The sequence below is a fragment of the Erythrolamprus reginae genome, chromosome 6 (assembly GCF_031021105.1).
Source record: "Erythrolamprus reginae isolate rEryReg1 chromosome 6, rEryReg1.hap1, whole genome shotgun sequence".
In the NCBI taxonomy this organism is placed as follows: Eukaryota; Metazoa; Chordata; class Lepidosauria; order Squamata; family Dipsadidae; genus Erythrolamprus; species Erythrolamprus reginae.
In genome coordinates, this window is record NC_091955.1 from 82,209,486 (window position 1) to 82,353,664 (window position 144,179).

Below are 144,179 nucleotides of genomic sequence, written 5' to 3' on the forward strand. Positions count from 1 at the left end.
CCCGTTTTGCAAGGCTGGGCTTCTGGGATAGAAACTAGGAATTTTCAGGGGTTCCTTTGGTACCCACCACGCTTTCCCTACCTCACCTTTCTGAATGTTTTTATAAAGACGATGCTAACATTTTAAAAAATATAAACGGGAAGCTGGAACATGACAAAACAGTTTTCTGTGAAATTATCTTTATTTTCAAAATTGCTTCTGGTCTCCACATCGGCATTCCTTGAAAACATGATTGAGAGATACAGCCTAGTTTTCTGTTTGGAACAAAGCCAGACTGTGAAAAGCATTTTTTAAATTTAATTTCATTGTCTTTTATCTGTGTCCCCCCCCCCCCCCCCCGCATCCCATCTCTTCCACAAAAATACATGTTGTGTGAATTTTCATGCATACAGATTTTGGCCTTATATGAAGTTTCAGATTTTTATAATTAGCATGACTTTCATAGTTTTTAACAGATCGTCGGCACTAAAATATTTCTTATAACTTTCATTTATGTCTTTAGTATCAGTGTGGTTATCTTTTTGGCAAAGTGTTATTTATCTAAGCTGTAGCACATAGTAATGGCCAAGGAGCATGTACCTCTAGTTTATTTCTAGTGAAAGCAGAATGCCCTCACTTTAAAATTTATTAGCCCATTTCCGGCTCTACCAGCATCTTTGCAGAGGTTGAAGGCCAATTATAGATCTACTCCATCAATAATTTTAGCTGCCCCCAACAAATCATAGCAAAGTGACCAATTTTGATGAGGCAACAAATCAGCTACGGGTTTCACCTAACTTTCTTAATCGATGTATGAGCCAAAGGGTCTCAAGTTGTAAAAATGAGGCACATTTAATATCCAGGTTTATGGCTCAAAAGCTAAAGTGCCATCAGCTACTAATTAATTACTACATTTATTGCCTTTCTCTCTTAGCCACAGATCACTACAGTTTCTGACTTCCAGGAGAACCCAAACTAAAAGAAATTTCAACCATTACCTTCATAAATTAAGGAAATGGGACTGTATCTTATGTACAAAGAATTATCACATATACAGATGTGCACTCATAAAATATAGCATAAGGTACAGTGATACCTTGTCTTACAAACTTAATTGGTTCTGGGACGAGGTTCTTAAGGTGAAAAGTTTGTAAGACGAAACAATGTTTCCCATAGGAATCAATGAAAAAGCGATTAATGCGTGCAAGCCCAAAATTCACCCCTTTTGCCAGCCAAAGCGCCCATTTTTGCGCTGCTGGGATTCCCCTGAGGTTCCCCTCCATAGGAAACCCCACCTCCAGACTTCTGTGTTTTTGCGATGCTGCAGGGGAATCCCAGCAGGGGAATCCCAGCATCGCAAAAACAAGCACTTCACTGGCAACGGAAGTCCAGAGGTGGGGTTTCCCATGGAGGGGAGTCTCAGGGGAATCCCAGCAGCGCAAAAATGGGTGCTTCACTGGCAACGGGAGTCTGGAGGTGGGGCATCCCAGCGACGGCGGTGGGTTTGTAAGGTGAAAATAGTTTGTAAGAAGAGGCAAAAAAATCTTAAACCCTGGGTTTGTATCTCGAAAAGTTTGTATGATGAGGCGTTTGTAAGATGAGGTATCACTGTACTTAGAAGGGAGTAAGCTAACATTGTTTTCATTTAGGGTACCTTGGATAAATTTCTCAATCCTCCTCATCTCCCATTTAAATACAGAGGCAATGTTAATAGATGAGAGGCGGTCACATTGAAGTGAGTATTATAAATTATACAGAGGTTCTCTTTGAATGCAGTGAACTGACCAATTGGAATGGATTGGAAAATAATTACAGAGGGAAGCTAGGTTGATTTCCAGACCTGGCCCAAACTGGAGTAGAAGCCATTCACATACTAAATATCTGCATAATTTAAAAACAACCACCACAAATTAGTAGATTGACAACTTTACATGGACCATTTTGCATGACGTTCACTTCATAGTGAACAATCAGGAATGTATACGTTAGAGATATAGTACATAGGTGATATGTCCTTAATTCATATTTTCATATAGACAAATCTGTTTTTTCTTTCCAATATGCCGAATGAAACTGCTACCCAATTACAGCTTTCCATATTCTACAATGCAGTTCTGGTTTTTTTTAAAAAAAAAGGCAGAGAAAAATTCTATGTATCATGTAAATAGCATGATACGGTGCATACTGTATTCATCCATTGCATACATGTAATCCAAAATGAACATGATACAGTGCATTAAAAAATGCATATCTTGGTTAAAGTGCATGGCACAAACATTTTTTTAATAAAATGTGCACTTAATAGACAAAGTTTGTAAAATGCATTACATTAGAATACAAAGATGTATCATTTTCATGGATTTTTTTTTAAATCAAAGGATCAGAAACACAATATAGCATTACATCGGAAAAATTAAAAATTGGAAGAAACCAAAGTGTACTAATTTGGTCTGATAGGGGGAGCTCTCTACATGAAAAATGTCTGTGAAGGGAATGTTGATGGGAAAGAGTTCCCATCTCAATCATACAATTTCTATCGAATGGATGGATGGATGGATGGATGGATAGATGATGAATGGATGATGAATGAATGAATGAAGAGTGAATAAATGACAATCATAAAGTCACCACACACCTATACTCATTAAAATCCCTTTCTTCCTTCCAACTAAACCAAGGGCATAGTTTACAAAGCACATTGATCAAGGATTATAAATAATGGAGATTAATGCAGACTTTGGAAATCTTCTAGTACAATCACCTGCTCAAATAGGAGACTTAAAACCATTCTGGACAAACGGCCGTCCAATCTCTTCTTAAAAACCTCCAGGAATGGAGCACCCACAACTTCTGAAGACAAGCCATTCCATCGATTGACTGCTTTCCATCAATCGATGCACCAAAGACAAATTCTTTGTGTGTCCAATCACACTTGGCCAATAAACAATTCTATTCTATTTCAGTGAGAGGAAATTTCTCCTTAATTCTAGGTTGGATCTCTCTCTCTCTCTCTGACAAGCTTCCATCCAAAGCTTCTTGTCCTCTTCTCAGGAGCTTTGGAGAATAGGTCAACCCTTTCTTCTCTGTGACAGCCCTGAAATATTGGAAGATAGCTAGGATTCAGCCTTACATAGCTTTGCTTCTCCATCCATCTAATTCTCAGAGACCCAAATTCCCTGACTAGATCTCAGTGAAATTTTCTTTCTTTTCTCCCCCTTTTGGTTGATGAGGTGAATAGCTCAAATGTACAAACATAGCTGTGCTACATCAATGAATGAATCTTAATATGTTAAATTAGACTTACGGCAAGTCACTAAAAAATAGTGACTTACGACCGTTTTTCTGTTCATCAACCGTTGAAGCATTCCCATGGTCATGTGATCAAACTTCAGTCACTTGACAACTGACTCACAGTTATGATGGCCTTGCGGTCCAGGAATCACATGATCCCTTTTGGTAATCCTTTGACAAACAAAGACAAAAGGGAATCCAGATTCCCTTAACAATTGTGCTACCAACTTGACAATTTGCTTATCAACTGTGGCAAGAAAAGATGCAAAATGGGGCAAACTCACTTAACAAATGTTTCACTTAGTTTGGGATGAATTACAGTTATAGGTCAAGGACTACCTAAACCACAGATGTCAAACTCACTGTGTCACATTGCCATCATGTGACATTTCATGATGTTTTTTCCCCATTCACGGAATTGGGATGGGTGGGGCCTGTGCGAGACTCGTCTGGCCCAGTTTGACACCCCTGACCTCAGATAAACTAATATAACATTTGCATCCTGGACATAAATGGTTTCAACACCTACCCTCAAAACGATGCTATAGAGCAGTGATTTTCAACCTTTTTTGAGCCGCGGCACATTTTTTACATTTACAAAATCCTGGGGCACACCACCAACCAAAATGACACAAAATGATACTCTAACACAGTACATATTATACATATAGTTAATAATATAATTTCTGAATGTATTTATACTCAATTAGTGAGAAACATGGGCCTGTTTCGATGAACACAAAAGGGATACCCTGGCAGGAATGGTAGTTTGGGACCCATGTTTAATTTCCCCACGGTACACCTGACCATGTCTCACGGCACATGAGTGTGCCACGGCACACTGGTTGAAAAACACTGCTATAGAGCACTGCACACTAGACACAAGAACAATTTTTACCTGAATGCCATCACTTGGCTAAACAACAATTCCCTCACCACTGTCAAACTATTCACTAAGGCTGCATTACTATTACTAGTAGTTTTTCACATCATTCCTATCACCCATTTTCTCCCATTTATGACTGTATTCTTACGATTTATATTAATATTGTTTCCTGATTGCTTATTTGTACCCTCTGGCAATCATTAAGTGCTGTACCTCATGATTCTTCACAAATGTATCTTTTTCTTTTATGTACACTGAGAGCATATGCACCAAGACAAATTCCTTGTGTGTCCAATCACACTTGGCCAATAAAATTCTATTCTATTCTATTTTCTTTTACATACACTGAGAGCATATGTACCAAAGACAAATTCCTGCAATCTGAAATAGCATCATGCAACCTGGTAACAATAGAAAATCCCCTGCTTTGAGCTATATTATTTAAAGGGAGGATGGAAGCAGGGCTGTCAGTGCAATCCAAAAGAGACTACAAGCACACTAGTGAAGCCCTATTCATTGCATGTGCAGCACATGCAAAAAGTGGGGCAAGGCTTTAATTATAAAATTATAGTCATCGTTTTGACTTTTTAAAAATTCCTTCCAGAAACACCTCTGCTGAAAAGTCGAATTCACAAGCACTATTACAGCAAGGGACAATGGCTTCAATTGTATATACTGTTTCTTGGAAACTGTGCATTGTTTGAGACACGGGGCATTTCTGAAAACAGATGCAAAGAAACAAAGAATTATGTCAATTTTTAGCAGTACTAAATGCCATGGGAGAAATTCTGAGGATGTTCATGCTGCATAAGAATATATTAAATTGTGTTGTTGGGTTTTTTTTAAAAAAATATATAGAGCAGTTACATAAGAAATAAAGGCAGGCAAACCAGCTCGCTCTGCACAACTCTCGTTCTTACGGCTGATGGTAAGTTGCATTTCTTATTTTTAAAAAGTTTGCGTTATAAATCATATACAAGTTTTTGCATCGCTGTGCCAAGATTCATGTCCAGGAGTGGGTCATTCTCAAGTTGGTTATTTCTTCTGTGTTTCACACCCACTCTCTCTCACACACACACACACTAAGGCAATTTTGGCATTTCCTTTTTACAGCAGTTCCAACTCCAGGCATATATTTTTCCCCTAGTTTTCCAACAACTCAAGGATGTCGCAGGGGGCAGTGTCAGATGAGGTATATTCAAACCAAAAGCCGGTCAGCCTTTCAGTGCCAATCTCTTCTCCAAAAGTTGAAGGAGAAAATGTGAAGGAAATATCTCACAAAATTATTTTGCTTCCAATTTGCCACTTTCCCCCTCCTTTGGGCTGTCACCAGTGGGAGAGACTGTTCAATCAACTTTAATTTAAAAAGTCCAAATAGACTGGTACGATGTTTGTTGAGAAAGCCCTCACCTGTAGCAGATTTATGTAAACCATTGAGAACAATAGAAAAATAAGTAATCCCTCAAACTTGTCCAAGACGCATTCATCCTGCTGTCCCAGAGTAATCTCAGAGGTTCCTGGATTAGGATTTTTTTCCACAAAATTGTTAAACTTGTATCAAAGAGTGGAGGTAGCAGCAGAAGAATGATTAAAGAAAAAATGGGCAAGGTTGACCAGCTTCAACAGATGATTTTCAGGTGATCATGCTTGCTTACTTAATTCTTGCAAACAGAACACAACGCAGTTCAAGAATAGAGTGTACCGTAGTACCTCTATTTACGAACTTAATTTGTTCCGTGATCAGGTTCTTAAGTAGAAAAGTTTGTAAGAAGAAGCCATTTTCCCATAGGAATTAATGTAAAAGCAAATAATGTGTGCAACTGGGGAAACCACAGGGAAGGTGGAGGGTCTGTTTCCTCCCAGGAGATTCCTAGAGAGGCCCCACGGAGGCTTCTCCCTGCCTTTTCCGGCCATCTTTCCTCACAGGAGATTCCTACAGAGGCCCCACAGAGGCTTCTCCCTGCCTTTTCAGGTTACATTTTCGGAGGCTCGGGTTTGTAAATGGAAAATGGTTCTTGAAAAGAGACAAAAAAACCCGGCTCTTATCTAGAAAAGTTCGTAAATAGAAGTGTTCTTAGGTAGAGGTACCGCTGTATATGCAGCATTCACAAAGTGATAGCGCCGTTCTCCAACAATGTCAGTGAGAAGGATTTCATGGAGATCTTGAGCCATGTATCTTCACGGTGATGATTTTACAGCTCCTCTTGTGCCGATGGAAAAACAAAGGTTGGTTCTTTTCCATCCAGTGGTCAGAAATTGCTGATATCTTAAGAGAATAAGGAAGACTTTGGAAGAAACTCAGCCTAACTAAGCAGAAGTCTTCAGAAATATGAAGAGACTCTTCCCAAATATCAGAAATCTCTAGAAGTTGGTTTGCTTCCCTGTCTTGCTAAGTACTTCTTGGACTGGATGCTGGGATCCCACTTCAGAACTATCGCTTCCAGAAGTGACCACGCGATGCTTCTTTGGCTGGGGCAAATCTTCCGATGGAGCAGTGAGCTGGCATAAGCGCTGCGGAAAGACAAGGAGAACAGCAGACAGTGTCTCTATTAATTAAACAATCAGGCAAATTGACACCCAAATTAATCTGCCACAGTTGGGGGGTGGACAAAGGCAGTCCAAAAGCCCACCCATGAAATTTTCATAAGGCAAGGTTTAGTGGAATATGCATTTAAAAGAGCAGATGGGAAATGGCTTAATGCTTTGTGCTATTTTGCTTTTAGGTTTACTGCTTGTTGACACATGATAGCACACAATAAAATTCCCAGCAATGCTTACAGTAGGGGTGTTTTTAACAGATTGCATACTTACAAAAGCATGGGATTAAGAAGAAAAACACACTCATTTATTGTGGCAATTAGAGATGAGGATTTTGCTTCCATTAAGGCGTTCGGGTTTTTATTTTCCAATCTTAAATTTGTTTTGTCCCATTCCTGTAAGAATTTGCTTCTTTGTTTTTACTTCTCATGAGAATATGCACATTGTCACTGTCATTTCTCCAGCATGTGCACTTTCAAGCCATTATGAATATTTTTACATTCAATTTTTAATCAGAAAAATACATTATAAAACTTGCAATATTGTTGTTTTTGCTTCGCATATTGGTTTGAGAAGTGTAAATTAGACAAATGTGCACTTAAATGCACAACAAACTAGCTATTCTCCTACACCCACGGGGGGAAAGGTTTCATAAGTCAGATTCCTATGTGAATAGTTCTGTCGCTAATAGCTTTGTAATAATCAACAACTTCATCTTTTCTCTCCATAATGGACTCATGAATAAACTAAGCACAGTTTCACAAATTTGAAGGCCATAGGGCAACGATGGCGAACCTATGGCATGGGTGCCAGAGGTGGCACACGGAGCCATATCTGCTGGCACATAAGCCATTGCCCTAGCTCAGCTCCAATATGCACGTGTGTGCCAGCCAATGGTTTGGCTTCCAGAGAGCCTCCAGGGGGTTGGGCAGATGTTTTTACCCTCTCCTGGCCCCAAGGAAGCCTTTTGGAGGCTGGGGAGGGCAAAACATGAGCCTACTGGGCCCACCAGAAGTTGGGAAACAGGCCGTTTCCGGCCTCCAGAGGGATTCTGAGGGATGGGGGAAGCTCTTTTTGCCCTCCCTGTTGTACATACTCCTGGTCAGTTGGAGGATGATGAAGATATTGAGGACTCAGATTCAGATAGTGTTTATGAATTAGTGGGGGGGCTGTAGTTACAGGTAGTAGAACAGGTGGGAGGCCAGCCACCAGATGGGGCTATGAGTTCAGGATCTAGCGAAGGAGAATCAGACGCTTGCTGGGTTAACCCTAAATTCAGAAGGGCCCAAAAACGTAGAGAACGGGTGTTTGGAAGAAGATGTTAAGGAGAGGAATGGGTTAAATATTGTAGTGATGTATTTGGCATATCAGGGGAACAGTGGGGAAGAAGGGTGGAGTTTCAACGTTGCCGAAGAGAAAAATGGAGGTTTTTCTTGCCGCTCCCAAGTAAGCAAAAGTATTCTGTGTTGATTAAGAGTCAGGGCTGCTGTTTTAGAAATCATGCTGTTAGGAAAATAAATCTTGTTAAGTGGAGAAGGAGAAGGAATGTGAGAAATGCAGTTAAGGGAGATAATGGACCAACAGATAAGTGCCTGTATGGAATGTGTTTGAATTCCAGAGGAGCAGAGAAATAAATGGAGTTTCTTTATTCATGAAATAATGCATTTAATAAGAGTTATTTGTAATTGCTAAATTTCTACCAGAAACCAGAACACTCCCCAGGTATTGAATTATGGTTGTGGGCACTCACATATGTGTGATAGTGCGCACGCATGCTCTTTCGGCACCCAAGGCAAAAAAGGTTCACCATCACTTCCATAGGACTTCATTTGGCCTTTGACTTCACTTCAAAAGCTCTTTGAAAAATATGAACTAAGACTCCTGAAAAATCCAATAGATTTATTCCCTGCTAGCCTCACTTTTCCAGAACTTCCATATTCTGCTTCTCTAGTTCACCCAACACTAGTCATTTGAGAAAGGAGTGTATGAAGATTCTCATAAAGTGGCTTTTTCTGAGAACCATCTATTCTTATTTCATTTATTTCATTTATTTATTTACTTATTGGATTTGTATGCTGCCCCTCTCCGTGGACTCGGGGCGGCTAACAACAGTGATAAAAACAGCATATAACAATCCAGTACTAAAACAACTAAAAAACCCTTATTTATAAAACCAAACATACATACAAACATACCATGCATAAATTGTAGAGGCCTAGGGGGAAAGAATATCTCAGTTCCCCCATGCCTGATGGCACAGGTGGGTTTTAAGGAGCTTATGAAAGGCAAGGAGGGTGGGGGCAATTATAATCTCTGGGGGGGAGTTGGTTCCACAGGGCCGGGGCCACCACAGAGAAGGCTCTTCCCCTGGGTCCCACCCAATGACATTGTTTAGTCCAGGGGTCTCCAACCGCCGGTCCGCGGACCGGCACCGGGCCGCTGGGGGTTTTCAGCCGGTCCGCGGCGCCAGGGCCCCCTCGGCCTTTCCGCGCTGCCCACCGCCCGCCCGATTTGCCCCCTCTGCTCCTCTGCCACCTCCTGCCTTTCACCGCAGCTCCTCCCGCACCCGGAACGCACGCCCTGCCCGCCTCACATTTGCCGAGAGGACTTTCGCCCCGGGCTCTCAGCAAGGGGGCTGCATGAGAGGCGGGGCCGGCGGAAGGTGATATTCAATGTCGGGGGCGCACGGGCGGTTTTGCACGCGCTCCCTATCTCCCTGCTAGCCCACTCGGAATACTGTATTCAAAATAAGAAAAGCCTTCGCCGGCAAAGGCTTTTCTTATTTTGAATACGTATTCCGAGTGGGCTAGCAGGGAGATAGGGAGCGCACGCAAGACCGCCCGTGCGCCCCCGACATTGAATATCACCTTCCGACGGCCCCGCCTCTCATGCAAACCCCCTTGCTGAGAGCCCGGGGCGAAAGTCCTCTCGGCAAATGTGAGGCGGGCAGGGCGTGCGCGCGTCACCGCTGAGAAGAACGGAGAGAGAACGAGAGTGAGTGAAAGCAACAGACAGCAAGATAGAGAGAAAGTGAGAAAGAGAGAGTGAGAGAAAGGGGGGGAGAGAAAGAGATAGCAAGAGAGAGAGAACAAGAGAGAGAAAGAGCGTGAGAAACAAAACAAGAGAGAAAGAGAGAGAGAGAGAAAGCAAAAGAGACAGAAAGAAAACAAGAGAGAGAAAGTGAGAAGAAGAGAGAGAAAGAGGGGGAGAGAGAGAGAAAGAGAGAGGGGGGAGAGAGAGAAAGAGAGGGAGAAAGAGAGGGAAAGGGGGGAGAGATAGCAAGAGAGGGAGAGAGAAAGAGAGAGGGAAAGGGGGAGAGAGGGGGGAGAGAAAGAGGAGATAAAGGAAGAGGAGAGAGAGAAAGGAAGAGAAAGAAAGAAAGAGGGATAGAAAGAGAGAGAGAGTGAGAGATGCTCAGTGAGCCTTTCTTTGAAGTTGCCTTTCTTTCTTTCTTTCTTTCTTTCTTTCTTTCTTTCTTTCTTTCTTTCTTTCTTGCTCTTTTTCTTTCTCTCTTTTACCTTTCCTTCCTCTATTTCTTTTCTTTCTCCTTCCTACCTTCTTCCCTCCCTCCCTCCAGTCCTTCCTCTCTTACTCTCCCCTTTCATAAGTTTCCTTGCTTCCTTCCTCTGTTCCTGTCCCTTCCCTCTTTCCTTCTTTCTTCCTTCCTTCCTTCCTTTCCTCCCTTCCTTTCCTCCCTCCATTTCTTGCTTTCCTTTTCCTTCCTCCCTTCTTTCCTCCCTCATTCCCTTCTTTCACTCCTTCCTCTCTTACTCTCCCCTTTCACACCTTTCTTTGCTTCTTTGCACCCTTCTTCTGTTCCTGTACCTTCCCTCTTTCCTTCCTTCCTTCCCACCCTCCGTCCATTCATTCACCCATTCCTCTCTTGATCGCCCCTTTTACGGCGCCGCTGACAGCTAGCTCCCCCCCCCCCACCGGGCCATGGAAAACTGGTCTAGTTGAAAGCCGGTCCCTGGTGTAAAAAAGGTTGGGGACCTCTGGTTTAGTCGACGGGACCCGGAGAAGGCCAACTCTGTGGGACCTAACTGGTCGCTGGGATTTGTGCGGCAGAAGGCGGTCCCAGAGATAATTCTTAAGGCTCTAATATAACTGTGGTAGTACAAGAACAGAATCTTCTCAGAAGATGCATAGTGAAGATGGAAGGGGAGACCCTGTTTCTATCATGGAAACTGGTGTAAATAGCAAATAAAATCAATGAAAACATTTTTTTTCAGTGAGTTGCTCAACCATTAAGAAGCCTCCACTCCTCTTAATTCAGAGGTCCTTGTGGAAATCTGGCTTGCTCATTTAGATTGTTACCTGTTTGAGATCAAGTTTTCTCTACGCAGAAGAACAAAATGGCATCCTCTCCTTACTATGGTTAATATAAGAGCTCTTAGTTTGCACAACTCCTGGTGTTTTCTAAGAGATTCTCTTTACATTCAGAAGGAGGCTTTATCATATGAGAAGTTACCAAATGGAGGTGATTAGGCCATCTCTGAGGCAAATTGCTGTACTCCAGGAGTTCTATGTACTGAACAGTATGCCTGCTCTCTAGAGTGTTTCAATATCATTTTTGCAAAATGATTATGTTCTCCAGAATGGTTGCGCAAATGGAAATATTAGTAGTTATAGTGCTTATATTATTTGTTTATAGCACCCAACAGAAGCCCTATAATCAAATTCACTGGCGGGTGTGACTAATATGTTTTTTAGATAGTAGAATGCTCACAAACCAAATGTTGGTTTGAAGAATAAAACTAGGATTGACTGTGCGTTTCTCTGTGGAAGTAATTCTAAAAGTTTCTATTTCTGGTACTATTAATTAACAGATTTTTCTCACTATGCTGTTCCGTGTCTCTACTTTTCTATTAAACGATGTGCAAAATTTACTGTAGGTCAAATAGATTTTTTTTAATTTTAATTATTATGTAATAACTCATGTTTTTAACATTTGCTCCAGCTGTTTGTGTTAATTATATTCTGTGTTGTTTGTTTTGGCCTTTGGCAATAACAATAAACTGAATTGCAAAAAGCAGCCCCAATGTAAATTATGTTCTGCCCTCACCTTCTTCATTTAGTCTTGTTACAGTCTATTACATCAAGCTCAATTCAGACTCAAGCCATGGTGTTCCACGTGCAGATTGAAGGGATTCTACCCTAGATTTAATGCAATGTGGTTTTCCCCATTCCAATTTATAATATACAGTTGGAGAGCAAAGTGGGGTGGATAATGCCTTTCCCTGATAGGCAACCTAAGGTAAACTCCACATGCTGCCCGGCCGGTGACTTACTCCCCAGCCCGGATTTGCTGCAGGGCCAGGGAGACACAGCCCTCGGCGCAGCCGCCGTCTTGGGAGGCCAGGATCTCGCGAGATTTCACGAGATCCCGGCCATTTTGGGCTCCATCGGCCATGGCCGATGACGTTGTCGGGTGCGGAGCCTGCCAGCCCTATAAAAGGGGATGCGCAGGCTGTGGGCCTCCTTTTCGCCCCGACGACGATGAGCAGCGAACAACACCCACCCGCCCTCCCTATCTTCCAGTGTGCCACTGTGGGTCACACTTAGGGGGGCCGAATAGGAATTTTTGGCGGTCCGATATTTTCTGCGACCGTTTTTTCGCCTATTCCACACTGTGGTGACGGATAGGCGGTTAGGGGGTGCTTCACCCCCTGTTTAGACTAATTGGCTTACCTTTGGTCATTTGGGTAGGCAGGTTAGGGGCGGAAAACTGGGTGGTGTTTAGCAACTGCGTGTTCTCCATTGGGCATCTTTGGGGATGACTGACAGGTTCTCTCCAAAGGTCATGGTGCCTTTAGCTCGATCTGACCATTTGGGGGGGAACCCGTCTTTGGGTCCCAACCATTTCTATCTCCTTGTAGGGGTTTAGACGGCGAGACCTCCCACGTGCAGGTGCATGGCAGAGATCCAGGTGAGGGCGGGGCCCTTCACCTGGATCAGCATGGAGTTACGCCCATAAGTTGCCCCAGAAGTTTTTCTGATGTCATTTTCCGCCCCGGAAGCAATTGTTTGACCCTGCAGATCCTTGTTAGGGTTTAGTTAAATTTATGCTAATTTAATGAATAAATTATGCAAATTTAATTAATAAAATGACCCATTTTAAATCCATCTCTTTGTGTCCGTGTCGTTACTCCACCTCTGCTTCAATGGGTTGATCATATTTTTTTTTTTTAAATGTGATCTAAGAGCACAAGTTTTTTCTAGATTAGACTTCCTCAATTGGAATATTCTCTAGAGGAAGAATTTGAAACACCCAGAATTCATGACCTGATGTAAATGTTGCTGAGATTTTGAGAGATAAAATCCACATGGCTGATTGCCCAGGTTGACTGATAAAAAGTACAAACTCATCAATAATTACAAAAATACTAGAATGCGCAGAAATGAATAAATTTTCTGTTGAATTAGAAGATAAAGTGGAAACAGAATTCTATAAAATTTGGGGAAAATCGTACAATTGGTTAGAATCCAAAAATCAAACAAAACAATCAGTGAGATACATAAAAACCAAAATACAAGAAGAAAGGTAGATAGATTCAAACAGATAACTAAAGATGATGAAATTAGTAGCAGAACAAAACTAAATAAATATTTTGTGATAGATAAGTTAAGGAATCAATGGTATAGTAATATAGAAGATATAACGGTACACAATGCTACAAAAATATCAATATTGTTTATGTTTTTTTGTCAGGTTTTGTTTTATATGTTGATGTTATGTACGTTTGGTGTATGTACATTTATACACTTATATATATATTTGTTTTTAAAATCATTCAATAAAAATAATTTTTAAAAAGTAACTTACAAAATGACTCCCAATACTAAAATGCTCCTCGGAGGAATACCTGCAATCTATCACGACCTTTTAATGACTCCATAATCCTTTGCAGAGTGGAGTCTGTGCTACTGAATGGACCTAGTGGAGTATTTAATGGCCAGATGTCAAGTTTCTGCCCAGCAGATATATTTTCGTGCCCAGAGAGAGAAATATCTGTCTCTACCTAGGATTGAACTCACAGCCTCCTGATTGTGAAGCAAGAAGCTCCACCTCAAGGCCACCGCACCACTCCTAAGAATATCTGCAATCTATGTCACATATAAACAAACAAATGAAGGTGATTTTCAGAGGAAATGACTGGTAATTACATTACAGAATGCAGCTGCGAGAGCAGTCATGGGCTTACCCAGGTATGCCCATGTTTCACCATCACTCCGCAGTCTGCATTGGCTGCCGATCAATTTCCGGTCACAATTCAAAGTGTTGGTTATGACCTTTAAAGCCCTTCATGGCACTGGACCAGAATATCTCCGAGACCGCCTACTGCCGCACGAATCCCAGCGACCAATTAGGTCCCACAGAGTGGGCCTTCTCCGGGTCCCGTCAACTAAACAATGTCGGTTGGCGGGCCCCAGGGGAAGAGCCTTCTCTGTGGCGGCACTGACTCTCTGGAACCAACTCCCCCCAGAGATTAGAACTGCCCCTACTCTCCCTGCCTTCCGTAAACTCCTTAAAACCCACCTCTGCCGTCAGGCATGGGGGAACTGAAACACCTCCCCCGGGCATGTTTAATTTATGCATGGTATGTTTGTGTGTGCGTCTGTTAGTTTATGGGGTTCTTTTAAATCTTGTATAAATTTTAAAGTTTTCTGATTATTTATGATTTGTTCTATTCTGTTGTGAGCCGCCCCGAGTCTTCGGAGAGGGGCGGCATACAAATCTAAATAATAAATAAATAAATAAAATAAATCTCTACTATTTCTTTCAAACTTACGCTTCAAATGATAGAAATGTACAAACTAAGGTTCATACTATGGGAACTACAACAGGAATAACTCTGGCACATACACACATGCACACAAATTATGTGTGTATGCGAGAGTGAGAAGTAATGGACCTTAGAGCAGGGTGTCCAGTTCAATACTTGTAGACTTTAAGTACCAGAATTCCCCAGCCAGAAAGACTGGCTGCAGAATTCTGGGAGCTGAAGTCCACATATCTTAAAGCTGTCAAGGTTGGAGCTCTTGGAGGGAAAGATTTGAGTTAAATTGGCAGGAACGGGTTTTCCAATTATTTAACAATAAAAGCAACAACCCAAATAGCCTTATATAAATCAAAACTGCTGAAAAGAAGATTATTTTAAATATGGCAATAGCAATAGCACTTAGACTTATTTAAATATCCATAAAGTGATATGTGAGTTGTCACTTCAGAACAGATTTCTAATCTACAAACACATGAATTATATCTGCAGATATTCTGGTTGACCTTCAGTTTTTGACAAAATGTCAGGTATAACTTAAACTCAAAGAAACTAATTCTTGGTTTAAGGTGGGCTCATACACATACTCAGCATAAACCCCACTGGATTTCATGGGATTTCAGATTGTGCAATCTTCTTGCATAAGCTAACTAGGTGTTCCACTATTTCTTCAGCTTTATAAAAATATAAAAAGATTAGAAACTAGCGAGAACGAATACAAAGTAAGAAAAAAAGGGGGGAAATTGGAAAGAAGCCACAAGTATAAAAAGAAAAAATGAAAAGAAAAATAGAAAAAGATCATAGAAACATAGAAGCATAGAAGACTGACAGCAGAAAAAGACCTCATGATCCATCTAGTCTGCCCTTATACTATTTTCTGTATTTTATCTTAGGATGGATATATGTTTATCCCAGGCATGTTTAAATTCAGTTACTACCACATCTGCTGGAAGTTTGTTCCAAGGATCTACTACTCTTTCAGTAAAATAATATTTTCTCACGTTGCTTTTGATCTTTCCCCCAACTAACTTCAGATTGTGTCCCCTTGTTCTTGTGTTCACTTTCCTATTAAAAACACTTCCCTCCTGGACCTTATTTAACCCTTTAACATATTTAAATGTTTCGATCATGTCCCCCCTTTTTCTTCTGTCCTCCAGACTATACAGATTGAGTTCATTAAGTCTTTCCTGATACGTTTTATGCTTAAGACCTTCCACCATTCTTGTAGCCCGCCTTTGGACCCGTTCAATTTTGTCAGTATCTTTTTGTAGGTGAGGTCTCAAGAACTGAACACAATATTCCAAATGTGGTCTCACCAGCACTCTATATAACGGGATCATAATCTCCCTCTTCCTGCTTGTTATACCTCTAGCTATGCAGCCAAGCATCCTACTTGCTTTCCCTACCGCCTGACTGCACTGTTCACCCATTTTGAAACTGTCAGAAATCACTACCCCTAAATCCTTCTCTTCTGAAGTTTTTGCTAGCACAGAACTGCCAATACAATACTCAGATTGAGGATTCCTTTTCAGATCCTCAGATTGAGGATCATTTCTGATTTCCTTTGCAGTGGTTATAACTACAAATGCAAAATACACAGGTGGCATTCAGTCAGTTTGGACCAGTTTGGCTGAACCGGTAGTAGCATCCTGCCCATCCGCCCTGGTGCTATGCTGTCTTATTTAGCCACCTTTTCAAGCTGTGTGCATGCGTGCAAGCTGTGCATGTGAGCAAAGCACATGCACGGGAGGCTGTATGCATGCACCCATTGAATTACGGGTGTGGGCACTCACGAATGCACAATAGCGTGTGCCCACGCTCTTTTGGCACCCGAGGAAAAAAAAGGTTCGCCATCACTGCACTAAGGCAAGAGTGTCAAACTTGCATCATCACGCCGGTGTCACATGGCGTATCGCAAACTCCCCCCCTTTGCTAAAATGGGAGTGGCCATGGCCAGCGCATGACATATTCAGGCCACAGGCCGTGAGTTTGACACCCTTACACTAACAGTTTAGTCTTCTACAATTACCAATAACCAAATTTTCTTTTGTTAGTTAGTTCTTTCATGTATCAGAAGGCATCTGACTTTCTTCCATTATAAAGAGGCGCCAATCCAGCTTTCATGCTGTGGCTCTTATTTTATCACAGAAAAACAATACTCCTAGGATACAGAATACATCTTTTTCACTAATGCACACTGCCCGAAAGAAGCCGTCAGTTCTATCTCTTATGAACGATCATGTAAAATAACAAAACAAAGGTTTTGTGACCACAGAGAAGGTCTGTTCTTATTTACCTCTTTGAAAGATCCTTTGGTTTTCAGGAAGCTGAATACAACGTAGGACGGTATGCAGATCATAGAGGACAGTGCCAGCACCCAGCCCACTGCAATCCCCCATGGAGGATATTCATAAACATTGTTGTATTTGAGGGGTTGGTATCTAATGAGGGAAAACAGGAAGGTAGCCTGAGGATGACAAGAAAAGACAGCATGACAGCTATGCAGCAGTACATTAGAAACATCTGTAAGAGATAATTAAGGGGAAGAAAAAAGTACATTTAATCAAGGTCTTTCAACATGGCACTGTTAACATATTAACAATTTATTTGTTTATTTATTCATTTGTCCAATACGCAATACATATGGAAGAGAATAGACATGAAATAATATATATATAAAGATAATACATAAAAATAGAGGAGAAGATATATGAAAGGAAGAAAATATATATGATATATGAGATAAAGGAAAGACAATTGGACAGGGGACGAAAGGCACACTAGTGCACTTATGCACGCCCCTTACTGACCTCTTAGGAACCTGGAGAGGTCAATCGTGGAGAGTCTAAGGGAGAAATGTTGGGGGTTAGGGGTTGACACCACTGAGTCCGGTAATGAGTTCCACGCTTCGACAACTCGATTGTTAAAGTCATATTTTTTACAGTCAAGTTTGGAGCGGTTAATATTAAGTTTGAATCTGTTGCGTGCTCTTGTGTTGTTGCGGTTGAAGCTGACCTTAAAGGTTGAAGTTCACCTTAAAGAGTCAAGGACTCTTCCATGGTACAGCCGGAAGCCATAATGGTTATATTAATCCAGATGTCATGTATGATTATTTGGGCAACTCAGCAAATATTTTTATTTTGACTCCGCAAGGAAGGATTTGATTGAGAAAAGGAAGATTGTTATATTTTCTCTTCAAAAGTCCCAATAGCCTGTCATTAAGCCTTACTAGAATTAAAGCTGTATTGTGAAAGAGAGGGGGATTCTTATATAAATACTTGAGAACAGAGACAGGTTATAAAGGTCAGTGTTGGAGTGATCAAAAAATTCTGCTTCTGCGTTTCTTCTGTAAATCTAGGTCACTTGTAAGGCTCTCTCAGACTGACCTGAGAATCCACAAGAGGTCAAGTCTAAAGCTATGGTATATGTCTATGAGGAATCATACTTGTTGACAAGGATTTACTCAATGCAATAGGCAGCTTTCCCCCCAAATTAATTTTAGAAAATATATCAACTGGAAAATCCTGGTGCGGCTTACCCTGCCATCAGCCGAGCTATCAACCAAGGCTTGGAGCCATCTGATACTTGTAAACCAAGTGAATAACCAAGAGAGAAACCCTTAGTTTGAACAAGCGCTAGGAGTCCTTTTAACAACAAAAGGATCTGTAAACGCTCCATTCAAAGGGAGACTGAAACATTTTCTCATCATTTGGGCTAATAAGGCAAGCTTAAACTACTAGGTGCTGGCTGCAAAGGAAGAGGGGGGCTTACTGGGCATTTGAAAGCCATTGTTCTTGCCTGTTTCAACCATTTGCCTCTCTCTTAAAGTTACAAACTCCTAATTGCCGCTATAAAGTCATAAAGAGGCCCACTGAGCAGGAAGCCAGAAACTCAAGCAGGGCAACCAAAAGACTTTCCTGAAGCACTATCACCCCCCCACACACACACCCTGGTAAACAGACGCTGGCACAGAACTGCTCAAATCAAAGCAGAAATGCCAATCAAAAAGAATGTACAACAACAAGACCAAAAAGAACAACATGCAACAATTGATAATCACAGCCATCAATGCTTTAAATGCAAAGACATTATCAATGATCATGATGGTTTCATAAAATGTGAGACTTGCAATCAGTCTGCTCACAAAAGCTGCTTCAATATTTCTAAACATATTGACACCTTCCTAAAAACAAACTCTTCATTTTTTTATATGTGCACATCCTGCGCCCCCAAGCTAAATACACTTAGCAACCTGTCTGATGAGATTAATACCTTAAAAGAAGCCATCAAAACCCAAAAAACTTTAATAGAAAGTATTGAACCAAGACTTCTTAAAACACAACAAGAATTGAAAGAAAGTATTGATTTAAGACTCTCATCCATGGAGAAAAATATCCAAACACTGACTCCACCCGACAAAATACCACTCACCACTCCACCACCCCAACCTCAACCTCAACCACTTCCAATACTCCCAAAACCCACTAATTCTACCACTGATATCTCTACCCTAGTCAAGGATGCCATGGAACGTGAACAAAAACGCCAGAATGCTATCCTCTTTGGTCTTGATGAAAGTCATGAATCAGATATAACAAGAATAAGAAATATCATCCACCAACATCACTCACATGCACAAACATTTGCCCAAGAAGACATTTTGGAAGTTACCAGAATTGGACCCGAGCACAAGTATAACGATGGCTCAATAGCTCCCCGCTTCTGCAAAGTAGTATGCAAAACTGAACAAATAAAACAGCAATTCATCAAGACCATTAACCACATTGCCAGAAATAACAAGTCCTTCAACAAACTCAGATCCAGACCAGATCTTTCTCTCCTCCAACGTATTCGCTCTCGCGAACTACGGGCAGAACTCAGGAGACGCTATGAACTTGGTGAAACAAACCTTTACGTAGATTACCGCACAGAAAGCATCAAACCCAAAACCCATAATTCTCCCCACATCTTCCGGTCTAACTTTCAACCTACCATCTCACAACATCAAACTGACACCTGCCAGACCACCATCCCACAACAACAAATGGACAACCCTACCACCTCAAACCAAGAATAGGAAAGCGTGCCCCTTACTTCCTCTGACCACCCCAAAACCAATCCCCAACATAAGACCAATCTCAAATGTAAACTATTAAATGCTAGAAGTTTAGTCAACAAGATATCAGAATTCCTCCTTCTACTTGATACCTCCAATTTTGATATAGTTTTTATATGTGAAACATGGCTAAATGCTTCCTACCCAGACTCCATTATCACATCAAAAAACTACCATGTTTTCCGCTCAGACCGCGAATCCCGCAGAGGAGGCGGAGTAGCTATATTTTACAAAAAATCGCTGAACCTAAAAATCCTCAAAGTTGCACAGGATTTACTGGTACCTGAAACTATTGTCTGTGATTTATCCCTAAATACCACAATTCGCTTCTTACTCTGCTACAGAGCCCCGGACTACGACATCGAACATGCTAACAAATTATCCACATTACTAACGTGGGCAACCAACTGCCCATACCCCATTATCTTCCTTGGAGACCTCAACCTACCACACATCAACTGGTCCTTAAATGAATGCAGCACGGAAACCATCCATTCTACTATATATAATACCGTCACCCATCTGGGACTCGACCAACTAGTAACTAACAATACCAGACTTGATAACTGTCTGGATCTCATTTTCTGCAACAGCAAAAGTGCAATATATGGCTTACAAATAACAGAACCATTTTCCAACAGCGACCACAGCATGATAAACTTCAGTCTCAACTTAAGCCACACTATGAACCACCAAAATAATACAACACCGAAATTCAATTTCAAAAAAGCGAACTACGAACTCATTGAAGCCCACCTCTCAACATTAAACTGGAAAACTCTATTCTCTGAATGCTACACTACTGATGACCTCTACAACACATTCCTACTCGAAATGAAAATTATTATCAGACTTCATGTACCTCTAACATGTACCATAAACAAAAAAAATAACCTCCCCATCTCAATAAGAAAATTACAAACAAGAAAAAAATCTCTCTGGAGGAAAAACAAAAAAGGACAAGTTTCCAACTTCAAAAGCCGATATAAAAGCATTTGCAATCAAATAAAAGCAGAATGCCTTAACTACTACAGCAAACAAGAGGAAAACCTCCTACGCACCAAATCTAATAGAGCTTTCTACAACTTTGTCAACAATAAACTCAAAGACTCTAGACCAATTCCACCTCTCAAAGGACCCAACAACAAAGAATACCATGATGATTCATCCAAAGCCAACCTCTTCAACTCTTTCTTTGGCTCTGTCTTTGTTAACAGCAATGGCTCATCCCCCAATTTTATCAATCGCATCTCAAACTCCCTCAACGACTTAACCCAAGTAGACTTCACTGAAGACCAAGTTGAAAAAGCATTACGTGACCTTAAACCTTCTCTGTCAGTCGGACCAGATGGTCTATGTGCATACTTCCTAAAAAAGCTCTCTTCTGCCATAGCTGAACCACTAAGCATAATTTTTGAAAAATCCTTCAGAACCAGCACACTTCCTAAGCTATGGTCGAAAGCAATGGTCATCCCCATCTTCAAAAAAGGAGACCCCTCTCTTGTAGATAACTACAGACCAATTTCACTATGCTGTGTCCCATGCAAAGTTATGGAATCAATTATAAACAAATCAATTACTCTCCATTTAGAAACTAATAATTTGCTCTCTAACAAACAATTTGGTTTCAGAAAAAAGCTATCCTGCAACCTGCAGCTCCTCCACTGCAAAAATATATGGACAACTCATCTAGATCAAGGGAAATCTACAGATGCAATTTATATTGACTTCTGCAAAGCCTTTGATTCAGTGGTCCACGACAAACTACTCCTAAAACTCAAATCCTATGGCATCTCAGGATCCCTCCACAGATGGATTACAGCATTCCTGTCAAACAGACAACAAGTGGTCAAAATAGGAAGCACCATATCCACCCCTGTCCCAGTTAAAAGCGGTGTTCCCCAAGGTAGTGTACTGGGACCAACGCTCTTCATTCTCTACATCAATGACCTTTGCGATTACATCACAAGCAACTGTGTCCTCTTTGCCGATGATGTAAAACTCTTCAACACCACCGATAACACTACTACTCTCCAAAAAGACCTTGACGTTGTTTCTGAGTGGTCTAACACATGGCAACTCCAAATCTCAACTAGCAAATGCTCTGTCCTACACATTGGGAAGAAGAATCTAAACTTCAAATACGAACTTAATAATCAAACTATCACAGATAATCCCCACTCGGTTAAAGACCTTGGTATACTAATAACAAAAGATTTAAGTGCCAAAGCCCACTGCAACAATATAACCAAGAAGGCTTCAAGAGTTGTAAACCTAATCCTACGTAGCTTCTGCTCTGGCAATCTCACACTACTTACTAGAGCTTACAAAACTTTCGCCAGACCCATCCTCGAATACAGCTCATCTGTTTGGAACCCATATCGCATCTCAGACATTAACACCCTTGAAAATGTTCAAAGATACTTCACCAGAAGAGCCCTTCACTCCTCCACTCGAAATAGAATACCCTATGAGACTAGACTTTCAATCCTGGGCCTAGAAAGTTTAGAACTAAGACGCCTTAAACAAGATCTAAGTATTGCCCACAAGATCATATGCTGCAACGTCCTGCCTGTCGGCGACTACTTCAGCTTCAACCACAACAACACAAGAGCACACAACAGATTTAAGCTTAATATTAACCGCTCCAAACTTGACTGTAAAAAATATGACTTCAGTAACCGAGTTGTCGAAGCGTGGAACTCATTACCGGACTCCATAGTGTCATCCCCAAACCCCCAACACTTTACCCTTAGATTATCTACGGTTGACCTATCCAGATTCCTAAGAGGTCAGTAAGGGGCGAGTACAAGTGCACTAGAGTGCCTTCCGTCCCCTGTCCTATTACTCTCCTATATCTCCTATATCTCTTCTTCTATTCTTTCATTGATATATTCTATTCCTATATATATATGTATGTGTATGTATGTATATATATGTATATATGTGTGTGTATATGTATGTATATATATATGTATGTGTATGTATATGTATATGGCTAGCTGATGAGGCCAAAATAAGGCCGAAATAGATCTATCCTAGTCTTCCTTAATTTTCAAATTCAGCTTAAACATGTGACATATATGTATATGTGTGTGTGTGTGTGTGTGTGTGTGTGTGTGTGTGTGTGTATATATATATATATATATATATATATATATATATATATATATATATATATTCTATTCCTATATTCTATATATTCTATATATTCTATTCCTATATCTTCTTTGCTATTATTTCTTAGATATATTTTACTATGAGTATCTCCTCTATAACCTTCATCATGTATTTTACTATGTGTATATTGATATATACTCACTAAAACCCTCATTGTGCATTGGACAAAATAAATAAATAAATAAAAAAATAAATAAATATCCAACCTAGGTCCAGCTTCAGTGAGGGACACGGTGCATTGCTCTTAAGGACCTGGATTGAATTACCTCCAATTTTTTGATATCTTTATAGGCACAATTTCCATGCCATCGAGTATTAGCTCAGCATTTTTCCTCTACATTATAAAGTGAGATTGCAGTGGAAACATAATTATTTCCCTACTGGCTGGCAAATCTAATTATTACATCAGGTTTTTTTTTCTGCATGAGATGAAATATATTTTTTTCTTACTCTTCTCAGGTATTAGAAGTTTGAAACACAATTCCTAAGGCATTGCATTTTATGATGTTTAAAGATCTTAATTTTCTCAATCAAATTGCCAGTAGTTTTCCATTCATGGATGACTTTAATTCATTGCTTTGTGGATGCAATCCCTTTTAATTTACTACAATTCATTCCTAATTTTTGTCTCCCAAAATAAGCATTGGAAACTGATGAATATCAACTTCAATTTCTTCAAAAGTTGATTACATCATCCACATAAACAAAAACACTTTTGCTAGCAGTGTCACATGATGCATTTATTTATTTATTTATTTTATTTATTTATTGAATTTGTATGCCGCCCCTCTCCGGAGACTCGGGGCTGCTAACAGCAATAATAAAACAGCATATATAATCCAATACTAAAAACAGTTAAAAACCCATTATTATAAAAAACCAAGCATACATACAGACATACCATGCATAAAATTGTAAAGGCCTAGGGGGAAAGAGTATCTCAATTCCCCCATGCCTGATGGCAGAGGTAGGTTTTAAGCAGCTTACGAAAGGCAAGGAGGGTGGGGGTAATTCTAATCTCTGGGGGGAGTTGGTTCCAGAGGGCTGGGGCCGCCACAGAGAAGGCTCTTCCCCTGGGTCCCGCCAAGCAACATTGTTTAGTTGATGGGACCCGGAGAAGACCCACTCTGTGGGACCTAACTGGTCGCTGGGACCTCCTCACCCTTCATTAAACTGGGTCTGGCTATGGCCAGCACGTGACACATCCAGCCCGCAAGCTGCGCTAGGGGATGAAAGGAATGGATTAAATAAAGACTTAACTATAAAGAGGGCCAGAAGACAACCTTGTTTAATTAACAATAGCACTTAGACTTATATACTCCACTTCACAAATCTTTCCAGCCCTCTCTAAGCATTTTAAACACTCAGCATATTGCCCCCAACAATCTTGGTCCTCATTTCACTGATCTCAGAAAGACAAATGGCTGAGCCTGATGAGATTCAAACTGGCAAATTGCAGTCAGCTGGCAGTCAGCAGAATAGCTTGCAGCAGTGCCACAGGAGCGCAGTGGTTAGAGTGGAGTACTGCAGGTTACATCTGCCGACTGCCAGCTGCCTGCTATTTGGCAGTTCAAATCTCACCAGGCTCAAGCTTGACTCAGCCTTGCAGCCTTCCAACATGAGGACCCAGATTGTTGGGGGCAATATGCTGACTCCGTAAACCACTTAGGGAGGGCTGTTAAGCACTGTGAAGCAGTACACAATTTTAGTGTTATTGCTATTGCCATTGTATTTTAATCACTGCACCGTCACAGCTCTTCCTCTTATGGTGAGAATTGGGACTGAAACAACTCTGTTTACTGTACAATTGACATATAAATATCTTGTAGAGCATCATAATTAATCTAGTAAGACAGAAATCCATAGATGTCTTTAATAATTTCCACCACAATCCTCCCCTAGGGATCAAACTTTCAAATCTACAAAGGCAGCAACAAGGAAGCCTCAAGATGAAGAGTAATATTTTTCTGTTGGATAGTTTACAGAAATAAGTATTCAATAGTTGCTTGTTCTCTCTTGAAACATATTTCTTAGTCGGTCGAAACTTGCTCTTTTTTAAAATGAGTTTCTCACATGGACATTTGGCATTGGGTTTATTAAAATGTTTCAGAGATTGATCAGATGGGATTTAGCAGGATTAGACTTATTGCCTTTCTTAATGATTGGGACTGCAATAATACCAATGTTAAGGCATCTGAAAGCAGCATTCAATACGTGTGAACGTAGAGAACTGTCATTCTGCATTAGCTTTCCTAAGTTTTGCAAAAACCAGATCTCCTCCATTGTTTAGATCAGAGGTCTTCAAACTTGGCAACTTTAAGACTTGTTGTCTTCAAGTCCCAGAATTCTCCAGTCAGCTATTCTGAGAGTTGAAGTCCACAAGTCTTAAACTTGCCAATTTTGCAGACTCCTGGTTTAGATTTAGAAGTTTGTAAGTTTCCAATGTTGAAACTGGAGGCCTGCAAGAAGGGACTTTATATGCTAAAAAGGCTGCTAAATTATTCAACCTATTACATAGACAAAGATGTTAGGCTTCAAGCCTGGGCAATGATTTGGGATGTTGAGCCAGCAAGCAATTGTCAGAAGGCAGTTTTTAATTGCTTATAGGATTTTTCTCCACTTTTCTGTTCGTATCCTCCTTATCTTCTCTTTGGAAACAGAGTCCTGCTCTATGTGTCCCCCTGCTTCTCCTATGTGACTTACTTCCTGAAAGTTTGAAAGGTCATTTCCTCAAAGATGAACTTGTAATTTATTCAGACAGTTGATACACACACACACACACATACAGAGAGAGGGGAGAGGGAGGGAGGGAGAGAGAGAGAGAAAGAGAGAGAGAATTGCATTGCATTGCACTTCCTTTATTTTGGAACTCCCCTAACTACAGCTTCTTATTCAGTAATGGGCAGCCAAAATTTTTACTGCCACACTGTGGGTTTTGGAATACTGTGTTCAGTTCTGGAGACCTCACCTACAAAAAGATATTGACAAAATTGAACGGGTCCAAAGACGGGCTACAAGAATGGTGGAAGGTCTTAAGCATAAAACGTATCAGGAAAGACTTAATGAACTCAATCTGTATAGTCTGGAGGACAGAAGGAAAAGGGGGGACATGATCGAAACATTTAAATATGTTAAAGGGTTAAATAAGGTCCAGGAGGGAAGTGTTTTTAATAGGAAAGTGAACACAAGAACAAGGGGACACAATCTGAAGTTAGTTGGGGGAAAGATCAAAAGCAACATGAGAAAATATTGTTTTACTGAAAGAGTAGTAGATCCTTGGAACAAACTTCCAGCAGACGTGGTAGATAAATCCACAGTAACTGAATTTAAACATGCCTGGGATAAACATATATCCATTCTAAGATAAAATACAGAAAATAGTATAAGGGCAGACTAGATGGACCATGAGGTCTTTTTCTGCCGTCAGACTTCTATGTTTCTATGTTTCTATGTGGGTCTGGCTTATTTTGTGGGTGTGGCTTGAAGGTCATGTGACCAGGTGGGAGTGGCTTGGACAATCATCATCATTCAAGTGAACTGTTAAGTCCTTGAGTTACAACTTCACCAGTGTCGCTCTCTCTGGTGACAATTTGCTTCGTGTTTCCCATGCTGCTCTCCTTCCTGGGTCGCCCCCTGCCTCAGGTTGGGTAGCTAGGCAAATGGGTGCCAATCAGCTGTTGAGAAAAGAGGGGGGAGGAAATGGCCCCCCTGAAACACCTGCAGGTGCTGGTCTCCCTGACACTTTCCGAGGAGGAGGAGGAGGATGGGAGGGTGAGATGGTCAGCTGGAGCTGGGCACACAGCTTCATTTATGCTGTGAGTCGCCCTGAGTCCTAGGAGGAGGGCAGCATACAAATCCGATAAATAAATAAATAAATTTCCACTGGTGGAACTGTGTTCCACCCCGTCCTGCCTGCTGCTCACCCCTGTTCTTATTTAAATAAGGACCATGTCTTGATTACATTTTATCTACCTGTAAACCTCCTTCATTTTGTGCTATGCCATCTATTGAGGTGAGTACCAATAGAAGAGCATAATTGTAGCTCAGGTTTAATTGTGGGCTCCTTGGTGCTCTCTGAACTTGGTGATTTTCTTGCAGATACTTCATTACCAAACTGATGATGTTACTTAGTTTGGTAACGAAATGTCTGCAAGAAACCCACCAAGTTTAGAGAGCACCAAAGACCCCTTCGATGTACAGTGATACCTCGTCTTACAAACGCCTCATCATACAAACTTTTTGAGATACAAACCCAGGGTTTAAGATTTTTGTGCCTGTTCTTACAAACTATTTTCACCTTACAAATCCACCGCCACCACTGGAATGCCCCGCTTCCAGAATTCCGTTGGCAGCGAAGCACCAGTTTTTGCGCTGCTGGGTTTCTCCTGATGCTCCCTTCGCTGGGAAACCCCACCTTTGGATTTCTGTTGCCAGCGAAGCACTCATTTTTGCGATGCTGGGATTCCCATGCAGCATCGCAAAAATACAGAAGTCCGGAGGTGGGTTTCCTTTGGAGGGGAACCTCAGGGGAATCCTAGCAGTGCAAAAACGGGCGCTTCGGCTGGCAAAAGGGGTGAATTTTGGGCTTGCACGCATTAATCGCTTTTCCATTGATTCCTATGGGAAACATTGTTTCGTCTTACAAACTTTTCACCTTAAGAACCTCATTCCGGAACCAATTAAGTTTGTAAGACAAGGTATCACTGTATTTGCAAGGTCTCTCTCTCTCTCTCTCTCTCTCTCCACTGGAATAGTTCACGACATGTAAAAATATTTAAACTAAATTAAAGATAGCTAGCAAATATTACTACAGCGAACAATGATAATAGAAAGAATTATTCAACAATTGATAGTAATATTTCTGTAATGTCAGGCAATGAAAATTAAAGAACAATTTATTTTCTACATCGTTACCACTCTTGCCCTATATGTGTAAAAAACATAGTCAGTGTACTTACCAGACAAAGACCAGGTGTAAGGAAGAGCCAGCAGTATTTAATCAAGGGCCAGGGTCTGTAGCCAATCATATCTTCAATATTGTCATAAAAGCGATCAGCTCCTAGACCATTACAAAAGAGAACTTTACGTAAACCTCATGCTGTCAGAAACCAGATAAAGAAAAAAGCCACCCCTCTCAATTGTATGTCTTCCCTAGGAGATCAAAGCAATCTAAAACTCTCCGTAGGAATCTGATAGCTTAAACCGATTCTCTTTAACCTTCCAATAGTTCAATATTTCTCACAATTCTGGATTAGAATTCCTACCTTTTTTTTTTTTAAGAACGTGTTAACCTTCAATTAAACTGGATTATGGCTGCTCTAATCTCAGCCATCATGGGCAATAGAAAAGACTTTTGTATAGACATTAGGCAAATGTGAGATGGTCTGAATGATGGGAACTTTAGTCTAACATATCATCAGGCTGAGAAAGGATAAAGAGGCAATTTTTGTGTGATTAGAGTTTTAAACCAGGCCTCTTAGCCCTCTGTACAATATGCTATCATTATTTATATTGATCATGTATGAAGGAGCAATAAAAGGGATTTTATCTAAATTGTTAGATATAGTCAAATGATAACAGAAAAAAGTGATAACAGAAAAAAGTAAGTACTGACGAATTTGTAGAAAATTTGTGGAAGACTTTCATATTTCTTTATCTCAACATCTGTATGAAGACTTTTAGAACTAATCCTTTCAAAATGACCAACATACTAAAATGCATATTTATAAAATGGAAATGAATGATAAACATTGCAGTTTTTATTGAAACATTAGACTAATATGGAATCAACTCGGTAGTAAATGTCTACTAAATTCAAGAAGACTTATGGCCATAAAAGGCTTTTATTACTGAGTCCCAGATAAATTGTTAACTCTTATAATCGTTTAGCATAAAGACAGGCAATCCCATTGTATCAATGGACATTTCTAATTTGAATTTGTCAAGAGGCAGATATGGAAGAGCCTGATTTAGCCATTGCATCACCTGACAAATGGTGCCAACAGAGGAAATTGGATAATTCAAGGAAGAAAAGAATTTAAGAGGCCTTCTGAGCCTTTCTAATCATCATCATCATCATCATCATTAATTAGATTTGTATGCTGCCCCTCTCTGGAGACTTGGAGCGGCTCACAACAACAAAACAGTACAAATCCAATGGTTAAAACAATTTAAAACCCTTAATATAAAAAGCAATCATACATCTCATACAAACCATACGTAAAGTGGAAACGGCCCAGGGGAATCAATTTCCCCATGCCTGATGGCAGAGATGGGTTTTAAGGAGTTTGTGAAAGGCAAGGAGGGTGGGGGCAATAGTAATCTCCGGGGGGAGTTGATTCCAGAGGGCCGGGGCTGCCACAGAGAAGGCTCTTCCCCTGGGTCCCGCCAGACGACATTGTTTTGTTGATGGGACCCGGAGAAGGCCAACTCTGCGGGACCTAATCAGGAAAAATGTAGCTGGGATTCGTGCGGCAAAAGGAGGTCTCAGAGGAGAGCCATGTTAGTTTGCGATAAAAAATCTCCAAGAATCTGGCAGGATCTTCTCTGCATTTGTATTAAAAGGCAATAAACTATCATAAGTTGTAGCTTACGAGATGCCTACAGTAACTAAACATGATTATATGACTGAAATTGGGGTTGGAGGAGAGATTGGAAAGATAGGTCAATTATGCAGACCCAGATCTCATGTGAGGTAGATTCCAAGCACCTCATCAGTTAACAATGGTGATGTAGGAGATGAGGCTGAGCCCAAGGGAGGGGTCAAACACGTCATCAGTCATGAGTTCCTTTGTGCCAGAGATGGATTTCTGTCAGTTTGGACCAGTTTGCCTGAACTGGTAGCGACCTGCTTGTGATGTCACAACACCACAGAACTGGTTAAGTCAGCACTGGTTCGTGGGTGCTGCCATCTTTTTTTCAGAAGTTTCTGCCCCTGTGCATGCGGTCGCCATCTTGTTTTCTGTTTTTTTGGGGGGGAGCTGGATTTTTTGCCACTGCGCATGCATGGATGTATGAAGCACGCCTGCCTATGAGGCATGCCCACATGCCACAGAAGGAAGCAAACCAGCAGTGAGGTAAGTTAGAACCCACCCCTGCTTTGTGCCCACAAGAGATCTTAGTCCAGCCCACCATGAATTCTTTATTTACTTCTAAATTGCTTTGATCATTGGTCGTTCAGATTCAGATAGAGAGCTTAAGTTTACAATATTTATTTATTTATTTATTTTATTTATTTTTATTTATTTATTCATTTGTCCAATACACAATACATATGGAAGAGAATAGACATGAAGTAATATATATAAAGATAATATGTAAAAATAGAGAAGATATATGAAAGGAAGAAAATATATATGATATATGAGATAAAGGAGAGACAATTGGACAGGGGATGAAAGGCACACTAGTGCACTTATGTGCGCCCCTTAGTGACCTCTTAGGAACCTGGAGAGGACAATCGTGGATAGTCTAAGGGAGAAATGTTGGGGGTTGGGAGTTGACACTATTGAGTCCGGTAATGAGTTCCACGCTTTGACAACTTGATTGTTAAAGTCATATTTTTTACAGTCAAGTTTGGAGCGGTTAATATTAAGTTTGAATGTGTTGCGTGCTCTTGTGTTGTTGCGGTTGAAGCTGAAGTAGTCATTGACTGGTAGGACATTGCAGCATATGATCTTGTGGGAAATACTTAAATCGTGTTTTAGGCGCCATAGTTCTAAGCTTTCTAGACCCAGGATTGTTAGTCTATTTTCGTAGGGTATTCTGTTTCGAGTGGAGGAGTAAAGGGCTCTTCTGGTGAAATATCTTTGGATGTTTTCAAGGGTGTTGATATCCGAGATGTGGTATGGGTTCCATCCAGTATTCTAGGATGGGTCTGGCAAAAGTTTTGTAGGCTCTTGTGAGTAGTGTGAGATTGCCGGAGCAGAAGCTGCGTAGGATCAGGTTAACAACTCTAGAAGCCTTTTTGGTGATATTGTTGCAGTAGGCTTTAGCACTTAGGTCATTTGATATTAGTATTCCAAGGTCTTATACCCATTTGTACTTCCTGGATCTCCTAATTTCCCTGGCATTTGACCGACGATGTATTAAAATCCTCTGACATATTCCTATAATCTTAATTGTTTTGGGGATCAATTCCTCTCTTACTTATTCATCATGCGAGCACACTTGCCTTTCGGTTCTGAATTATTTCTGGCCATGTCAAAACAGCCCTTGACATTTCCGCCCCGAGTCTTCGGAGAGGGGTGGCATACAAATCTAATAAATTATTATTATTATTATTATTATTATTATTATTATTATTATTATTTCTTTAGATAACTCAAAGGCAACAATCTCTCCCCGCCATTCTGCAAAGAAGTTCACCTCATCGAGATTTGATACTTCTGGCCCTCCACAATGGTTTTTCTCAATTTCAGTAACTTTAATATACATGGACTTCAACTCCCAGAATTCCCCAGCCAGCATTGCTGGAAATTGAAGTCTAGGCATCGTGAAGTTGGTTGAGCTAAGGTTGATAAACACAGCTCCAAAGGTTCCTGCACTGTAGCTTTCCACATCCATCACTATCGCCTGTGCTTAGTTTTCTACAATAATCTCAACGGATCTGATCCAACCCCTGATTTTGACAGCATAAAGAGAGAGAGATCTCTGTCCTTTTGCTCTTCTGTAACCTAATCAGCAAAAGAATATACCACGAGCCTTCGGATCTGTTGTGTCCAGGGGACAGTTAGGCCTTGTACCCGCCCCACATTCCTTGGGCGGGAAAATACTGCAAGGTGATTGGTTGGCTCAGCCTGGCAGCCCGGCATATATATAGCTGCCAGGCACGGCCATGTTTTGTCTTGTTCTGTTCTGTAAACCGTTATCTCCTGTTCAATAAAGAATCGTTCTTACTTCAAGACTGCAGTCCTTCATTCCGCTAAGGATTTAGCAGGATCACTGATAAGTGCCAGAACGGAATGGGTTGTGCCCAGTTGTTAAGGCAACATGAGAACGCTTGCTTAGCTCCCAAAGCAATTCTACTGTTGAGAGTGAATATTCCCTGGTTGCTAAGCAACTGAATTCCAAGGCCGTAGGACCATCCTGGAAGTTATACAATCGTCTCTGCACTAAAAAGTAAAATAAATCTGCAAAGCTGGATGTAGCCAGAGCAAACAATACCGACATTCCTACTACTGGTTTCCTTCCTTAATTTCCATTCGCAATAATAAGCTCTAGCGAAGTGATGAGGTTTCAGATCCTGGCTTCCAATTTACAACAACTCCCAAAGTGTGTTAGATTTTGCAAAAAAAAGCAACATTCCACCCCATTTCCATCCTCGTGGGCTGTCCCCTTTGGCAGTTGCAACAGCAGCAGCAACAACAAGCTGGCTGGAAACTAGGAGTTCTTTCAAAGGAATAAATCAGAATGCAGTAAATCCTCAGCTTTTAGCAACAACCATCTGCTTGACAGGCAGGGGGAAATCCGGCCAAGCTGTGGGCGGTATTTTCGAGGCTGGCAAAAGACAAGCCTAGAAACATTTGTCTTTATTCGCAACATTTGCTATTACACTTTGTGATATAAACAAAGAGCATCCGGCCTGCCAAATCAGATACCCTGGGCATGAGTTTTCATACCAAAACTGGGTAAAGGTTTTTGCTTTGTATTCAATATACTGTATATAGTTGACCAGCTAAAGTGAAACTAACCTTTAGATCAGAGGTCCCCAACCGCCGGTCCGTGGACCCGGACCGGGCCGTTGGGGTTTTCCAGCCGGTCCGCGGCGGCGCTGCCCTCCCGGCAGAGGACATTATGCAGGACAGGTTGGGGCGTCAGGCAGGGCGGGGAGAATCAGGAGGCTCCTTTGGCGGCTGGGGGCTGCCTGGCTTTGTGATTTTGGCTGGGGGGGAGTTAGGAAGGTCCTACTTCTTCCCCCCCAGCCAAAAACTCAAAGCCTATCTGCTGGATACGGGCGATGAGCGGGACGAGCGGTGCCGAAGCCGGTGGCTGTGGCAACTGCTGAAAGAGGCTTCCGCGCCGCTCTGTCCCACTCATCGCCCGTATCCAGCAGATAGGCTTTGAGTTTTTGGCTGGGGGGGGGGACTTAGGAAGGTCCTACTTCTCCCCCCCCAGCCAAAAACTCAAAGCCTATCTGCTGGATACGGGCGATGAGCGGGACGAGCGGCGCCGAAGCCGGTGGCTGTGGCAGCTGCTGCAAGAGGCTTCCGCGCCGCTCTGTCCCACTCATCGCCCGTATCCAGCAGATAGGCTTTGAATTTTTGGCTGGGGGGGGAGAAGTAGGACCTTCCTAACTCCCCCCCCCCAGCCAAAATCACAAAGCCAGGCAGCCCCCAGCTGCCAAAGGAGCCTCCTGATTCTCCCCGCCCTGTGGAGAAGTGTGGAGGGCTGTGTCACTAAGCTCCACCCCTCCATAACCCCACCCCCATTTGACCAAAGCCCCCCCCCCACCGGCCCGTGGAAAACTGGTCTAGCTTAAAGCCGGTCCCTGGTGCAAAAAAGGTTGGGGACCTCTGCTTTAGATGACCCTAACAGTTAAATTCAACTGTTTTCGAAGGAAACTTAGAACATTCATATTTTGGTGGGCTCTTTCTAATATTATGATTGGTTAAGGTTTTTTAGAGTGAGTAACTGATTTTAAATATTTTATTATATTGTCAAATTAGATATAAAGAAGTAGATTTCAAAGTGTATAATTATATAGTATTGCAGTATTTTAAGAAATTTTAAGTACAAGTTTTCTGTGTTTAATCAATTGGCTTTAATTAGTTTAATTATATTATTAAAATGAAAATATAAAATTGAATGTTACATTTTAGTATTATATTGATATTGGAACTGATTTTAACGAAATGAATCATAATATCAAAATGGAAACATAGATGTAGAATATTACTAATTGTTTTTCTGTATGGATCTGATTATAGTTAGATTTTTTTTTCTGTATTAGTTAGATTTCTATAACTAGCGGAGCAACTGTAGCTCCTTTAAATGTTAAATGTTGTTTCTGTTGTTTGTCTAAAGAAAAATCAATTAAAAAATTTACAAAAAAAAAAGGACTTGAATTCTTGATCATTTCCAGATGCACGTCTTTGATACGAAAATAGCTATGAGTGTTTTGCCTTGCAATAATCCAAAACAGCAATTGTCATTTTGGGTAAATGAGGAGAACATTATTTTACCCAATTGTGCATAGGGTTTACCTAGTTCTTCCCCTTTGCTTATGTTGTAGGAAAATCAAAACTCAATCAATCGACCCAAGTATCTGGCTTTTTCCTCTTCCTTTAAATACAAGAATGGGTGAGAAACGCTGAAAAAATTTCCTCAGTTACAAAACTAATTTAACAACCCAGAAAACATCTTAACATCTTTCAAACATGATTGATAGTGATGGACGAACCCAACGGTGTTCGGGTTCGGCACATTCGGATGAAATTTACGCAAAATTCGGCCGAACCCGAACGGGGAATCCCACCAAGAGATTCCAGGGGTGGAGCTTTGACATCACGTATACCGGCAGGTTGCTAAGAATGCCAAGGTGATCACTTCCTGGATTCCATGGAATCCAGGAATTGATCATCTTGGTGTCCTTAGCAACCTGCCGGTGACATCAAGACTCCGCCCCCGGAATCTCTTCGTGGGAGGGATTCCCCAGCTACTTCAAAGGGAGGTCTTTACGTAAAAATAAACATTATTATTTTTACGAAAAAGGACGCCACAGCGGCGCTGCAAGCAAAGGGTGGTCCTTTCACATAAAAATAAACATGTTTATTTTTACGTGAAAGCACCGCCCTTTGCTTGCAGTGCCGCTGCGGTGTCCTTTCACGTAAAAATAATAATGTTTATTTTTACGTGAAGACCTCCTTTGAAGGAGCTGATTGAAGTGATTCCGGGGGCGGAGTCTTGACGTCACCGGCAGGTTGCTAAGGACGCCAAGGTGATCACTTCCTGGATTCCATGGAATCCAAGAAGTTATCACCTTGGCGTCCTTAGCAACCTGCTGGTGACATCAAAGCTCCAAATGCCGAACGTGACCCCGAAGTTTGCCCGAAATTTCAAAAAAATTCGTGTTCGTGTTCGGCATACCGAACACTGCAAAATTAGGTATGGACCCGAATTGTGCGTTCGCCCATCACTAATGATTGACTAAGACAGTCCAGTCACTCTGCTAATAGGAAATATTTTTTTTCATTTGATTATTAGTATCCCACCTTTATTGCTTTTACAATTTTTTACAATAACTTTACAAATAGTGGGGGAACATATCCAACATCCTTCCTTCTTTTTTATTTTCCCCCAAACAACAACCCTGTGACATAGTTTGGGCTGAAAGAAAGTAACTGGGCCATGGTCATCCAAGGCAGGATTTGAACTTCCAATTTCTTGCTTGCTTGCCTGGTGCTTTAACCACTAGACCAAAGAGTCTAGTGATACAATGAGAAATAGTCTCCTGAGGTGGGTAGCATGATTTTACGTTAATGGAGACACAGATAAAACTGTATTGTATTATGAGCCAGCAGTATGCAGCAGCTGCCAAAAAAGCCAACACAGTTCTAAACTGCATTATAAGAAGGATAGAATCAAGATCACGTGAAGTGTTAATACTACTTAATAAATGCCTTGGTAAGGCCACACTTGAAATACTGCATTCAGTTTTGGTCACCACAATGTAAAAAGGATGTGGAGACTCTAGAAAGACTGCAGAGAAGAGCGACAAAGATGGTTAGGGGGCTGGAGGCTAAAATATATGAAGAACGGTTGCAGGAACTGAGTATGTCTAGTTTAATGAAAAAAAGGATGAGGGGAGACATGATAGCAGTACTCCAATATCTCAGGGGTTGCCACAAAGAAGAGGGAGTCAAGCTATTCTCCAAAGCACCTGAGGATAGAACAAGAAGCAATGGGTGGAAACTAAACAAGGAGAGAAGCAACTTAGAACTAAGGAGAAATTTCCTGACAATTAGAACAATTAATCAGTGGAACAGCTTGTCTCCAGAAATTATGAATGCTCCAACACAGGAAGTTTTTAAACAGATGTTAGATAACAATTTATCTGAAGTAATATAGGGTTTCCTACCTAAGCAGGGGGTTGCACTAGAAGACCTCCAAGGTTCCTTATAACTACTATTATTCTATTCTAGTGGCTAACTGGACTGAACATACTATAAAAAAGTAGATTATTCGGATCCTTTACAATTAGGTTATAGTGGGGAGAGTCATTTTAGCCCAACTGTAAAAACTGCAGAAAGTAACTTAAAAAATGAGTCTGTTCTACTGTCATCATCTCACTAGTGGAAAAAGAAACCCTTCAAATTCAAATCTAGTATCACAACTGTTGTGGTTAGCTCTGGCCCAGCTCCTGCCCCAAGGACTGTGGATGTCGGGGAGACATCCACATGCTGCAGGCCTGTTTTGCCCCCGGTGGAATCTGATGATGAAGGCTCCTCTGACCAAGAAGACATGAGTGACAGGGAGGAGGAGAGTGTGGCAGACAGCTCAGAAGGAGATCAATTATCTAGCTCCTCCTTGGATTCAGAACAAGAGTTAATGATACAGCCACGCGGAGAGCGATGCATAGGCAACAACAACTGAGAGATTATTATCAAAGAAAATGAGGCCACCTGTGGTTGGGTGGGGCTGTGGTAATTAGTGAGGCTGCTATAAATAGCAGCCTGTGGGTTTGGCCATTGTGGAGGATTATCTGATCGTTGTGTTTCGTGACTACTTTACTGACTGACTTTTTGTGTGCTGATTTTTCCCTGCTTTGAAACTAAACCAGAGCAAAGTGTGTTTCACTTTGTGAAAGAAGGACTGTGAATTGCCTCACAGCTGCAAGCTAAGTATCACAGGACTGCTAAGGGACTTGTATAAATTACCAGTTTGTTTGGAGACGAGTGCTCTTTGCTATACCAAAAGAGGGCTTAGTTTAAGTGAATTTTCATTATAAAGAACATTGTTTTGAATTTTCAAACGTGCTTGTGTCTGAAATTTGTACCTGTGAATTTTTGGGAGGATTCTACCAGAGAGCCCGAGAGAACAATAACCAAATAAGTGAAGCCCATTCAGTTAGAAAAAAAATGTAAAGATTTTATCCTCGTTCTAAGTATTAAGAAGCATTTAAGAGCCTGCAGATAGCATCTATGGTAATTAAGATGCTTAAGAACGTTATATAAGAAGTGCGCTGGATCAAATCAAAGCCTGTCAGATCCAGCAATTGATTCCCACAATAGCTACCAGATGCTAAAGGGAAATCCTCAGCTGGATTCAGTAATTTCTCTTGCTTTCTTCCTTAGCCACTGAGATTCAACATAAGTTCCCTCTAATGCTTTAGAAATGCAGAATCATCAGGACTAGAAATCTTGGCAGCTTGAGCCAGCAATAAGTGGGGGAAATGTGTGTGCTACTTTTCTTTTGCTTTTGCTGCTGTAAAAGGAGATATTTATAAGGCTCAATACTCTTTTGATTTGCATTGATTTCCTTGATATTAGGTAATTATATGATAAGTCATATTGTGGTGGCTGTATTTAAAAGGGGAGAAATTGCAGTACTTAATTCAGATCAAAATATGCATCCTTGAACCCACTTTAATCTAGTGGTTAAGACATCAGGTTAGAAACCGGGAGACTGTGAATTCTAGTAGCAGCTTAAGCGTGAAAGCCAGCTGGGTAATTTTTACGCCGGTCACACTCGCTCAGCCCAATCCAACTCATAAGTTGTAGTATGTAGGTTCACCTTGAGCTATTTGTAAAAATAATAAAGGTGGGATATAAATAGGAAAATGAAATAATAACAATAGTAACAATAATGATGATGATAATAATAATAATAATAATAATAATAATAATAATAATAATATGTAGCCTATCAGACTCCATATTGGGACTCTTAAGCAGATGAGGGCAAAAATCAAATTCCTCCGTTTTTTTTATTTTTTATTTTCTTTTTGGGGGAAGGGAGAGTGAGTAGTTTAGGGTTTGGAACAGTTTTGTCCAAATGTCTGTCTTAATGAAGGGTGAGTTATTCCTGGTTTGGACTGGATTGATTGAACTGGCAGCAACCTGCTGGTGACATCACAATGGCGTCACATATCTGGTTTGGTTGGTGCTGGTTTGTGGGTGCCGCCATTTTTTCTTTTGACATTTTTTCTGAATTTTTTTACTATTTGGAAGTTTTGTCCTCTGCTGCTGCTTGAAAAATGGCCCTCCTGCCTGCCCCCCTGCCTGCCCCCCGGGTTTATACTTACCTTTATTCAGGGGTGGGGCTTTGGAGCCTATTTTCACAGGCAGAACACTCGGGCCACCACAGCTGCCCCTGACACGAGTGATGTCGATTTGGCCACACCTACCCTGGCCTTAACCCTTGTTTAAAGTGTGATGAAAAATTAGGCCACAGAAGCACACAGGAGTTGTGTTTGTCTAATGCAGGGGTGTCAAACTCGATTTTGTTTCCTGGTTACAATAAGTCATGCCCACAGTGTGGTAGTAAAACAAAATTGCAGTCCTTCACTGGGCCTTACATACCGTAAACCCATGCAATGCAGATGACTTCAAAGATGGCGAGAAAGAGAAGGCACGTGCCACTGGCAGCATAATAATCAAACAGCTGGAAGATATACATTCCACCCTGCAAGAACCACAAAGCAAAAGGGTCAGAACTCAAAGCAACAAAGCAACATTTTTCACACTTAGAACCATTGCAGTATCCCCAAGGTCACATGATCAAAATTTGGCCACTTGGCAATGAGGTCATATTTAGAATAGAATAGAATAGAACAGAACAGAACAGAAAGGTAGGTAGGTAGGTAGGTAGGTAGGTAGATAGATAGATAGATAGATAGATAGATAGATAGATAGATAGATAGATAGATAGATAGATAGATAGATAGATGATAGAATTCTTTATTAGCCAAGTGTGATTGGCCCCACAAGGAATTTGTCTTTGGGGCATATGCTCTCAGTGTACATAAAAGAATATATATATTTGTCAAGAGTCATTAGGTACAGCACTTAATGATTATCACAGGGGTCAAATAAGCAATCAGGAAACAATCAATATTAATAAAAAATCTTAAGGATACAAGCAACAAGTTACAGTCATACCATCATAAGTGGGAGGAAATGGGTGAAAGGAATGATGAGAAAAACTGTAGTAATAATAGTGAAGACTTAGTAAATAGTTTGATAGTGTTGAGGGAATTATTTGTGATAATTTGTGAGGGCATTTGGGGGGGGAAACTGTTTTTGTGTCTAGTTGTCTTGGTGTGCAGTGCTCTATAACAATGGTTTGAGGGTAGGAGTTGAAACAGTTTCTGTCCAGGATGCGAGAGGTCAGTAAATATTTTCACAGCCCTCTTTTTGACTCATGCAGTATACAGGTCCTCAATGGAAGGCAGTGCCCTGGGATGATACTGTGTCACCTCTGACCAATATATTAATGTTGTGCATGTGCAAGATTCAAATTCCTGTCTTCTCCAGCCCAAATTAACATTTAGGAAACACTAGTCAGATTTGGAGGACACAAATGGCAAAGCGTTGTGGTAACCATTCTGATTGTCTCTATTTCTAGTCCTGAGATGGAATTTGAGCAGAGACACCAAGCTACAAGAAAACAAAGCATTCTGGGTAGAAGTGCAATTGGCTTGGAGCACACTGAAGTAAACCAGCTGCCAAAACCCATCCAGACCTCAGAAACACTGATGACTGAGTATCTCTGAGGAAAAATAGGGATTAGCTGTCTGGGGGTGGGTGGGGGGAGTGGATGTCATAACTTTTGATTTAAAGTGACAAATTTTCAGTAGAAAGCTGTACTGGTTCAAGATTAGTTTTTGAAGGCAGTCTTTGAAAACCTGTCAAACCCACCCCTTTCAAAATTCTGAGGGATTTCAGGTCTTACACTCAAGTCAGAGGGTTGAATTGTAACCAGGGAGAAACAGCAAGCAGTCAAAGGCCATTTTGGAGCTGTCCAAGGCTCAAAAACTATCGCAATCTTCTTGCTTTCTTCTCCATGCAACTTTATTTATTTTTTAGTTATTTATTTTGTCCAATACACAATGAAGGTTTTAGTGGGTATATATCTATATACACATAGTAAAATACATGATGAGGGTTATAGAGGAGATACTCATAGTAAAATATATCTAAGAAATAATAGAAAAGAAGGTATAGTAATAGAACATATCAATGAAAGAATAGAAGAAGAGATATAGGAATAGAAGAAAGGTATAGGAGATATAGGAGAACAATAGGACAGGGGACGGAAGGCACTCTAGTGCACTTGTACTCGCCCCTTACTGACCTCTTAGGAATCTGGATAGGTCAACCGTAGATAATCTAAGGGTAAAGTGTTGGGGGTTTGGGGATGACACTATGGAATCCAGTAATAAGTTCCACGCTTCGACAACTCGGTTACTGAAGTCATATTTTTTACAGTCAAGTTTGGAGCAGTTAATATTAAGTTTAAATCTGTTGTGTGCTCTTGTGTTGTTGTGGTTGAAGCTGAAGTAGTCGCCGACAGGCAGGACGTTGCAGCATATGATCTTGTGGGCAATACTTAGATCTTATTTAAGGCGTCTTAGTTCTAAACTTTCTAGGCCCAGTCTAGTCTCGTAGTGTATTCTGTTTCGAGTGGAGGAGTGAAGGGCTCTTCTGGTGAAGTATCTTAGGACATTTTCAAGGGTTTTAATGTCTGAGATGTGGTATGGGTTCCAAATGGATGAGCTGTATTTGAGGATGGGTCTGGCAAAAGTTTCGTAAGCTCTGGTAAGTAGTGTGAGATTGCCAGAGCAGAAGCTACGTAGGATTAGGTTTACAACTCTTGAAGCCTTCTTGGCTATATTGTTGCAGTGGGCTTTGGCACTTAAATCTTTTGTTATTAGTATACCAAGGTCTTTAACCGAGTGGGGATTATCTGTGATAATTTGATTATTCAGTTTATATTTGGAGTTCAGATTCTTCTTTCCAATGTGTAGGACAGAGCATTTGCTAGTTGAGATTTGGAGTTGCCATGTGTTAGACCACTCAGAAACAGCATCAAGGTCTTTTTGGAGAGTAGTTGTGATATCGGTGGTGTTGAAGAGTTTTACATCGTCGGTGAAGAGGAGACAGTTGCTTGTGATGTAATTGCAAAGGCCATTGATGTAGAGAATGAAGAGCGGTGGTCCCAGTATACTACCTTGGGGAACACCTCTTTTAACTGGGACAGGGGTGGATATGGTGCTTCCTATTTTGACCACTTGTTGTCTGTTTGACAGGAATGCTGTAATCCAGCTATGGAGGGATCCTGAGATGCCATACTTTCTCCTGTGGATAAATTTTGCCTGTCCTTGGCCTCACCCAAATTCAGTAAGCATTTTTGGCCCTTTTGAAGCTTAATTGGTTGGTGCGGTTGTGTGATAGAAAGCTGAGGGTAATTGTTTAGTTTATTGAATTATTACTTATTGCTTCCTTAGGACAGATTTTACATTTCTGTTGATTCTTTAACATATTCTGTTTCTATCCATTTGCACACTTAAACTTATGTAGTAGCTCTCCTCTCCTCTCCCTTGTCATCTTCTCCTATTATCATAGCATCGTGTCATCCCTTTTATTGCTTTCTCCTATATATAGCCCAGAATAAGAGTAAGAAACAAGGATAACAGATTTCATATCTTTGTAGCCGTCCCCATACCCACTATTACTCTTTTGTTAAAACATTTCTTCATGTCCAGGATAATGAATCTCATTACCTGCACTAGGCTCTTCTCTATTTGGTTATGATCAATTGATCATTAAAGTTCCATTTTCAAGTTTCAATTAAAAAATAATATCACAATGGTTATACTGATTATAGACTTTCTGCAAGATATGCTATCTTCAGTAAGTAGCTTTGAAGGAAGCAAAGTAGCACACTTGTTACTTGAGTAGCAATCAGAAAGGAATTAACCATTCAGTCTAGTTAATTGGGAGGATTAACTGGGGAAACAAGAATGCCATATTTTTTTTAAAACAATCCTGCATATGTGTTGAATAAGTTGAAATTATAACTGTGCACATTCCTTCCTTCCTTCCTTCCTTCCTTCCATTATTTTCCTTCCTTCCTTCCATCCTTCCTTCCTTCCTTCCATCCTTCCTTCCTTCCTTCCTTCCATCCTTCCTTCCTCCCTTTATTTTCCTTCCTTCCTTCCTTTATTTTTCTTCCTTCCTTCCTTCCTTCTTTTCAGTCAAATTTTGAAACAGTTCATTATTATTGTTGTTGTTGTTGTTGTTATTATTATTATTATTATTATTATTATTATTATTATGTCAATACAACACAGCAAACGAGGTCACTATGCTGGATTTTGTATTTCATCACCAGTCGGGCGCTTCCCAAGCACCTAAGACTGCGTGATGTAGCGGCGAATTATATTTGCCAATCCCAGAAAAGCGGCCTTTTGCAATTGACAGATGGAGATTTTGTCAATTCCGATGGTTTTCAAATGTCCGCTGAGATCCTTTGGCACTGCGCCCAGCATGCCAAGTACCACTGGGACCACTTTCACTGGCTTATGCCAGAGTCGTTGCAGCTCGATTTTTAGATCTTCGTATTTCACTAATTTCTCTAGCTGCTTCTCCTCAATTCTGCTGTCCCCTGGGGTTGCGATGTCGATGATCCATACTTTCTTTTTCTTCACAATCAGGATGTCTGGTGTGTTATGCTTCAGAATTCGGTCAGTCTGAAGTCGGAGGTCCCACAGTAGTTTTGATTATTATTATTATTATTATTATTATTATTATTATTATTATTATTAAATTAGATTTATATGCCACTGCTTTCTGCAAACTCATTTCCTTCATAGAGGGACTTCATCTATTTCCAGGAATTTCATTGTTAGAACTTGGAGAAAATGTGATAAAAGAAAGATGATATATTATGTGTGACCTTGTAGACATTGGACAACAAGAGTCAATGTTTCTAAATACAGTACTGACTATGTTGCCTTGGTCTGATGGCAATTACAACCCAAGAACATCTGAAGCAGCACCACTTGTAAAAGAAAGCTCAACACGGGATAGTGATTTCTTGGAACAGCTGCCTGAACATAGGGAAGAATGCTGGGGAAAAGGAAGAGGGGAGAATGTATATGTAAATACAATGCATTTTGTGGCCTCATCATGATTTGGGTAACTTATGGGCTGAAGTGTTGGAGAATAGTCGCTAATATCCCAGTAGTAGCATGTCATTTACAGTGTCCTTTTACCTCCCCACTGACCTCCACTTCTCACCTCCGTGACCAGCACCAAGCCAATGAGATAGCAGATCACAGCAATGGCCAGGATCAGCAGCTCCCTACGTCCTTTCTTACGGAAGACTTCCGGGAACAAGTCAACGATGGCGGTCACTAAGCTCTCGACACAGACAAACTAGGGAAGAAAGTATGTCAGAAGATAAATTCCAAAGTTGCTAGATCTCAATCTGTTTAACTTTCTCCCCCCCTTTCTCTTTCCTTTTTATTTCTTTGCTACCTATCAGCTTCCTGTAGCAATTTTAGCACATGTGCATTTCTTAACACATCCCGCATTAGGCTTGTGATATATTTCCCCATCATTCACAACACACACATACACACACCAGATGAGGTTTAAGAATTCTTCCTACATGCACGTGAATACTGAACACGAGTTGAGTTTTATGGCAGAAGGAGCCATAAGTTTTGCTTATGGAGACTTTCTAATTCTTAGGACTTTTCTGTAAAAATCTGTTCAAATCCCGAATCTGGATAAAGAACTCTGCTGGACAATCCAACAGCCTCAAGAACAACATGGCACTGGACCAGAATATCTCCGAGACCGCCTTCTGTCGCACGAATCCCAGCGACCGATTAGGTCCCACAGAGTGGGCCTCCTCCGGGTCCCGTCAACTAAACAATGTCGGTTGGCGGGCCCCAGGGGGAGAGCCTTCTCTGTGGCGGCACCGACTCTCTGGAACCAACTCCCCCCGGAGATCAGAACTGCCCCTACTCTTCCTGCCTTCCGTAAACTCCTCAAAACCCACCTTTGCCGTCAGGCATGGGGAAACTAAACATCTTCCCCTGGGCACGTTGAATTTATATATGGTATGCTTGTGTGTGTGTATGTTAGTATAGGGGTTTTTCTTAAATTTATAATATTTTAATTAATTGGATTATGTATTGGATTGTCTTTTCACTTGTTGTGAGCCGCCCCGAGTTTTCGGAGAGGGGCGGCATACAAATCCAAATAATAAATAAATAAATAAATAAATAATAAATAAATAAATATTTAGCTAAAAGGATCAATGCTCAGCAGAAGAAACCATCCACTGGCATTATGCGTCTGGTGGCCTTGTGCATCATACATGAATATATGAGTAAATACTTTGCAAAGTTCTTACTTCTTACTTAAGAGCTACATAAGGGAAACTCCCCCCCCCCAATTCATTTCGAAGAAGAAAAGCCAAAAGAATCCATCACAAGAGAGCTTACATCTGCATTTGTACCATAAAAAAATCTGTGCATCTTAGTTGCATGAGATCAACATTCTGCTTTCCCAATTTATATAAGCCACTAATGCTGAGCATCACTTATTATTGGGCTCTTTCCTTTCCACCACAACCCAAACAAAATTGTATTCTGCAAGATGTATTACATACAAAAATATTAAAATATTCTACATTCTTCAAATTAGATGGAGTTAGGAATACTGTACATTAAAACAGGGGTGTCAATTTCAATTTCATTGAGGACTGCATCAGGGTTGTGTTTGACCTTGTGGGGCTGGAGTGGGCATGGCCAGCTCAACACCACTTGTATTAGGCCACCTGTGGTGGCTTGAGCATTCTGCCAGCAAAAACGGGCTCCCAAGCTCCATTTTCAGCCCCCATGGCCTCCTGCAACCCTCTCAAGCTCCATTTTTGCTGGCAGAAGTAATGTGGACCAGTCCTTTAGTATTTCCAGAGCAGCCCCGTTGCCCAGATCTAAGAACCCCATGGTATTCCCAGGTTCTGGGCCTTGAGTTTGACACCTCGGCATTAGAAGGTCTAATCATTTTTTTAAAAAAAATTATCATACTTGACTGTCCAGCCCCAAGAAGATCAGCATAAGGAAGAACAAAGAGGCCCACAGCTGGGATACAGGCATCATGGTTACTGCTTTGGGATAAGCAATAAATGCTAGGCCGGGACCTATCAATCAAACAAAAAGAAGCAAAGCAATGTTTTATTAGCTTAAGGTGAGGCACTAGTATCCCTTCAACAGTTATCAGATCACAGTTCCTGTTGAAACTTTATCCCACTGGATACGATGATTGGAGTTGAATGGGAATTCATGCAAAGAATACGGGTTTTCAGCTTCTGCCTTATCAAACATGCTTACTGGATTAAGACAGACAAATACACAGATATCAGAGGCTACCTGTGTATTACAATCTAGTTCCTTCTGGGTATGGGAGACAAAAGCAGATAGGCATGGAGAACATCAACAAAATCTGACATATGTGAGTTTCTCTACCCATCTTGTAGAGCAGGGATCACCAACTTTGGCAACTTTTTAGCTTGGTGGACTTTAACTCCCAGAATTCCCTAGCCAGCTGGCTGGGGAATTCTGGGAGTTGAGGTCCTCCAATCTTAAAGTTGCCAAGCTTGGACATCCATGTTGTAGACAACTTGTATGGACATTGTTTAAGGAAGGCCTCCCCCAATTTTAGCACAGTGACAACTCACATAATTCAAGCCAGCATGAATTGGGTTGAAATCAAATTGGGAAAGAGAGTCTTAAGTTTAGGTTATGGGTCCTATTCCTAAAATATAGTCCATAATTTATACTTCTTCTGCAGCCCTCAGATCCTTACCTGATTCAGCTACTTTTGAAATGGGGACTCCTTGTTCCTGAGCCATGAAGCCCAAGACAGAGAAGATGGCAAAGCCTGCCACAAAGCTTGTGGCACTGTTCAGGAAACAGAGCATGAAGGAATCTCTGTGGAAAATTCAAGAAAGAGAGAGAGAGAGAGAGAGAGAAATTGTTGTCATCAGATGGTGTTAAAGATATTGTCAGAGTATGCACGCTGTTCCATGAAAAGCTGCCTTACACAATTGATTGTTGGTGAATCTGTCTGTGCTGATGATTGGTTTGTCAAACACATCCAAGATAGCATAAATACAAACATGGATATGAATGAAAGAAACGAATACAAATAAATGGGGGCAGTAGGACAGGGATGGTAGGCACACTGGTGTGCTTATGCACATTCCGTTTATGGACCGCTTAGGAACAGGGCGAGGTCCACAGTAGACAGTTTAAGGTTGAAGCTGTGAGGGTTAGAGGATGTAACAATGGAGTCAGTTAGGTAGAGCAGTGTTTCCCAACCTTGGCAACTTGAAGATACCTGGACTTCAATTCCCAGAATTCCCCAGCCAGCATTTGCTGGCTGGGGAATTCTGGGAGTTGAAGTCCAAATATCTTCAAGTTGCCAAGGTTGGGAAACACTGAGGTAGAGCATTCCAGGTGTTGACCACTCTGTTATTGAAGTCGTATTTTCTGCAATTGAGTTTGGAGCAGTTAATCTTGAGTTTGTATCGATTGTGTATTATTGAGTTTGAAGCTGAAGAAGTCATTGACAGGTAAGACATTGTAACAGACAATTTTGTGTACTGTGCTTAGATCATACAGCTGTGCATTCATGATATTCCAGAGTTATATTAATAATAATAATAATAATAATAATAATAATAATAATAATAATAATAACAACAACAACAACAGGAACAGGAACAGGAACAGGAACAACAACAGGAACAGCAATAACAGAGTTGGAAGGGACTTCTAGTCCAGCCCCCTGCTTAGGCAGGAAACCCTACACTACTTCAGACAGATGGTTATCCAACATCTTCTTAAAAACTTCCAGTGTTGGAGGATTGTTGGACTTGTTTTGGGATTACTCCCAAGGTATCTATAACTATTGGTAATACATAGAAACATAGAAACATAGAAGTCTGAGGGCAGAAAAAGACCTCATGGTCCATCTAGTCTGCCCTTATACTATTTTCTGTATTCTATTTTAGGATGGATATATGTTTATCCCAGGCATGTTTAAATTCAGTTACTGTGGATTTATCTACCACGTCTGCTGGAAGTTTGTTCCAAGGATCCACTACTCTTTCAGTAAAATAATATTTGCTCATGTTGCTTTTGATCTTTCCCCCAACTAACTTCAGATTGTGTCCCCTTGTTCTTGTGTTCACTTTCCTATTAAAAACACTTCCCTCCTGGACCTTATTTAACCCTTTAACATATTTAAATGTTTCGATCATGTCTCCCTTTTCCTTCTGTCCTCCAGATTATACAGATTGAGTTCATTAAGTCTTTCCTGATACATTTTATGCTTAAGACTTCCACCATTCTTGTAGCCCATCTTTGGATACCCTTGATTGTTTTTTTTTTGTCATGGTTGTTTTACTTCTACCAACATGCTTATTTGATCACTCTTAATTATTGTTAAATTTTTGCTTTATTCACCTTTAATTTAACTATTATTTTTGGAAAGTATTATTTGGGTAAGTTGTTATACCATTATTTAAACAAAAACTCTGCATGTCAAATAGTTTGACTCCCTCTCCTTTGTGGCAACCCCTGAAATATTGGAACACTCTATCATGTCTCCCGTCTCCCCAACTCTCTCTGTGTCTACATCCATATTTGCAGAAATGAGTCATTATATGAAGCAAGAAACGGAATAGAAGATGAACGGCAACAATTTGAACCATTGTGGAAGATCCTGCATTCCAGAAGAATTGTCAGACTACAAGGAAATATATTGTATATTAAAGAATCCAGTGGATTGTAAACACACAGTGACTGATACTACAAAACTTTAAAAATCTGCAGAAATTAAAAGTGGCATTTTACTTCTACCTGTAACAGTTGTTGCTATATTTGTTGTAGCTGCCAAGAGCTGTCAGGCATCCTTGGCAAATGGCATATGAAAAGAAGATCTGAGTGCCTGCATCCATCCATACCTGAAACAAGAAAAGGATAATAATTCTACAGTCAGGAGGTGAATCATCAAGAAGAACATGTTAGCTGCCAATGCCACCCCAAGAAAATAGTTGGAGAAGAGGTTGACGGGGTAATAAATGTCCTTGGTTGAAAGATTCACCAGATATATATAAACTGAATAAACAAATTCTCACAGCCAACCCACACTCAGTAAAAGACCTTGGAATACTAATATCAAATGACCCAAGTGCTAAAGCCCACTGCAACAATATCGCCAAAAAGGCTTATAGAGTTGTTAACCTGATCCTACATAGCTTCTGTTCCAGGAATCTCACACTACTCACAAGAGCCTACAAAACTTTTGCCAGACCCATCCTTGAATACAGCTCATCTGTCTGGAACCCATACCACATCTCGGAGATCAACACCCTTGAAAACGTCCAAAGATATTTCACCAGAAGAGCCCTTCACTCCTCCACTCGAAACAGAATACCCTACGAAAATAGACTAACAATCCTGAGTCTAGAAAGCTTAGAACTACGGCACCTAAAACACGATTTAAGTATTGCCCACAAGATCATATCCTGCAACGTCCTACCAGTCAATGACTACTTCAGCTTCAACCGCAACAACAAACTTAATATTAAACACTCCAAACTTGACTGTAAAAAATATGACTTTAACAATCGAATTGTCGAAGCGTGGAACTCATTACCAGACTCAGTAGTGTCAACCCCTAACCCCCCAACATTTCTCCCTTAGACTATCCACGATTGACCTCTCCAGGTTCCTAAGAGGTCAGTAAGGGGCGTACGTAAATCCACTAGTGTGCCTTTCGTCCCCTGTCCAATTGTCTTTCCTTTATCTCATATATCATATATATTTTCTTCCTTTCATATATCTTCTCTATTTTTACATATTATCTTGATATATATTACTTCATGTCTATTCTCTTCCATATGTATTGTGTATTGGACAAACAAACAAGCAAGCAAGCAAGCAAGCAAGCAAGCAAGCAAACAAACAAACAAACAAACAAACAAACAAACAAATAAATAAATAAATAAATATGCTAGCTGTATCCACAAAATAGAGAGGAATTTCCTACACAGGAGAAAGATTATGGTAGATCTGTTTAGATATTACAGTATAGATGCATCACACTTGAAAAAAACACATATTGCTGAATTCATGTGCTTTTCTAGTAGTACCATACAGCTGTGAAAGTGGAACCATAAGAAAGACTTAATGAAGGAAAATGGATGCCTTTGAATCCTGGTGCTGGAAAATCTGTTGAGAATACTTTGGACTCTCTTTGAAGAGGAAGAAATAATTCAATATTAGATGAAATAAAACCATACTGCTCATTAGAAGCATCAATAATGAAGCTAAAGCTTTAAAATTGTGCATAATTTAATGCAAAGGCAACAGTAACTACCGTAGTGATGATCCCAAGGCTTAGAAAAATTAAAGTCAATGGAAAAAGAAGTCGACAGAAATAAGGGGGCTGCTACTATCACCAATGACACAAGCAGGAACTTATAAGAACTCAAAGAAGCAGTTACATTGGAGCACGAAGAGTCGGAAGTGATGAAATAAGTGATCAAATCAAAGGGTGCATCACTGAAAAATTCACAAATGAGACATGTGTAAATCAAAATCTAAAATCTTTTCCATCAATGTGAAAATAACTTTGGAAGTCTTCACAAAAGATTCTGAATATACTGTATTTCTCTCACTCAGATCCTTTTCTACTAGTTTTTTCTCATCATTCCTATCATCCTTTTCCTCCCACTTAGGGCTGTATGACTGTAACTTGTTGCTTGTATCCTAAGATTTTTATTAATATTGATTGTTTCTTCATTGCTTATTTGACCCCTATGACAATTGTTAAGTGTTGTACCACATGATTCTTGACAAATGTATCTTTTTCTTTTATGTACGCTGAGAGCATATGCACCAAGACAAATTCATTGTGTGTCCATTCACACTTGACCAATTAATTTTTTTTCTGTTCTGTTCTGTTCTGTTCTATTCTATTCTATTCTATACCATTCCATTCCATTCTATTCTATTCCCTTTTATATGGCCTGTTAGGTTGGGCAAATATGGTTGTGGCTTTGAAATAACTTTTCTGTGATGATGTGCCTAGTAGCCTCATTTATTTATTTGGATTTTTTCATTAGACTTCCATGGTACACTGCGACTGTAGGATGGTTCCGAAGATTACAAAACATATCGAAGAATTGCTAGCGCCCAGGTTTAACGTTTCCAAGTCCACAGTGCTACCATGGAGAGTTCTTAATGTACGTGTTGCAATTTTCCCCAATGTAGCAATTTCCAGATGCATCAGACCATAACACTCATCATCCCCAGCTACCAGCACAACAGTGGCTAGGGACAACAGGTGTTTAAGCCAATGCACCTGGAGAGGACCCAAAAGGAAAAGTGATAGATGGTATTTTATGCTTTCATGTGCATTTTGTTTGACTGGATTTATTAGGTCATGCTTAAGATGTTATATTACTGACAATCCCTCAGGTAAGCAGTTAAGAGCAAGCATGTCAAATAAATCTTTTGAAGACTTCTTTTCAAGGAAACAGTGCAATCATCCAGGAAGGAATTTGTTGCAAACAGAAATGAGCATGCAATCATCCACAGGGACTACTCTCTTGAAAGATTCTTCTGCTTAAACATCGACTTTTAAAAATGAGTGTTTGGAAAAATTGTATGCAAAATCTAAATATCTTAGGAAAAGATGTATATAGGATCAGGGGTGAAATCCAGCAGGTTCTGAAAGCCCACTGCAACAATATTGCCAAAAAGGCTTCTAGAGTTGTTAACCTGATCCTACGCAGCTTCTGCTCCGGCAATCTCACACTACTCACCTGAGCCTACAAAACTTTTGCCAGACCCATCCTTGAATACAGTTCATCTGTCTGGAATCCATACCACATCTCGGACATCAACACCTTTGAAAATGTCCAAAGATACTTCACCAGAAGAGCCCTTCACTCCTCCACTCGAAACAGAATACCCTACGAAAGCAGACTATCAATCCTAGGTCTAGAAAGCTTAGAACTACGTTGGCTAAAACACGATCTAAGTATTGCCCACAAGATAATATGCTGCAATGTTCTACCTGTCAATGACTACTTCAGCTTCAACCGCAACAACACAAGAGCACGCAACAGATTCAAACTTAATATTAACCGCTCCAAACTTGACTGTAAAAAATATGACTCCAGCAACCGAGTTGTCAAAGCGTGGAACTCATTACTGGACTCAGTAGTGTCAACCCCAAATCCCCAACATTTTTCCCTTAGACTATCCACGATTGACCTCTCCAGGTTCCTTAGAGGTCAGTAAGGAGCTTGCATAAGTGCACCATAAAATTCTATTCTATTCTATTCTATTCTATAGGATAGGCACAAAATACATGTATGGCAGGTGTTCTGCCGGGCTCTCTGATAGGAGCCTCCCGAAAATTCAAGGGTACAAATTTCAGACACACACACGTTTGAAAATTCAAAACAATGTTCTTTATCACAAAATTCAAAATAAACAAAGCACTCTTTTTGTATTTCAAACAGCACTCTTCCCAAAACAACTGGGTATTCTGTACGATTTCCCTTAAGCAGTCATTAAGTACTTAGCTAGCACCTGTGAAGAAACTTCACATCCCTTCTTCTTCCAACGAAGTGGCACACACACACACATACACGTTGCTCTGCTTTGGTTTCAAAGGTGTGAAAAAGTAACAAAGTCCAGCAACACAAGATTCCTGACGAACTCCAATCAGATATTCTTCCACAACGGCCAAACCCACCTGCTGCTATTTATAGCAGCAGCCCTAATTACTGGAGCCCCACCCAAACACAAGTGGCCTTCCTTATTTGCAGTAATATGTTCTTATTTGGTCTCTTCTACGCATAATTCTGCGCTTGCGTGGGTCCAAAACATCATCATCTGAATCAATGGAAGATAAGGGAGATTGACTGCCTGGGTTGTTTGCCAAGCCCTCCTCTGCCGAGTCACTCCCACCTTCTTCTTCATCCGAGGAAACTAAACTCTGAACTGATTCTGTCGGCAATAACACAGGCCTGTGACATGTTGAATTTTCCCCTGCATCCACCTCCCCATTCCCTGGGGCAGGAGCTGGGCCAGAGCCAACCAAAACAGCAGGCAAAAACCAATACAAATTATCTTGTGTGAATGTTTGCATAGACTTGTAGATGATGCAAAACTTTGAGAGAAAAGAGTAACACTGAATAAAAGACAATAACTAAATGTAGACCAGTCCATGCTCCTTATATTAACTAGGAGGGAGCTCTGATCCTACGAAATTCAGCTGCCCTTATTTCATATTTTCAGGACATCCAAAATCAATTTGACATTGTTCTGTCTGGGTCCCTCCAGCAAACACCAACCCAAAAAGAGAATCCAGACACACTGGTAAAAATCAAAGGCAGTTTATAGAATTCAAAGCAAACACGGGTAACAGAAAATGTCCTTACACACAGGAACACGCTGAAACTTCAAAGATGTTTCACGAAGGCCATGAAGTAAAACAGGATTCTTGCTGTCAAAAACAACACTGGAGATAACAAACATACGCCTCCCCCAAGTCTTCCAGTCTTCTAGGCCACAAGCCAAGATCAGAGACGCCGAGAAGCAAAGCAGGGTCACAGAACTTTCAAGTTGATAACGCTCCACATGGCTAAAAGGGCTTGCCTGCCTTTTAAACCCTGCTGAGGAGAACCACACCCAAACCCAGCTGTTGCCAATTCAGTGATGTCAATACCTTTCTAATTGGTCCCGTCTCTGAGCTGCACGTCTCTGTCTCATGTCAATTATAGCCTGTGCTTCCTCTTCCAATGAAGCCAGGCTACTGGCTGGGGAGAGCCCTCCCCCCCGGGGCTCTCAGGCTGCTCCCCCTCATCCTCTTCCTGACGTTCCTCTCCCCCGTCTGCCTGGTCCTCCCCCTCCTGTTCACTGTCCTCCTCCTCCGGGCCTGGATCCAGCAGAGATGCAGCCGGTCCCTGAGGAGCCTCAGGCTGAATCACAACAGACATGGCCAATAAAAGGTCATCATTTCTTTAAAGCAGCCACATCTTTTTCCAGAAAAATGCCTCTAATTTAAAAGTCACTTGGCTTTAATGACATGATTTTGTAAAGCTGCAATAACGCTTTCAGGAGCATTGTGTCCATGAAAAGTTGAAATCATACCTGTCCATTTGAAGCGTGCATGATTTGCCTACTGAAACATGAAAGGAGTTACAACTCACCTGAGGATCAGCCAGTCTGGCAATGTCTGGGTTTAAGTAGAATATAATTCCATCTAAAGCCCCCGGGAGAGTGACTCCTCGAATTAGCAGCACAATCAACATTAGGTAAGGGAAAGTGGCAGTGAAGTAGACTACCTGGGAATAAAACAAAAATTCATTAAAACTAGTGAATAGCCAAGACCCCTGTCCTTCAAAGTTATTAACAATTAATCAACACCAGAAGAGGAACAGGGCAGACAACCCCTGGCCCCAAATCTACGAGGGTCACCCAGGAAGTAATGCACCACATTTTTTTTCTTGGCCTAGAGCAGTGTTTCCCAACCTTGGCAACTCGAAGATATTTGGACTTCAACTCCCAGAATTCCCCAGCCAGCAAATGCTGGCTGGGGAATTCTGGGAGTTGAAGTCCAGATATCTTCAAGTTGCCAAGGTTGGGAAACACTGGCCTAGAGCAATGGTACAAATACGAAACTTTAGATATACATTATTTGAATTGTCAGGAGTGTGTGTATAAATTTTGTGTTTCTTCAGACAGATAGTGTAGCTACAGCAATGTTTGGAAATGGCGTCTATAAGTGATGTACGTTACAAGCAGCATGTCGTCATTGAATTTCCCATTGCAGAGAAAGAAACTGTTGGGAACATTTATGAATGTTTGTGTACAGTTTATGGAGAATCTGCAGTTGACAGAAGTACGGTTAGTCACTGGGTGCAGAGGGTGAGGCAACGTAGTTTTAAATTGTCTAATTACAGTATTTCAAATTAGATATAGAAACATTCTGAAAAAGCTGTAAAAGCGAGTAATCATTCTTTGTATTTGTTTTGATTTATGTATTTTTTTCGCTCCATTTTAAATGGGTTTTTTGTTTGTCTGTCTGGTATGTCTTTTTTTAATGGAAAACCTAATAAACATTATGTTAAAAGAAGAAAAAGCCGCAGGTGTGAGCTTAAATGGACTCCAGAGGATGATAGCGAACAGGAAGGCTGGAGGAATGTTGTCTATGGCAGTGTTTCCCAATCTTGGCAACGTGAAGATATCTGGACTTCAACTCCCAGAATCCCCCAGCCAGCCTTTGCTGTAATTAGTGCTACAGATAAAAAGAGCAGCGTGCTGATTTAGCCTTGTGGAAGTTTATCTGATTCATTCTTTCGTCAAGATCGTGGTTTTGCTGTTTCCCTATTCAAGACTGCGTGTGGACTTTCTGGACTTTGGAATTGGACTCAATTTCCCAGTTACTGGGTGAGAAATTGGATTGCATTTAACCTGTGCCTTGTGTGTATCAGAAAATCCCTTTGACATTTTAAAAGGGAGATTTTTTCTGCTTTTCTGTTGATAAAGACTTTTGGTTTTCCTTCTGTTGTGTGGTATGTGTCTTTCTGGACTAATTACCCTGTAATTATGGGCGGTTGGGACAGGCCGGCAGAACAGCTTCAAGACAGGATTAGACAGATTCATGAATGCCAAATGTATTGGTGGTTATTGAAATGGTGCCGCCTTTGTGTTGGTTGAGGCAGGCAGGATTCCCTTGAGTACCATTTGTTGGGGGTCAAGGGAAAGGGAGGGTTTCACCTCTTTTGGCTCAAGACCCCAATATACAGTGATACCTTGTCTTACAAACTTAATTGGTTCCAGGACAAGGTTCTTAAGGTGAAAAGTTTGTAAGACGAAACAATGTTTCTCATAGGAATCAATGGAAAAGTGATTAATGCATGCAAGCCCAAAATTCACCCCTTTGCCAGCCAAAGCACCCGAAGCAAAAACACAGAGGTCCGGAGGTGGGGTTTCGAGGACTTCGGTGTTTTTGCAGTGCTGCAATTTCACTGATGCTCCCTTCGCTGGGAAACCCTACCTCTGGACTTTTGTTGCCAGTGAAGCGCTCATTTTTGCAATGCTGGGATTCCCCTGCTGGGATTCCCCTGCAGCATCGCAAAAACATGGAAGTCCGGAGGTGGGGTTTCCCATGGAGGGGAGCCTCAAAGGAATCCCATCAGTGCAAAAACGAGTGCTTCACTGCAATGGAAGTCCGGAGGTGGGGCATCCCAGCAGCAGCGGTAGGTTTGTAAGGTGAAAATAGTTTGTAAGAAGAGGCAAAAAAATCTTAAACCCCAGGTTTGTATCTTGAAATGTTTGTATGATGAGCCGTTTGTAAGATGAGGTATCACTGTATAATTGGTGGGACACTGTGTGACACAGAATGCTGGACTCGATGGGCTTTGGCCTGATTCAGCAGGGCTCTTCTTAGGTTCTTAAATAGCACAACCTATTTTAAATTATGGTAGTGCAGCAACTTGTGTTTCCTGGCTTGCAACAAGAGCATGATAGAACTGACAGACTGATGAAATGTTCGATGTTGCAACAGCAGTACATGATGCAAGTACATTTTGAAATCCATACACTGATTCCTGTATCCCCCTGGAATCAATAAAAGCAGGGTTTTTCCCCCTGAATAGAATTCATTTGCATTTTCTTAATTCAGTGTAACTTTAATGCAATGCTAATTTAATCAAAACCGATGCTTTCTATTACCACTGGATCTTATAACGTAAGTAGCCAAGTGGGAAATATATTTATATTCCACACTATGTGTTTTGGCTTTCAATTAAGGAATATCAGTTAAGATTCTTGAATTTGCTTGGTCTGATTTATAGTTCTCATTTCTATCCTGGCAAATACCAACACGTCTCAATAAAAAATGTGAAATGAAACCGACTGTTAAAAATTCTAAAACACAGCATAATATGAATAATAATGCAAGAATTAAAAGGGTTTTTTTTATTATTACAGGGTGGGGTTTTTTTAATTGGGAAAGTGGAGACCCAACGCAACTTCCAAGAAATGTGTGTCATAATTTGGGTTGCAAATGCAAGAGAAGACCACTGTATCTATTGCTTGCCAAAATGATGGGCCTCTAGCAATGATGGGAGTACTGTCTTTTAATAATCAGACACTTCCTAACTGCAAATGTGCTCCTAAGTAACCATCCACAGCTTTAAAAATTAATACCAGCAACTTTAATCGTGCCTAGTAGGTTTGCTACCAATGCCACTTAGGGATTGCTGAGCAATGTAGCTGTGCATTTTGCAGCAACTGCAACTTCCACATGTTTTTCCAGGAGAGACCCATTTAATGCAAGTGCAGTAGCCAAGTTGGCATACAATCAAAGCATGAACAAATATTGCCCAAATCAATGAGTTTAGATATGGTTTCCTATTTATCTACAACACCTCTCCCTTATCCAGAAGTAACGTCAGTTTTTCTACTTTGTTCAGGAGGTGTTGTGGTTAGCTCTAGCCCTTTTCTGCCCCAAGGATTGTGGATGTGGGGGAGACATCCACATGCTGCAGGCCTGTTTTGCCCCCCGGTGGAATCTGCTGATGAAGGCTCCTCTGACCAAGAAGACATGAGTGACAGGGAGGAGGAGAGTGGGGCAGACAGCTCAGAAGGAGATCAATTATCTAGCTCCTCCTTGGATTCAGAACAAGAGTTAATGATACAGCCATGCATGCGGAGAGCGATGCATAGGCAACAACAACTGAGAGATTATTATCAAAGAAAATGAGGCCACCTGTGGTTGGGTGAGGCTGTGGTAATTAGTGAGGCTGCTATAAATAGCAGCCTGTGGGTTTGGCCATTGTGGAGGATTATCTGATCGTTGTGTTTCGTGACTGCTTTACTGACTTTGACTTTTTGTGTGCTGATTTTCCCCCGCTTTGAAACTAAACCAGAGCAAAGTGTGTTTCACTTTGTGAAAGAAGAAGGACTGTGAATTGCCTCACAGCTGCAAGCTAAGTATCACAGAACTGATAAGGGACTTGTACAAATTACTAGTTTGTTTGGAGACGAGTGCTCTTCGCTATACCAAAAGAGGGCTTGATTTAAGTGAATTTTCATTATAAAGAACATTCTTTTGAATTTTCAAACATGTGTGTGTCTGAAATTTGTACCTGTGAATTTTTGGGAGGAGTCTACCAGAGAGCCCGACAGAACAGGAGGGAAGTGTTTTTAATAGGAAAGTGAACACAAGAACAAGGGGGCACAATCTGAGGTTAGTTGGGGGAAAGATCAGAAGCAACATGAGAAAATATTATTTTACTGAAAGAGTAGTAGATCCTTGGAACATACTTCCAGCAGACGTGGTTGGTAAATCCACAGTAACTGAACTTAAACATGCCTGGGATAAACATATATCCATCCTAAGGTAAAATACAGGAAATAGAATAAGGGCAGACTAGATGGACCATGAAGTCTTTTTCTGCCATCAATCTTCTATGTTTCTATGTTTCCTGATCTAGCCTATTATTAACTTAGGCAGCATACCAAAGTATGAATGCTTCACTGGAATTGAATGGAATGATGTAATATTCCATAGAACGTCAGAGGTTAACAGTCTAAAGATTAAACAATAATTATCCAACATTTAAACATCAGACAAACCTTTTTTTGCTTGGTTGCCAAAAGAGTACACACCCACACCCTGCAAATAGTCCAGAATGCAATTGCATATGCTGTCTCAGTACACCCATATAACACCTATGCTCCATGAGCTGCATTGGCTTGCAATTAGTCTCTGGTCACAATTCAAGGTGTTGGTTATCACCTATAAAGCCCTATATGGTTCAGGGCCAGACTATCTACAGGACTGTCTCCTGCTGCATACCACCCAGAGGCCAATAAGTTGTCACAGGGTTGCCTTTCTCTAGGTTCCATCAACTAAGCAATGCAGGTTGGTGGGACCACAGGGGAGGGCCTTCTCTGTGGCTGCTCCGGCTCTATGGAACCAACTCTCCCCCAATGTCCATACTGTTCCCATCCCATTGGCCTTCTGAAAGGCCACAAAGACCTGGCTTTGCCAGAAGGCCCAGGGGCCATGAAACTGACCTCTGTTATGGCCAATTAAATATTGAAGGGTATGTATATGTGTTGCCTGGATTGATTGAATTATGGGTTGTTGTTTTTAATTGGGGTTTATAGTTTTAGATTTTCCATATTTGACTTCTTTTTTACCATATTTGTGGTTTTTTTATATTGTTGTAAGTCCGTGAGTCCTTCGGGATTGGGCAGCATAGAAGTCAAATAAAATAAAATAAATAGATACCGTGGTACCTCTACTTACGAACTTAATTCTTAAGTACAAAAGTTTGTAAGAAGAAACAATTTTTCCCATAGGAATCAATATAAAAGCAAATTATGCATGTGATTGGGGAAACCACAGGGAGGGTGGAGGCCCTGTTTCCTCCCAGGAGATTCCTAGAGAGGCCCCATGGAGGCTTCTCCCCTCCTTTTCCTCCCAGGAGATTCCTAGAGAGGCCCCATGGAGGCTTCTCCCCACTTTTTCCAGCCCTGTTTCCTCCCAGGAGATTCCTAGAGAGGCCCCATGAGGCTTCTCCCCGCCTTTCCAGCCCTGTTTCCTCCCAGGAGATTCCTAGGGAGGCCTCACAGAGGCTTCTCCCCAGCTTTTCTGGCCCTGTTTCCTCCCAGGAGATTCCTAGAGAGGACCCATGGAGGCTTCTCCCTGCCTTTTCCAGTTACAGTTTCAGAGGCTTGGGGTTTGTAAATGGAAAATGGTTCTTGAGAAGAGGCAAAAAAATCTTGAACACCCGGTTCTTATTTAGAAAAGTTCGTAAGCAGAGACATTTGTAGGTAGAGCTACCACTGTAAATGCATATATCCCGTGCATACTTTTATCCTGCTGCTCTCTGATGCAAGGAGAGTGACAGGAGAGAGAGTAAAGCAACTCAAGCATTGACTAAGCACAGAGTAACTCCTACTTTGCCACTGGACTTGACTCCTTTCCAGATGCAGAAATAGCAGATGATCCAGGCTAGCATGAGGCACAGAGCCAACTCCCAGCGCACAGTGCCCAGATTGTGAAGACCGTCTGTTATTTTCAGTGTTCGCCTCCTGAGAGGAGAGATGAAAAGATGGGGGGGAGGTAAGGCATCCTGTAGGATGGATCCAGCCCGCCAAGCCTTGAGTTTGACACCCCTGTGCTAGCCCTTCAAAGACCCCAAGCCCCAAACCATCATTAATATTCTTCCCCATTTTACTTTTTAGAAAAGGATCCCTTTTGAGGTGTTCCCATGCCAACTTGCCTTATGTGAGTTGGGACACTTTATTCATGATTATTGTCAAGGCTGTGGCTTTTCCTCCTGTCTCCCAAGGTCATTCTCGCAGACCATTATTCTTTCTTACCAGAGTAATTATTTTATTTTATTTTATTTTATTTTATTTTATTTTATTTTATTTTATTTTATTTTATTTTATTTTATTTTATTTTATTTTATTTTATTTTATTTTATTTTATTTTACTTTACTTTACTTTATTTTATTTTATTTTATTTTATTTTTATTATATTTTATTTTATTTTATTTTATTTTATTATTAGTTTAGTTTAGTTTAGTTTAGTTTATTTATTTTAGTTTAGTTTAGTTTAGTTTATTATTTCATTTCAGTTCATTTTATTTATTTTATTTTATTTTATTTTATTAGTTTAGTTTAGTTTAGTTTAGTTTAGTTTATTATTTTTGTTTTGTTTTAATTTATTTTTTCATTCATTCATTCATTCAATTATTATGCTGCCCTTCTCCTTAGACTCAGGGCAGCTTACAACGTATTAGCAATAGCACTTTTTAACAGAGCCAGCATATTGCCCCCGGGTCCTCATTTTACCCACCTCGGAAGGATGGAAGGCTCAGTCAACCTTGAGCCGGTGATGAGATTTGAACTGCTGATCTACAGATCTACAGTCAGCTTCAGTGGCCTGCAGTACAGCACTCTACCTGCTGCGCCACCCTGGCTCTTATGATAGTACTTAATGATACTACTAGTTGTCCTTGCTATCCACACTAAAGGCTACAAACCGTACTGTCTTTATTGGTGACAGAGTGTTGAGGAAGAGAGAAAATGCGTTGAGGATACTGTTCAGCTTATGGATAGGCAATGGCGTGTAATTCCCACTTGCCTTCATAAAATTTAGGCACTTTCCCCAGAAATTAATTAATGACTTAATTAGGTTTGAGTTGATCACATGTGCATTCCTCCTCAAAGTGGGGATGGGAAACATAACATTTATACAGTATACTTTGTCATTATTATTCAACAGGAAAAACTGGTCAATATTTGCAATATGGATATTTTTTGCAATTAAAAAATGTAAGTGCAGAATGCCCTAATCCTATGAAGTATTTCATTGAAACCCTATTGCTTTCCTGTTGTTTGTTTACCATCTCTTATTAATCTAAATATTTGCATTTTTCTCTCTGCTGTTCTCAAAATAGCCGCCTTGCTCAGCCATCATATTTCAACTGCAGTGATATCTTAGGAGGAAATCTAAGATAAAATGTGTCAAATAAATACATTAAGAAAGTCTACCAACAATTTACATGCCTCAAATTATTTTAGAGGCTCTATGTCTGGGAAGATGTTTTCCAGATGTTTAAGATTATAAAGAAAGCTGCTAGGAGCAACCATCTATTGCAGATGTAGAATGCAGGGCTACCATCTTGATTTTTTAAACCATTCCAAACAGACACCCCTGGAATGGTGGATATACTGTACCAGTGGTAGGTTGCTACTGGTATGGTCTGGTGGTGGTGGGAGGCCTTGCCCACCCACCCTGGATGCTTCTGCACATGTGCAGAAACATCTTGCAGGCAGATGAGCATACTGCAAACATGTAGTGATGGGATTTAGAACCCATCGCACTGTATTGTACATGTATGCAATGCTTGCTTTTTCTGTAGGCCAGGGTGGCACAGTGGTTAGAGTGCAGTACTAGAGACTACTTCAGATAACTGCTAGCTGTAGTTCAGCAGTTCAAATCTCACCACCGGCTCAAGGTTGACGCAGCCTTCTATCCTTCCAAGGTGGGTAAAATGAGATTTTCGGGGGCAATATGCTGATTCTCTAAACGGCTTAGAGAGGGCTGTAAAAGTATTATAAAGCTGCACACAGTCACTCATACCCTCATCACCTCGAGGCTCGACTACTGTAACGCTCTCTACATGGGGCTACCTTTGAAAAGTGTTTGGAAACTTCAGATCGTGCAGAATGCAGCTGCGAGAGCAATCATGGGCTTCCCAAGGCATGCCCATGTTACTCCAACACTCCGCAGTCTGCATTGGTTGCCGATCAGTTTCCGGTCACAATTCAAAGTGTTGGTTATGACCTATAAAGCCCTTCATGGCACTGGACCAGATTATCTCAGGGACCGCCTTCTGCTGCACGAATCCCAGCGACCAGTTAGGTCCCACAGAGTGGGCCTTCTCCGGGTCCCGTCAACTAAACAATGTCATTTGGCGGGACCCAGGGGAAGAGCCTTCTCTGTGGCGGCCCCAGCCCTCTGAAACCAACTCCCCTCAGATATTAGAATTGCCCCCACCCTCCTTGCCTTTCGTAAGCTACTTAAAACCCACCTCTGTCACCAGGCATGGGGGAATTGAGATACTCTTTCCCCCTAGGCCTTTACAATTTTATGCATGGTATGTTTGTATGTTTGTTTTTTATATTAATGGGTTTTTAATCGTTTTTAGTATTGGATTATTATTGTACGCTGTCTTATTATTGCTGTTAGCCGCCCCGAGTCTCCAGAGAGGGGCGGTATACAAATAAATAAATAAGTAAATAAGTAAATAAGTAAATAAGTAAATAAGTAAGTAAGTAAGTAAGTAAGTAAGTACGTACGTACGTACGTACATACATACATACATACATACATACATACATACATCAATCAATCAATCAATCGGCATATAGGTCTAAATGCTACTTCAAAAACCTGATTAAACCCCATGTTTTCTTCACCTGCAGCCTGTGGGCCTATGAATTTCCTTCCCTTTGAACTTCAGCAAGGCCACATCTACACATATCCTCTCTAAACCCTAGGGAAAGGATTTAAGGAACGGCAATAAATAGCCCGAATAATTGAAATACGTACTCCCAAAACTCGATCACTGGAGAGGTGGCGTTGGTATTATTCCCAGAATCGGAGACATTCAACACCTCCACGCAGTACTCTGCCAGAGAAAGAGAGAGACGTGTAAGAGTAGGAAGAAATCCTGAAGGTCTTAAGGATCCAACACCATAATTTAATTTATTTGATTTATAAACTGCCCAATCCCGTAGGACTCAGTACAAATCTCCATGCGCTTAGAACAGAACATCCATTCAGGAACCAAACTGTCTGGTGTGGTACAGCAACCAAATAGAACAGGTACAGATTCCAATGGATAGTTAAAACTAGAGAAAATAAACATTGCAACCAGCCTGTTTTCCATAGAAGATCTGTATATGTATGTGGGCCAGAAGAAGGGCTGAGAAGATAGCCATCTTCTGCCGCACGAATCCCAGCGACCAATAAGGTCCCACAGAGTTGGCCTTCTCCGGGTCCCGTCGACTAAACAATGTCATCTGGCGGGCCCCAGGGGAAGAGCCTTCTCTGTGGTGGCCCCGGCCCTCTGGAATCAACTCCCCCCAGAGATCATAACTGCCCCCACCCTCCTTGCCTTTCATAAGCTATTGAAGGCCCACCTATGTCGTCAGGCATAGGGAAATTAAAGTACCCCTGGGCTTATATTGTTTATGTATGGTATGATTGTGTTGCATGGTTTTAATAATGGGTTTTTAGATGTCTTTTAATATAGTGAATTTGTCACATTGTTGTTTTTGTTGTGAGCCGCTCCGAGTCTCCGGAGAGGGGCGGCATACAAATCTAATCAATAATGATAAATAATAAATAATAATAACTGCAGACCTCTCACATTCTGGACATAGACTGTTTCATCTCCTTCCCTCAGAATGGCACCTCAGAAGGGCTGTTCTTCTTACCTCCTACTGGAGTGCCCTCGGAGGCTGTTGGGGGCTCGTGGGCGCCCGTCGGCGTGAGATTTGACTTCTGTGTATGCGCAGCAAGCCAATTCTCACATGGGAGTGCATGAGAAAGTGAGATTTTGGCGATTTCCACTGGTATTTTTGCTTCCACACCGCAGAAGCAAAAAATTGCCGAAATCTCACTCTTCCGCACATCCTCCACAAGATTCGGCTTGCTGCCCATGCACAGGAGCCAAATCTCGTGCGGGGGTCTGTCGGGGGCACACAGCTGCATACACATCCCAGTATTTCCTACTGGAGCTGCGCACCTGGGCCCGACTGTTGCTCACCGCTGACTGTAGGGTATTGCAAGCCAAAACAAATAAACACAGGAACGGGTTTTTCTCCTCGTTCCGTCACTCCTAATTGCCTTAGTGCTGGGTCTATTAACCCATATACCGTGACTGTAATATTATTACTTATCCTTATTATTGTCTTTACTCCCCTTCCATTGGCATGATTGTGATTGTGATTGTGATTGCGATTGCGAATGTGAATGTGAATGTGAATATGATTTCAACAATATAACACAGCAAACGAAATCATTGTGCTGGATTTTGTATTTCATCACCAGTCGGGTGCTTCCCAAGCATCTAGGACTGCGTGATGTGGCAGTCAATTATGTGTGCCGACCCACAGTAAGGTGGCCTTTTGCAGTTGACAGATGGAGATTTTGTCAATTCCGATGGTTTCCAAATGTCCGCTGAGATCTCTTGGCAAATAATATAATAATATAATAATATAATAATATAATAATAATATAATAATAATATAATAATATAATAATATAATAATATAATAATATAATAATATAATAATATAATAATATAATAATATAATAATATAATAATATAATAATATAATAATATAATAATATAATAATATAATAATATAATAATATAATAATATAATAATATAATAATATAATAATATAATAATATAATAATATAATAATATAATAATATAATAATATAATAATATAATAATATAATAATATAATAATATAATAATATAATAATATAATAATATAATAATATAATAATATAATAATATAATAATATAATAATATAATAATATAATAATATAATAATATAATAATAATAATAATAATAAGAAGAAGAAGAAGAAGAAGGAGGAGGAGGAGAAGAAGGAGAAGGAGAGCAAGAGGAAGAGGAAGAGGAGGAGGAGGAGGAGGAGGAAGAAGAAGAAGAAGAAGAAGAAGAAGAAGAAGAAGAAGAAGAAGAAGAAGAAGAAGTAGTAGTAGTAGTAGTAGTAGTCATCTTCGGAGAGGGGTGGCATACAATTATTATTATTATTATTATTATTATTATTATTATTATTATTATTATTTTGCTTTGCATATATACTAAGTGCTTTCGTACCAGAGATAAATTCCTTGTGGGTCTAATCACACTTGGCCAAATAAAGTACTCAATTCAATTCAACTTTGCTGAGATGCTTTTAGCAACATAAATGTTTCTGCTCCAAGAAAACTAATTCCGACAGAGACACCCGAGGTATTAAAACATCCATCATTCCTTTTATTGGATCCCTCCTGTCTGGGGCTCCAGAACGACATGGCAATTCCTCAAACATATATGAAATCCAGATGTCTCTGGAATGCAGATTGTTATCAAGCCATGCCTCCTGTTGTAATTTAGCACTGCAGACCCAAACCCCTTCCTTCCTCTTCACATTTGTCTCTCTGTGCACATTCTGTCCACACATGTATGCAGCTGGCCCTGGCCCAAAAAAGCTGCTCTAGAGACAGAGTGCATCACCAAAGCCTCCAGGAGTGTTAGATAAATAAGAGGATGAGAGAATATTATGGAAAAAGTGAGACTAATGTAGAGAAGAAAAAGCAGGCAAAAGGTTACGAAGCACAGAATGGGTGGCTGTGGAATACTCTGCGTACCTTGCCTTTAAGGGACTTGGAAGTGTAAACCGGGAGTAAGAACTAAGTAGCTAAAAGGAGACAGGTTTAGTTTGGGTGTCAATACACTGAGTTGCAAGGAAGCTGATTCTAACAAACAAGTTGTAATAATCTATTTAATCAGACAAATACATGTTGCTACAGAACCAAATGTTACTATTTTTTTATGAAAGAATGAAATACTGGTTTTATTTCTCTTGGATAGTGTTGTGGTTAGCTCTGGCCCAGCTCCTGCCCCAAGGACTGTGGATGTGGGGGAGACATCCACATGCTGCAGGCCTATTTTGCTCCCGGTGGAATCTGATGATGAAGGCTCCTCTGACCAAGAAGACATGAGTGACAGGGAGGAGGAGAGTGTGGCAGACAGCTCAGAAGGAGAACAATTATCTAGCTCCTCCTTGGATTCGGAACAAGAGTTAATGATACAGCCATGCATGTGGAGAGTGATGCATAGGCAGCAACAACTGAGAGATTATTATCAAAGAAAATGAGGCCACCAGTGGTTGGGTGGGGCTGTGTAATTAGTGAGGCTGCTATAAATAGCAGCCTGTGGGTTTGGCCATTGCGGAGGATTATCTGATCCTTGTGTTTCGTGACTGCTTTACTGACTTTGACCTTTTGTGTGCTGATTTTTCCCCGCTTTGAAACTAAACCAGAGCAAAGTGTGTTTCACTTTGTGAAAGAAGAAGGACTGTGAATTGCCTCACAGTTGCAAGCTAAGTATCACAGAACTGATAAGGGACTTCTACAAATTACCAGTTTGTTTGGAGACGAGTGCTCTTTGCTATACAAAAAGAGGGCTTAGTTTATTTGAATTTTCGGTATAAAGAACATTGTTTTGAATTTTCAAACGTGTGTGTGTCTGAAATTGTATCTGTGCATTTTTGGGAGGAGTCTACCAGAGAGCTCGACAGAACACATAGAAAATCATACACCACATAAAAGAGATCATCATCAACAACAACAAACACACATAGAGAGAGCAAGAGAGCAAGAGAGCAAGAGAGCAAGAGAGAGAGAGAGAGAGAGAGAAAGAGCAAGAGAGAAAAATATTTTTGCGGAAAAAAAATTGCAAATTTTTTTAGCCCCCCCCCCCCCCCCCCGCCCCCCAAAAATGGTGTCCCTCTTTCCCAATCTTAAAATCTGGTGACTTTACTAATAGGAAATATTTTTTCATTTGATTATTAGTATCCCACTTTTATTCCTTTTACAATTTTTTACAATAACCAGATGAGTGTGGCTGGCTCAAAAGATGAGCCAGATACTGACTTAGGAGAGCATAGGAGGGAAAGAGTGGAAAAGACATGAGATAAATTTTAAAAGTATACAGGGCAGGGTGATAGAGTTAAAGTCTAGAAATGTAAATGCGATTGATGTTTTCAGTAGGAAAGTGAACACAAGAACAAGGAGGCACAATCTGAGGTTAGTTGGGGGAAAGATTAGAAGTAATGTGAAAAAAATATTATTTTACTGAAAGAGTAGTAGATGCTTGGAACAAACTTCCAGCAGACGTGGCCGGTAAATCCACAGTCACTGAATTTAAACATGCCTGGGATAAACATAGATCCATCCTAAGATAAAATACAAGAAATGGCATAAGGGCAGACTAGATGGACCGTGAGGTCTTTTTCTGCCGTCAATCTTCTATGTTTCTATGATGTGTAAAAGATTTGAAAATAATAGGCATTAGAGTTAAAAAATATACAGTAGTAGTGGGCCACTAGCTGGAATGCTAAATTGCGCTTGCCGCTGCAGCTCGTAAGTGCTTGCGGGGCCAGCGCGATTGTGCTTCTGCACCTGTGGAGGTAGCAAAATTGTGCACCACGCCGCAGGTGCGCCTTTGTTTCGGTGAGATTTTTTTGCTTCTGCGCATGATGAAACAAGGGCGCACCTGCGGCTCCCTCTGTGATTTTGCTAACCCCACAGGTGCAGAAGCAAAATCACGTTGGTCGTACAAGCAGTGGCGAACCCAATTTAATGTTCCAGCAAGTAGCCCACCGCTGCTTATACCCCTTGTAAATGTTTTAAAAGAAACGGCTTTCATATTTACCCACTGTTTGATGTGGATGGGAGGGTAGAATGATCTCCACTTTCCTATGATAAAGGGATCTCTGCAGAGAAAACTGATCATGGCCGCTATCTTTTGACACACATATCCTTATTTATTATTTAATTAATATTTATTATTATTATTTATTATTATTATTTTATTTAATTAATTAAGCCGCCCCAAGTCTGCGGAGAGGGGCGGCATACAAATCAAATAAATAAATAAATAAATAAATAAATAAATAAATAAATAAATGAACGAACGAACGAACGAACAAAAAAACAAACAAACAAACAAACAAACAAACAAACAAACCTTTGTCGTCAGGCATGGGGGAACTGAATCACCTCCCCCGGGCATGTACAATTTATGCATGGTATGTTTGTGTGCATGTTTGTTTAGTAAATGGGTTTTTTTAAAATATTTTAAATAATATTTAGATTTGTCATGAATTGTTGTAATAAATAAATAAATAGATAGATAGATAGATAGACAGACAGACAGACAGACAGACAGACAGACAGACAGACAGAAAAATAGATAGATAGATAGATAGATAGATAGATAGATAGATAGATAGATAGATAAATAGATAAATAGATAAATAGATAAATAGATAAATAGATAAATAGATAAATAGATAAATAGATAAATAAATAAGCAGGAAGTATGGGAAACCTTTGACGGTGCTGTGTGAGCCCCAGGTTGACCGGCCAAGTCAGAAAAGCTTCACAGTAGATGAAGCTGAACAAAAACGGTAACAAGTTGTAGCTGAAAAATGGCCAGTCCAAATAAGACATCTGCCAATTTAGACAAAGCATTGTGTTATGTAAAAGCTGAGTCATGCGATATTATGAAGAAGAAAAATGTACCTTCTGTCTTTAAGGAATTTGGGAGAGTTGACCAGCAGGAAGGCAGGAGTAGCCAAAAATGAGGTTTGGAGATTCAAGTACAGTACTACACAGTGAGGAAATTGCACCTGATAAACATTGAATGAGGTTTAGCACTGCCTAGGGGACACAAAAGAAACATGGGGGGATACCAGTGACGGGCCCTTACAGGTACGGTCTACACAGAACCAGTGTATAATTTTGGTCATGACCTAAAAGTGTTGGTCATGACCTATAAAGCCCTTCGTGGCATCGGGCCAGAATATCTCCGAGACCGCCTTCTGCCGCACGAATCCCAGCGACCGGTTAGGTCCCACAGAGATGACCTTCTCTGGGTCCTGTCAACTAAACAATGTCGTCTGGTGGGACCCAGGGTAAGAGCCTTCTCTGTGGTGGCCCCAACCCTCTGGAACCAGCTCCCCTCGGAGATTAGAATTGCCCCCACCCTCCTTGTCTTTCGCAAACTTTTTAAAACCCACCTCTGCCACTAGGCATGGGGGAACTGAGACATCTCCCCCGGGCCTATGCAGTTTATGCATGGTATGTTTGTGTGTATGTTTTCTTTTTAATAAGGGGTTTTTAATGACTTTTAATTATTAGATTTGTTATATATTGTGTTATTATTGTTGTGAGCCGCCCCGAGTCTACGGAGAGGGGCGGCATACAAATCTAATAAATTGAATTGAATTGAATTTTAGAAGAACTGTGCAGGCGTGTGTGTGTGTACATACACAAACAGTTTATATGGTAGATAATGTATATTTTTGTGTGCCTGTGTGTAATATGTATGTACGCATATGGCATATATACATTGAATTAAATAGTATATTTTGGATGTTCAATAATAGTAAATAGATAGGGAAATTGTATCTCTTTGAAATATTTAACAGGGATGAAAAGAAAGGAGGAGAGAGACGGAGATAATGAAACAAATGTAAGTCTCTCAAAAGCTAAGATGAGGAAATATGACTAAGTGTAGGTAGCACTTGGTTTCACTGTGACTACGGTGGGATACGAGGAAAGACTGATATGTTTATTGTGTCTAAAAATGTTGGCAGCGGAAGCCAAATAAATTAAGGTGTTACTTAAACACATTATACCCCATGGAATCCAGGAAGTGATCACTTTGGCGTCCTTAGCAACCTGCCGGTGACGTCAAGGCTCCGCCCCTGGAATCTCTTCGTGGGAGGGATTCCCCAGCTCCTTCAAAGGGAGGTTTTCACGTAAAAATAAACATTGTTATTTTTACGAAAACGGACGCCGCAGCGGCGCTGCAAGCAAAGGACGGTCCTTTCATGTAAAAATAAACATGTTTATTCTCGGTTCGCCCATCACTAATCAGCAGTAATAGCTTGCAGTACTGCACTCTAACCAATGCACCACCTCGGCTCCTATCCAAAGTCCATGCTGTTTTGTCACTCAAAGCCAGCAGATGTGCTGTTATTGCTGTTATTTGCGGCAGATAGTTGCAGGCATGGATGTTCATGGTCCTACCTGAGTTCCAGTAATTGTTGCAATTGGACCAAGGCAATACAGCTGAGAAGGAGTTAAAGAGGTAAAATAGGGCCCAAGACAGAATGACAATGTAATAAATATTCAGGTAAGACTCAATCACTTGTGAAGCATATCCAATTCCTGCAAGAAGAGAAAAGACAAGAGTTAAATCAGGAGATGGGAACCAGGCAACTGACTTTGATCCAATGAGTATTGACGAGAGCGTAGATGGAGTCGCCATCATTTTTAATGATAAGACTGTACAGAAGGTGTGTTTACATAAAGCATCGATCCATGGGTAATCAAAGTGTGGTTTGTTCAATTAACACTTTTCTGGGTTCACACGTTCACAGTGAACCAACTATTATAGGGCTGTCAAACATGATCACATTGTGAGCTGTATGGTGACATATTGTGATGTTTTTGCCTTTGCTCAGCTGGGGTGGGTGTGGCCTACCCGGGCCATATCCATCCCATTGGCTGCCAGTTTGACAGGCCTGCACTATGAGCAATGCTAGCTAGCTTTGCAATAATATTTGCAATATTTTTTTCTTTTTTCTTTTTATACTTTGTTTTATGTTTGGTATGAATGTGCTGTTTGGTTTTTTAAATAATGATAGGGTTTTATATGTTTTTTAATATTAGATTTGTTCCACTGCTATATTGTTTTTATTACTGCTGTGAGCCGACCCGAGTCTTCGGAGAGGGGCGGCATACAAACCTAATAAATAAATAAATAAAATAAAATATGCTGGCTAAAATTGTTATCCTTTGGACAACATCCAAGAGACAATAACATTCCCCCACTTCCCCTCCAAGGTCAAGTAGAAGGAGGAGGAAGAGGAGGAAAAAATCCAATATTGATCCTGACAACTTCTTTGTTATGAATTTTTGGAAGCAAAACTCAGCACTGTTTTGTTTTATTTAAAAAACGGTGCAGTGCCCTTGATCTACATATCAAATGAAATTGTTAGATTGTGCATCGTTGATGAAATATGTATTTATCATCACATGCAATTTGGCCTTTAGACTGGTCATGCTTCATAGCCCAAACAGATCTCTTGTTTGGAATATGCACAATTGAAAGTCTGTGAGACGATTTAACCCTTCTTTGCTGATGTTTCTGGATGCTAACAATATACATGAGACAAAATGGAAAATTCGGGAGAAAAACAGTAGATGCGGTCTGTGCAATGTAACTTAAGCTATAAGATAAGTACTGTAATTTCACATTGTTTCATTGTACTATCAACTTAACCCACCTTAATTTTGGTCTGCAGTTTAAGGTGCAGGGCTTAGGGATCATGTACACTTATTCTTTACCCCACCTTAATTTATAAGCTGCCTTATTGATTCTTCTTTTGACACCACACCAAATGTTTAAGCTGGCACAGCTTGGTTAAAAAAAATAATTTGCAATGATGCAGCAAAATTTCTATCAGGACATTTTTCAATGTCCATAGTCACAAATACCACTTTCAATTTGTTGTGGCCCGTCCACTTGCTGCAAAGGTGATCACGAATTCTGAGGATCGAGAGATGGGTGTGGGTTGGTACCCTAGGCCAAGCGTAGGCAAAGTTGGCTCTTCTATGACATGTGGACTTCAACTCCCAGAATCCCTGAGCTAGCATGATTGGCTCTGGAATTCTGGGAGTTGAAGTCCACAAGTCATAGAAGAGCCAACTTTACTTACTCCTAGAAACATAGAAGACTGATAGCAGAAAAAGACCTCATGGTCCATCTAGTCTGCCCTTATACTATTTCCTGTATTTTATCTTAGGATGGATATATGTTTATCCTAGGCATGTTTAAATTCAGTTACTGTGGATTTACCATCCACGTCTGCTGGAAGTTTGTTCCAAGGATCTACTACTCTTTCAGTAAAATAATATTTTCTCATGTTCCTTTTGATCTTTCCCCCAACTAACTTTAGATTGTGCCCCCTGGTTCTTGTGTTCACTTTTCTATTAAAAACACTTCCCTCCTGAACCTTATTTAACCCTTGAACATATTTAAATGTTTCGATCATGTCCCCACTTTTCCTTCTGTCCTCCAGACTATACATATCCTGCCCTAGGTCATTGTACTTGGCACCCAAGCCTGATAGTGAAGAGGTCGGAGAGGATGTGAGGTCAGAGGCTGAAAGCCAGCCAGGGCCTGTTGCACCTCCAGAGATGCCCACGAGTGACTGAGGAGAAGAAAAAGAGCCTCTTCTTGATGTGAGAGTACGCAGGGGTGTCAGAAGGCATGAGTGGCTGAACAGGAGAAGGTTTCTGTGTGAATAGATCTCTGGAACACTTGGCCACACCTTTGGGGTATTCAAGCATTAGTCTTGTGACAAGAAAGTGTGGAAGTCAACTTTCCAATGTGAGCGATGACTGTTTGGATTTGGCTCTTGGATTATTTATGTGAATTAAAAACTAAGAAGGTGAAATCTTGACATCCGGGCTTCCTGCCAACTCATAGTGAGTCATGTTAATTAGAGATTGGATCAAAGAGAACTATTTGGGAGTTTTGGCTTTATGTTGAATCTTTAATGAACAGCTGATAAGAATGGAATTGTTTCTTGCTTTGCTGATACATTTTATACTGTATAAAATGAGGCTAAAAGTATTAGAATTACGTGCTTAAATTTTGTCAAAGCCCCGTGTGTAGACCTATTTCTTGGGGGGGGGGGGGGGGCTCATCACTGGGAGATAACAACGTTACCCTTGGAAGACAGGATTAACCTCTACTCGAAATGTTTTCAATATCCAGCTGCTTCTTGAAAGAGATGCCTTCACAAATCTACCCCAGTCCATAATTTGCTTTGCTGCTACTTTCATTTAAATCCCCATCATTGGACATGTATAAAAGTAACCACTGGCATATCTTTTTGTTTTGATTCCAGACTCCTTTTCCAAGGATCTGCCCTTTGCTTTCTCCAGCATCCTGGACACATTCCATGCCTTGTCCCAGTTCCCCCCCAATCTGGTCATTTCTTTAGTTCTCTGGTTACGCAACACTAATTCTGCCTCCAACAGAGAATCTCAGGATGACTCACTCTTTTATCTTTGAAGATAGGATGAATCAGGTGTCCTATCAGCAATTGGCCCGTAGCCATGCCCTGTGGCTAGGAAACTCAGAGGGAATCAAATCAAAAAGTATGCCAAGTTCTTGATGGAAAGTTACCAGGATTTCTGATGTGCCACCAATGTACCTTCAAAGATAGGACAGATCTTTCTCCAGGCAGTGATGCCTCCTTGATTGGTGTATTGTCCCAAGGCTGTCTCCAACAGGAAGACTGGAATTCCACAGATGAAGAGAAAGATGGCATATGGAATTAAGAAGGCTCCTATTTGTAACAGAAAGGGAAGAAATGTTGGTGGGACAAATGTAATTTGTTAAATGTGTTTTTAAGGAAGAAAAAGAAAAAAAGAACATTTCACATTAGGGTCATTGTGCATATTTTCCACTGATGTTTTGCAGCATTTGTCAATTTCCTTCCCAAAAGGTATTAAAGAGCAGGTGGACTACCAATGTCCCAAAGGTTAGCAAAAACTTCAGAAGAAAAGGATTTAGGGGTAATGATTTCAGACAGTCTCAAAATGGGTGAGCAGTGTGGTCGGGCGGTAGGAAAAGCAAGTAGGATGCTTGGCTGCATAGCTAGAGGTATAACAAACAGGAAGAGGGAGATTATGATCCCGCTATATAGAGCACTGGTGAGACCACATTTGGAATACTGTGTTCAGTTCTGGAGACCTCACCTACAAAAAGATATTGACAAAATTGAATGGGTCCAAAGACGGGCTACAAGAATGGTGGAAGGTCTTAAGCATAAAACGTATCAGGAAAGACTTAATGAACTCAATCTGTATAGTCTGGAGGACAGAAGGAAAAGGGGGAACATGATCAAAACATTTAAATATGTTAAAGGGTTAAATAAGGTCCAGGAGGGAAGTGTTTTTAATAGGAAAGTGAACACAAGAACAAGGGGACACAATCTGAAGTTAGTTGGGGGAAAGATCAAAAGCAACGTGAGAAAATATTATTTTACTGAAATAGTAGATCCTTGGAACAAACTTCCAGCAGACATGGTAGATAAATCCACAGTAACTGAATTTAAACATTCCTGGGATAAACATATATCCATCCTAAGATAAAATACAAAAAATAGTATAAGGGCAGACTAGATGGACCATGAGGTCTTTTTCTGCCATCAGACTTCTATGTTTCTATGTTTCTAAGGTGCTTCTGAAAAGGTAAGTTTGAAAAGCACCTTTGGGACAACCATGACTTGGATCAGAGGTAGGCAAAGTTGGCTCTTCTATGGCATGTGGACTTCAACTCCCAGAATTCCTGAGCTAGCATGGATTGGCTCAGGAATTCTGGGAGGTGAAGTGCACAAGTCATAGAAGAGCCACCTTTGCCTACCCTTGACCTGGATGATTGAGAATCTCCATAGATATTTGCACCAAAAAATCTTGCACTTCTTTGCAGCTATTTGAAGCAACCTGCTTTTTTCCCCAGAATTATGCAACCAGGACCTGTTCTGCAAGATTCTTTTCAAATCCCGTTTTGGGAATTGGATCTGAAGCACCGCACACCCTTGTTTATTAATTAAATCTATATATTGCCCATTGTCACTGTTTGAGGCAACTGTAGGTGGCAAAAATGTGACACTTCTTGTAACAAGCCAAGATTAGGCAAATCAAGACATTCCAGATATTGCTGATTTGCAATACTGTTCTTCATTCCAAGAAGGCCATGCTTCTTAGGAATATTTGTAGTTACTGTTCATCAACTTCTGGAGTATCACTTCCTGTTTATCACTAAATCAGAGCCTAATGAAAACTGCTCGAGAAAGAAGACAATAGTGAGAACATAGAAACAGTAAGGAAAGTTAAAGGCCTGGGGTTACGCAGATTGTAATCCGATCAGCTAAGAAAGGCTGTGTTCTACAATTAAAAAGACACTGAATTGTTATCATGTATGGTTGACATATCTGACCTTGAAAAAGCTAATGCTTTCTCTATCTCTTTGCTGCTGTTCAGTGGCATCTGGATTTTAGCAGCTCAGAAATGGTGGTCCTAATATTAAATTTTCTCCAGAGAGGGGAAATTCCAAAGCTATTAGCGTTTGTTTGTTTGTTTGTTTGTTTGTTTGTTTGTTTGTTTGTTTGTTTGTTTGTTTGTTTGTTTGTTTGTTCGTTCGTTCGTTCATTCCTTCCTTCCTTCCTTTATTTATTTATTCCAATACACAATACATATTGAAGAGAATAGACATGTAGTATTATATATAAAGAAAAGGATAGAAGAAAAGATATAAAAATAGAGGAGAAGATATATGAAAGGAAGAAAAGATATATGATATATGAAATAAGGAGAGACAATTGGACAGGGGACGAAAGGCACACTAGTGCACTTATGTACACCCCTTACTGGCCTCTTAGGAACCTGGAGAGGTCAATCGTGGAGAGTCTAAGGGAGAAATGTTGGGGGTTAGGGGATGACACTACTGAGTCCGATAATGAGTTCCACGCTTTGACAACTCGATTGCTAAAGTCATATTTTTTACAGTCAAGTTTGGAGCGATTAGTATTAAGTTTGAATCTGTTGCGTGCTCTTGTGTTGTTAGCTGAAGTGTGATTCCCTGGGAACCAACCAGACCAGATGACTCTTTTTTTAAAAAAAAACTAAAAAGTTTTTTATTTATAAAACATTTAAAAAACATATCACATACATATGTAACACAATATAGACAGATAATTAAAAGAAAAGAAAAGGTACAAGAAGGTCCATTCAGTATATACATTGGTTATTCCCTTTTTTGCCCCTCTATTAATTTTCCAATATCTGTTTAAATTTCAATTGATTTAGAACTTCTCCGTCATACCTTCTAGTCTTTAATCTTGGTTTTTCTCTCTATCGAATTGTTGTGATTCCGTCTGAGGCTCCTCAGGGAACGGCTGAACCTCTGCCGGCTCCCTGCTCAGAGGGGGAGGAGGAGGAACAGGAGGAGGAGGAGGAGGCCCAGGCAGACGGGGAGGAGGAATATCAGGCCGAGGGAGAGGGAGAACAGCCAGAGTCCCCCGGGGTGGAGCTCTCCCCAGCAAGCAGCCTGGAGTCCTTAGATGAAAATGCTCAAGCCATCATCGATTATAGGCAGAGAAGAGCAGCACAACGAAGGGGACAATTAGCCAGGTACTTCCAGTCCTAAATAGGTAACAGCTGGGTTTGGGTGTGGTTCTCCCCAGAAAGGCTGAAAAGGCAGACCCACCCTTCCTGTATTGTGGGGTATTATCTTTGGGAGTCCTGGGACCTGGCTGTGATCTTTGGCATCTCTGATTCTGGCTTGTGGCCTTGAAGGCTGAAACCTTGGGGGAAAAGGCGTGGGGGCTTATTCTCTACAGTGGTGTGTGTGCCAGCAAGAAGTCTGCTGTATTGTCTGGCCGTCAGGACTTTGCTGTGAAGCCTCATAGCCTGCCTGTTGGGAAGAACAGGTTTTTCTCTGTGTTTATTTTTCAAACTATAAAGTGCTTTTGCTTTTACCAGCGTGTCTGGCTGCTTTTTCCAGTTGGTGTTGAAGTCTGGGGGCACCCAGACAGAACACGAATTATATAGTTTATTCCAGACCAGATGACTCTTAATGTCTTTATGATACATGGTTTTTTTTTGTTATAAACTACAAGCTAAATACAAGTAGAAATTAGCCTCATTAATATCCTGGCATATTCTTTAAGATGATTGGAGATTTATTTATTTGTTGGGTTGTTTTTTTGTTTTTTAGTTTTTAAAAAAAAATTAAAAACAGCCACTCATCTATAGCCACCCATCTCAGCAAAGGACTCTGGTTAGCTCACGATTCCAAAACATATATTACATTTAAAATCTTAAAAGCATTTCAAAAGGATAGAAATATAGAAACATAGAGGATTGATGGCAGAAAAAGACCTCATGGTCCATCTAGTCTGCCCTTATACTATTTCCTGTTTTTTATTTTAGGATGGATATATGTTTATCCCAGGCATGTTTAAACTGTGGATTTACCAACCACATCTGCTGGAAGTTTGTTCCAAGCATCTACTACTCTTATAATATTTTCTCACGTTGCTTATGATCTTTCCCTCAACTAACCTCAGATTGTGCCCCCTTGATCTTGTGTTCACTTTCCTATTAAAAACACTTTCCTCCTGAGCCTTATTTAAGATAATGAAGAAAATTATTGAACCTTGTTGAAGATAATGAAGAAAAACAGGGGAAAATGTTAAGGAAATTGATTAAAAATATTATATTAACAGTCTGCCAAACAAAAAAGTTTCTTTTCTTTCTTTCTTTTTTGTTTTTGAAGTAGAAGTCATTCAAGAAAGGGAGGGTGTTTTTGGCTTCCAGAGAGCCTCTGGGGAGATTTGGGAGGGCATTTTTTTTCCTCTCCGGCTCCAGGGAAGCCTTTGGCGCCTGGGGAGAGAGAAACACAAGCCTACTGGGCCCACCAGAAGTTGGGAAACAGGCCATTTCCGGCCTCCAGAGGGCCTCCTGGGGATGGGGGAAGCTGTTTTCGCCCCTCCCCAGGCATAAGTGCACTAGAGTGCCTCCCATCCCCTCTCCTATTGTCTCTCCTATATCTCCTATATCGTATCTACTATTCTTCTATTATATTCTTCTTATACTACTCTCATAATATCCTTCTATTCTCTAATTCAGTGTTTCCCAACCTTGGCAACTTGAAGATATTTGGACTTCAACTCCCAGAATTCCCCAGCCAGCATTCCCTGGCTGGGGAATTCTGGGAGTTGAAGTCCAAATATCTTCAAGTTGCCAAGGTTGGGAAACACTGCTCTAATTGATACATTCTATTCCTAAATTTTCACTTCTATTCTTTCTCTAATATATTTTACTCAAGTATAACCTCTATAACCTTAATTGTGTATTGTTGTTAATTGGACTAAATAGATGGATGGATAGATAGATAGATAGGATAGATAGGATAGATAGATAGATAGATAGATAGATAGATAGATAGATAGATAGATAGGATAGGATAGATAGATAGATAGATAGGATAGGATAGATAGATAGATAGATAGATAGATAGATAGATAGATAGATAGATAGATAGGATAGGATAGGATAGGATAGGATAGGATAGGATAGGATAGATAGATAGATAGATAGATAGATAGATAGATAGATAGATAGATAGATAGATAGATAGATAGATAGATAGATAGATAGATAGATAATGGGTGCGGCAGTCATCAATGCACGATAGTGCGCGTGCGCGCTCTTTCAGCACCCAAGGGAAAAAAGATTCACCATCACCGACCTATAGCATTCAAGGTATGTACAATGCAAAGGAACTCAATGGATCTTTGGACTTGAGAATGCTCGAACAACCCTCTTTGTCTATGCCAAACTTACTCTTTTCATTTGTTATCTTATCAGCCCAACCTCGGTGCGAATTGCTTCCCAAGTCTATAAAAGTTGCTTGAAAGTAGGCTCATAAAAACCACAAAAGATGGCTCGTCAGCAATGGATTTTTAGTAGTCAATCATTGATTTAAGAATTTCCCACACTCTTCCTTAATTAAAATGCAAAAGCAGTACCATTAAAGTGCTGGGTTGATTTTTTAAAAAACAAAAGATATTTCACAACTTGATTCCACACTTTTGGCCAAGGCAGAAATCTGCGAATCAAAATCAGCGAGTTTATTTTCTGGATGTTTCATTATTCTAACCTCTGCATAGACTATATGCCAATCCACATATGTTTAGATCGGGGTGAATTGCACTTACTGCTGCTACTGGTACATTGCGCGCACAGCTTAGGGTCTCTGGTGTTTGCATGCATGCACACCCCAGTGTGTTTGTGCTTCTGCGCATGCATAGGAAGCGAAACCTCACAAGGGGGTGCACACACCAGAGAGATTTCGGGAAATCACTTGGGTGGTGCAGCAGATAGAGTGCTGTATTGCAGACCACTGAAGCTGACTGTAGATCAGCAGTTCAAATCTCATCACCGGCTCAAGGTTGACTCAGCCTTCCATCCTTCCGAGGTGGGTAAAATGAGGACCCAGAATGTGGGGGGAATAGGCTGGCTCTGTTAAAAAGTGCTATTGCTAACATGTTGTAATCCGCCCTGAGACTAAGGAGAAGGGCGGCATAAAAAATCAAATGAATGAATGAATGAATGAATGAATGAATGAATGAATGAATGAATGATTGAATGAATGAATGAATGAATAAATAAATAAATAAACAAATAAATAAATAAATAAATAAATAAAATATCACATTTATTTATTTATTCATTCATTCATTCATTCATTCATTCATTCATTCATTCATTCAATTTCTATGCCGCCCAATCCCGAAGGAATTCAGAGCGGCTTACAAAATAATATAACACAATTAGTGATGGGCGAACCGAACCCGCACAATTTGGGTCCGTACCGAATTTTGTGGTGTTTGGTATGCCGAACACGAACCCAAACTTTTTTGAAACTTCGGGCAAAGTTTGGGGTCACGTTCGGCGTTCGGAGCTTTGACGTCACTGGCAGGTTGCTAAGGACGCCAAGCTCCAGCTGATTGGCAAATTCTTCCACAAGTTAGACTGAAATGAGAGAAATAGGCTAAGGGTAAGGTCACCCTTACTCATTGACATTTCATGTCTTGCATTCTCCCTGTATCTGTTCCTTTCTTTAAATACTACATCAGTGCTGCTCACACAGACTCTTTCCAAGTATAGTAGATATATAAAACTCCCAGACAACAGCTGCTACTATCTAATAGTTATGAATATAAATAGAGATATTTATGACCATTTGACACGGTCATTACCCATTCTCAATTCTGTGTCCATTCTCTTCCTTCCCTAGAACCAAGGATTTTGGCACAGTTGTAAAACAGAAAGTCTAACATATGGAAGGCTGTACAGATTTGTGATTTTCCTACAGATAGGGGCAAATACGCAGCGCGTAACATTCTGCATTGCCAGCACAAATAATGTGCAAACAATCTGTCACGCCAAATATGATGGTGCGATATTAGCTGATGATTCACAGGTTGGTCCATCACCCAATGTTTTTTTTTATTACGAGTTGTTCATTTTGCATTGTAAATGTTTATAGCCAGTTTTATGTTTTAATCTCTATATTGCACACGGTTTGCTAATTTGCAACTTCACATTTGTTTCAAAGGCTTTTGCGCAATAAGCAATGATCACCAGCAATTACATGGCACTGACAAATTGTGAATATTGGATACTTACCACCTCCGTTCTTGTAGCAGAGATAAGGAAATCGCCAAACGTTTCCCAGGCCGATGATTTCTCCAGCCACAGAAAGCACATACTCTACTTTATTGGTCCACTGGCCTCTTTCCTCTAACTCATCCTTCCCCTTCCGTGGTTGTTCTTTTGTCTCTGGCATAATCGCAGTCCCGTTGAGCTCCACATCCCAACTCTTTTTGTTTCCCATGGCCCTGAAAGTTTAGGAAAGAATGAAAGAAAGGAAAAATCACATCTCGATACAAGATGCTGTCATCATTAGGATGAGTATCCAGCATGCTGAGCAGGTATTTAAATATGTTAAAGTGGTAAATAAAGTTCAGGAGGGTGTTGTAGTTAGCTCTGGCCCAGCTCCTGCCCCAAAGACTGTGGATGTGGGGGAGACATCCACATGCTGCAGGCCTGCTTTGCCCCCCGGTGGAATCTGCTGATGAAGGCTCCTCTGACCAAGAAGACATGAGTGACAGGGAGGAGGAGAGTGTGGCAGACAGCTCAGAAGGAGATCAATTATCTAGCTCCCCCTTGGATTCCGAACAAGAGTTAATGATACAGCCACGTATGTGGAGAGTGATGCATAGGCAGCAACAACTGAGAGATTATTATCAAAGAAAATGAGGCCACCTGTGGTTGGGTGGGGCTGTGGTAATTAGTGAGGCTGCTATAAATAGCAGCCTGTGGGTTTGGCCATTGTGGAGGATTATTTGATCCTTGTGTTTCATGACTGCTTTACTGACTTTGACCTTTTGTGTGCTGATTTTTCCCCGCTTTGAAACTAAACCAGAGCAAAGTGTGTTTCACTTTGTGAAAGAAGAAGGACTGTGAATTGCCTCACAGCTGCAAGCTAAATATCACAGAACTGATAAGGGACTTGTACAAATTACCAGTTTGTTTGGAGACGAGTGCTCTTTGCTATACAAAAAGAGGCTTCGTTTATTTGCATTTTCGGTATAAAGAACATTGTTTTGAATTTTCAAACATGTGTGTGTCTGAAATTGTGTCTGTGAATTTTCAGGATTCACAGATACAGGATCTGAGGTTAGTTGGGGGAAAGATCAGAAGCAATGTGAGAAAATATTATTTTACTGAACGAGTAGTAGATGCTTGGAACAAACTTCCAGCAGACGTGGTTGGTAAATCCACAGTAACTAAATTTAAACATGCCTGGGATAAACATATAGCCATCCTAAGATAAAGTACAGGAAATAGTATAAGGGCAGACTAGATGGACCATGAGGTCTTTTTCTGCCGTCAATCCTCTATGTTTCTATGTATCCAGGAGTGCTGAAATGACTAAAAAGAAAACCTATGGATTTGTTACTTGGAAATGAATGGGGATGGTACAAAGCATTTCACTGCCTGCAATAGACCACAAGTGTATTCAAAGAGTGTTTGGAAACTGCAAAATGCAGTCATGGGCCTTCCTAGACATATTTCTCCAACACTGACTTATAAAGCCCTACATGGCATTGGGCCAGATTACTTGCGGGATCGCCTTCTGCCGTACGATTCCCACAGGTCCCACAGAGTCGGTCTTCTCCAGGTCCCGTCAACCAGACAACGTCGCTTGGTGGGGCCCAGGGGAAGAGCCATCTCTGTGGTGGCCCCGGCCCTCTGGAATCAGCTCCCCCCAGAGATTTGCACTGCCCCCACCCTCCTCGCCTTCCACAAGAGTCTTAACCCAGGCTTAGGGTGATTAGATCTTGGCTCCCTAGCTGACAAATGTTATGTATGGCTGATGTCTGAATGGGTACGATTGTTTTTTAGCATAACTGGGGATTTTAGATTAGTTTAACTGGTTTTAATTAATTGGATTTAGCCAACTGTGTTTTATTGTTTCCTTTCATATGTTGTAAACCACCGCGAGGCCTCAGAGAAGAGCGGCATATAAATAAATAAATGAATGAATGAATGAATGAATGAATGAATGGGTGGGTGGGTGGGTGGATTTTATTTATTCATTCATTCATTCATTCATTCATTCATTCATTCATTTATTTATTAGATTTGTATGCCGCCATTCTCCTTAGACTCAGGGCGGCTCACAACAATAATAAAACAGTGTACAATGAACAAATCTAATGGATGGATGGATGGATGGATGGATGGATGGATGGATGGATGGATGAATGAATGAATGAATGGTACCTCCCTTTCCTTCAATCAGGATTCTGGTCTCTAGCACTGTGGGTTATTACATTGATCCCAAGGTGACTCCTTTAATCCCATTAATAAAACTCCCACAAACTCTTCTTTCTGAGAGTAAAAATATAACACTAACAAATTAGACAGCTGGTGACGAGACGCGATCCCCGCTGGACGGGGGTCTCGACAACCCTGTGATGGTTCACTTTACGAGGCCCGATCCTGAAACCATTACTAGTGCTTACCAATGAAACACGGAGTCAATGGTCTGGGTAAAGTGACAAAGCTTTATTGTTTACAGGTGTGCTTTTTATACCCTTCATATGCAAATGAAGGGGTTTCAGCTAGTAATTTTCTATTGGCTAAATACAAGTCTAATTTCTCCTAATATACGTTTCTTATAGGCTACAAATATAAGGTTTTTCAAATCCATAGGCTAATAATAAAACTTTTGAATACGCAAGTTATCATAGGCTATTTCTATATGCAAAAATAAGGCTTCTGAGCACCTAACTGTTCATTGGCTATTTCTATTAAGCTTCTAATTGGTTATAAAAGGTATCATCTACAGCTTATGATAGGCTACTAAATTCTCACTTTATGCACCTATCGGTAGCTGAGTTGCCAGCCAATCACACTGCCAGTGTCTTATCTCGTGCCAGGAGCGCTGTTGAGGGGGGTTTTCTTACTGTGTCCAAAGTTCATGGCCATTGTATGACTCACTGTCTCTGGGCAAATCTTCACCATGCTTTTTCAGATAACTGTCTCTGTGTATATCCTAAAGCATAGCTAATATTTGGCTTACACAATCCCTACAAGCTGGCTTTATACATTAGCCAAAAACCACAATTGCTTTAAGTGCCTGATTCATTCTGCTAAATTGGCCATGCAATTTTTTTTCTGGCTCAGCCCATATCAATTGCAGTTCATTTCCCATAATCCCCCCAGCCAGCCTGGCTTTCTAGCTGGAGAATCTGAGAGTAGAAATTGTCTTTGAAAATGATTCTGAGGCTGTGGCAGGTGCAGCACTTACTATGCTGATTAATATCTATTCTGAGCTTATTGCATTAGCCATAGGTTTCCATGTTAAGCTGAAAACTTAAATTTATCACATGTAAGTCTATAATCAAGGATGGGCTGCCTGGGGGTTTGCAGGGGTTTGGGAAAGCCTCTAGCTAAGATTCTGTGCAGTTCGGAGAACCCCCAAATCCTACTCCATCCTTCTCCCACCCCACACGTGCCATAGGTTCACCATTGCAAGTATAGGGTCTCCTTCCACCCCAGTTATTTTGTATTCTAAATGAAGCTATTGGAAGAGAGATTTCACAAGCATAAGAATTAATATCAAGTAGTCAGAAGTACAAAGTTCCTAATCAATGTTGCATGGCTTATATTTCCCCAAAACAAGAAAACAAACCATCCACAAGCTCCAGTCCTTCAAAATAAAGGACCTTCTTTCAAATCATTTGGCCCGGAACCAGAAAAGGCTGACTAAACTCTCAGAAGAAGCCAAAACCCAACATCTGTCCAAAGCTGATTTTTATCTGAGACAAAGTTTTCACATGGAAGAAGAATAGAGAAGAACTGGCTATACGTACCCAAGGCAAAATGGAATCCATTTGATTAACCCTTTGATCAACTCCCCCCCGAGATTCGAATTTCTCCCCACCCTCCTTGCCTTCCTCAAGATGTTGAAGACCCATCTATGCCACCAAGCATGTGCAGCAGCCAAAATCATTTTCCAAATTGCCAGTTTCTTTGCTTCCGTGCATGCGCGGCAGCAAAAATTTGGTAATTTTTACTGGAATTGTGCCGGTTGCGCATGCACGACCTGTACATGCTGGACGGCAATGGAGCGAGCCTATGCACTCCATTTCCATCAGTGGAACGGCGTTCCCCTGCGCACGCACACGCATATGCACACACACTCCATGATTTCCAAAGAAAACATTGAGACAGAAGCTGACAAATAACAACTGAAGCTATATGGGTTTCACATATACATATTCATGTACCCAATTCTATTTTATTCCCCTAAGTTTATATTAATGAGAAAGTATATTTTTCAGTTGGGATACGTTTTAAAATGTATCCTCCACTTTAATTACTGGAGGAAACATCAAACAAACAAATAATGCTTTTGTGCAGAACTTTCTTTAAGGTACAACATTTTAAATAAGTGTCTTTGGAATCCTTTTTAAAAGAAAATTCCCCATTTAATATTTATATGATATCTTATTAAAACGTATTTTAAAATATATTTTAGGCAGGCTTTTAAAATGTACTCTGTGCTCTTTGTTTTAAAAAAACACTAATTTTTATATACAACTTTCATAAACAAATGTGCATAATGTATGTATTATTTGAATTAATTTCTTGAAAAAGTCTTCATTCACTTTCATTCACAGCTGCGCACCCCCAACATGCACACGCGTGCCCCCACGTGACATTTGGGTTTTGCACATGCACAGCAAGTGAAATCTTGCACAAGTGAGATGTTGGTGATTTTTGGCGATTTTTTGCTTCTGCTCATGTGCGGAAGCAAAAATATCGGCGAAAATCAGCGAAATCTCTGTCCCGACACAAGATTTCATTTCTTGTGCATGAGCAGAAGCCAAATCTCCTACCAACGGGTGCACGCATGCCCACCAGATGTGCACGTGCCCACAATAGCTTCAGAGGGCGCACCGGTAGCGCCAAAGATGGCAGTCTTCTGCTGTTTGACACCCCTGGTCTAGTGTAGACATATTGAGAAGATGGGTGTGTTAGGGGGTGGGTGTCTTTGTTTCTTTGATTTTAAAAAAAATATGTTATGACCTACAAAGCCCAGCAATGGGCTATGAGCCCGAACAATGTCGCTTGGCGGGACCCAGGGGAAGAGCCTTCTCTGTGGCGGCCCCGGCCCTCTGGAACTAACTCCCCCCAGAGATTAGAATTGCCCTCACCCTCCTTGCCTTTCGTAAGCTGCTTAAAACCCACCTCTGCTGCCAGGCATGGGGGAATTGAGATACACTTTCCCCCTAGGCCTTTACAATTTTATGCATGGTGTGTCTGTATGTATGATTGGTTTTTATATACAGTGATCCCTCGATCATCGCGAGGGTTCCGTTCCAGGACCCCACGCGATGATCGATTTTTAGCGAAGTAGCAGTGCGGAAGTAAAAACACCATCTGCGCATGCGCAGATGGTGTTTTTACTTCCACTGCTGCCCGCCCTTCGCCCGCACACCCCGTTGCTCGCGCCTGGGGTGCGCGCGCGCTTGGGGACACCCCCAGCTCTGCTTCCCAGCTGGGAAGCGGAGGTGGGGTGTCCCCAAGCGTGCGCGCTTTCCCCAGCAACGCGCGCGCGGTGGGGACACCCTAGCTCCGCTTCCCAGCTGGGAAGCGGAGGTGGGGTGTCCCCAAGCTCGCGCGCGCCGCCCGGCCCGCCCACGCTGTTGCCAGCTCCGCTTCCCAGCTGGGAAGCGGCCCCAGCAACGCGCGCGCGCGGGTGGGGACACCCTAGCTCCGCTTCCCAGCTGGGAAGCGGAGGTGGGGTGTCTCCAAGCGCGCGCGCTTTCCCCAGCAACGCGCGCGCGGTGGGGACACCCTAGCTCCGCTTCCCAGCTGGGAAGCGGAGGTGGGGTGTCCCCAAGCTCCGCGCGCGCCGCCCGCCCCGCCCACGCTGTTGCCGGCTCCGCTTCCCAGCTGGGAAGCGGAGCTAGGGTTTCCCGCGCGCGTGCCGCCCGCCAGCCCATGCCGTTGCTCGCGCTGCCGCTGGGGTCTTACCGGGGCAAGAGGGGGAAGACCCAGGGAAGCCTCTGCCCGGCGGGGAAACTCCACCATCTACGCATGCGTGGAAGGGCACGCATGCGCAGATGGTGGAGTTTACTTCCGGGTTGAAAACTCGCGATATAGCCCTTTCGCGATGCTCGAGGACGCGAAACTCGAGGGATCACTGTAATGGGTTTTTAACTGGTTTTAGTATTGAATTATTGCTATATACTGCTTTATTACTGTTGTTACCCCCCCCCTGAGTCTGCGGAGAGGGGCGGCATACAAATCCAATAAATAAAAAATAAAGAAATACATAAAATAAATTGTGCTTGCCACGGCAGCTTGTATGTTCTTGCGGGACCAGTGCAATTTTGCTGCTGCACCTGTGGAGGTAGCAAAATTGTGCCCGTGTTTCAGCGAGGTTTTACCTGTGGCCTGATGCACGATTTTGCTACCTTCACAGTTGCAGCAGCAAAATCGCACTGGTCCCGCAAGAACTTATGAGGCCACAGCGGCGAGCGCAATTTAGCATCCCGGCTCGTAGTCCATCGCTGACAAAGCCCTACATGGCATAAGACCAGATTATCTCCGAGACCACCTTCTGCCACACAAATCCCAGTGTCCAGTCAGGTCCCACAGAGTTGGTCTCCTCAGGGTCCCGTCAACCAAACAATGTTGGCTGGCGGGACCTAGGGGAAGAGCCTTCTCTGTGGGGGGGGGGCCGGCCCTCTGGAATCAGCTCCCCCTGGAGATTCACACTGCCCCCACCCTTCTTGTCTTCCAAAAAAGTTTAAAGACTCATCTTTATCGCCAGGCCTGGGATCATTAGATCTCTCCCCCTGACAAATGTGTTTTTTAGTGTTTTTCGTGGAGTGAATGATAATAAATGTTCCCGAGTCTATGGAGAGGGGTGGCATACAAATCTAATAAATAATAATAATAATAATAATAATAATAATAATAATAATAATAATTATTATTATTATTATTATTATTATTATTATTATTATTAAATATTAGGATTTTTAGGGTTTTTTAAATTATATTAATTAGATTTAGATGTACTATTATGTTTCTTATATAAGTTGTGAGCCGCCCCCGAGTCGTCGGAGAGGGGCGGCATACAAATCCAATTAATTAATAAATAATAAAATAAGTTGGTGGAGATTCTTGAAATTTTGATTTAGCTGCAAGGAAAGTGAGGTCATGGGTAGACCATGGGCTCAATGCTGAGCATCAAATGACTAGACAGAATTTCTGTGGATGGTCCATTCAAGAAAGAATGGAAGAGTTGTCATTAGTTAATGATACATGGATAGATATGAGGGTCAACATGATAAGGCATCAACTCTTTTACAGCTTATCACAAATGACACCCAGCCAAGCTAATATCTGCTTGGATTACTCTGGAAGCCTGTGAGCCAATCTTAGATCAGGACTGCCAAACCTGGCTCTGGCACAACTCCAGTAGTAAAGTCCAAGTCTGAGGAACATACAGCAGAACGCTAGAGGATTGTAGCAACTTTGCTTTTCATTACAAAGTGTCTGAAAGAACTTACATAGATTAAAAAGATATTCCATCTATCTATCTATCTGTCTGTCTGTCTGTCTGTCTGTCTGTCTGTCTGTCTGTCTGTCTGTCTATCTATCTATCTATCGATCTATCTATCTTTGTTTTTATTTTATCTATCTATTTGTTTTTATTTTATCTATCTATCTATCTATCTATCTATCATCTATCTATCTGTTTTTATTCTATCTATCTCTATCTATCTATCTATCTATCTATCTGTTTTATTATATCTATATCTATCTATCTGTTTTTATTCTATCTATCTCTTTGTTTTTATTTTATCTATCTATCTGTTTTTATTCTATCGATCTCTATCTATCTATCTATCTATCTGTTTTATTATATCTATATCTATCTATCTATCTATCTATCTGTTTTTATTATACCTATCTCTTTGTTTTTATTTTATCTATCTATCTGTTTTCATTCTATCTATCTATCTATCTATCTATCTATCTATCTATATCTATCTATCTATCTATCTATCTATCTATCTGTCTGTTTTTTATTCTATCTATCTATCTATCTATCTATTTTTATGCCATCCATCTCCCCTAAAAGGTGACTCTAGGTGGCTTAGAGGTTATGAAACAAATTAAAATACAAAATTAAAAGATTAAAACAACATAAAGTTAAAATATTATTAAGGTCTGCAAACCGATCTAAGAGAGCTAAGAGCCAGACAGGATTGGGAATGAAGCCTTCTTACAGACAGCTGCTGTGGTCTGAAGGTAGAGTTCTTGCCTCACAGTCAGGAGGTTGGGAGTTCAATCCTAGGTAGAGGCCGAGGCAGAGGATGTAGTGTCTCTTGCTTGGGGAGTTGGTTGGACTAGCTGACCTGCAAGATCCCTTCCAACTCTGTTTATCCTGTCAGTCACCTCCAGCAGTGAGCACTCTCCTTGGGGTTCCAGGTCAGCCAGCAAAATATCCAAAGATATTTCACCAGAAGAGCCCTTCACTCCTCCATTCGAAACAGAATATCCTACGAAAATAGACTAACAATCCTGGGCCTAGAAAGCCTAGAACTACGGCGCCTAAAACACGATTTGAGTATTGCCCACAAGATCATATACTGCAACGTCCTACCGGTCAATGACTACTTCAGCTTCAACCGCAACAACACAAGAGCACGCAACAGATTCAAACTTAATGCGAACCGCTCCAAACTTGACTGTAAAAAATATGATTTCAACAATCGAGTTGTCGAAGCGTGGAACTCATTACCGGACTCAATTGTGTCAAGCCCTAACGCCCAACATTTCTCCCTTAGACTCTCCACGATTGACCTCTCCAGGTTCCTAAGAGGCCAGTAAGGGGCGTGCATAAGTGCACTGGTGTGCCTTTCGTCCCCTGTCCAATTGTCTTTCCTTTCTTTCACCTATCATATATATTCTCTTCCTTTCATATATCCTCTCCTCTAAGTTCACTTTTACCTTTACCACATGTCTACTTTTCTTCCTATGTATTTGTGTATTGGACAAATGAATAAATAAATAAAATAAATAAAGCCGGGTTTTAATACTCTTCCAGAAGGCCAAAATGGAGGGGGCAATTTTCACCTCCAGTGCTAGAATTTTCCACAGGCCACCAAAAAGGCGCTTCTTCTTTAACCCCGCCTGCTTCGTCTTAGTAGACACGATCTGTAGCCGGCCCCTTCCACTGTCCCATCAGGGAGAGGCAGCTCCTCTGATACCTTGGTCCCATGCCATCTAGGGTGCGTGGGTTATTATTTAAACCAAGTATTGACAAAATTATTTAAAGTTATCTCTTGCAAATTTTACCGGCACATCTTGTCCATTGTCATTCGTGCTTTTGTCAACTTCTGTTCGCATTTGTACAAGGCACTCTTGGACGGTTTGCCCTTGGACATCCAGATGTTGCAACTGTTCCAGAACTCAGCCGCACGTGCAGTTTTTGAGTGCTCTGAAGTTCATCCAAGTGACACCTCTGCTGGATGAGATGCATTCGCTTTCTGGATGCGATTCAAATACCTGGTTATCACTTTTACAGCCCTACATGGCACAGAGCCAGGTTACGTGTAGGACTGCCTTTGCTTGAGGGTATCAGCCCATCCTTCTAGTTTTAGGATGGATGTGCTCCAGGTCCCCTCCCTTAAAATGTTGCTGAAGCTTGCCTTCTTGGTGGCTGCCCCACTGCCTAGAACCATGATGGCCAACCTATGGCACGCCAGCAGTTTATTTACTTTTTTACTTAATGGATTTATACGCTGCCCCTCTCTGAGGACCCGGGGTGGCTTACAACATATAAAAGACAATAAACACATCTGGAATCCAATTACATTTAAAACTAATTGGTCTAAAACCCAAGTATTTCACCAGAAGAGCTCTTCACTCCTCCACTCGAAACAGAATACCCTACAAAAATAGACTAACAATCCTGGGTCTAGAAAGCTTAGAACTACAGCACCTAAAACACGATTTAAGTATTGCCCACAAGATTATATGCTGCAACGTCCTTCCGGTCAATGACTACTTCAGCTTCAACCGCAACAACACAAGAGCACGCAACAGATTCAAACTTAATATTAACCGCTCCAAACTTGACTGTAAAAAATATGACTTTAACAATCGAGTTGTCGAAGCGTGGAACTCATTACCGGACTCAATAGTGTCAACCCCTAAACCCCAACATTTCTCCCTTAGACTATCCACGATTGACCTCTCCAGGTTCCCAAGATGTCAGTAAGGGGCGTACATAAGTGCACTAGTGTGCCTTTCGTCCCCTGTCCAATTGTCTTTCCTTTATCTCATATATCATATATATTTTCTTCCTTTCATATATCTTCTCCTCTATTTTTACATATTATCTTTATATATATTACTTCATGCCTATTCTCTTCCATATGTATTGAGTATTGGACAAATGAATAAATAAATAAAATGAATAAAAAGTACGTTAAAAATCAGTCACTCCCATTCAAACGGGAAGCATCCCTTTCATTCATCGGCCTAGGGACAAGCAGTTAATAGCCCTAAGCCTGGTGGCACAAATGAGTCTTCAGACTATTGTGGAAGGCGAGGAAGGTAGGGGCAGTGTGAATCTCTGGGAGCAGATGATTCCAGAGGGCCAGGGCTCCCCCAGAGAAGGCCCTTCCCCTAGGTCCCACCAAGCGACATTGTCTAGTTGACGGGATACGGAGGAGGCCGGCTCTGTGGGACCTGACTGGTTGCTGAGACTCCTGTGGGAGGAGGCAGTCCCATAGGTCATCTGGTCCAATGCCATGTAGACTAGTTGCCCTAGCTCAGGTCCAGCTGGTCAGCTGATTTTCGGATTGCACAGAAGCTTGGGGAGGGCATTTTCAGCCTCTGCGGGGGGGTGAGGGAGGATATATTCTCCCTCCCCAGGCTCCAAGAAAGCGTCTGGATCCTGGAAAGGGCAAAAAAATGGGTCTATCATACCCACCAGAATCAGGAAATAGGGTAGCGGGGCATCATGTGCAGGGAATGAAGCAGCATAGAGGGGGTCAGGCCCCCCATGCACAAGGGGATGGGGTGCATGGGAGCATTGAATTATGGGTTTGGGCATGCGTGTGCATGCAACAGTACATATGTGCATGCTTTCAACCCCAGGAAAAAAAAGGTTCGCCATCACTGGCCTAGACTTTGGAGCATCTTCTTAGATGAAATGCAGGAATTCCTACCCTTGTGGCCTTCTGGAGGCTAAAGCATTGAGCTAGGATGGGGGTTGAGCTGCAAGGATGTTTGATTTGGTAGGTAAGGGGAAAAGGGACTTTTGTTTTTAACCATGATTTATGGATTGTTGTGAGCTATCTACAGTCCTAGGATATAGGCAGGCATGTGTCAAATAAATGTATAAATCTGCAGCAATAAAGTATACAGAAGCTTATTAAGCAGATATATAAACACATACAAGCGGGATATAAACTTATGGAAAAGGGCACTTTGCCATATGACAACTTCAGTTGAATTATGGCTTAATCCCAGACCATTTCATTGAATTACTTCTGAATGGGCATGTGTAGGACTACACATTTAAGAACCAAAGCCACAATTCTCTAGTGCAGGGGTTTCCAACCTTGGCAACTTTAAGACTTGTGGACTTCAACTCCCAGAATTCCCTTGCCAGGATGGGGAAGATCTTAAAGTAGCTGAAGTTGAGAAACACTGGACTATTCTGACAAGCATATGCAGTATTCAGTGTTCAAATTATTCCAGCAAGAACAAATATCCCGCATAACACACCTTTTTAAAAAAGATAAGTCAAAGGCTGGAATTTGTAATTGTGTAATTAGCCGGTGCTGAAAGATTTATAACACATTTCTCTATATTCTCACTACCGGCTCCCACTGAATCTAACAAATAAGCAGTTAATAGCCCTAAATCCTGGTGGGTCCAAAGCATATAAGCTAACTTGTTGCAGGAATGAAACTGCTCCAGCAGCATACAAAGAGTTCCGTTCCAAGTGTATATTTAGTTATTCTTAGCCCTGGATCATACAGTCCAGAGTTTGAGATGTCAACTTGCATTCCCTTGAAAGCAGAACCAATGGGAAGGGACGATTCCCCAACGTTTCCAAGGCTGTTAAAGTTCTCCCATGTACTCCAGCCATATGCTATTCATAAACAGCCATCTGTATGAACGGAAAACTCATTTGATCCATGCCTTCTCAATAAACCTCCTCTGTCCCCAGAGTCTTCCAGATGCTGGTTGTGTTTGCTGGGAAATGTGGCAATTATAATCGAATACATCTGTAGATTCAGGATACTTATGGACAGATTTAAAAATAATTAATTGCTGTTCAGAGTTGGTGTTCTGCTAACTTTTATTTTATTTATTTATTATTTATTACTTAGATTTGTATGCCGCCCCTCTCCGAAGACTCGGGGCGGCTCACAACACGTAGAAACAAATCATAAATAATCTAACAATTTAAAATATTAAAGATTTAAAAAGACCCCATATACTAACAGACATACACACAAGCATACCATATATAAATTAAACATGCCCAGGGGAAGATGTTTCAGTTCCCCCATGCCTGACGGCATAGGTGGGTTTTAAGGAGTTTACGGAAGGCAGGAAGAGTAGGGGCAGTTCTAATCTCCGGGGGGAGTTGGTTCCAGAGGGCCGGTGCCACCACAGAGAAGGCTCTTCCCCTGGGGCCCGCCAACCGACATTGTTTAGTTGACGGGACCCGGAGAAGGCCCACTCTGTGGGACCTAATCGGTCGCTGGGATTCGTGCGGCAGGAGGCGGTCTCTTTTGCGATTATTATTATTATTATTATTATTATTATTATTATTATTATTATTTATTGGATTTGTATGCCGCCCCACTCTGGAGACTCAGTTCTACATCCCTTCCCTCTCCCAAGAAAGTAACAAAAAATGTTTTTCAAAGTATGTTTTGCAATAAAATTTATTAACACGTGCCAACATCTCAATAGATTTTTTTTAAATACTAGTTTTGGGGGGGGGGATCAGGAGTGGGCTGCTGCCCGGATGGGCGGGAAAGAAGTGGGGTAGCGAAAATGGAGCCCTACCCCAGAGTACACAATTTGCACTGAAAGAGGTTGAAAGAAAATGCATAAGCCACACACACAGTGTGGTAGTAAAAATTTTGGTAGCCCTTCACTGGGGGAAATACACATCTAAACACACACACACAAATATGTGGCTGTATCATTTATCTCTGCTATTCAAAAGAATCCTACAGTCAAGAAAAAAAACATCAGAAGTAATCCACTAGACCAGATGTAGAGCAATCTACCTTCACCTGTCCCCTCTTAGATCCTAGATATAAGAATTTCGTCTTGTATCCTTGAAACGCGTGCAGTAATAACAGGTAGTATTTCCCATCAGACATGGACACTGGAATCAAACATCTGATTCAATATTTTCACCCTAAATGGGCCCTTTTGGACATGGGGCCAATCAGAGTCAACTAGAGGTAGCCCAACCATTAGCCAAAAGAAGTAGCTGCCTCTGGATATAACAGCTTCCTGGCTATAACTCTTTGGTAGCCCAGCTGGTTTGTCTCTTGGGGGACATGGCATTATCTAGGCTGTGCAGTTTCTCCTAACCCATACCACATCTCAGACATCAACACCTTTGAAAATGTGCAAAGATATTTCACCAGAAGAGCCCTTCACTCCTCCACTCGAAACAGAATACCCTACGAAAATAGAGTAACAATCCTGGGCCTAGAAAGCTTAGAACTAGAGCGCCTAAAACACGATTTGAGTATTGCCCACAAGATCATATGCTGCAACGTCCTACCGGTCAATGACTACTTCAGCTTCAGCTTCAACTGCAACAACACAAGAGCACGCAACAGATTCAAACTTAATACGAATCGCTCCAAACTTGACTGTGAAAAATATGATTTCAAAAATCGAGTTATCGAAGCGTGGAACTCATTACCGGACTCAATTGTGTGAACCCCTAACCCCCAACATTTCTCCCTTAGATTCTCCACAATTGACCTCTCCAGGTTCCTAAGAGGCCAGTAAGTGCACTGGTGTGCCTTTCGTCCCCTGTCCAATTGTCTTTCCTTTCTCTCACTTATCATATATATTTTCTTTCTTTCATATATCCTCTCCTCTAAGTTCACTTTTACCCTTATATATATTACTACATGTCTATTTTTCTTCCTATGTACAGTATTTGTGTATTGGACAAATGAATAAATAAAATAAAATAAAAGCTGTGCCGGATGGAAGATCATCCCCCCTTGGCCATCGCTAGAAAGTCAAGCAGGCATCTCACAGACTTTGATGCATGGAGTGGAAGCATCCCTTGCTTCTCCTAGCTCTGTTTATTGTTGGGGAAACAATAGTCACTAGGTTTAGAACCTGCTTTCATGAGGTCCCCTTTGTCAAAGACATTTGTCAAACGTGGCATGACACCGAGAGAGCCAACATGGTTTCTCAATGTGACACAAACCAGTTCCCAGCTCAGATCTCCAATCCCACTTATCCATGTTGCTCTTGCTGCTATGTCACCATCGACATCTTTGAGCATTGCTTCAGCATCCCAGCCTATCTCCCCTTTCCAGAAGCAAGTGCCTTCTTTCTTTTCTTTCTTTTATGTACGCTGAGAGCATCTGCACCAAGACAAATTCCTTGTGTGTCCAATCACACTTGGCCAATAAAATTCTATATTCTTCCTGCCTCTTTCTCCCGAATCCTTGCCACTGCTGGCAGCTCAGTGCCTCCTACAACACTATGCAGGGCTGCAAAATATGCATTAGTCTCTTCCCTCCACACACACACACCAATTCCCACGTCTCCAGGATCTTGCCTCATCTCTTTAGCTCTTTTTATTAAAAGAAGATTGAAAGATACTGCCAGAAAAAAAAAGGTTTCCTGGAAGCTACCCTCAAACCAGCTCATATTCTTCAGGCTGAAGCCCCTAACAAAACAAAACCAGAGAGTAAATCTCCTGGAAGATCAGGCTTTTCCCAGTGAGCAAACTAATGATTGGGAGGAATTAAAGTTTGCTCTACACTGCTGCTCGCATTCCCTCGCACGCCCAGATGGATAAGTTCGGTCAGCTTACCAAACATGGAACGGGAGAATAAAATGGAATAGAATGAAATAGAATGGAATAGCATAGAATAGAATACAATAGAATAGAATAGAGTAGAATAAAGTAGAATAGTGTAGAGTAGAGTAGAGTAGAGTAGAGTAGAGTAGGAGTAGAGTAGAGTAGAGTAGAATAGAATAGAATAGAATAGAATAGAATAGTATGGAATTAAATAGAATAATCTGAAGCTAGTTGAGGGAAAGATCAAAAGCAACATGAGAAAATATTATTTTACTGAAAGAGTTGTAGATCCTTGGAACAAACGTCCAGCAGACGTGGTTGGTAAATCTACAGTAACTGAATTTAAACATGCCTGGGATAAACATATATCCATGCTAAGATAAAATACAAAAAATAGCATAAGGGCAGACTAGATGGATCATGAGGTCTTTTTCTGCCATCAGTCTTCTATGTTTCTATATTAATAGAACAGAACAGAACAGAATAGAATAGAATTCTTTATTGGCCAAGTGTGATTGGACACATAAGGAATTTGTCTTTGGTGCATATACTCTCAATGTACATAAAAGAATAAATACATTTGTCAAGAATCAGGAGGTAAAACACTTAATGATTGTCATATGGGTCAAATAAGTAATCAGGAAACAATCAATATTAATTTAAAAAATATCTTAGGATACAAACCACAAGTTACAGTCATACAGTCCTCAGTGGGAGGAAAAGGGTGAGAAAAAAACTAGTAAAAGTCACTCACCTCCGCTCTTGACTTGTTCCCCTAGAAACCAGCTTTGGGACAGAATGAAAACTAAACAGGGGAGGCTCATGGCCATGTGGAGAGAAAGCACTGAAGTGTTGAAGCAAACAGTGGATCCGCTCCTCCCTCTCCCCTCCTCCTTCCCCTCCCCTCCAACCCTACAAGTCAGATTTCAAGTAAATGTTCACCAGAGATCTGGGGTGGGCGGAGGTCTCGAAGGAAGCATGTGTGTGCCTGTTTTGTTGGGGAAAGGACGGAGGGAGGGGCGAGGAAGATGAGTCACCCACAGTGGCTGCGCTTTCATAATATTTCTCCCCTTTATAAAGTTATGCAAGAGGGTGGCAGGGGGGGGGGCACAGGCAGGTTGGACGGCAGACAAAAAACCGCAAAGCATTAACTTCTTGAAGGTATTGAAGGGGGGGGGAAGGAGACGGGAGTTTTGCCCATGCTTGCAAGGAGCCTCTTTGTACAGGGCTAAGGGGGTTCAAGATCATATAAACAAGATCATATGCTGCAACGTCCCACCAGTCAATGACTACTTCAGCTTCAACCGCAATAACACAAGAGCACGCAAAAAATTCAAACTCAATACGAACCACTCCAAACTTGACTGTAAAAAATATGATTTCAACAATCGAGTTATCGAAGCCTGGAACTCATTACCAGACTCAATTGTGTCAACCCCTAACCCCCAACATTTCTCCCTTAGACTCTCCACGATTGACCTCTCCAGGTTCCTAAGAGGCCAGTAAGGGGCGTACATAAGTGCACTGGTGTGCCTTTCGTCCCCTGTCCAATTGTCTTTCCTTTCTTTCACCTACCATATATATTCTCTTCCTTTCATATATTTATTATTTATTTATTTATTATTTAGATTTGTATGCCGCCCCTCTCTGCAGACTCGGGGCGGCTCACAGCAGGATACAACAATTCATGACAAATCTAAATATAATTTATAATATTTTTTTAAAACCGCATTTACTAAACAAACATACACACAAACATACCATGCATAAATTGTACATGCCCGGGGGAGGTGATTCAGTTCCCCCATGCCTGACGACAAAGGTGGGTTTTAAGGAGTTTACGAAAGGCAGGGAGAGTAGGGGCAGTTCTAATCTGTGGGGGGAGTTGGTTCCAGAGAGTCGGGCCCACCACAGAGAAGGCTCTTCCCCTGGGGCCCGCCAACCCACATTGTTTAGTTGATGGGACCCGGAGAAGGCCCACACTGTGGGACCTAATCGGTTGCTGGGATTCGTGCGGCAGAAGGCGGTCTCGGAGATATCCTCTCCTCTAAGTTCACTTTTACTCTTATATATATTTCCACATGTCTATTTTTCTTCCTATGTATTTGTGTATTGGACAAATGAATGAATGAATGAATGAATGAATAAATAAATAAATAAATAAATAAATAAATAAATAAATAAATAAATAAATAAATAAATAAATAAAAAGGCCACAAATACAAGCCCTGTGATATAAATGGATCTGTTTGTGTGTGTTCGCCCGCCTGTCCCCCACTCCCCCCTCCGCATCTGGAACATTGCGTTATGGATTTCATTTGTATTCCCTGCCTTGTTTCCTTCAAGAATTTCAGGCGTGGATATGAGCCCCACAATAGCCCTTTGAAGGAAACGCAGCCCAGGGCTATTGGCAGAATTTCCTCATTGACAGGGGGAGATGAAGAGAGCTTCTCGCCTTGAACGCTCTCGCTGTCTTCTGTTGTTGTTTTTTGCTCCTGCCTGGCCAATGTTCAGCGAATGCTAGGCGAGAGGCATCAGGGGGTTTCTAATATTTAACAGAATAACAGAGCTGGGAGGGACCTTGGAATTCTCCAGGTTCCTAAGAGGCCAGTAAGGGGCGTACATAAGTGCACTGGTGTGCCTTTCGTCCCCTGTCCAATTGTCTTTCCTTTCTTTCACCTATCTTATATATTCTCTTCCTTTCATATATCCTCTCCTCTAAGTTCACTTTTACCCTTATATATATTACCACATGTCTATTTTAGTTCCTATGTATTTGTGTATTGGACAAATGAATGAATAAATACATAAAATAAATAGTCCAAACCTCTGCTCAAGCAGGAAACCTATTGTCCCCTTTTGGACAAACTATAAGATTTAGGAGAGACAATAGGACAGGGGACGGAAGGCACACTAGTGCACTTGTGACCTCTTACTGACCTCTTAGGAATCTGGAGAGGTCAACTGTGGATAGTCTAAGGGTAAAATGTTGGGGGGTAGATACTACGGAGTCCGGCAATGACTATATAAGCCTGGGGGAGATGTCTCAATTCCCCCATGCCTGGCGATATAGGTGGGTCTTAAGCAATTTATTTATTTATTTATTTTATTTATTGGATTTGTATGCCGCCCTTCTCCGCAGACTCGGGGCGGCTAACAACAATTTACGAAAGACAAGGAGGGTGGGGGCAGTTCTGATCTCTGGGGGGATTTGATTCCAGAGGGCCGGGGCCGCCACAGAGAAGGCTCTTCCCCTGGGTCCCGCCAGACCACATCGTTTAGTCGATGGGACCTGGAGAAGGCCAACTCTGTGGGACCTTATCGGCCGCTGGGATTCGTGCGGCAGAAGACGGTCCCGGAGGTATTCTGGTCCAATGCCATTGTAAGGCTTTATAGGTCATTACATTACCAACACTAGCTAGTTCCCTCCACAATGGTGTTCTTTTGCCTATGCACCCAGCTAAGTGATGTTGGTCAGGGATGGTTTTCACTTACCTTCCCTACCGCGCATGTGCTTCACTCTCACACAAGCATTCTGTGCATGCGCACAGCCTCAAAAACATGCACAAATAGGATAGCATAGAACCAGGGCGCATGAGTGCTATTTCCACTACCAGTTTGGGTGCACTGCACTGAACTGGCTGAATACTACCTCTGATGGTGCAGAGGCGAGTTTGGACCAGTTCGGACTGGTTCACCTGAACCGATAGCAACCTATTTCAGAAATGTCTTTACCACCATTTCTTCTTTCTTTAAAAAAAACAAATAAGATAGGAGATAGAGAACTTGACCACCCCAGGTATCTAAATTAACGCTTCTTCCTATTGCAGCCTACTTTTGCATGGACAACATGTATGATAAGATGTAGCCGGAAAGAAAGACCCCTTCTTAGTGTAGCTCTCCATCTACACAATTTTTTCTATGATGGTTTAAATTTTTCCAGTTATTAAAATATAGTCTATGTTGTCCTGCAAGTTTGTGAACTGTGGAAGGATGTCTCAAGGGACAGTTGTGTGGAGGTATGTGTGTGTTGAATGTTTTCCCCCCCTCCTAAATCCAGAGAGAAAGGGTTTTTGGATCAGCTATCCTTTTTGGATCACTGTATCCTTTCCCCCCTCAAGGATGCCTGGGAGATGACAGAAAACTGAAGCAGCCTTATCACCTTTGCATCAGAGCAAGAGAGATAACGACAGCCGGGAAATTGCACAAGGTATTTAAAAGATCTTTGTATCAAAAGGTCAAACTCCCCAAAGGTTTTATTTCTTTACCGTGGGTTATATTCAAGGATTAATAGAGCAATCTTAGTTGGGAAGTGGGCATAAATTGATTTAGCAAACAATTCATCCCAAGCCCTGCCAACTAATGTTGGTCAGGGGTTATAGGAAAGGGAGGGTCATGGAAATCTTTGCTAGTTTGCCTTTTATCCTTATACTATTGTAATAAGCAAGGACTGCACCAAATATTCCAGCTACAGAATGCAATGGAGTTTGTACCAAGGCCACTTGGAGCCATAGTTCCCTCTAAGCTGAGCAGTGAGCTATGGCTCACTTAAAAATCATCATCAACTCAGAGCTTTTCAAACCTGCCCAGAAGCCGAGAGGGAAAGAGTGAGAGGCAATGAGAGAGAGAGGAAGAGAGGAAGAGAGAGAAACAGATAGAAAAAAGAGAGGAAGGAAAAGAGAAAGAAAAAGAATGGGAGTAAGGAAGAGAGAAAGAAAATCAAAATCTAGTTTGAAACTAGCTCAACTATTTAAGTAGCCTTTTGATATTGCCCTATTATGAGCTCACTGTTATAGACACACAGTACAGTATTTTATTTTGAAATTCTCTGAGGCAAAACAGGGTGGGGTTTTTTTGTTTTTTTTGTTTATTTATTTATTTATTATTTCTGTGCCACCCAGTCCCGAAGGGACTGCCGCTCAGACACTATACTTTTCCGCCCCCCCCCCCAAAAAAAAAATTAGAGGGAACACTGCTTGGAGCTCTAAAACATAGAAACATAGAAACATAGAAGTCTGATGGCAGAAAAAGACCTCATGGTCCATCTAGTCTGCCCTTATACTATTTCCCGTATTTTATCTTAGGATGGATATATGTTTATCCCAGGCATGTTTAAATTCAGTTACTGTGGATTTATCTACCACGTCTGCTGGAAGTTTGTTCCAAGGATCTACTACTCTTTCAGTAAAATAATATTTTCTCATGTTGCTTTTGATCTTTCCCCCAACTAAAAGCCTTTTCAATTCTGTAGCTAACACCTTTCCCTAGTGATAGATTAGATTAGATTATTATTAGAGTTGGAAGGGACCTTGTAGGTCATCTAGTCCAACCTCCTGCTCAGGCAAGAGTCCCTACACCATTTCGGACAAATGGCAGTCCAATCTCCCTTTGAAAGTCTCAGGTATTGGAGCTCTCTCAACCTCCGAAGGCAAGCTGTTCCACTGACTGATCACTTTCACCATCAGAAAGTTCCACATCAACCATAAAACCACATCAGCCAAGATATACACTCCAAACACACTTTCCAGTAGGTTCAGCTGTATTTTTTAAAAAAAATTATTAGTTTAATACATTAAAGAAAAAACAACAACAAAAACAAGAAACTAATAAAACATTACACACACAAAAATGAATTGTCAACTGTACTATTGACTGCTTATGTTTATTTTTACGTGAAAGGACTGCCCTTTGCTTGTAGCGCAGCTGCGGCGTCCTTTTTCATAAAAATAACAATCATTATTTTTATGTGAAGACCTCTCTTTGAAGGAGCTGGGAAATCCCTCCCACGAAGAGATTCCGGGGGCGGAGCTTTGATGTCACTGGCAGGTTGCTAAGGACGCCAAGGTGATCACTTCCTGGATTCCTGGAATCCAGGAAGTGATCACCTTGGCGTCCTTAGCAACCTGCCAGTGACGTCAAAGCTCCTAACGCCGAACACGACCCTGAACTTTGCCCGAAGTTTCAAAAAATTTCGGGTTTGTGTTCAGCATACCGAACACCGCAAAATTCAGTATGGACCCGAATTGTGTGAATTCGGTTCGCCCATCACTAGTTCTTAGGTAGAGGTACCACTGTACTCTGAGCATTTGAAGCTGGGACTTCTTAAAATTGCCATTTTATATCTGTGCATGGTGCACAGTGGGAGAAAACTGCTTTAAAAAAAATTTTAAATGCAAGAATACAACCACTAAAGATGTAATTATAGTATTTTTCTAAGAAGAAAAATGTATCAAATCAAATCAATATTACGGGCAGTTAAGCATCAGTTCATATTAATTTGTCGCACTCTCTCAGCCATTTCAATTTATCAATTTATGATGAAGTTGTTATGTGGCTGCATATCTATGAAACATCATTCTACAGTATCTATTACATATCTACAGTATCTATTATTGTTCAGTATCTATCTATGGCCTGAGGTTTAATCAATCAATGCATTGTTTTCCTGCATTTATAGTTAGATTATAACTAGAGTTATAATCTATAAGAAGAAAACCTTTAAATGAATGTGGCTTTGGGGTAAACCTTCAATACGTATTGACTAATTCAAGCAGTTTATTTAAATGATTTCTGAGACAATACCAATATATGCATTATATCAAATTATGTACGCATCTTAGATAATTTTTAATCCAAATTGCACACATTCAATATAAGTTTAATCAATATGTTAACAGATTATTGTGCAAAGGTACTTAATTAAAAAACAGACCTCAGAAGGGAATAAATATAATTAATTTTCTGGCCAAGACTGGTTTTAATAATATACCATAGACAATGAAAAAGCATTCTGGTTTATAATGAAAATAAAGCACATACTCAACCAAGCCTTCCGAAATCCCATTAATCTCAGTGGAAAAATAAGTATCTCAGAGACCCTTTATTTATTTCATTAATCTTCATGTAAGATCACACTTTTGCTCTTATTGTTACCAGTCTATTAAGATGGATCATAATAAATACATTAAAATGGACCTCTATACAGTATATACATTATAAGGTTTTTTCAAGGAAATCAGGACACTGTACTTATATTTGCAGTGAGTGCTTATATTTGAAATTGTCTCAATGACCCAAAGTCAACAATTTAATCATCATAGAAACATAGAAACATAGAAACATAGAAGACTGACGGCAGAAAAAGACCTCATGGTCCATCTAGTCTGCCTTATACTATTTCCTGTATTTTATCTTACAATGGATATATGTTTATCCCAGGCATGTTTAAATTCAGTTACTGTGGATTTACTAACCACATCTGACTATACAGATTGAGTTCATTAAGTCTTTCCTGATACGTTTTATGCTTAAGACCTTCCACCATTCTTGTAGCCCGTCTTTGGACCCGTTCAATTTTGTCAATATCTTTTTGTAGGTGAGGTCTCCAGAACTGACCACAGTATTCCAAATGTGGTCTCGCCAGCTCTCTATATAAGGGGATCACATGCCGTACCAAAATTAGGACAATCATTTAAATGTTCCAGCCCATCACTTATAGGCAACAATTCAAAGTTGTTTAAGCTCTGTAAACAGGTTTTCAAAAAATAATAATAATAAATCTAAAATTCTGAAAAAAGTCTGGCAATCAAAGGGTACTGTCATACCTTTCTTATTCAATCAGCATGCACAATAATCCTATTATTTATTGTGTGCATTTTACACCTCACCCATATGGTTTGCCAAAAAATTTCTTGCTGTGTCTTAACTGGCTTCCAGTATTGGGAAATCTTTGCAATGTCACTAGAAAGATAAAGTTTTTTAAAAAATTAAAATAAAAACAAGAGTGGAGGAGATTGGATAACTACGGCATTCAGGTGACCAGAAAGACAAAAATAGAGGAACGAAAATAGCTGCTCTATTATGAAGGCCACAATTTTTCCTTTCCATCGGCTAAGACCAGAAAAGCCACATCACATGTTCTCCATGCTCAGAGAAATTCCTGGAACAGTGTCTATTATATTCTGCGAGAAACCCCTTTGAAATCTGCAGTTCAAGATAGGTGAGAACCTTGGGGTCCATAAACACCAAGATGCTGGAGACAATTTCATTGACATCTGTCAGTTTCTTACCTGCTCGGACACTAATTAAAAAGAAACATTTGAATGTTTTTTAAAAAGTTAAACGGGAAGCAAGCCTTCCCCAAGCAGCAATCTCTAGCATTCTGTGGTTTTATTGTAATGTCTCTTGCTCCAATATATATAAATATATATATATATATAAATCCAATTAATAAATAATAAATAAATAGGGTAACATGGATCTTCTAAGAAAATAACATTGGCAAATAAGAAGTATTTAAGATACTTAAATAAGAATCCCAGCGACCAGTTAGGTCCCACAGAGTGGGTCTTCTCCGGACCCCGCCAACCAAACAGTGTCGCTTGGCGGGACCCAGGGGAAGAGCCTTCTCTGTGGCGGCCCCAGCCCTCTGAAACCAACTTCCCCCACAGATTAGAATTGCTCCCACCCTCCTTGCCTTTCGTAAGCTGCTTAAAACCCACCTCTGCCGCCAGGCATGGGGGAACTGAGATACACTTTCCCCCTAGGCCTTTAAAATTTTATGCATGGTATGTCTGTATGTATGTATGATTGGTTTTTATATAATGGGTTTTAACTGTTTTTAGTATTGGATTATATAGTTTTGTTACTGTTGTTAGCCGCCCCGAGTCAGCAGAGAGGGGCGGCATACAAATTCAATAATAAATAAATAGATAGATAGATAGATAGATAGATAGATAGATAGATAGATAGATAGATAGATAGATAGATAGATAAATAGATAAATAAATAAATAAAAATAAAGTAACCCAGTGTTGTCCTTAGAAACGTGCCCCACTCTCTACCCATAATGAAATGATGGAATGGCAGACAATATCATAGAAGAAGGGATGTCAAACTCAAGGCCAGCCAATGGGGTACTTAGACTGATTGCTATTATTGCCGCTACTGGTTACAAAATGATGGAAGATCTTAAGCATAAAACTTGTCAGGAAAGACTTAATGAACTCAATCTGTATAGTCTAGAGCAGTGTTTCAAAACTTTGGCAACTTGAAGATATCTGGATTTCAACTACCAGAATTCCCCAGCCAGTGAAGTCCAGATATCTTCAAGTTGCCAAGGTTGGGAAACACTAGTCTAGAGGACAGAAGGGAAAGGAGGGACATGATCGAAACATTTAAATATGTTAATATGTTAAAGGGTTAAATAAGGCTCAGGAAGGAAGTGTTTTAATAGGAAAGTGAACACAAGAACAAGGGGGCACAATCTGAGGTTAGACGGGGGAAAGATCAGAAGCAACGTGAGAAAATATTATTTTATGGAAAGAGTAGTAGATGCTTGGAACAAATTTCCAGCAGAACTGGTTGGTAAATCCACAATCACTGAATTTAAACATGCCTGGGATAAACATATATCCATCCTAAGATAAAATACAGGAAATAGTATAAGGGCAGACTAGATGGACCATGAGGTCTTTTTCTGCCGTCACTCTTCTATATTTCTGTTTCTTACTGGTGTGCTAGGCGCACAGCTTCAATTCTCTTGCGTGCATCCTATGTGCATGCATCCCAGCATGTTTCTGCTTCTGCGCATGCGCAGAAGCAAAAAATTGCCAAAATCTCACATGCACGCATGTCCCCTCACTGCAGTGTTTCCCAACCTTGGCATCTTGAAGATATCTTGAAGATATCTGGACTTCAACTCCCAGAATTCCCCAGCCAGCATCCGCTGGCTGGGGAATTCTGGGAGTTGAAGTCCAAATATCTTCAAATTGCTCTACTGTACCGATAGCAACCCCCTACTGGGTCCACCCTGAAAACAGAAAGGACCAGCCTATGGTCCCTCTTTCAGCAAAAACGGAGCTCAGGAGCCCGGTTTTTCTGGCAGAGTCTCAGGCTATGGCAAGTGGCCCAACATGAGTGACATCATGCTGGCCACACCCACCCTGCGCTATGCCCCCCCTGCCCCCCTAAGGTCAAACACAACTCTGATGTGGCAATGGAATTGAGTTTGACACCCCTGTCACAGCTGGAAGTGTTGGAAGAAAAAGAGGAATAGCCTCTCACGGAATTTACCTTCTGATATATAGATATATTTTGTGACTGTATATTATACAAGGTCCTCATAAACCCAAAGCCATCAGAGCCTGAACCAGCGAACTATGACCCTTTCCTAAGATATATTCTAGAGATTTTTTTTCCCCATCCCGTTTTTAAATATTAAACTTTTATTGAAGCATTTGGAAGCCCTGTGTGTCAAGACAATTGCACAAATTGCTAACTGGAAAGGTTATTCACTTTTTAAATTGGGGTTGTTGGTTTTTTGCTTAATCATCTTTGAAGAAACACGTGATACCAACCATGTGATCAAACTGATGTGCTATGTCATTTGTAGATAGCAATCTGAGGTGTCCATAATCTGACTGCCAGCCAATGATGGGCTCCTACAGGTATGATCAGGAACGCAGAACCGTAGAAAAAAAATTGATATTTTTTTTTCTTTTTGTCCCTTCTGGGCTCTGGGTATGTTTTTCCTATCGCAGTAAATAAATGTGATTGAATGCTGTGAGTGTGCGTGTGTACATACACATACAGTTTATATAATAGATAATGTATATTTTTGTGTGCCTGTGTGTAATATGTATGTACGCATATGGCATTGACGATTAGTTTCCGGACACAATTCAAAGTGTTGGTGATGACCTATAAGGCCCTACATGGCATCAGACCAGAATACCTACGGGACCTCCATCAGCTGCATGAATCCCAGCGGCCGATTAGGTCCCACAGAGTTGGCCTTCTCCGGGTCCTGTTGACTAAACAATGTCATCTGGCAGGGCCTAGTGGAAGAGCCTTCTCTGTGGTAGCCCCGATCCTCTGGAATCAATTCCCCCCGGAGAGTCGAACTTCCCCCACCCTCCATGCCTTCCGCAAGACCCTGAAGACCTATCTACTGTATATTGCCAGGCATGGAACAATTAATGTATCCCCTTTTCTGACCATTAAGAGTTATGTATGTTTTTTTTTAAGATAGTGGGTTTTTACTCATAGTTAGATTTGTATTGTACTGTTTTATTGCTGTTGTGAGCCACCCTGAGTCTTCAGAGAGGGTCGGCATACAAGCCTAATAAATTATTATTATTATTATTATTATTATTATTATTATTATTATTATTATTATTATTAACAGATAGAATTCAATAGTATATTTTGATGTTCAACAACAGTAAATAGGTAGGGAAATTGTATCTCTTTCAGGCAAGGAGAGGCCAGGCACCCTAACCCTAATTCAAACCCTTGACGTGAGTGACGTCAAATTGGCCACCTTTAAGCCAGTTACATGACCTTTAAGCCAGCCTCTGGTCACATGATCACCAAGCCACTCCTACCTGGTCACATGGCCGGCAAGCCACATCCAGAAAATAAGCCACGCCCACAGTGCGGTAGTAAAAAAAAATTCAGCCTTTCACTGCTTCCAGCCTTTTTTTCTGGCCTGTCAATGGCTGTTGGCCTATCAAAAATCAAACCCTAATGAAGATTTAAGCCAAGACAACACTGGCTGTTCCATGGAAAGTTACAAATCAACCCCTTAACCAGCCACAGAAAGGTTTCCTGCAAGTGTCTCTGGATCTTTTAACTCTTTTAGACAGTCTGGAATCCAAACAGGGTAATTTATTTATCTTGAAGATTCAAAGCTTATTTACTCCTTCCAGTAAGCCTACTATAAAGCACAAGAGGTGAATTCCTGAGCTTCATCTAAATGTCTTATCTGAATAGATTGACGTGTATATAGTATCTCATCAGTCCTTAAGTGGAGAAGGGATAACTCTGCATAATGAATTAATGGTTTGGCCGATAATTTGATTTTCTTTTAACTGTTCTTCTGTGTCTTCCAACTATCACTAATCCTTAAGTTATATAACATTAGTCTAGTAATAATTGCTCTATTACGGCTAATAAAACAGATTGGCAATGTGGCAAAATAGAATTTCAGAGCTCTGTTAAGACATCCCCATCTTCAGGAATTTTCTTTCCTTACCAAAAAGTAACAGACTTAGTTCAAACCTAGGTAGAGGCAGATATTTCAGACTATTTACGGGACTGTCTCCTGCCGTATACCTCCCAGAAATCAATAAGATTGCACAGGGTTGGCTTTCTCCAGGTCCCGCCGACCTAAGCAATGCAGGTTGGCGGGGCCATGAGGGAGGGCCTTCTCTGTGTCTGCCCCAGCTCTATGGAATGAACTCCCCCCCAATGTCCGTACTTCTCCCACACTGTTCTTCCAAAAGACTGCGAAGACCTGGCTTTGCCAGCAGGCCTGGGACCCATGAATTTACATATTCCATGGCAAAATCATATTATATGGTGTTGTGATTCAGCCTGAGGCTCCTCAGGGACCGGCTGCGTCTCTGCTGGATCCAGGCCTGGAGGAGGAGGACAGTGAACAGGAGGGGGAGGACCAGGCAGATGGGGGAGAGGAATGTCAGGAAGAGGAGGAGGGGGAGCAGCCTGAGAGCCCCGGGGGGGGCCTCTCCCCAGCCAGTAGCCTGGCTTCATTGGATGAGGAAGCACAGGCTATAATTGACATGAGACAGAGACGTGCAGCTCAGAGACGGGACCAATTAGAAAGGTATTGGCATCACTGAATTGGCAACAGCTGGGTTTGGGTGTGGTTCTCCTCAGCAGGGTTTAAAAGGCAGGCAAGCCCTTTCAGCCATGTGGAGCGTTATCAACTGGAAGTTCTGTGACCCTGCTTTGTTTCTCGGCGTCTCTGATCTTGGCTTGTGGCCTAGAAGACTGGAAGACTTGGGGGAGGCGTATGTTTGTTATCTCCAGTGTTGTTTTTGACAGCAAGAATCCTGTTTTACTTCATGGCCTTCATGAAACATCTTTGAAGTTTCAGCATGTTCCTGTGTGTAAGGACATTTTCTGTTACCTGTGTTTGCTTTGAATTCTATAAACTGCCTTTGATTTTACCAGTGTGTCTGGCTTCTCTTTTTGGGTTGGTGTTTGCTGGAGGGACCCAGACAGAACATATGGTATATTATGTTGATTGGATTTCTGAGTTGCGATTTTGTACTGGAGTTATTAATTTATATAGTGGGTGGGTTGGTGGGTGTTTTGGTGGGTGGGTGGGTGGGTGGGTGGATGGGTGGATGGATGGATGGATGGATGGATGGATGGATGGATGGATGGATAGATAGATAGATAGATAGATAATTAGTCTATAGATAATTAATGCACAATTAGTCATGTACCCAGAGGATGAAGAATCAGTGAAGGTGTGGTGCAGGCATCATATGTTCCTGGCACCAGAGACTGACAGTGAAGACGACAGGGTGTCAGAGGCTGAAGAACAACCAGGACCTTATGCACCTCCTGAGATGAGTGACTCAGGAGAAGAGGAGGAGCCTCTTATTGATGCTAGGATTCACAGGGCCTTTAGGAGGCATGAGTGGTTAATTTCTAGACAGAAAGAATATAACTAATGTTTCTTTATAAAGTAATGATATCCTAAAAGAAGGGTTTTAATTTTGGGCTAACTAACCATGTCTACAAGAATGTGGAATCCCCTCTGTAGACATGATATGATTAAAGGTAACTCACCCCTTTGATTAATTTAAGGAAATAATTGTTTATTTATATGTGACAAGTTAATCATTCCCATTGTAACTAGGAGTTAATGTTTTATATTTGTACACACAAGAAAACTGGTTATAAAAGAATAAACTGGTAAGTCTACGGTAGAGCTTCCAATCAGAAGCTGCTCATATAGAGAGATTCCTGGCCCTAGACAAACCTTGCTTCAAGAAATCATGTATCCATGTCAATGATTTCTACATTTAATAGTTTCCTATGAACATAGAGAACTGCTTCACAAACTACTTAAAATTCAATAATTTCATAAGGCCAAAATATGTATATGGCCGTTTACACAAAATGTAAATACCAAACGTAGATAAATCATAAAGCAAAAGTCACCTATAGCACATTAAGTCTATGTGGTATTAATAATTTATATATTGATTAAAATTTAATTGAGAGGCAGCTTGTAAGAGAGGTGAGGGTTCACACCATCTAAACAATCTACTTAAAATCTTACTTTAAAAAATATACAGTGATACCTCATCTTACAAACGCCTCATCATACAAACTTTTCGACATACAAACCCGGGGTTTAAGATTTTTTTGCCTCTTCTTACAAACTATTGTCACCTTACAAACCCACTGCCGCCGCTGGGATGCCCCGCCTCCGGACTCCCGTTGCCAGTGAAGCACCCGTTTTTGTGCTGCTGGGATTCCCCTGAGGCTCCCCTCCATGGGAAACCCCACCTCCGGACTTCCGTTGCCAGAGAAGCACTTGTTTTTGCAATGCTGGGAATCCCCTGCTGGGATTCCCCTGCAGCATCCAGAAGTCCGGAGGTGGGGTTTCCTATGGAGGGGAACCTCCGGAGAATCCCAGCAGCGCAAAAATGGGCGCTTCGGCTGGCAAAAGGGGTGAATTTTGGGCTTGCACGCATTAATCGCTTTTCCATTGATTCCTATGGGAAACATTGTTTCGTCTTACAAACTTTTCACCTTAAGAACCTCGTCCCGGAACCAATTAAGTTTGTAAGACAAGGTATCACTGTACTTAAAAGGATAAAAGCAGTACTGGTTGAATGATTATGGCTGAAATCTATAGAGTGCGCCTGGTTGAAGAAGGCTGCAATAAACCTCAGCAAAGATTTAAGTGGCCCACTGAGACAAGTGTTTTGCAGCTCCAGACCATTACAAATGTGATTTTTACATCCTTCATTTACAAGAGACTGACTACAATGGCCATTTTGCACACCATTATCTGAGTAACAAAGAGATCCCAAGGGCTACAGCCTGTACCAAATCCTGTTTTAATTTGAAATCATCCTATTATTCTAGCAAAAAACACCAAGATTTCCAGCAGCTAGAGAAGATCCTTTCTATTGTCCCCAGACACAGCCAGGCTGTCCTTTACTCAATACACAAATTCAATGTTTTATTAGCTATCATTAAAAAATGCCCAATAAAATACTGTGTGTCCTTTCAGGGGTTGATTAGCAGATCCCAGCAGCAAAATTACTGGCTAAGAATACCAAGTATTACACTTCAACGATTCCTGAGAATGTGACTCCACCTTTCTCTGACCTGTGATAAAGATCACATATAAATAATGTATCACTTCTTCATACACCTATCTAGCAAAAACTGTGTTATCAAAAACTTCCGAAGAGAAGGATTTAGGGGGTTGTGATTTCTGACAGTCTCAAAATGGGTGAACAGTGCAGTCAGGCGGTAGGGAAAGCCAGTAGAATGCTTGGCTGCATAGCTAGAGGTATAACAAGCAGGCAGAGGGAGATTGTGATCCCACTGTATAGAGCACTGGTGAGACCACATTTGGAATATTGTGTTCAGTTCTGGAGAACTCACCTACAAAAAATATTGATAAAATTGAACGGGTCCAAAGAATGGGCTACAAAAATGGTGGAAGGTCTTAAGCATAAAACTTATTAAAAAAAAGACTTAATGAACTCAATCTGTATAGTTTGGAGGACAGAAGGGAAAGGGGGGACCTGATCAAAACATTTAAATATGTTAAAGGGTTAAATAAGGTTCAGGAGGGAAGTGTTTTTAATAGGAAAGCGAACACAAGAACAAGGGGGCACAATCTGAGGTTAGTTGGGAGAAAGATCAGAATATTATTTTACTGAAAGAGTAGTAGATGCTTGGAACAAACTTCCAGCAGATGTGGTTAGTATATCCACAGTCACTGAATTTAAACATTCCTGGGATAAACATATATCTATCCTAAAATAAAATACAGGAAATAGTATAAGGGCAGACTAGATGGACCATGAGGTCTTTTTCTGCCGTCAATCTTCTATGTTTCTAGCATTTGATATAATAAGGTATCTCACCAATCCACCAATCCTTCTTTGAATCTTCGCAAACACAGCATATTTACGGTCTATTCTGAAACGACAAGATCTCTGTGGTCCTTTGGCTCCGTTTTTCTCCTGACTGTCCTTATGCCATAATCCAGGTTTGCAAAGCCCAACTCCCGTTGTTACTTTCCGCATTTGAGCTCTAGTAAAACCGCATAGCGTTCTCCCTATCAAAGGGGCAGAGGTGTGAGATTACATTTTGGCAATCGGACAATGTAACGTTGCCAATGGAAATGTATGTGACGTTGAGTAGGCAATTCAAGACATATGAGATCTGCTTTAGATTTAGATTCTGGTCTTTTAAGTGTACCAGAGTCATCGAATGTAACCTCTCTGTATAGGTTTTTCCGCATGTATCAAAAATACACAGGGTTTTCTACGTCCATCCTGCCACTAGTAAGCTTCCTTGGAAATCAGGGCTCCCAAAGAAATATCTCTGCAATATAAATTTAGAAACATAGAAGACTGACGGCAGAAAAAGACCTCATGGTCCATCTAGTCTGCCCTTATACTATTTCCTGTATTTTATCTTAGCATGGATATATGTTTATCCCAGGCATGTTTAAATTCAGTTACTGTGGATTTACCAACCACGTCTGCTGGAAGTTTGTTCCAAGGATCTACTACTCTTTCAGTCAAATAATGTTTTCTCACGTTGCTTTTGATCTTTCCCTCAACTAACTTCAGATTGTGTCCCCTTGTTCTTGTGTTCACTTTCCTATTAAAAACACTTCCCTCCTGAACCTTATTTAACCCTTTAACATATTTAAATGTTTCGATCATGTCCCCCTTTTCCTTCTGTCCTCCAGACTATACAGATTGAGTTCATTAAGTCTTTCCTGATACGTTTTATGCTTGAGACCTTCCACCATTCTTGTAGCCCGTCTTTGGACCCGTTCAATTTTGTCAATATCTTTTTGTAGGTGAGGTCTCCAGAACTGAACACAGTATTCCAAATGTGGTCTCACCAGCGCTCTATATAAGGGGATCACAATCTCCCTCTTCCTGCTTGTTATACCTCTAGCTGTGCAGCCAAGCATCCTACTTGCTTATCCTACTGCCCGACCACACTGGTCACCCATTTTGAGACTGTCAGAAATCACTACCCCTAAATCCTTCTCTTCTGAAGTTTTTGCTAACACAGAACTGTCAGTTCTTATTTAAGAACTTATTTAAGCTGTCAGTTCTTCTCTATTGATCACTGGTGGCAAAAGAACAAGGCTAGATCACTTCTGCCTCTTCAAGATTCAGGGGAGAACAGGATGCTATAGTCCCCAGGGGGAAGAATAAATTAAATCCCCTATTTCAGTGTTCCCCAACCATGGCAACTTGAAGATATCTGGACTTCAACTTCCAGCGAATGCTGGCTGGGAAATTCTGGGTGTTGAAGTCCAAATATCTTCAAGTTGCCAAGGTTGGGAAACACTGCCCTATTTCCATTCCAGATATAGACATGACCCAACTGCTAATTGACTCTTGGAGGTTGGCACTCTCTACTATATGTGGACAGCACAGCAGTTTAAAGGAAAGGCAAGTCCTCAGGACATTCAGTTCTGTCGGTCAGTAGGAGCAGCCAGAACAATACTGAGGCTGCCTTTCAGCACCTGCTGTTGAGCAGCTGCTTCACTGTGTTGAAGGGCAGGACAGGTATTAATTGGATGCCAAGCTCAATCTATTCCAGCCACTATACCAGTGATGGTGAATCTGTGGCACAGGTGCCACAGGTGGCACACGGAGCCATATCTGCTGGCACACAAGTCAATAATAATAGTAATAATATTTATTATTTATTTATTCATTCATTCATTCATTCATTCATTCATTCATTTATTTATTTATTGGATTTGTATGCCGCCCCTCTCCGCAGACTCGGGGCGGCTAACAACAATGATAAAAAACAACATGTAACAATCCAATTTAATAAAACAACTAAAAACCCTTATTATAAAAACCAAACATACACACAAACATACCATACATAACTTGTAATGGCCTAGGGGAAGGAATATCCTAACTCCCCCATGCCTGGCGACAAAGGTGGGTCTTGAGTAATTTGTGAAAGACAAGGAGGGTGGGGGCTATTCTAATGTCTGGAGGGAGTTGATTCCAGAGGGCCGGGGCCACCACAGAGAAGGCTCTTCCCCTGGGGCCCGCCAAACGACATTGTTTGGTCGACGGGACCCGGAGAAGGCCAACTCTGTGGGACCTTATTGGCCGCTGGGATTCGTGCGGTAGAAGGAGGTTCCGGATGTATTCTGGCCCAATGCCATGTAGGGCTTTAAAGGTCATTACCAACACTTTGAATTGTGATAATAATAATAATAATCATCATCATAATCATAATCATAATCATAATAATCATAATAATAATAATAATATTGAAGACTCGACTTCAATTTCAAGATGCTTGCCTTAATACTTTCATCGTTTTCTCTCTAGCAACTAATAGCATCGTCTAGCGCAGTGATGGCAATTTCCTTGGGTGATGAAAGAGTGTGCACACATGCTATTGTGCATGTGTGAGTGCCACACACATAATTCAATGGCTGGAGAGGGTGAAAACAGCTTCCTCCGCCCTCCGGAGGCCCTCTGGAGGCCCTCTGGAGGCCAGAAACGGCCTGTTTCCCAACTTCCGGTGGGCCCAGTAGGCTTGTGTTTTGCCCCCACCCCCCAGGCTTCCCTGGAGCCTGGGGAGGATAAAAACGCCCTCCTCCATCCCCCTGGAGGCTCTCTGGAAGCCAAACACGCCCTCCCAGGGCCTCTGTGTGAGCCAAAAATCAGCTGGCCAGCACACACATGCATGTTGGAGCTGAGCCAGGGCAATGGCTCGCGTGCCAGCAGATATGGCTCCGCGTGCCACCTGTGGCACCCGTGCCATAGGTTCACCATCACTGGTCTAGAGCTATCCAATGATTATCATGCCAAAATAAAAAATGATGAGGACAGGCTTTGCATCACCTCCACAATGACTAGGTGATGCTATGAAGACCCTGTGAGTCTCTAGTGGGAAATGAGTATTGTTATGTCCATCAAGCATCAGTTCCCTTCCCTAAAGCTTGAGTAAATTTAGCAGTCATATGATAGAAAAGAAGCTCGCATTTTGGATCAATGTCGAGTTAATAGAAAGCAGAGAATAGGAATAAATGTTCAGCTCTCAAAGCCGACAGATGCAAAATAAGAAGGGACCCCTTGGGAAATCTGTATCAGTGCTTTTATTAAGGATGAACAATAACCATTTGTAATCAGGAATGAACAATTTCAGGTTATTTTAAAGTCCTCCCCACTTCATATCTGTAAACAGCATGAATTGGTATTCAGTGCCAGCTACAGTTCAGTCTACGAGAGTATGAAGTAATAGACCCTGAAGAAGGGAGGTGTCTAATTTTTCATATATGTAGATGATGTTCTGGAATAATGATGAAAATATTGACTTTTTCCCCCTTTACCATCTCTATTGCAAAAGGAAAATTCAATGCTGACAATGACTCTTTTGCAAGAGGGGAGTTTCATCCATATAAGGGCTGTAAGCACTATGTGTAACTTCTGATCTTTTTCGTAACAATTATAAATGCATTTGAATTTTATTTAAATATGTTAAAGGGTTAAATAAGGTCCAGGAGGGAAGTGTTTTTAATAGGAAAGTGAACACAAGAACAAGGGGACACAATCTGAAGTTAGTTGGAGGAAAGATCAAAAGCAACATGAGAAAATATTATTTGACTGAAAGAGTAGTAGATCCTTGGAACAAACTTCCAGCAGACGTGGTTGGTAAATCCACAGTAACTGAATTTAAACATGCCTGGGATAAACATATATCCATCCTAAGATAAAATACAGAAAATAGTATAAGGGCAGACTAGATGGATCATGAGGTCTTTTTCTGCCATCAGTCTTCTATGTTTCTATGTTTCTATCTTTTCTCTCACCAGGTTTACACTGTTAGCATCTTGCCCCCAACAATCTGGGTCCTCATTTTACTGATCATGGAAGGCTGGAAGGCTGAGTCAACCGTGAGCCCATCAGGATTGAGTTTGCCTGCAATACTACATTCTAATCAATATATCACCAGGGCTTCCTTAAACTTTCAGTATCTTCTGATAATATTGATTATGATATCCTTCTGGCCTGGTTTCAGTGTTTACAAGTGGGAGGCATTGAGCTCTAGGCCAAAACCAGTTTTTCAGAGTCTGTCGGAATTCTATTCTCTTCCTGCTCTTATTTGATATCTGGGTGTTGTCATTTATTGGGAAACACCAGAAATCATCAATATACTAGTGGTATCCAACTATGCATCTCCACCCTGAGTCAATCAAGCAAGTTCTTTCAAGTTGTATCAAGTTCTTTGTTTTTAACATTCTGTGATCACTGTCATGAGATAGATAATTACATAAATACCATATTTTTCAGAGTATAAGACGCATCTTCCCCCCAATACACACACACAACAAAGAGGGTGAAAATCTGGGTGCATCTTATACTCCAAATGTAGCCTCTCAAACTGAAAAAAGTCCCTGAAACAGAGCTTCAGGAAAAAAACCCTCTGAAATGGAGGTTTTTAGAGGCAGAAGAAAAGCAAGGCATACAGTGATACCTTGTCTTACAAACTTAATTGGTTCCAGAATGAGGTTCTTAAGGTGAAAAATTTGTAAGATGAAACAATGTTTCCCATAGGAATCAATGGAAAAGCGATTAACGCGTGCAAGCCCAAAATTCACCCCTTTTGCCAGCCGAAGCACCCATTTTTGCGAGGCTGGGATTCCACCTGAGGTTCCCCTCCATGGGAAACCCCACCTCTGGACTTCTGTGTTTTTGCAATGCTGCTGGGTGAATCCCAGCAGGGGAATCCCAGCATCGTAAAAACAAGCGCTTCGCTGGCAACGGAAGTCCGGAGGTGGGTTTTCCCAGCCAAGGGAGCATCAGTGAAATCGCAGCATCGCAAAAACACCGAAGTCCTTGAAACCCCACCTCCGGACTTCCATTGCCAGCGAAGCGCCCATTTTTGCACTACTGGGATTCCCCTGCAGCATCACAAAAACACGGAAGTCTGGAGGTGGGGTTTCCCATGGTGGGGAGCCTCAGGAGACTCCCAGCAGCACAAAAACGGGTGCTTCGCTGGCAACGGAAGTCCGGAGGCGGGGCATCCCAGCGGCGGCGGTGGGTTTGTAAGGTGAAAATAGTTTGTTAGAAGAGGCAAAAAAATCTTAAACCCCGGGTTTGTATCTTGAAAAGTTTGTATGACGAGGCGTTTGTAAGATGAGGTATCACTGTATTTTTTTTTCACAACCAATGAACCTCTTGCTAACATACACCTCTAGGAATAGCTGATTGGGGGTATTTTGGGGGGGCTGATCCATCGTCAGTCAGCTTTTTTCTTATTTTTCTCCCCAAAAACGAAGGTGTGTCTTATACTCCAGTGTGTCTTATAGGTCGAAAAATACGGTAAATAAATCAGAATGAATTGGGTTCCCCCACCACACACACATCCCTTCTGTTATCCTGTTATTCTATTGCTTTCTTTGGCTCTGAGTGTTTCTTGTGTTTCTGTTTTGTTTTTCATGCTATTATCCAATTGTAAACACGTCCTACTGAGTCATTAATAAATAAATATTTGTCTTGTGCTTGAAAGCACAGTAGTTGGTTGAAAGGGTTTCTTGGCTGTGCCATCTTATCTAGTTGATCTGGTTAGAACCAGCTTTGCCTACGATGTGGTGCAATGTGGCAGACAGCATACTTGGCAAAAGAAAGCAACAACAGCACATTGAAGATGCCCAGTGCAGGGGTAGGCAAAGTTGGTTTTTCTATGACTTGTGGACTTCAATTCCCAGAATTCCTGAGCTAGCATGATTGGCTCAGGATTTCTGGGAGTTGAAGTCCATTAGTCATAGAAGAGCCAACTTTGCCTGTCCTTGGTGTAGCTCAGGGTAGACAAAGTTGGCTCTTTTATGACTTGTGGACTTCAGCTCCTAGAATTCCTGAGCTGATCATGCTAGCTTGGGAATTATGGGAGTTGAAGTCCATATGTCATAGAAAAGCCAACTTTGCCTACCCCTGGCCCAGTGGGCTGGAGGAGCAACTTTTTCTGTGGAAAGTTATCCCTAAACACATAAGTCTAGGTGCCCTCCTCTCCTACTGCTCAACTTTTGTTTATTTTATTTTTTATTTATTCATTTGTCCAATACACAAATACATAGGAAGAAAAATAGACATGTGATAATGTAAATGAGGGTGAGAGTGAACTTAGAGGAGAGGATATATGAAAGGAAGAGAATATATAAGATAGGTGGGAGAGAGGAAAGACAATTGGACAGGGGACGAAAGGCACACCAGTGCACTTATGTACGCCCCTTACTGGCCTCTTAGAAACCTGGAGAGGTCAATCATGGAGAGTCTAAGGGAGAAGTGTTGGGGGTTAGGGGTTGACACAATTGAGTCCGGCAATGAGTTCCACGCTTCGATAACTCGATTGTTGAAATCATATTTTTTACAGTCAAGTTTGGAGCGGTTCGTATTGAGTTTGAATCTGTTGCGTGCTCTTGTGTTATTGATGTTGAAGCTGAAGTAGTCATTGACTGGTAGGACATTGCAGCATATGATCTTGTGGGTAATACTCAAATCGTGTTTTAGGCGCCGTAGTTCTAGGCTTTCTAGGCCCAGGATTGTTAGTCTATTTTTGTAGGATATTCTGTTTCGAGTGGAGGAGTGAAGGGCTCTTCTGGTGAAATATCTTTGGATGTTTTCAAGGGTGTTGATATCCGAGATGTGGTATGGGTTCCATCCAGTAGTCTAGGATGGGTCTGGCAAAAGTTTTGTAGGCTCTTGTGAGTAGTGTGAGATTGCCAGAGCAGAAGCTGCGTAGGATTAGGTTAACAACTCTAGAAGCTTTTTTGGCGATATTGTTGCAGTGGGCTTGTTTTGTCCGTTATCTGCTTAGGAACCAGGAACCAGGTGTTGCCTACAGGATTCCATTTTGTCCTCCCTGAAAATGAAACTTTTGTCCTGAAACCACTGACAGAGTTTTAGGGCAGAGTATCATCAGTATGCTGGTGATACTTGGCTCTACTGCTCCTTAATATTCAATTTGTAGAAAGTAATCAATAACCTGGAACGTTGCCTACCACATTTCAATGAGAGAGAACAATGTGAAATTAAATCTAGATGAGTGAAAAGCTGTTATATAAATAGGAAAGTGCACTCAGTGGTTGAGGTTCACTTTGTTTTGGATGGTCACAAAAACAGCAGGTTCAAAACTTGGGTCCCCGAGATGTTACTGAAACCATGGGCCGCAGTTGTATCGGGGGAACACTTTTATACAATTGCATCTAGTAGACCAGCTGAATTCCTTCCTGAGCCATCTGGATTTGGCAGTTGTATGTTTGTTGCCTGGGTGGCATATCGCTTTGATTAATGCAACATATTCTACCTTGGGGTTCCCTTATAAAGATTTGAGAAATTGCAGTTGGTCAAAAAAAGATGTCGCGGTCCGGAACAGAAGGGGTGGACAGAGGTGGTGTTACTTGTGCAGGCAAGATAATAATAATAATTATTATTATTATTATTATTATTATTATTATTATTATTATTTATTAGATTTGTATACCGCCCCTCTCCGAAGACTCGGGGCGGCTCACAACAGTAATAAAAACAGTATAACAATGGGACAAATCTAATAATAAAAATATATAAAACCCCCAATAATTAATAAGTACTTAGCCCCCACCCTCCTTGCCTTTCGTAAATTGCTTAAGACCCACCTATATCGCCAGGCATGGGGGAATTGAGACATCTCCCCCAGGCTTATAGACTTTATGTATGGTATGCTTGTGTTGCATATTTTTTAAATGACTTTTTTTTGAAATCCTCTCTTTTAATATTAGATTTGTTACATTGTATATTGTTATTATTGTTGTTGTGAGCCGCCCTGAGTCTGCGGAGAGGGGCGGGCATACAAATCTAATAAATAATAATAATAATAATAATTATTATTATTATTATTATTATTATTATTATTATACTATCAACTATTGAAATTTAATTCTTATTATAGGCAACAATGAGAAATAACAGCTGCCAGGGTTTTTTTTTAGCTTGTGTTGGCCTTCATTCACTTGGAGTTCCTTCCAAGAACTTAGGATGTCATAATGTATTGGCGGATCTCTATATTTGCATCCAAACAGTGTAGCCTTTTGCAACTGACAAATGGAAATTTTGTAAGTACAGTGGTACCTCATCTTACGAACGCCTCTTCTAACAAACTTTTCAAGATACGAACCCGGTGTTTAAGATTTTTTTGCCTCTTCTTCCGAACTATTTTCACCTTACGAACCCAAGCCGCAGCTGTTAAGATGAAGGGGTTTCTTCCCCCCCCCTTTTTTTTAAGAAAGAAAAGGAAGGGGTGGCTTGGAGTGGGGAAAAGACTCCATTTAATTAACTAGGAGAACGGCTTTTTTGCAAGCACTGAAACGGTGTCTTTTGAAGAAAGAAAAGGGAGGGGTGCCCCCCTTGCCTTTCTTCCTTCCCACTCATCCTTTAGCCTAGCCTTGCTTCTTCCACCCCACCCCCCTTTAGCTGCTCCTCCCTGCCCTCTGTTCGCCTCCCTTCTAAAGTTTGGGATTTTCCTGAAGGATTTGCACGCATTATTTGCTTTTACATTGATTCCTATGGGAAACATTGTTTCGTCTTACAAACTTTTCACCGTACGAACCTCCTCCTGGAACCAATTAAGTTCGTATCATGAGGTACCACTGTATTAATAGAAATAACACGGTTTATTGTTGTGATTCAGCCTGAGGCTCCTCAGGGACCGGCTGCGTCTCTGCTGGATCCAGGCCCGGAGGAGGAGGACAGTGAACAGGAGGGGGAGGACCAGGCAGACGGGGGAGAGGAAGAGGATGAGGGGGAGCAGCCTGAGAGCCCCGGGGGGGCTCTCCCCAGCCAGTAGCCTGGCCTCATTGGATGAGGAAGCACAGGCTATAATTGACATGAGACAGCGACGTGCAGCTCAGAGACGGGACCAATTAGAAAGGTATTTGCATCACTGAATTGGCAACAGCTGGGTTTGGGTGTGGTTCTCCTCAGCAGGGTTTAAAAGGCAGGCCCGCCCTTGCAGCCTTGTGGAGCATTATCAACTGGAAGTTCTGTGACCCTGCTTTGCTTCTCGGCGTCTCTGATCTTGGCTTGTGGCCTAGAAGACTGGAAGACTTGGGGGAGGCGTATGTTTGTTATCTCCAGTGTTGTTTTTGACAGCAAGAATCCTGTTTTACTTCATGGCCTTCGTGAAACATCTTTGAAGTTTCAGCGTGTTCCTGTGTGTAAGGACATTTTCTGTTACCTGTGTTTGCTTTGAATTCTATAAACTGCCTTTGATTTTTACCAGTGTGTCTGGCTTCTCTTTTTGGGTTGGTGTTTGCCTCTGGAGGAACCCAGACAGAACAGTTTATATATATGAGACGGGTACTAATAAGAGGGAACTTCATTTACTACTAACTACAAACAACAATCCAAGCATCAATTCTCCACGAACCCATTTGCTAAGGCTTAGAACAGACTTATCACAATTTTCTCTGGTTTTCATTTGTTCAGTAAGAAACCATTTTCTAACAAAACGGAGGTGGAGGAAAGAATAATGCTACTCTTCTGCAGAAGGAGATTGTTAAAACATTCACTTTCCCAAATTAAATTGTGTATGCTGAATGATTTGCTGTTGAAAGGCTGGGAGAAGAAAGGGATTCCGACTGCCTTCAAGCCTCCTGTGATATTTATTTTTATTTTGTGTAGTATTTTTACCTTGCCCTTTAGACAAAAGAACCCCCAGGACTTATGAAAGTGCAATAACAAAGGAAAAAGCCCCCACAGACTCCTGGTTATATTTTCAAGACAAATGAAACAGGGAAAAGAAAAATAAGAATGCAAGCGCATTCAAAGAAGTGCATGAAATATATTATGCCCTTGTAATGACCACCTTGAAATGAAGCAGTTTGGGGCAGCAGTGAAATCTACCCAACTGATTTGGAAGGGAACAAACTAAGGAAGAGTTACTAAGTTGAGCCAAAAAAGACAGATGCAATAACTATAAACCAAGGCTGTCAAACTCCCAGCCTGTGGACTGGGTGCATCATGTGCTGGCCATATCTATGCTCGGTTTAGAGAAGGGGGAAAAGTCCCATTACATCACATGGCACTGCCATGACACCCCCGCTATAGACAATCTTTGTCTTCAATCGCAACAACACAAGAGCACGCAACAGATTCAAACTTAATATTAACCGCTCCAAACTTGACTGTAAAAAATATGACTTCAGCAACCGAGTTGTCGAAGCGTGGAACTCATTACCTGACTCAGTAGTGTCAACCCCTAACCCCAAACATTTTCCCCTTAGACTATCCATGATTGACCTCTCCAGGTTCCTTAGAGGTCAGTAAGGGGCGTGCATAAGGGCACCACTGTGCCTTCCGTCCCCTGTCCAATTGTCTCTCCTTATCTCATTTATCTTTTCTTCCTTTCAAATATGTTCACCTATACTTTTATATCTTTTCTTCTATTCTTTTCTTTACTTATATTATTACATATCTTATATTATATTATTACATATCCCACAATCTACAACTACTGCATTGCAAAAACATATGGACCTCAAACCTTGACCAGGGCAAAACAATAGATGCAATTTATATAGACTTCTGTAAAGCTTTCGACTCAGTGGTTCATGATAAACTACTTCTGAAACTGAAATCCTATGGCATCTCTGGACCCTTATATGACTGGATAACTGCATTCCTGTCAAACAGACAACAAGTGGTGAAAATAGGGAGTGCCCTAATTAATCCTGTTCCTGTTAACAGCGGTGTACCCCAAGGCAGTGTACTAGGACCAACACTCTATATTCTATATAAATTACTTTTGCAATCACATTACAAGCAACTCTTAGCTGTTGCTAGCTGTCCTCTTAGCTGATGATGTAAAACTCTTCAACACAGGAAAGGCCTGCCATCTTTGGCATGCACAGAAGAAAAAAACTGGTGAGATTTGATATTATATTAATATTTGAAGAGCCATGGTGGCAAGTGGTTAGAATGCAGAAATGCAGGCTAATTCAGCTCAATGCCAAGAGTTCAATCCTGACCAGCTCAAGGTTGACTCAGCCTTCCATCCTTCCAAGGTTGGTAAAATGAGGACCCGGATTGTTGGGGAAAATATGCTGACTCTGTAAACGACTTAGAGAGGACTGTAAAGCTCTGGGGAGTATTATTATTATTATTATTTATTAGATTTGTATGCCGCCCCTCTCCGAAGACTCGGGGCGGCTCACAACAGCAATAAAAACAATGTAGCAGTGGAACAAATCTAATATTAAAAAACATATAAAACCCTATCATTATTTTTTTTAAAAAAAAAACCAAACAGCACATTCATACCAAACATAAAACAAAGTATAAAAAAGCCTGGAGGAAAGGTGTCTCAGCTCCCACATGCCTGGCGGTATAAGTGAGTCTTGAGTAGTTTACAGGGAGGGTGGGGGCAGTTCTAATCTCCGGGGGGAGTTGGTTTGGGGATCAGCACACAGCTTCCCAATTATGTCTTGTAATCTCACTCACGGCATTCTGAATTGATTTTAAAATGGGCAAGTCAAGGTCAACTCCTGTCAATTTGATGAACACACCCACCTAATTTTCTTGGCCACAGACTGGAAGTTGTTGACTAATGTTTAATTTATTTTTATTTTTTTTAAAATCAGTTTCCCAGTTTATCCTGCAGCTCTAAAATCAGAGAATCTGGTGGCGCCTTTTCAAACAACTAATTTTATTGAAATTGTCAATGGCAACTCATTTCACCAGCTGCAGATGCTAACCTGACATAAGATGAATGGGACATATTTTGCACAAAATGGAGCCAAATTTGAAATCAGGATTTTTTTTTTTTTAAAGGACAAACACAAAAAACCCCTACATACACACACATTTGAGCAGTACAATGTCCCCTCTCCATGGCATACTTTAACAGCGCAATTGAGATCACATATATCACTGTTTCTCAACCTTAGCAACTTGAAGGTGTGCGGACTTCAACTCCTAGAATTCCCCAACCAGCATAACATAGGTGGCTGAGAAATTCTGGGAGTTAAGGTCCACACACCTTCAAGTTTCTAAGGTTGAGAAATGTAACATATACCAAAAGGTTTTGCATTATCACAGAAGATCTTAACAAACGCAGTGCTTTTAAAAATATATCATTATTGTTCATTGTTAAGGGATTTGTCATGTGCCTCACAAATATTCACACTCTCTTTTATCCCACCTCATCCCAATTTTAAATTTACCCCAGCTTATCTATTTGATGTTGTGTTCAGTTCTGGAGACCTCACCTACAAAAAGATATTGATAAAATTGAACGGGTCCAAAGACGGACTACAAGAATGGTGGAAGGTCTTAAGCATAAAACGTATCAGGAAAGACTTAATGAACTCAATCTGTATAGTCTGGAGGACAGAAGGAAAAGGGGGGACATGATCGAAACATTTAAATATGTTAAAGAGTTAAATAAGGTCCAGGAGGGAAGTGTTTTTAATAGGAAAGTGAACACAAGGACAAGGGGACACAATCTGAAGTTAGTTGGGGGAAAGATCAAAAGCAACGTGAGAAAATATTATTTCACTGAAAGAGTAGTAGATCCTTGGAATAAACTTCCAGCAGACGTGGTTGGTAAATCCACAGTAACTGAATTTAAACATGCCTGGGATAAACATATATCCATTGTAAGATAAAATACAGGTAATAGTATAAGGGCAGACTAGATGGACCATGAGGTCTTTTTCTGCCGTCAGTCTTCTATGTTTCTATGTTTCTATGCATTTAATAAAGTGGGCTATGGAGCACAAAAACACCTGCCTTTTAATAAATGTGGTGGTGGAATAAAGTACTACCAGATTCCCCTTGATTTTTTTCCCACATAGACTAGCATAGATTTCCTCCTACAATGCTTACAGCCCTAGAATTTTCCTGAAGGTTTTTACTCTTTGTATAAAGTAAAAACTGATTGCTTGGAGATTATAGCCTTTCCGGGTAGTTTGTTCCCTCCTTGCAAGGGCCATTTGAGTAGGTAGAGCACTAATTCCCTGTTGCTGTATTTCAAGAAGATAAGAATAGATTATTTATTCTTGATCATTTTCTATGCTGCGGTAGAAAAGTTTTTTAAGGATTTGAGGAAGCAAGAGAGGAAACAGTGCTCAGAATCTAATGTATTCAGCTGGAAAAAGAGAAAAAAAGGAGATTAGATAGATAGATAGATAGATAGATAGATAGATAGATAGATAGATAGACAGACAGACAGACAGACAGACAGACAGACAGACAGACAGACAGACAGACAGACAGACAGACAGACAGACAAATAGATGATGGATGGATGGATGGATGGATGGATGGATGGATGGATGGATGGATGGATGGATGGACAGATATGATAAGATGGTATAGATAGATAGATAGATAGATAGATAGATAGATAGATAGATATGATAGGATGATAGAGATAGATATGATATGATGATAGAGATAGATAGATAGACAGACAGACAGGCAGGCGATGATGGATGGATGGATGGACAGATATGATAGGATAGTGTAGATAGATAGATAGATAGATAGATAGATAGATAGATAGATAGATAGATAGATAGATAGATAGATAGATATGATAGGATGATATAGATAGATAGATAGATAGATAGATAGATAGATAGATAGATAGATAGATAGATAGATAGATAGATAGATAGATAGATAGATTACAGCAGATACATAGCTGCCTGTGGATACGCATAGTGATATTTCCACTGGGATCCCTACAGGGATGAAGAATACACACACACACACAAACACACTCACTCACTCACTCACTCACTCACTCAAATTAATGCAACTGTCAGTACTTTGTAGGAAATGGACTCCATGCTAGCATCTCTCTCAACTGCTTTGCGCAGCACTAATAATTTCTTCGATATCCAGGTGGGATATATCCAAGAAAATAGAAGAATTCATGATTCCACCCCCCCCCCCCCCCGAAGCTGTATTTCCCTACGTACTATCCTTCCATCCACTAAGTTGATTGACTTTATATCATGGGTCCCCAAACTTGGCAACTTTAAGACTGGTGGATTGCAACTCCCAGAATTCTCCAGCCAGAATTCTGGGAGTTGAAGTTCACCAGTCTTAAAGTTGCCAAGTTTGAAAACCTCTGCTTTATATGAAGCACTCCAAATGAATTCTTATTATGTTAAAATGATGCTTTGAGGTAAGGGTCATAAGAATTATGTTTGCTATTCAGGGGCTATTTTGGACTCCGCGACATAAATCCTGCCGCTACAGAAGGCTCTGCATACACAATGACTCCACACTCCAAGTTCCTCTAAATTGTTTTTGCCAATTGATCACGAGGAGAAACTAATGTACTAGGGACATCTTGTGGCGGGTAGAATTAACTTTCCAAATTCCTCTTCAAATACAAAACCAATTACTCATTTTCCTGATGTCATTCTAAGATACTTGCTCTTCTAAGCTCTTTCCTAGCTCCTGAAAAATGCCGGGTTTTCTGAGGGCATAAGCATGGATTAATGTTTGGTTGATAACATTATTCAAATTTGTGATACTCCCCCAATCGCAATGGACTTGGGCAGCACAAATGTCCCGTTTTGATTTTGTTTGATAATCAGCTGCAATCTAGGCTCAATCTCAGAAAGCATCTGCTTTCCCACTGCTCTTTTGGGATGAAAGAGACACGTTTTAGAGGACACAACTGTTCTCCAAGAAAACAGCTTGCTTCGAAACAGCCAAATGATTCAGACTGACTAAGTAGCTGTCTCTTATCTCCTTCCCTTTGCGACCATAGGGGATTGCTTCACTCTATTATTCATTCATTATTTTTATTTATTTGCTTGCCAACAAGAGCAGGGAAACAAAACACAAGAAAAAATGGCGCCAATAAATGGGACTCAGGGGAAGAGCCTTCTCTGTGGCGGCCCCAGCCCTCTGGAACCAACTCCCCCCAGAGATTAGAATTGCCCCCACCCTCCTTGCCTTTTGTAAGCTCTTTAAAACCCACCTCTGCTGTCAGGCATGGGGGAACTGAGGTATTCTTTCCCCCTAGGCCTCTACAATTTATGCATGGTATGTTTGTATGTATGTTTGGTTTTATAATAAGGGTTTTTTAGTTGTTTTAGTATTGGATTGTTACATGCTGTTTTTATCACTGTTGTTAGCCGCCCCGAGTCCACAGAGAGGGGCGGCATACAAATCCAATAAATAAATAAATAAAATAAATAAATATAAAGAAGCAAAACCTAGCCATAAACACGAGTATGTATAAATGGGTACAGTAAGACAGGGACGGTAGGCACGCTGGTGCACTTATGCACACACCCTTAAGGACCTCTTAAGAAATGTGTAAGGTCCACGGTAGACAGTTTAAGGTAAAAAGTATGGAGGCTAGAGAAACTAACAACAGGATCCGCTAAAGTGTTCCAGACATGTGAAGCCAGATTACTTATGGGACCGCCTTCTGCCGTATGAATCACAGCAGCCAGTTAGGTCCCGCAGAGTTGGACTTCTCTAACTTCCGCAAACCAAACAATGTTGTTTGGCGAGGCCAAGGGGAAGAGCCTTCTCTGTGGGGGCCCCAGCCCTCTGGAATCAGCTCCCCCCAGAGATTCGTACTGCCCCCACCCTGCTCACCTTTCGCAAGAGTCTTAAGACTCACTTATGTCACCAAGCTTGGAGTTATTAGATCTAGACCCCCTGGCCAATAAATGTGATATATGGCTGCGATTGAATTGTTTGATTGATTTTAATATACTGGGGTTTTAGCTTACGTAGTTTTTTAATTAATTAGATTTGTTTTGTATTCACTGTTTTATATTGTGTCCTGTGAGCCGCCCGTCGTCAAAGAGGGCCTGCATATAAATCAAATACGTACGTAAGTAAGTAAGTAAGTAAGTAAGTAAGTAAGTAAGTAAGTAAGTAAGTAAGTAAGTAAGTAAGTAAGTAAATTTACTATACTGTATTGCAGAAGTTGTATTTTCTGTGTTGTGGTTAGCTCTGGCCCAGCTCCTGCCCCAAGGACTGTGGATGTGGGGGAGACATCCACATGCTGCAGGCCTGTTTTGCCCCAGGTGGAATCTGCTGATGAAGGCTCCTCTGACCAAGAAGACATGAGTGACAGGACAGAGTGTGGCAGACAGCTCAGAAGGAGATCAATTATCTAGCTCCTCCTTGGATTCGGAACAAGAGTTAATGATACAGCCAGGCATGCGGAGAGCGATGCATAGGCAACAACAACTGAAAGATTATTATCAAAGAAAATGAGGCCACCTGTGGTTGGGTGGGGCTGTGGTAATTAGTGAGGCTGCTATAAATAGCAGCCTGTGGGTTTGGCCATTATGGAGGATTATCTGATCATTGTGTTTCGTGCCTGTCTTGCTGACTTTGACCTTTTGTGTGCTGATTTTTCCCCGCTTTGAAACAAACCAGAGCAAAGGGTGTTTCACTTTGTGAAAGAAGAAGGACTGTGAATTGCCTCACAGCTGCAAGCTAAGTATCACAGAACTGATAACGGACTTGTACAAATTACCAATTTGTTTGGAGACAAGTGCTCTTTGCTATACAAAAAGACTGCTTCATTTATTTGCATTTTCGGTATAAAGAACATTGTTTTGACTTTTCAAAAGTGTGTGTGTCTGAAATTGTATCTGTGCATTTTTGGGAGGATTCTACCAGAGAGCTCAACAGAACATTCTGCAATCAAGATTAGACCAGATTACATTTAGTTTGTATCTATTGATAGCCCTAGTGTTATTTGCGGTTGAAATTAAAGTAGTCCTTAACAGGTAGGACATTAAGGTAGATAATCTTGTGTACTAAGCTTAGGTCGGAACATAGACAGCATTATATTTTCTGCCTAATAACAGCATCGGGTCAGCCATTCCTAATGAATTTGGTATTCTTTAAAAGTGTCTCAGGTTGCTCATTCAAAGGGATGAAACCGGGAGTAAGCTGAGACTGCAAATTCCTTCATTTGAATTCAGTTAATTGTACAAGGGGAAAACAGCAGACCAATGAGAGGATCCGTTTCAAGGCGTGCAAGTGCCCATACTAATTCCACAGTCCACTGCATTTGGTGAAGATGAATGCGGCTGTTATAGGAGGAAGCCAAGGATAGGAATAGATTATTAGCTGCTCTGCTTTTCTTAAAAAAACAACAACAACCACCATATAGGATAGAATACAGTGGTACTTCTACTTACAAACTTAATTTGTTCCGTGACCAGGTTCTTAAGTAGAAGAGTTTGTAAGAAGAAGCAATTTTTCCCATAGGAATCAATGTAAAAGCAAATAATGTGTGTGATTGGGGAAAGCACAGGGAGGGTGGAGGGCCTGTTTCCTCCCAGAAGATTCCTAGAGAGGCCCCACAGAGGCTTCTCCCTGCCTTTTTTGGCCCCGTTTCCTTCCACGAGATTCCTAGAGAGGCCCCACAGAGGCTTCTCCCTGCCTTTTCCGGGCCTGTTTCCTCCCAGGAGATTCCTAGAGAGGGCCCACAGAGGCTTCTCCCTGCCTTTTCCGGGCCTGTTTCCTCCCAGGAGATTCCTAGAGAGGCCCCACAGAGGCTTCTCCATGCCTTTTCCAGTTACAGTTTCAGAGGCTCGGGTTTGTAAGTGGAAAATAGTTCTTGAGAAGAGGAAAAATAATCTTGAACACCCGGTTCTTATCTAGAAATTTCGTAAGTAGAGGCATTCTTAGGTAGAGGTACCACTGTATTTAGTTTAGGATAGATAACTTAGTGCAAACCAACTGTTTTGGATTTCAAGTCCTATCAGCCTCAGCCAGTATAAATAGCAGCAAGAGAATATGACTGTTGCAGTCCAAGATCACTGAAGATCTATCGTTGTGACAGGTGGAAGATGAAAAATGGCCCCTGCAAGATATTTTGCTTGTTGGAAACAAAACCAACCAAAGTAGTTTTCAAGGCCATTATGTGCAAGTCAAAAGACATCATGTCCTGATTACTGCAGTAGGAGCCTTTGCAGAAGCCTTTTTTATATCAGCTTTAAAAAATAATCCAATTCTCCTTTGATCTGTATTGGAATATTCTTGATTTCATGGAGATAATCATTTAGTTTTCTGGTATGCATTTTGGAAGTGGTTTGGTTTTTCTTCTTTTAGGATGCTTTTTTGATATTCTGGTCTCTACTGCAGTTCTGGTAACGTCTGGTGGACCTTCATCTCAATCCTAACAAGACTGAACCTTGCTTAGGTTTCTGAGCTCAGCCAAGGTCAACCAATATGTTAAATATGTAAACCTCATGTTAAAGTATATCTAATTCACACAAGATCATTAGCAGCTAGTTAGGGTTTGGGGGGGGAAAGCTACATTCAGAGTATAAGACACACCTTTTTCCTCCCTAAAAGAGGCTGATAATTTGGGTGCATCTTATACTCTGAATGTAGCTTTTTTTTCCCCCAGCCCTAACTAGCTGTTAATGATCTTCCCAGCTTTTACCTTGCAGGCTCTTTCATTGTTTCTCTCTGCAAAGAATGTTTTCCAAGCCCTAAGCCTTTGCAGGGTTTCTTAATTGCTCTAACTTGCTCCAAATAAGTTTCTTTCCAGCCTTAACCAGGTGCTAACGATGTTCCCAGCTCTTAACCACTTGCAAGCTCTTTCATTGTTACTCTCTGCGAAGAATGTTTTCCAAGCCCTAAGTCTTTGCAGAGTTTTTCCCATTGCTCTACTTGCTCAGAATGCTTCTTTCCAGGTGCTAATGCTGTTCCCAGCTCTTACTGGCTTGCAAGCTCCATTGTTACTCTCTCAGAATAAAGGTTTTTTAAAGCTCTAACCAGGGGATAAAATAATGTGCTGAAGCTGACCAGACTAAGGACGCTAACCAGATTAATACCTGGTAAACAGATTATTTCCCCTGTTTTCCTTCCCATAAACTAAGGTGTGTTTTATACTCTGAAAAATCCAGTATTCAATTCCTAGTTTTTAAACTAGGAATTACATAGGAGGAATTTATTGAGATTGGCACATAAAAGTTTCCCTTATCGGGAGAGTTTGGAAAGGGGGAAGATTATCATTATATTTCTCCCTTGGTCATCACTGGACTTCTTAGCAGTGGATTTCCAGAAGATTTGTTAAATAGTTGCACAAATATTTATGCTGCAGTTCTGCCCCTAAATAATAGATGGGACTGTGATTTAAAAAAATAAAGGCCAATTTCCTACTGTTGAAAAGAGGTGAGCAGTTCAGATGTGTAAAGCTGCATAATTATGGGTCTAAACACAAAACTTTTCACCTGGTCATTTCTAAAGTTCTATTGCTATGGAAGTGTTACCCAATTGCTATTGATATTCTCGCCTACAGTTCCTCAATGCCTCCAACTTGATCATATGACCTACCTGCATCTTATCAACCCTCAAAAGAGATTGCTGCATAGTGGCCAAATAATAAAGTCAAGGAATGATGAAGTTCTGAATAACAATGTTATGCATGCTAGGACTGTGAAAAGAATGACCTTTTTTTAAAAAAAATGTGTTTTTAAAGAACTGTAGTGATTTTCAGCAACAACCAACATTGGTTTTGAATGTCTGAGCAAGATTAGCTTTTCTTTGAATCCTTCCATTCTGTGGAATAGTAGGTAACTGGAGTTTATGAAATATTGCAGCGTACATGATGATACTACAACAGCTGCAATTTATGGAAGAGAGCACCACCCACCAACTAGTGGGTAACGAGATGCTGCACCAGACATAGCATGGATTTGGGAAACCTGTTAGGTAGATATGCACCTCAGGTATACTTTAATAGAAACATAGAAGTTTGATGGCAGAAAAAAACCTCATGGTCCATCTAGTCTGCCCTTATACTATTTCCTGTATTTTATCTTAGGGTAGATATATGTTTATCCCAGGCATGTTTAAATTCAGCTACTGTGGATTTAGCAACCACATCTGCTGGAAGTTTGTTCCAAGCACCTATTACTCTTTCAGTAAAATAATATTTTCTCATGTTGCTTTTGATCTTTCCCCCAACTAACCTCAGATTGTGTCCCCTTGTTCTTGTGTTCACTTTTCTATTAAAAACACTTCCCTCCTGAACCTTATTTAACCCTTTAAATGTTTCGATCATGTCCCCCTTTTTTCTTCTGTCCTCCAGACTATACAGATTGAGTTCATTAAGTCTTTCCTGATGTTTTATACTGAAGACTTTCCACCATTCTTGTAGCCCATCTTTGGGCCCGTTCAATTTTCTCAATATCTTTTTGTAGGTGAGGTCTCCAGAACTGAACACAGTATTCCAAATGTGGTCTCACATAGTGCAAATGAACTTATCAGCTAGATTAACAAAGAAGCACGTTAAGAAGCTATTGGTATGAATGATTAGTATGTATGCTGTTGAATTGTCTGAAGTTTTAATTAGAATTTTAGAAATTAGTTTTTTTCTTGACTTCTTTTTATTGTTGCTGTTACTTTAAACTGTTGTAAGCCGCCCTGAGTGCTTTGGGATTGGGCGGCATAGAAGTCAAATTAAATAAATAAATAAATAAATGTTTATGGAGTACAGAGTAACAAAGTTGGAAGGGATATTGGAGGGCTTCTAATCTAATGCCCAGTTTAAGCAAGAGAACCTATGCTATTGCAGACAAATCAAGGAAATGGAGCACCTCCCTTATGAAACCAGGCTGCAACGCCTTTGTCTCTTTAGCCTTGAAAGACGGCGTTTAAGAGGTGACTTGATCAAAATGTATAAAATCATGCATGGGGTCGAAAAGGTGGATAGAGAAAAATTCTTTTCTCTACCACACAATAATAGGATGAGGGGGCACTCCCTAAAGTTCATAGGTAAGAAATTGAGGACAAGTTTTTCTTTTCTTACCATGTAGACTTCTATTCTGAGCGAAGCAATTGTAGATCCTTTTTTGTTCTGTGTTTTGTTTTGTATTTTTATGTATGTGTGTTGTGTCTTGTTTTTTAATAATAATAAAAATTTATTAATCGTTGTGGTTAGCTCTGGCCCAGCTCTTGCCCCAAGGACTGTGGATGTGGGGGAGACATCCACATGCTGCAGGCCTGTTTTGCCCCCGGTGGAATCTGATGATGAAGGCTCCTCTGACCAAGAAGACATGAGTGACAGGGAGGAGGAGAGTGTGGCAGACAGCTCAGAAGGAGATCAATTATCTAGCTCCTCCTTGGATTCGGAACAAGAGTTAATGATACAGCCACACATGCGGAGAGCGATGCATAGGCAACAACAACTGAAAGATTATTATCAAAGAAAATGAGGCCACCTGTGGTTGGGTGGGGCTGTGGTGATTAGTGAGGCTGCTATAAATAGCAGCCTGTGGGTTTAGCCATTCTGGAGGATTATCTGATCATTGTGTTTCGTGACTGCTTTACTGACTTTGACCTTTTGTGTGCTGATTTTTCCCCGCTTTGAAACTAAACCAGAGCAAAGTGTGTTTCACTTTGTGAAAGAAGAAGGACTGTGAATTGCCTCACAGCTGCAAGCTAAGTATCACAGAACTGATAAGGGACTTGTACAAATTACCAGTTTGTTTGGAGACTAGTGCTCTTTGCTATACCAAAAGAGGGCTTAGTTTAAGTGAATTTTCATTATAAAGAACATTGTTTTGAATTTTCAAATGTGTGTGTGTCTGAAATTTGTACCTGTGAATTTTTGGGAAGAGTCTACCAGAGAGCCTGACAGAACATTAATAATAATAATAATAATAATAATAATAATAATAATAATAATAATAATAATGAAATTGAGGACAAATGAAGGGAAATATTTCTTCAACTATAGGGTCATTGGTTTATGGAATTCACTTCCAGAAGAGGTCATGACAGCTGTCAGCCTGGATAGCTTCAAGGCAGGATTAGACAGATTCATGGATGCCAAGTGTATCAGTGGTTATTGAAAAAGATGTCCAAGTGCTGCCTCTATGTTGGTTGAGGCAGGCAGGATTCCCTTGAGTACCATTTGTTGGGGGTCAAAGGAAAGGGAGGGTTATGTCTTCTCTTTCTGCTCAAGATCCCCATGTACAATTGGTGGGCCACTGTGTGATACAGAATGCTGGACTCGATGGGCTTTGGACCGATTCAGCATGGCTCTCCTTATGTTCTTATGACTGCCCTATCTCTTCTTAAAAACCTCCAGTGATTTCATATGTGCTTCATACTGATTTCATAGGTGTTTTGCACTGGTTTCGTTACGGTATTCTTCCAAAACACATTGATATTTTCAAAGTGAAAAATCATCTCCACTTAATCAGTGGAACGACCTGCCTCCAGACTTTGTGGATGCTCCAACATGGAGGTTTTTAAGAAGAGATTGGACAACCATTTGTCTGAAATGGTATAGAGTTTCTTGCCTGAATAGGAAGTTGGACTTTTTAAAAGTTCTCCTATTCCACCATTGAGCCAGTGAAAATCCATCATAAGTGTCCATTGACAAGTGCAATTTCCGACAGCCCTACGTATCATGTGGCTCTTAAAGAGTAAGAGTATTAATTATGAATAATGCTGTTTTTCTATTAACTGTTTTTCTATTACTTTCATTAGTTTTTGAACTTGGTCTAAGTTAGAAACATAGAAACATAGAAGACTGACGGCAGAAAAAGACCTCATGGTCCATCTAGTCTGCCCTTATACTATTTCCTGTATTTTATCTTACAATGGATATATGTTTATCCCAGGCATGTTTAAATTTGGTTACTGTGGATTTACCAACCACGTCTGCTGGAAGTTTGTTCCAAGGATCTACTACTCTTTCAGTAAAATAATATTTTCTCATGTTGCCTTTGATCTTTCCCCCAACTAACTTCAGATTGTGTCCCCTTGTTCTTGTGTTCACTTTCCTATTAAAAACACTTCCCTCCTGGACCCTATTTAACCCTTTAACATATTTAAATGTTTCGATCATGTTTCCCCTTTCCCTTCTGTCCTCCAGACTATACAGATTGAGTTCATGAAGTCTTTCCTGATACGTTTTATGCTTAAGACCTTCCACCATTCTTGTAGCCCATCTTTGGACCCGTTCAATTTTGTCAATATCTTTTTGTAGGTGAGGTCTCCAGAACTGAACACAGTACTCCAAATGTGGTCTCACCAGCGCTCTATATAAGGGGATCACAATCTCCTTATATAGTTAGTATATAACTATATAAGGAGATTATATAGTTATATACTAATATATAATTAGTTCAAAAACTAATGAAAGTAATAGAAAAACAGTTAGGTCTGGAGTTGAAACGAAGACCCACTCCCCTTTTAAAAATACACAGACACATAAGCAATAAATCATTGGAAGAAACGTGGATTTTATAAATGAGGTGAAACACTCCCTAAACTTTATGCAAGAGGAATTCTGTGCTCCTGTTAAAAACTTTTCATCACAGTATTTTGTCCTTCCTGTTCCACTCCTAGACAGGAGAACATTGTGGTTTAAATTGCCTCCTCTAAATATGCTGCTAAACAAAAGAAGCAGCATTGCCCTGCACCCCAACTTCTGGGGAGAACCTTCTTTCTTTAGCAGCCTTCCCAGGTTCTTTCAAAGAGAGGGAGACGAGGTGGCTGGTTCCTCTCTTTTCTTGGTCACGGGCCAAGATTGTCCAACAGAGACTGAGGATTCCACTGCTAACAGTGAGAATCTAGTTCTGTGATAGGGAAGAGATGGTGGCCGGGACACATTCTCTGAGGCAAGTCTTCATCTGGACAGATAAGCTGGTGGAACCTCTGGAAAGAGAAATAGAGAGATGAGGGTGGAAAATTCCCTTGGTAGATATTCACTTAAGTTTTCTTTTAGTAGATAAGATGGGGTTGGCTCAAACAAAGAAGAACTGCTTCTCAAGGAGACTGTGACCCTGATAAGCCAGCAGGAGGACAGTGATGAATCATCTATTGTACGCCAAGACAAGGGAATATTAGAATTAGCAATGGGAAAGTAATGAAATACAGTGGTACCTCTACCTAAGAACGCCTCTACTTACGAACTTTTCTAGATAAGAACCGGGCGTTCAAGATTTTTTTGCTTCTTCTCAAGAACCATTTTCCACTTACAACTGTAACCGGGAAAGGCAGGGAGAAGCCTCCGTGGGGCCTCTCTAGGAATCTCCTGGGAGGAAACAGGGCCGGAAAAGGTGGGGAGAAGATCCATGGGGCCTCTCTAGGAATATCCTGGGAGAAAACAGGGCTGGAAAAGGTGGGGAGAAGCTCCATGGGGCCTCTCTAGGAATCTCCTGGGAGGAAACAGGGCTGGAAAAGGTGGGGAGAAGCCTCCGTGGGGCCTCTCTAGGAATCTCCTGGGAGAAAACAGGGCCTCCACCCTGCCTGTAGTTTCCCCAATCGCACACATTATTTGTTTTTACATTGATTCCTAAGGGAAAAATTGCTTCTTCTTACAAACTTTTCTACTTAAGAACCTGGTCACGGAATGAATTAAGTTTGTTAAGTAGAGGTACCACTGTAGTATCATATCAAATGTCATATCAAATGTCTGTGGAGATTCTGGTGAGAGTCCAGTGGTGGGATTCCACTGGTTCAGGTGAAGCGGTGGTTGAATTGCTGACTTGCTCTGCCCCTTCCAGGACTCCCCACATCCCCCATTTTGGCTGTCAGGTAAGTTCAGGGAGGCTACTAGGGGTGCGGGGGATTGTGACACAGTTCCCATTCCCGTGGCCCGTTTTCACTACCAGGAGGCTGCAGAGAGGCCTACTCGGCCCAAACCAGCTGCCTACAATCTGGCAGATCAAATCTCACCAGGCTCAAGGTTGACTCAGCCTTCCATCCTTCTAAGGTAGGTAAAAAGGGGACCAAGATCGTTGGGAGCAATATGCTGACTCTGTAAACCGCTTAGAGAGGGCTGTAAAGCGGTATATAAGTCTAAGTGCCAGTGCTATTTAGCGTCCCAGGGTCATTTTAATTGCCACTTACAAACATCTTAGCTGATTTCTGACAAGCAAAATCAATGGGGGAAACTAAATTTGCTTAGCCACCTCGTGATTCACCGCAGTAATTCACTGAACAATGACGGCCAAAGGAGGTCATTAAATTGGACCTTGCTTAGCAGCAGAAATTCTCATCCCAATTGTGGTTGTAAGTTGAGGACTAAGGGCTTTGAATATAAAAGCCTTGGAGAGGAGCGGACTATAAATCCAAATAATACCTCGTCTTACAAACGCCTCGTCATACAAACTTTTCGAGATACAAACCCGGGGTTTAAGATTTTTTTGCCTCTTCTTACAAACTATTTTCACCTTACAAACCCACCACCGCCGCTGGGATGCCCCGCCTCCGGACTTCCATTGCCAGCGAAGCACCCATTTTTGCACTGCTGGGATTTCCCTGAGGCTCCCCTCCATGGGAAACCCCACCTCTGGACTTCTTTGTTTTTGTGATGCTGCAGGGGAATCCCAGCAGGGGAATCCCAGCAGTGCAAAAACGGGCGCTTTGGCTGGCAAAAGGGGTGAGTTTTGGGCTTCCACGCATTAATCGCTTTTCCATTGATTCCTATGGGAAACATTGTTTCGTCTTACAAACTTTTCACCTTAAGAACCTTGTCCTGGAACCAATTAAGTTTGTAAGACAAGGTATCACTGTACTAATAAATAAACAAATAAAAAGCAGCCACTGGACCAGCGTCATTCCCTGGATCATTAATCTGAACTGAATTCATCCCAAACGTTGGAGTTCACAAATTGCTCTTTGAGTTAATTATTTCCAGAAGGGAAGCTATTCTGAAACAGTGGAACCTCCATATATCACTTGGTGTTCATTTTGAACCAGAATAAATACAGCTGTAACATTTTGGGGTCACTACTTTGGGCCAATTTAATCTTGAATAAGATCGCTGAACCTTGTTCTTTTAAAAGCAGCATTGCGTATAATTTTTTTAAAGCAGCAACTTTAAGAAAAAGAAAACCCTTTCTGGCATACAGGTTGCAAATATTTATTTTTACAGTCATTCTTAGCTTGATACTCCTTTATAGCCAAAGGAAACTGGTTGCAAGTGTCACAGAGCAAATAAGATATTTGACTGAAAATCAATAAGCAAAGGAAGGAAGGAAGAAATGATGGGATGCTGCTAAGTTGTGTACTCAATTGTGGCATTGCTGAAGTATTATATAGCTAATAACAAACATCAGAAAGGCAATTTAGATTGTGCAGCCCTCAAGCCAACTCAAATCCAATAAAGTCACTGGTTATTGCCGGTAATAGAGCGATTCCTAGCAAATTAGTGCAAGGACCCCATTCATTATTTGGGAACACAGCAACACCACCACTGGTTCCAGAGAGTCGTTTGGCGGGCCCCAGGGGCAGAGCCTTCTCTGTGGTGGCCCCGACTCTCTGGAACCAGCTCCCCCCAGAGATTAGAACTGCCCCTACCCTCCTTACCTTTCGTAAACTTCTCAAAACCCACCTTTGTCGTCAGGCATGGGGGAACTGAGATATTTCCCCCGGGCCTATATAATTTATGTATGGTATGTTTGTATGTATGTCTTTCTAATAATGGGTTTTTAAAAAATATTTTAAATTGTAAATTATTAGATTTGTCATGAACTGTTTTATTGTGTTGTGAGCCGCCCCGAGTCTACGGAGAGGAGCGGCATACAAATCTAATAAATGAATGAATGAATGAATGAATGAATGAATGAATGAATGAATGAATGAATGAATGCCAAGGCAGACTTCCTGGCTCAGCCACTTTGCATCCCAGTCGCTGTTGTGAGTGTTCCTTGTCCACCTCAGGTCATGTCAAATTCTGAGGAGGATGAGCCGGGCCCCTTTGGATACCAGCTGATGCAGAAAGCCAGAGTAAGGGAAAAAGTGACCTGAGTGAACATGAGGAACCACTAGAGGGGGCTGATATGACAATGGGAGAGTGGTCCTAGTCAGAAGATGAGGAAGACATTAAGGTGGATAGTCAGTGGATAGATCCTCGATATAGGGGATTGCAGAGAAGGCAAGAGGAGTTGCATAGTAAAAGGTATTATCTTATACCTTAGCCTCTTTAGGGTGTGATGTCACTTCCAGGCAATACAAAAGCAAAGGATTTTGGGTAATTGGGTGTGGGGTTTCAACACCATTCAATGGAAGAGGTTTTAGAGAGGGGTGTGCTTGAAAAAGATTTCAGAGCCATGATTTCTGCTTCAGAAAAAGACATTTACCCAGGACTTCGGTGAGCTGATTTATATTCTTGAATAGTGTTGGGCGAATCCAATGAAATTCAGGTTCAGGTCTGGCACCCGGATTTTTTAAAAAGTTCGGGTTCGCACCCGAACCCTGAACTTTTGCCGAAATTTCGAGTTCGGTGCTCGGGAAAGCGCCAGGAAGTGCCGCCGCCCAGCTGTCACCTTCTGGAACAGCCAGGGCGCTTCCCGAACCCGAACTTTTGCCAAACTTCTGGGTTCGGCATTCGGGAGACCTCCAAGAAGCACCCCGGCTGTTTCTGAAGGTGACAGCTGGGTGGCGGCACTTCCCAGAACAGCTGGGGAGCTGTCGGCCAGTCAGGAGGCGCAAAAGGAGATGGGGAATCCCACCAGGGGATTCCAGGGGCGGAGCTTTGATGTCACTGAGACGTCCTTACCTTGAGTCCCCGTTTCAGCCAGCCAGGAAGGACGTCTCAGTGACGTCAAAGCTCCGCCCCTGGAATCCTCTGGTGGGATTCCCCACCTCCTTTTTCGCCTCCTGACTAGCCGACAGCTCCCCAGCTGTTTTGGAAGGTGACAGCTGGGTGGCGACGCTTCCTGGCGCTCTCCCAACCCCGAACCCGAACTTTTGCCAAACTTTTACAAAAATTCGGGTTTCGGTTCGGTATACCGAACCGCACAAAGTTCAGTACAAACCCGAACTTTGCAGGTTCGGTTCGCCTAGCACTATTCTTGAATGATAAATGGACTTTGTTATCTAAGGAATATAGGCCGAGTTTGGTGCTTTTCCCAGACTTTGTTGATGCTTCATTCTGGAGAGAGAAATAACTCCCTTTTCCTTGCCATTTAAATCTGCTTTTCGCTATGTGTGCTTTTATCAATTTTTACCATGAAAAAGGGACTTTTGAGTCCGGGGGTTCATTCTGAGGGCCTTGCACAGAACAGTCACCATCTGAAAAAATGCCAGTCTTACCTCTCTCAGGGGTCCTTTAATGGTGGAGAGTTTGTAGACAATCCAGAGGGGGATGCAGATCATTGAAGTGAGTGCAAGCAGCCAGCCGATGGTGTCTCCCCACCACGGGTACACGTATTTCTTGTTGTATGTCAACGGGGTGTATTTAATCAAAGAAAAGAGGAAGGTTGCCTGAAAAAATTGAGCGAGGGAGGCAAAATTAGATAGGGGGTGTCAAACTCACAGCGTCATGTTGTCGTTATAATCCATGGCTCTATTTGTTTTGAAAAGAGTTTCCTGCTTCCAGTTATATAGTTACCGTTTTTGATTTGATTTGATTTGATTTGATGTCTGGCGGGCCCCAGGGGAAGAGCCTTCTCTGTGGTGGCCCCGGCCCTCTGGAATCAACTCCCCCCAGAGATTAGAATAGCCCCCACCCTCCTTGTCTTTCGCAAATTGAGCCGCCCCGAGTTTGCGGAGAGGGGCGGCATATAAATCCAATAAATCTAAATTACTCAAGACCCACCTTTATCACCAGGCATGGGGGAATTGAGACATCCTCCCCCAGGCTTCTATATTTTATGTTTGGTATGTATGTGTTGTATGGTTTTAATTGCTGGGGTTTTAGATATGTTTTATTTTTTAATATTAGATTTGTTTCACTGTTATATTGTTTCTCTTATTGTTGTGAGCCTCCACGAGTCTTCGGAGAGGGGCGGCATGCAAATCTAATAAATAATAATAATAATAATAATAATAATAATAATAATAATAATGCCACCCCTCTCCAAGGACTCAGGGCAGCTCACAATATATCAAAACAATATACAATATACATATCTAAAAATATCCAATTAATATAGCTAAAAAAAGTTAAAAACTCTAATAACATTTAAAATCATTCATTCACATTCACACAGCAAGACATACTACACTTGTCGGCCAGGGGGCTAGCGTCTAATGGCCCCAAGCCTGGGGGCACAGATAGGTCTTTAAACTTTTATGGAAGGTGAGGAGGGTGAGGTCAGTGCGAATCTCTGGGGGGAGCTGATTCCAGAGGGCCAGGATCCACACAAAGAAGGCTCTTCCCCTAGGTCCCATCAAATGACATTGTCTAGTTGAGTGTTTCCAACCTTGGCAACTTGAAGAGAGCTGGACTTCAACTCCCAGAATTCCCCAGCCAGCAAATGCTGGCTGGGGAATTCTGGGAGTTGAAGTCCAGATCTCTTCAAATTGCCAAGGTTGGGAAACACTGGTGTAGTTGATGGAACCTGGAGAAGGCCGACTCCGTGGGACATAACCGGTCGCTGAGATTCGTGCAGGTAATCTGGTCCAATGCCATGTAGTTATACAGTTGAGCAGTAAAGTTGTTCTGCCCCTACTACAGATTTTCAGCCTTCTGGAGGGTGGGGGGAAGCAATTTTCACTCTTCTCAGGCTTTAGAAAAGGCTCCGGAGATTGTGGATGCTGAAAAACAGCCCAACAGGCCAACTGAAAGTTTGTTTTCGAACTTCTAGTTGGCCCTTTGTGCCGTTTTTCACCATGCACAGGTTCTGGAGGCTTTCCTGAAGCAGGCAACAAACCGCCCAACAGGAATTCTGAAGGCTTCAGTGAGGCCTGCATGCATGCACAGGTAGGGGCAATACAGGGGGGTTGTGTGCAGGGGTGGGCTACTGCCCGGATGGGGGGGGAAACGCAGTGGGGTAGCGAAAATGGAGCTCCACCCCAGCGCACCCAATTTGCACTGAAAGATGTTGAAAGAAAATGCAGGCAATCCTGCATAAGCCACACCAACAGCATGGTAGTAAAAAAAAATGTAGCCCTCCACTGGTTGTGTGCACATGTGTGTGGGAGAGGGCATTGCATTATGGGTGTGGGTACAAATGTGTGCGCTATCACACTTGCATGCACCATTTTGGCACCCAAGGGGGGGGGGGGGAAGGGTTGCCATCACTACCCTAGACCAGAGGTAGGCAAAGTTGGGTCTTGTGGACTTCCACTCCCAGAATTCCTGATCCAATCATGCTAGCTCAGGAATTCTGGGAGTTGAAGTCCACATGTCATAGAAGAGCCAACTTTGCCTATCTCTGCCCTAGACCATTTCAGACAGGTGAACTCTGAATGAATGTCCTATTTCTAATCATTATCACCCATATATACACAGGTACCAGCCTCTATCTGCTGCATCTATGCAGAAGTCAGAATAAGTTTCCAAAGTTGGGGGACCCCTTTGAACGTATTGTCAGGCCAAACCCATCATTGACTAGGAGACTTTGGTCTGCCACATATTATGCATTAAACTGTTGGAATTTGGGAAGGATTAGAGATGTAGCCATAACAAATTCCTTCTAGACTCTCAAGGTCAACTTTTGTTCGACACCTACCCAGAAACTGATGGGAGGAACAGAAGCGTTGGCAGAAGGCGACTGGTCAATGTGATGAACTTATGGGTGTGGGAGCAAGGGATTGAATTTTAAACTGGGTGGAGAAACCCTGGTAGCTTTAGATTTGGGATTCTCCCAGATGTGCCAGCTAGCTCTGCTAATAAATTGGAACTTTGAGGAATGCTTTGCCTTGGACTCTGATTTAGTTTTGGATGCTATTTGGAACCCTGACACTTATGCTTCTACTGCTAAAGAACTTAAGCACTTAATTGACTAAGTTAATACTTCGTTGTTGGGATTTAGGCAAATTTTAGTTTTATCCGTCCTCTTTGGATTGTTTCAATTTCCATTCCCACCACGACTTCCTCCCACTGCTTGTGCCCTGGCAGCAGGCACAAGCAAGGGTCAAAGACTCTTCTGCCCAAGAGTCCAAGCCATTGTCCTGTGCACCCTCTAGATGGGTCTCCAGATTGAGATGTCTGGAACCGCCTGCTACCGCACGAATCCCAGCGACCGATAAGGTCCCACAGAGTTGGCCTTCTCTGGGTCCTGTCGACTAAACAATGTCGTTTGGCGGGTCTCAGGGGAAGAGCCTTCCCTGTGGCAGCCCCGGCCCTCTGGAACCAACTCCCCCTGGAGATTAGAGCTGCCCCCACCCTTCCTATCTTTCGTAAACTACTCAAGACTCACTTATACCGCAAGGCATGGGGGAGTTGAGACACCTTTCCCCCAGGCTTTTTTATACTTTGTTGTATGTTTGGTATGAATGTGCTGTTTGGTTTTTTTCTTTTCTTTTTTAAAAAAAATAATGATAGGGTTTTATGTTTTTAATATTAGATTTGTTCCACTGCTATATTGTTTTTATTGCTGTTGTGAGCCGCTCCGAGTCTTCGGAGATGGGCGGCATACAAATCTAATAACTAACTAACTAACTAACTAAATAAATAAATAAATAAACAAACAAACAAACAAACAAACAAATAAATTAATAAATAAATGTCCCACCTACCAGGCAGACGGCTGGTGTTATGAACAGCCAACAGTACTTAATAACAGACCATGGCCGGTAGCCAATCATGTCTTCAATGTTATTGTAGAAACGATCGGCCCCTGTGAAAAAAAAACACAAGATGGTAAGAGAGGCAGAGCAAGTCAGCTCTAGTGCCTATGCAACAAAGAAGAGAGCCAGGATCACGAAAATGAGAAGCACAGCAGAATAAATAGGAAGATATTAGCAAGGAAAAAACCACTGAAGCAAAGCAATGATAAACAGTTTCTCAAGGTCAGTTAATTTAGCAATATAAAACTGCTCATTTCTTTTCTTATATTGGTTTCTGATAGGCTGGATATACTTAAGGATAAATTAGATTTTTTTTTCTCTCTCTCTCTCTGAAGTCCTCTTGTAAAGTCTGGACTCTCCTCCTCATTCAAGAAAGTATGAACTCATGAAACTTGGCATTTCAAAAAGAACCTTTTAATGAACTGGAGTCAGTATTGGGTTCCTATCGATACGTGCCACTCTCTAGTGTGGAAGGGGAAATGGAGCTATGCGTGCAGCTCTGGGTGACTGGCAGGCGGGCACCGGTTCCCGCCTAAGATTTGGCTTCTGCGCATGTTAAGTGTTCTGCCAGTGTGTTTCAACTGCCCTTAATTACAGGGTAATTAATCCAGGAAGACACACACCACACGATAAAAGGAAAACCCAAAAGTTTTTATAAACAGAAAAACAGAAACAGCTCCCTTTTTAAATGTCAAAGGGATTTTCTGGTACACACAAGGCACAGGTTAAATGCAATCCAATTGCTCACCCAATAACTGGGAAATTGAATCCAAAGTCCAGAGAGTCCACGCACAATCTTGAACAGCACAAAAACCACGATCTTGATGAAACAATGAATCAGATAAACTGCCATGAGGCTAAAACACCAGGTTGCACTTTTATCTGTAGCACTAATTACAGCAGCCCCACCCAACCACAGGTGGCCTCATTTTCTCTTGTAATAATCCTTCAGTTGTTGTCTCCTATGCATCATTCTACGCATGCGTGGATGTGTCATTAATTCTTGTTCAGAATTGAAGGATGATACAGATGATTGATCTCCTCCTGGGCTGTCAGCCAAACTCCCCTCTTCCCTGTCACTCACACTTCCTTGGTCAGAGGAGGCTTCGTCGGCAGATTCCATCGGGAGCAAAACAGGCCTGCGGCATGTGGATGTCTCCCCCACCTCCACCTGCACATTCCTTGGGGCAGGAGCTGGGCCAGAGCTAACCACAACATTAAGGAAGTGAAATCTCACATGAGGATACTTGTGCACCTGAGATTTCAATGATCTTTGGTGATTTCTTTGCTTCGGTGCATGTGTGGAAGCAAAAAACCGCTGAAAATTGGCGAAATCTCATGAACACAAGCATCCTCATGTCAGATTTTGATTCCTGCGCATGTGCAGAAGTCAAATCTCATACAGGTGCACCCTCTCACCCACAGATCAGCTGGAGCTGCACATGCAATCACATTGCTAATGGTGGGGACGAGGAGTCCTTGCCTGACTGGAGTGATAGCAAAATGGAAGAAAAGCAGGCTTTACAGTTAGAATTAAGGAATTAGAAATCCCTCCCAATATTCCAGTGTGGACTCAGCCACTCTGCAGGTATGAAGAGGTTGTTTGTTTGTTCGTTCATTCGTTCATTCGTTCATTCGTTCATTCGTTCATTCGTTCACTCGTTCACTCGTTCACTCGTTCACCTCGTTCATTCGTTCATTCGTTCATTCGTTCATTCGTTCATTCGTTCATTCGTTCATTCGTTCATTTTTTATGCCACCCTTCTCCTTAGACTCAGGGCAGCTTACAACATGTTAGCAATAGCACTTTTTAACAGAGCCAACATATTGCCCCCAACAATCTGGGTCCTCATTTTACCCACCTCGGAAGGATGGAAGGCTGATTCAACCTTGAGCCAGTGATAAGATTTGAACTGCTGACCTACAGATCTAGCAGTCAGCTTCAGTGGCCTGCAGTATAGCATTCTACCTGCTGTACCACCCCGGCTCTTTATCGTACTGGCTGCTCGGAGAAGGTGAAAAGAGAATTTTTCTCAGGGTCATCCTCTGCTAGCTTTTGAGGGATACAACCAGGCAAGGGCTCCCCATCACCGGTGCTACTGGAATG

General features: G+C 41.3%; 2 protein-coding genes across 2 annotated transcripts in view; both read right to left on the reverse strand.

Moving 5' to 3' along the window:
• Positions 1-3,195: 3,195 nt before the first annotated feature.
• Positions 3,196-95,343, reverse strand: LOC139169784 (sodium- and chloride-dependent betaine transporter-like). The gene is made up of 15 exons (XM_070756423.1): positions 95,281-95,343; positions 79,511-79,722; positions 72,463-72,597; positions 69,263-69,403; positions 61,964-62,042; positions 58,796-58,928; positions 53,027-53,161; positions 47,655-47,758; positions 45,595-45,719; positions 44,817-44,929; positions 43,015-43,152; positions 38,293-38,395; positions 27,730-27,830; positions 16,772-16,942; positions 3,196-6,667 (listed from the first exon to the last, which is right to left on the reverse strand). Exons 2-15 carry the CDS (start codon positions 79,716-79,718, stop codon positions 6,518-6,520), a joined length of 1,836 nt encoding a protein of 611 aa, XP_070612524.1. The 5' UTR covers positions 79,719-79,722; positions 95,281-95,343; the 3' UTR covers positions 3,196-6,517.
• Positions 95,344-133,828: 38,485 nt separating this feature from the next.
• The window catches only part of LOC139169795 (sodium- and chloride-dependent GABA transporter 2-like), a 96,579-nt gene continuing 86,228 nt past the window's right edge, over positions 133,829-144,179 (reverse strand). Inside the window, exons 13-15 of the mRNA XM_070756447.1 lie at positions 142,022-142,122; positions 138,650-138,820; positions 133,829-134,263 (exon numbers count right to left, since the gene is read on the reverse strand). Coding sequence (XP_070612548.1) covers positions 134,165-134,263; positions 138,650-138,820; positions 142,022-142,122 — 371 coding nt within the window. The 3' untranslated portion in view covers positions 133,829-134,164. The remainder of the gene's footprint in view (positions 134,264-138,649; positions 138,821-142,021; positions 142,123-144,179) is intronic.

Coding starts and splice junctions, on each gene's coding strand:
- LOC139169784 (XM_070756423.1), bottom strand. CDS start 79,718: ATGGGAAACAAAAAGAGTTGGGATGTGGAGCTCAACGGGACTGCGATT. Junction 53,162..58,795: donor GAGTCAAGTCCAGTGGCAAA/GTAGGAGTTACT, acceptor TTTTATTCCCAG/GTAGTCTACTTCACTGCCAC. Junction 27,831..38,292: donor CTGCATTGCATGGGTTTACG/GTATGTAAGGCC, acceptor GTAATGGTCTAG/GAGCTGATCGCTTTTATGAC.